The sequence below is a fragment of the Anguilla anguilla genome, chromosome 3 (genome assembly GCF_013347855.1).
Source record: "Anguilla anguilla isolate fAngAng1 chromosome 3, fAngAng1.pri, whole genome shotgun sequence".
In the NCBI taxonomy this organism is placed as follows: Eukaryota; Metazoa; Chordata; class Actinopteri; order Anguilliformes; family Anguillidae; genus Anguilla; species Anguilla anguilla.
The window spans coordinates 3,515,215-3,650,067 of record NC_049203.1 but is presented as its reverse complement, the minus strand read 5'-3'; the positions used below and the strand labels follow the sequence as shown (position 1 = coordinate 3,650,067).

The window sequence follows — 134,853 nt, the reverse complement described above, 5'->3', positions numbered from 1 at the left end:
GACACAAAAAATTCTAACTATTCAGAAAATGCAAATGTGAAAATGCTCCACAGTTCTCATATCAAATCAAAACAGAATTTTATAAAACATTTTTCACAATTAACTTAGTTAGCCTAGTAGGCTATGGTCAACTTCAGCAAATGAGCAAATGACCACACAGAAACGGGCACAAATAATTATCGATTTAAAGGTACATTTTCAGACTCCAATTTACAGCTCACTAGCGGCCACTGGGGGAACTGGTGGAGAACAAGCATAACATGGCATTTTGGACTGCCGACAGTCCTAATTTTGCTTAATTATGCTCACTGTTTCAGACATGGGGGAGAACATCTACGTTACCATGCAGGGGTTCCAAGACAGGAGACTTGAAAAACAGGAAAAGGAGTTCCTGGACAACTCAATTTATGGTAACGGATCGCGTGAATGACTTAACGAGTATGTTTTGAGTGGCTATGTTTTTAATCGCTAGCAGTGTTCACCACTGTCGTCTGTGACATCATACCTTCGTGTAGAGCACGCAGGGTGCTCCAGTCTGCTTGGTAAGGGTGTCAAATCTATTTAAACTGGTTAAATTAAGGTAAATACAATTAGCTGAAAAACGTAATAAAGATGAGTGAGAAAATCAGAGCTTTAAGTTTAAGCTCAACTGCCTTTGTATTATTTCCGGCAGCAGTGCCACAGGGATTTCCAAATCAAACGACGGTAAACCAAAGCGGAGCGATTTCAATTTTGTTTTGCGTTCCTTTGACTTTTACCTTGCAGTTACCTGCGAATCTCTACGAGCCATCCGTGCAGAGACATGAGCGAAGCCACGCAGAAAAGAGAGACGCCCAGAGACGTTCAGACTCAAGTTACTGAGTGTAAGAACGGCAACGAGAAGGTTCGGATGAGCTGTATGCATGCTGTAAATCTACACCAATACTGCGAAACTGTACTTTCTCGCAAGAGATGCTATTCTGCAGTTGTGACAATATTAAAAAAGTTATACGTCAAGCTGACTTCTGATTAATTCAAATTACGAATCAAATAATCAAAATCATCCAAAAATCTTTTTTTTTTTTTTTTTTTTACATGAATAAATAAACTTTTCGACATTTATTTTCTAACAACAAATTTTTAATCACACAAATCTTGGCACACATCATATGACAATCACAGAATGTGATGCAGGCTCAACACTCAATTTCCAATTTCCTCAACTCATTTAATCTAAACACTTTACTCAGTCACAAACATACGTTAGTACTACATATTTAATTTGCTACACACTGCTGGCATGAGGGAACATTAGCCAGCATCCCCTCACGAAAGAGTACAGCAGTGTTTTTTATAAAAATGTGGAATGCTACACCAGGCCCTGCACTCTCATAGAGGATTCCCCGTCACAGCTGATTGGCCCGAGGGGGTTTGTTGCTGAATCAGTGGGGCTTCTGATTGGCCAGAATGGCTGCTGATCAACCAGAGAGGTTGCTGGTGCCCAAAATATTTGTCGTGTCTCACCTAACAAATCTTAAATTCTAAATGAACTCTTCTTCACCGGATACCACTACAGCCAATGATATTCTGCCCAGGCCACGTCCACATTCTGGAATGTACAATACATTCCGTGAAGTTTGATGTACATTTACTTGGATTTTTTACGTTATCATATTGTTGCTCTGGCATGCTATCTTACATGCAATATACACACACACAGCGGGAGCTGGTAGTTCATTTCGGCCCCTGTTGGCACAGTGTATTATTCTCATTACTGCCCCCTGGAGGTCAGAAAACGAAGGTGGACATTTCCACTGGCTGGCTGATTCGGTAACTGGTCTTTTCCTGGGCAGAGGGTGGCGGGGGTTGAAACGCACGCGCAACGAGCGCGTAAGTCGTCTCGCCGGTGTAAATGTCTTCCGCAGGAACCATGGCAGCTACAGAAGAAGCAAAGACACAGAGAGAGCGCAGTGAGTCACACAGAAATCACCACACAGTTAGCTTGTGGATTAACCGCGGATTATCGTCACGTTCAAGTTCCCGTACGGAAGATTCCATTGTCTAGGTTTCAGAATTTCAGAATTAAAAATTTTTTAATTCAATGAAGGGATGGGGAGAGGGCAGTTTTAAAATTACACCAAAATATGATGCAAATACAACTAAATACACTAAAAATATTGTAGAATATAAAATAATCGATTTCATTTTATATTACTTAATAAGTCCTAGCCTGATCACTTTAAAGTAAGAAAAACAGATAGCAATGTAAGAATCTAAGAAGGCTAAAACAGAAACCACTTACTCGGCTGGAGGCTTTGGTTCCGCCTTCGCTGCTTTAATCGTATATAAAACCCAGCCGAAGATAGAATCAGCACGATAATAAAAGTGCAGCAGACTGCAAGGATGCAGGCTGTGGTCGCCAGGTCGAGCCCTTTTAGAAAGTGAGAGAGTCCCGCTCCTGTTTAACAGGAAGTGTTTCGCCACAGTGCTGACATGAATGTGACACATCAAAACAAGAGCAAAAACAGGAACAACAATAATGATAATAGTAATAATAATAAAAGCTATTCTTCTTCTTCTAATTCTTCTTCTTATTATTATTATATCTACTTTTCTTACAATGTACTGCATAATAAAAGCAATACAGAATATAAAAGATTGATGTAAATATATGTAGACTTATGTTCCACTGAGATCTTAGCAGGTATGAATACGTCTGTGGCACGCATGACTTACCTATGCACGTAAATGACACAGATGCATTCCTGTCAGGGTAGTCCTCCAGCGCACAGATCAGTTCCCCGGTGAAGGGGTCCAAAACCTGGTCGTTATGCCCCGGCGCCCTGTCCCCCTGCCCCGTCCCGTTTAAGATCCACACAGTGGGAACCTCCCACTTCGCCCGACAGCGAAACTTCGCCTTTCCGCCGAACAGGCAGCTGTAGTCAATGGACGGCTGTGGCACTAAGGGGGAGACATTGCATTACATTGCATTACACTGCATTACACTGCATTACAGGCACTAGGCAGACACTGTTACCCACATCGACTTGCACAACTTTTAACATGGCATTTACATTGCATCAATTTACACAGCTGGCTATGTACTGAAGCAATGCAGGTTAAGAACCTTGCTCAAGGGAACAACGACAGAGCACAGCGACCGGGAATCGAACCTGCGAAGACCAGCTCCTCCTTACCCATTATACTACACTGCCACCCATCACAAAGGACGGCCTGGTCGAGAATTGCCGACAGGTCATCTTTCAGACATTTGATGGGACCGAGGCGTTTCTGAGGCTGTGATTGGTCACCACAACCCAGCTGCGCCTGCTTTTTAGACCGCAGTGGATTGTGGGACACCGTCCCCGAGCCCATCGCAGTTTGGGGCGTATCTGAAGTTTCGTTTGAGAATTTATTTCTAAGTTAGTCTCAAGAGATTGATGCAGGCTACGGATTGCTACTATGCAATATTGCTACTAATCATTTAGGTCTAGTGAAGGCAGATATCAATGCTACTGCATACAATGACATTCTAAACAACTCTGTTCTTCCCCAGAGAAAGACCCTTTCCTGTTTCAGCATGACAATGCCCCCTCGACAAGACCATTTGACATAGAGGTCCTCCATTCCTGCACTTATTTTTCTTTGTATCATCGTGCTGATGTTGTAGCTTGTAATGCCACCGAGTTTGACTTTGCATAAATTAGGTCAGAGTAATGTTCACCGTGTGAACTGGACTTTATGTGTTCTTGGCTACGAATAACTGTTATAAAAATGAGTATTGTACCTTATCGGGACCTGTGTTTTGTAGTTGTTCAAATGACCTTTGGTACGCACTTGCTGTACGTCGCTTTGGATTAAAGCATCAGCCAATCAAATGTAATGTAATGTAACGCTTGCTGGCTTTGCTGAAGCGCATTACCTCTGACGATGATGCGTTACTCGTGACGTGTAACGCTTGCTTGCATTACTGAAGCGCATTACCTCTGACGACCAGCCTGCGCGACCACCGGAGCCTGAGATATCCAACGGAGACCTCCAGGGTGTGGTTCCCTGCGTCGCTGATGCGTACCCTGGTCAGCCTGCACTCTCCCGAGGGAGACATCTCCACGCGACCCCCAGGCTTCTCAGAGTACGTAGGCCCCGATCGGTTCAGCCGGGCGATCGCCGAGCCGTTGATTTCCCACACGGTGTCGAAAGGCTCCGAGAATGCCATGAGGTTTTCCACAAAGACGTCTACGGGGCCGCCCAAATCTCCGTGGACCTCGCGGAGCGTCTTCAGACCTGTGGAATAAGAACAGATTGATTCTTCTAGATACTTGCTCGGCGTACACACATATCGATGCACGGTTTGGCCCCACTTTCCTGATAAATAAAAATAATCCTGATTTACAGCCTTCATTAGCCTACTCACATGTCAAGATTACGGTGATCTTATCCTTGCGTGTCTGTATGCCTCCCATATCAAACAGCTCCACCGTGTAAGCTCCAGCATCCCTTTCCTCAAGCTTGTCCAGCTGTAGAGTCTTGTTCTGGGTAAATTTCAACCTGTCGCCATACTCCCGATTCACCTCATTTCTTTTCCACTTGAAAAGGTAGACGCTGTTTTTCTTTACCACCGCGTCAGAGATGTTTGCCCTCTCTATGCCAAGAGGAAAGATCAAAGATTCTCCCAGGTCTTTAAAAATGGTCTGTGCTGAAATAAAAAGATGCACATACACACACACACACAAAACACGGGAACACACCTGTTAAGTACGACTTCTGCATGAAGTTTGACGACGCTAATCACAATAAATTATTAAAATGAAAGTTTAAAATAGTCTGTGTTTTGTGAATCTGTAGATTTCAGTGCAATGACAATTCAGTAAACTGAATGATGACTTTTTTTTTTTTTGCATAACTACAGTCACGGCATGACATGCTTTTAAATCCATTGCGCTGCAGGACACAATTATATGTTTGAATAATACATACCAGACGCGAGGTATTGCGCATTCCAAATGAAATAATACAGGAAATAATATCTCCAGCCCATTGCGCAAGCCAAGCTATGTTGAGCAGTAAGTCAGCCGACGCTTCCCTGCAGTTTGTGTGCTGAATTGCCCTCGGCTGCTCCGAAACCCCAATCTATCACATTGCCGAGGGATTCTGTGAAGAACTGATACCGCGCAGCTCTCGCAGGTGGGAACTAAAAGTGTCACCGTGAACGAGGGGCCCTAAATATCGCAGGGGCGGACTCTCACGGAAGACCGGGTTCGCGGGCCGTTGAAGGATTCGTCCCCTGAGCTGCGATCCGGAGCAAAAGCTACACCAGAAACAGCCCCTGACCTGGCAGTTAAAACAGGGCGACAGCAACGAAAGGACGTTCAATCGATTCCAAGTGTTCAAACCAGCTAAGACATTGGGACGATTGACACCAGGAAGCAGGTCTGGGGACGAACGTGCGGCTTCTCCTTATTTGTCAAAGAGGAAATCGCAAGTCACCGCAAGAGGTGAAGAGACAGCGCAAACCTAGGCATAAAATCCCCAGTAACACGTGAGATAAAGAAATGGTTTATAATGCAGTACCACTGAATTTATTTCCCGGATATATTTTAATTGCACAAGCGCCAGGTTCACCATAAAATTATTGGAGTATTTGCCACAATAAATAAATAGAGGAAGCATGCTGCATAGCAGAGATAATTAGCCAATTGGACGTTTGAGTATATGAATACGGAAGTCACATTATAGCCTACTGGGAAATTTAGGCTATATATTATGTCAGCTGACTAGTGGATCCCAGTCATATATCTTTTGACTGTAGGGTAGCTAACTAAATAGCTTGCTAGTTAACTAGCCAATGCCAATCATGTTTCTAACACACTTGATGAGCTAATTTTAGGAGGTTGAAACTCTAAAGGGTTATTACATTCTCATTGTAATTCTCATTAGTTATCAAACTCTGACCATCAGCGCATTCTTTTGGATGACCCTGTTTGTATGTACTGTAGAAAAGTGGTAAACGAGTGACCAATAATCTCACTTCTGGTTTGATGCATCAGGGGGGAGTTTTGCTGAAGGTCAAGGGTGTTGCCAGCCACAGTTTCTGGTGCCAACGCACCCTGGCGATGGCCTTAACTTCAGTAAAACTATCAAAATGCCTCGCAGACCGCTTGTTTCTGAACTGCTCGGGGGAGACGAGCAGCGGTTTTCTCGCCTCATCCACTGCCACTTCTAGACAGCAAGTCACTGTTTATTTTAAATCGGTCTGCAAGCAAAGAGAGGAAGGAGTTGTTTAATAAGGGAACCAGAATTGCGAGACTAGCACCGCTGTGTCAGTTCCCGTGTGAATCCTGTGTCTGAACTTCAGGAGCAAACTAACTCACACCCAGTTTCACTTTGTGTAATACTTGTGCTTCTGAGATTGAGTTAGAGTATTTTTTATTTCCCTCTCCACATATTTAATGTATGCTGGATGACAAAAAACATGTTGTTGACCCCGAGGTCGGGGTCATCTCCCTAGCAACCCCTACCAGTTGAACGGGTGCCTGCATGTAAGACTGCATACCAAAGCTGCATATGAGGATGTCTCTCTCTCACCTTACAGTATTTTCTCTCACTCGCTGCACTCCATGATAACCATATGAAGGCCTGTCACGGAGTGCTCCTGCCACAGCTTTAGCTTAATGTAATGCGTCTGACTCACAACCAGCCGATCTCAAACAGAAGGTGCCAGGCTTTGTGGCAGGGCCGTGCAGAGATCGTTTGAGGCGCCACGGTTGCTCGAAGTGAGAAAAGGGCATGGCGACCTTGAAAAAACTTTTTCGTTTTTAAAAATCAAAGGGGCACATCGGGCACTTGGGGCAAATCGGGCAGATACTCATTCACTAGGGCATTAGTCCCCCCCCCACCCCCACCCCCAACCCCAACTATGCAAGCTGCAATGACAAAAGAAATTCAATTTTGGCTTTGAGTCGGCTGCCATTTTGTCAGCATTTAAAGGTCACTGTCTGTCTTGTACATGGCTGTATATAGTATATATATATGATTTTTTTTTTTTTTTCACTCAGTATGGTTTTGGCAATACAGTTACAGTATGTGGGTGGCGGTGCAAGTTGCCTCTGGGATGCAGTTTCCAAAACTGCACAAAAGACAGATCAATCATTTTTGCCCTTAGAGATCGAGGGGGGGGAGGAGGGGGGCTAATTTGTTTTCAACTGAAAATCAGAAGCCAGTTCAGACCCAATAAACCAGATGAGGTGAGTTAACTGTGTTATAAACTGATGCTATGTGAGAAACTGAGGCTGTTCTTGTATGCTTGAGCAAGACACGTAACCTGGGTTACTTCTTTAAATATCCAAATCTATAAATTCATTATATTTTGGGGAGAAAAAAAATGAAAGTTGTTTCTACAAACCCTTGGACATTGTTGGTTATCCTTACAATTTTAGATGATGATTTCATTATCAGTATACTTTAATGGGTAGCTACAGTATTAGTGGGAAAAAAGTCTCTTGAATCTTGAATGTACTTTAATAATTTACAATTATTTCCCCTTAGAATGGAATTTTTTTTTGCAGATTTGAGGGTTAACTGCTCTGATGCCAGTTTGTAATTCCTCTTCTGATGTAATACACCATATTCCTATCACACCCCACACAGCTGTGAGCCCTGTTGACTTTGGATCCGCTTGACAAACTTTAGCAAATTGTTTAATGTTCATTAAAAAAAAATTTTTTAAACGCACACACACACCCACAGCCATTTACCCCATGTTTATTCCAGAAAAGGTAAGAGCAAACATGTAACACGTATGTAATTTTTACACGCAAATACACAAGGATATACGTCAAAGGGACACAAAAAAGTCCCTTTCTCTTGAAAATATCAAAGGCATAGAAATAATGTCAGTTGTTATGAAAATAAAATACTTTGTCGTTTTCTGAAGTAACATTTTACAGCTATTTAATAAAAGGGGTGCAGACGTTATTTACGTCGTTTTCCAACTCTGACTTCACTGTAAACAATCTCGTCATCCTGGGTCATCTCAAGAGGGGGACTGCGTTCTTCAGACTTCACATCTAGAGGAAACATTTAGTAAAATATGATATTTCTTTCATAGTCTTAGAAAAGTAGCTGTTATTATAGCCCGGTGGTCTAATCCAGCGGTGGCTTTAACGTAAGAATTTTACATTTAGTATGAAAATCTATTGCATGATTTCATTGTTTGAAATATGATTTTCAAACACCATATATACATTTGTTTTTACACTATTCTCTCTCTCTCTCTCTCTCTCTCTCCTGCTCTCTCCCGCTCTCTCTCTCTCTCTCTCTCTCTCCATATACATATACATATATACACACATAAAAAAATTATATCTGTGGCCTTTTATATTTTTTCTGTCAGTGCATGTGAAACCAAGTTCACAAGTATATTATGACAAAAAGAAATTGCAGTAGTCTTCAAACCGTGTTCATAAATTAAGTGCTTCCATAATTCGCACCAGTACTGTATATATACCTTTTTGCATTTATTTTATTTGACTTCATCTCTTTCTTTTTATAGTTCATTCTGCATTTCCTTTATTGTAAAGCACTTTATAAGAAAAGTATATATCCAGTTAAATGCAAATGTATTGAGACAGTGACGCAATTCTTTTGGTTGTGTACTCCAGCACCTTTGAAATGAAACAGTGAATATGAGGTTAACATAGCGACTGTCTGCTTTGATTTGAAGGTATTTGCATCCAAATCGGGTGATCCTTGCAGGTATTACAGCATTTTTATAGTCTACAAGTTTTAACTTTATAACTTTATGTTAACTTTAAATTGGGAAATAAAAAATCACTCACATATGAATTCACATTGGGCCATGAAGATAAAAAAATAATAAATTCTTACTTGAATTCTGTTGCTTGCGGCATATTTGTACACCGATTGAAATTCCACATGCCATGAAGCAGAGAAGGACCAGCATGACAGTGACCCCGAGACTGACACACCACTGTGCTTCTGGAACCAACCGAGCAGACCCTTCAAATAAAATTTAATGAGATCATTTGTTATCATCATCAGAATATGTCCTTCATTGTATCAACATACAGATTAAATGACTGTACTCAGGTTTGTTCCAAGCAGTGCTCATGCATCCTGCATGTTCACAATGCACTCTCAGAAGAAAGGGTTCTAAAGGGTTCTGTGTCTCCATAGAGGAACCCATCTCGGGTTCTTTGTCAGGCAAATTTGTTCAGGCTGGTAGCTTTCACACTTTTCACACCTAACATGGATGGTTCCAGAAAGAGCTATAAAGGGTTCCTGTATGGAACACTTTCAGAATATGTTTTTTCTAAGAGTGTAATGTTCACAATACTGTTCATGCCTAGTAAAGGGTTAAAGATGCTATTTAGTTATTTATTATCTGGGATAATAAAGCATCATTTACCTGCACAGGACAGGGAATAAGACGCACTCTGACTGCTGTAGTTTCCAATTTCCAGAGAGCAGGAGATGTTTCCAGTTGAATAGTCCAGAGTCACAAATTTCCCTGTATGATTGGAGACCTTTAGACGTCCCTGGTTCTGGATACTGACTCTCCACTCGTACACGGCATCAGGACCATGTTCCCCCGCACAGTGTAACACAGAAACGTCCGGTGTACAGACAACAAGCTCAACCACAGGAGGATCTAAGAGAGGAATGTGAACTTGTTTACACTTCACAGTCACAAGCTACTAAGCTATGGTCACTGCATACTGAGTGTTATAGTTCACATTATTAAACATCAATATTAACAATACAGTATTGTGCATGCCAACTAAAGACTTACCAATCACAACCAAGTGAGAGCTCTCCTTCAGTTGGACCGTGCCATTGGCATCGTAGGCACTAACAGTATAAACTCCACTGCAGTTTCTCCCGACATTGTGCAGTTTCAGTGTTCCATTACTAAAAACCTCTGCAAAAGTGTTAATAGAACTTGTTCTCTTGGCTATAAGCATATCTGGGCGCCTCCATTGAAAATCAGAGAAAGACCTTCCGTGTGACTCCCGCAGATGTATGTATACGTTTTCTCCTATCTTACCGTACACTGTTTGGCCACAGTGCTCTCCTGTATAGAAAAACAGACATCCATTCTTAGCGTGATAAATCCAACATCAGACGATATCTCGGGTGCATGCATTAGCCTAAAATTGGCTGTTGAGACATTTGTCACATCTGTTGGTTCGTCAGTTAACATTATCTTCAGATCAGATTATTTGTACTTGCATTGCAGTGCAATGGTAAATCGGTTTTTGCATTTTATAAATAATAACAGTACATTGACATACAGGTTATTCAACAGATTTAATTAAAATTATAGACTGACAATGTATTCATTGCAATGACTTATTAGCTTTAGTTCACTTTAATCATTAAGGAAACTAACTGTGACTTGGAAACTGGAGTCCGTCACCAAGTTAATATAAAACAATTAGAACTTGATGTAAATTACCCTTAGATCAAATTATAAAAAATATTCTTGAAATTACCTGACAAAAGAGAGAACAGCACACAAAAGATGTAAAATGCTTTGAGGTCCATTGCGATTCCATCAACGAAGCCTTTTGTGAAAAATATGAACCCACGTGTATATATAGCAAATATGTGGTCGAATGAGGAGACTCTAGTGCACTAGTGGAACATTGTCAGACAGTCACATTTACTTGATGAGTGGTTTTCAGCGGAAATGAAATTTTGGTCACTTCCCTTTTTAAAATGGGCAAATCTAAACAAGGACTTTTTTTTTCTATGTAGAAAACGGACTTTGTTTGGGCCAACCAATGAACATTTAACCTGGTGTTTTAATATCCCCACCCCTCTGTAATTGGGGACCACCCACTCTTTCATGTAAACAATGGCACTAGCTAGCAGTGAAACCTGGTGATCTCTGAGTAGCAATGACTACATAGGATGGTGCTCGCTGTTCAGATGTAGACTGTGAGTTTAAACAAATCTTCACACCAGTTCCCCACGGATCCCTCATCTCTAATCAAATGCAATAGCTTAGCGATTATAGCAAACGTTAGTTGTATTTTTACCTACAGCTTGTCTTGAAAAAAAAATATGAAAGATGAAATGGAAGAGAAATCAAATTTCCGTTCAGACACTCGGGCTGAAGGGGCCTCGGCAGACCTATATGTGACCGAGCGGTCCTCATATTCCAGGTCTGACTCCCGCACGTACATTTAAGGCCTGATAGCGCTCCGCGATGCCGCCATTTCGCTTTCTTCAAACCATCTGCTTGTGGGTGGGGCGAGCAAAAATCAGGAGCCAACTGCAGCTGCAGGTCCTTACGTATTAAATGAGCAAGGCAAACGGGCTTGTATTAGTGAAGAGCCAGGAGAGAGACCTCAGAAAGTATTTAAACATAAATATTTATGAATTTTGGGGAACAATGCAAATGTATAAAAACAAACCCCTTTACCATGCAGCTGAATATGACTGTGATTAATTTGTTCTTGTGAAATCCTTTTTCAGTGGACATCAAATACGGTTCACATAATTCTCCGTAGCTCTGTGTTGAAGCTTACCTTCTACAGTATATATGACTTTTTAATGAGACCAGAAGCCATGGCAAATGTAAACCATGCTACATATATACAAACAGGAAACCTGTGTAGGCAGGTACACTCAGTGCCCAGATATATTTTTGGCCACTGCAAACGAAAGAGAGAAGAAGTATATAGCTCACACACTCACTTAGAACTTCTTAAAGCAGTATGGTGTCTTTTTGTTTTTTAATAAAAACATAAAAAATTAAAAAACATTTTCAAAAACCGGGATTCTCAGAAGGCCAGTCTGCTCATTTCATATCTTGGAATTCATGACCTGCATTCAGCTAAAATCAAAGTTGTCTTTTTTCACCATCACCCACACATAATCCACACCAAATTTCCCACGGGCACACACCTCCATACTTGCCTGTATGGTCAAAAAATAAAAACAAAAAACTGTGCAAACTTATGGATGCAACTCAAAGTAACTAACAGTTTCTGTACACCACTACCAAAATGTGATCACATATTCAATACGAAACTGTGTGTGTGTGTGTGTGTGTGTGTGTGTGTGGGCATGTGCATGTGTGTGTGCCCACTAAAAAATGCATGTAATGTATCCCAGATAATGCATTCATAGACATTATGCAGCCATCATAGATCACATAGCCAAAACAGTTAACAGCTTGTAGCATGCATTGTCACACACATGTACAGGTTAACAGAGGACCGTGGGCTTGGATCAGGATCCCTTCAGCTAACCCTCGCTCTATAATTCTATAACTTAGCAACAGGGCTAACATAATGCTATATAACCAGATGCCTATAATTCTGTCAAGCATACGGCATCATAATGGTGAAGGAAATGCATTCACAATGTTTTTAATGCTGTGAAACCTTGCAAGGCACCGATTGTGCGCTGTTCAGCAGGGCAGATGTTAGAAATACATGCAGCTGCGTAAATTAGGATGCTGCATAGTGCAGGCTGTGCTGAAAAATGGTGACCACCATGAAAATAGCCTCCTCATTGGGCAACCAGTTTAGGATTAAAGTAATTTAGAGCCCAGTTGTTGAGCTGCCAACCTTCCATCCTGTGTATGACCCCCCCCCCCCCATCCTGTGTATGACCCCCCCCCCCCCCCAAACTCCCACCCCTGCAAGAGAGGGCTTGAAGAACCTGTAAACCAACTAGTATGGTTCGTACATTACTACACAATAATAATAATAATAATAATAATAATAATAACAATAAGAAGAAGATGAAGAAGAAAAAGCAGGAGAAGGAGAAGAAGAAAGGCAGCTCAGAGTACTCCAATGGAGAACAAATAGATGAAACACTAAAACTAAAAAGAGGGCAAAACAATGAAAAGGTACAGAAATAACAAAAAAAGGCCATCTCTTTTCTAGTGGAGCCTGATAATTCATTAATGGATTAATCTTCCTCTCTTATTTTAAGTGACATGCTGATTTTACAGTCATAACCATACACGGTTGTCATGTGACCACTCCGGCGCATTAATGCGCTCTCTCTTTTCGTTAATGCGCGCGTGGCTCACCCAAGCCGATGGTATCTATTTGAGTCTCAAGCATAACAGAAAACAGGAAGCTAGAAACCAATTTCCTGTCAGATCAGCTTTCACCTGCCCTTACAGAAAAAAGTTGGGGGGGGGGGGGGGGGGGGGGGGGTCATTTGTTTCTGACTGGCCCAGTGTAATAGTTGTGAAAGAATGAATGGCAACAGGAATGTAATGAGGGATCGATCAGAGCAAACAACAAACAGGGTTGGGCAGGTAACAGTCAGACGTAGTTAAACCAGGCAGTAAAACAGGCAGCCCGAGCAGAGAGATATATAATAATAAGTAGAGCATCTGGGCCTCCAGGATGCCTTATGATGCAGGCTTAACCAAGGAGGACGAGACTGTAACGGTCTGCACACACAGGGACGAGGAAGAAGAAGCAGAAGCCCCAGGAACAAGAACAGAGAAGAGGAGGAGGGTTTGGCGCTATGTAGTGATGAGTTTCACTGTAGCGTATGTGTAGAGCTGAGTGCAACAGGGAAAAGTCCCAGTGCATCAAGCCATGGCAGCATATCTAAAAGATGTGCAGAACGGGCTAGCCCTACACACACAACCGTGAGCAGAGAGTGATCGTGAGCAGGCAGTGCCCCCAACAAGGCCCAACAGGAAATCAGTAACAGAGCAACAGCGCAGTCACCTCAGCTCACACAACCGCTCTGTGGACCAAATTTACCCTTCCCGGACACCTTTAACAAAACGACTGACGAATGAGGCAGGTTTTGCGCCAAAATTATAGACAGAGTGGGTGGGGGGTGGGGGGGGGGTGGGGGGGGGGGGGGGCGGCACAGGGTGGAAGGTTGACAACTCAACGGCTGGGTTGAAGCTAAGTTAGTTTGACCAAAGTTATTTTTGTTATTTTTAAAGATCAGTAGTTATTCTTCTTCATGGCGGTATCTGCAAACAGCAGCATCTTCGCCTACGCAACCGCATGCATTTTTAATGCGACGTAGCTCAGAAGGTAAGACCGATTGTCTGGCAGTCGGAGGGTTGCCGGTTCATACCCCGCCCTGGGCGTGTCGAAGTGTCCTTGAGCAAGACACCTAACCCCTAACCCCTAACTGCTCTGGCGAATGAGAGGCATCAATTGTAAAGCGCTTTGGATAAAAGCGCTATATAAATGCAGTCCATTTACCATTTAACATCTCTGCGCTGCTGAAAGGCACACAGACAGTGGCTTACAAGGTTTCACAGCATTAAAATGGCTGTTGACATTAGAAACTGGCCTGCATCCATAGTTCAATAGCAAACATTTTTTAAAAAGCAATTGAAATAGCTTTTTTAAATAAAAAACCCCCCCCAAAAGACACTGTACCATTTTAAGAAAACCCAAATGAGTGTGTGGATTAAAGCCTTTCTCATCTCTCGTGTTTGCGGTGGCTAAAAATAAATTCGAGCACTGAGTGTACTTGACTACAAGTGTTTCCTGTTTGTAAATGTAGTGGGGTTTTTTTTACAACGTACATATCTTTCATGGGCTCTGGTCTCATTGAAAAACATATATAGAAGGTAAGCTTTAACGCAAGACTATGGGGAATTCTGTTAACTGTACTGATGTCCATTGAAAAAAGATTACATGAAAACAAATTAGAGGAATTGAATTACAGTCATGTAATTCTCCGGTATAGCGTGAACCTCCCAGCTCCCCAAAATACAACCAATGTTTGCTATAGTCGCTAAGCTATTGCATTCAAGTAGAGATGAGGGGTCCATAGGGAACTGGTGTAAATATGTATTTGTAAACTTACAACCTACAGCGAGCACCATTCTATGTAGCCATTGCTACTCAGAGATCACCGTGTTTCACTGCTAGCTAGTGCCATTGCTTACATGAAAGAGTGGGTGGTCCCCACTGACAGAGGGGTGGGGATATTAAAATACCGGGTTCAAAGGTTCATTGGTTGGCTTAAACAAAGTCAGTCTTCTACATAGAAAGAAAGTCCTTGTTCAGATTCACCCATTTCAAGAGGGAAGCACCTGAAATCTCATTTCCACCAAAAACCACTCATCAAGTAAATGTGACTGTCTGACAATATTCAACTAGTGCACTAGAGTTTCCTCATTCGACCACATATTTGCTATATATATATACATGTTGGTTCATATTTTTCACAAAAGGCTTCGTTGATGGATAGTGATTCTATGACTGCAATAGAGCCTATAACCCATAAAAAGCATTGAAATGTGTTCATTTCAAGACAGCTACTCTTTAATGCCTTAAAGTACTGCACAGACAGTGTGCGATACTTCATTCAAACTACCAATGGCCCAAATATTCAGACAACACAACAGCCATATTATGCTCTCTTTGGGATGTGGCCTTAGGGTAGGCAGTTTAAAAGTAACTTATAAGTAAATAAATAAATAAATAAATAAATAAATAATGCACACAGCAGAGGAAGGATTACTTGGCCCGGATCCCGCTGTTAATTTCTATCTAGCGGATGTCAAAGCTGCATACGAAAGGTCTTCCTCTGCCTCCACTCTGCGAGCTTGGCTGCAGCCTGCAGTGTGGCATACTGTAGGCAGATAGTGCACTAATCGATTATTAATGACTGGTTGACAGCTGCTGTTAATTCAACATGCAGCTGTAGAAATCTGAGTCAAAATTGTTATAACAGCGGGTAAATTCAGTTCTGGAAATGGTTGTTCCAAATGGAAGGCCATCTGCGAACTGTTCGTGAAAGTGTCAAAGCCACTAGAACACACAGCAAAATGTTTGCACCTTTGGAGGGTAATGGGCGGGGTATTGCACCTGCAGACCAATTGCAAAGGCCTGAGGTATAAATGACAGGAGCATAAGTTCCTTTGTTCGACCACGTATTTGCTATATATACACGCGGGTTCATATTTTCCACAGAAGACTTTGTTGAGAGAATCGCAATGGACGTCAAATCATTTCACAGCCTCTTTTTGTTTTTATGTCTTTTGTCAGGTAATTCAATTTTTTACCTACTTCGAATGTTAATTGTTTTAAATAGCTTAGTGATCACCTCCGCATCCAAATCACAATTAGCTTAGCAAATAAAGTTAACTAACGCTAATAAGTCACAAAGAATGCATTGTCAGTCAATTACTTTAATTAGATCTGTTGAAAGAGATGTGTACTGTATGTTATGGATTGATATTATTTATGAAAAGCAAAGATGGATTTACCATTGCACTTTACTGCAAGTAAAGTATAAAAAAAAAAAAAGATCAGATCAGATCAGAACTTAACGTGAACTGACAAATCAACAGATATAATCAATCTTATCAGCCAGTTTTAGGTAATTGCAACTTGACATTTTGTTTTTATTCAACAAACTAAAACTAGATGTCTGTTTTTCTACACAGGAGAGAGCTGTGGCCAAACAGTGTACGGTAAGATAGGAGAAAACGTATACCTACATCTGCGGGAGTCACACAGAAGGTCTTTCCATGCTATTAAATGGAGACGCCAAAATATAGTTATAGCCAAGACAGCACGTTCTAGTGAACCATTTGCAGAGGTTTTCCCAAATGGAACACTGAAGCTGTATAACATTGGGAGAAACCGCAGTGGGGTTTATACTGCTGAAGCCTATGATGACCAAGGCATCTTCTTATTGAATGAGACGTCTCACTTGGTTGTGATTGGTAAGTCTTCAGCTGGGATGCACAATATTTTATTGTTAATATTGATGTTTAACAGTGTGAACTATAACACTCAGTATGCAGTGACCATACTTTAGTAGCTTGTGACTGTGAAGTGTAAACAAGTGCACATTCCTCTCTTAGATCCTCCGGTGGTTGAGCTTGTTGCCTGTAGACTGGACGTTTCGGTGTTACACTGTGCGGGGGAAAACGGTCCTGATGCCGTGTACGAGTGGAGGGTCAGTGTCCAGAACCAGGGACGTCTAAAGGTCTCCAATCATACAGGGAAATTTGTGGCTCTGGAATATTCACCTGGAAACATCTCCTGCTCTCTGATAATGGGAAACTATAGCAGTCGGAGTACGTCTTATTCCCTGTCCTGTGCAGGTAAATCATTCTTTATTATCCCAAATAATAAATAACTAAATAGCAGCTTTAACCCTTAACTTGTAAGTATTAACAGTATGAAAAGTATTGTGAATATGCATTTTTGTGAACATTATTGTAAACTTTATACCTTCTGAAATGGTTCCATAGGGGAACCCTTTATAGCTCTTTATTTTAACTATCTATGGTAGTTGTGAAAAATGTGAAAGCTACCAGACTGAATCAATTTGCCTGACAAAGAACCCGAGCTGGGTTCCTCTATGGAGACACAGAACCCTTTAGAACCCATTCTTCTGAGAGTGCATTGTGAACATGCAGGATGCATGAGCACTGCTTGGAACAAACCTGAGTACAGTCATTTAATCTGTATATTGAAATGATGAAGAACATATTCTGATGATGATGCCTAATTAACTAATTAAATTTTATTTGAATGGTCTGCTTGGTTGGTTCCAGAAACACAGTTGTGTGTCAGTCTCGGGGTCACTGTCATGCTGGTCCTTCTTTGCTTCATGACATGTGGAATTTCAGTCGGTGTACAAATATGCCGCAAGCGACAGAATTCAAGTAAGTATTAATCAAAATTTTCATGGCATGTGTGATTTCATATATTAGTGACTTACTTTGTTTTCACATACAGTCAAATTGCAAAAGTAAAAAAGTAAAGGCTATAAGAAAGGCTAAAATTCCTCATTATACCTTCAAATTGAAGATGACAGTAATGAATGTACATTTATTCAAAGTAAAATGTGCTGGACTACAGAGCCAAAACAAATATACACTATGTGCTTTATAATAGGAACAATGTAGAATAAAAAATAAATGAACAAAATGTACATATGGTGTTTGAAATCATATTTAAAACAATTAATTCTGGCAATAGATTTTCATACTAATGTCAAATTCAAACGTTAAAACGCCTACTGGATTAGACCACCGGGTTATAATAATTCCTACTATTACATGAATATGAAAGAAATATAATATTTTACTAAATGTTTCCTCTAGACGTGAAGTCTGAAGAAAGCGGGCCCCCTCTTGAGATGACCCAAGATGACGGGATTCTTTACAGTGAAGTCAGAGTCGGAAAACGACACAAATAGCTTTTTACATCCCTTTTATTAAAAATCACTGTTACAAATCTATTTCAGAATCTATTATTTTGTTTTCATGACAAATGAAATATGTAGAAAACAGCAATTCTGTGCTTTGATATCTTTAAGAAAAATGGATTTATAAAAACATTGACATATGTGTGTATATTTATGCGTGTACATATGCGTGTATATTTTTGTGTATAATTTACATACGTGTTGCATATAATTGTGCTTACCTTTTTTGTGATAACTATGTGGCAAATGGCTGTGGGTGTGTGTCTTTAAAATTAAAGCAACAAGAAAAGCAACTTTGTCATTTCTATTTTATGATGCCTGCTTAGTACTGGATTTATAGTATGTATTTCTGTGAATATTTTGGAAAAATAGTTAGCAATGCTGTAACTATTTTTATTTAAAATGATAAGACTTAAAAATTTGTCAAGCGGATTCAAAGTCAACAGGGCTCACACCTGTCTGGGAAGTGATAGAACTATGCAGTATTACATCAGAGGAGGAATTACAGATGGGCAACAGAGCAGTGTCAATGTCTGATGCAACAGCACGTTATTACACAAGCGATTCACCTCACCTGTTTTGGTGCGTCTGAAATAGTTGCGGCGGATGTTAAGTTGGTTAAATATACAATTGGCAAACATTCTAGGGAAGGCCTGGATTTGTGGCTGGTCTCAGACGATGCTGTCGGTGTAGAAGCTGGATGTGGAGGTCATGGGTGGTCGTGGTTACACGTGGTCTTGAGGTCGCGAGGCCGGTTGGAAAGTACCGCCAAAATCTCACAAACAACACTGGAGGTGTCTTATGGTTGAGGAACGAACATTCAGGTCAACGAGCCAATTGCTGCAAAACTGCACATTTCCAACGGGCCTTTCACTGCCCCCAGCTATTTGTGATCATGGAAAAAAGTTCTGGGATCTTTCCTTTCAGCTCATGAAACATGGGATCAAAACCTTCACAAGTTGTGTTTATATTATTGTTCAGTGAGTGTAATAACGATAATAATGTTGATAATAATAATAAGTAGAAGAAAAGCAGCTCAAAGTGTACTCTCAAGTAGGACAAATAGAAAAAAAAATTTAATCAGAAAAACTGTTAAAACAATAAAAGTTTGCAACAATTAAATGAAAGCCATCTCAATCAAGAGCGTTTTGTAGCGGAGTCTGAAAGTCAGTGATAGATGAAACGTCCTCTCTTATTTTAAGTGGCATGGCGATTTAACAGTCATAACTGTACACAGTCGTCACCCGACCACTCCTACGCATTGGTGCTCTCTCCTCTTCAGTGTGCGCAGCCCGCCAAGCCGATGGTCTCTATCTGTGACTGTCAACTGTAAGAATAACAGGAAGCTAAAAAAAAAACTATTTCCTGTCAGACCAGCATTAACATGTACGGGTTTAGTTTTGGTTGTGCAGCGGTGGTCAAGCACGCATTCGTGCTACCGAGCCATGCAGATTACTGTATAGCACACGGGCTCACAAAGCGACAGCTATAGTGAGACTATGAGAAGTAAGCAAATTTGCATTGCCATTACATGCATACAATCCGTTACATTCATGAGAGAATGATGAGGACAGGATATTAATTTTTTTTCTCTTCCTCTCAAGCGACCTTTCTCCAGCGATATCAGAACAGCACTGGGACTACAAGTGCGCATGTGCGAGCGAGATGTGCGATGACTGACAGATCGACAGACAGACAGACAGACAGACAGACAGATAGACAGACAGATAGATAGATAGATAGTTGTCTTTATTAATCCCCAGACGGAAATTCAATCATCATAGCAGCCAGGTACATTAAATCACAAGACAACAGGTACATAAACACAAATATTCAACCACTCAAATATAATCAAATATCTATTCAAACATTAAAGTGTGCAAAGAGCAAAGTCATCAGAACAATAAGTAAATAAAAGTCAAATAGCAGCCAGATAAACCCACGCGTTCAAACACATTCAAGTGCTCTGGTGGCCCTGATGTGCAAATAGCAGAGTGTTAAAAACAGATGATGAAAGCAAGTTCAGTCCACGAGCAGTTCAGTGTCAGCAGGCCTGGCAAAGGCAGATGCACTGTAGCGTCTGATAGCACCCGGCAGGAATGACCTCCTGTGTCGCTCCATTACACACCGGGGCTGAATGAGTCTGTTGCTAAAGGCGCTCTTTAGCTTGGCTGACATGCTGTGTAGGGGGTGGGAGGCGTTATCCAAGATCGCCAGCAGTTTTGCCAGCATTCTGCCCTCCGCCACCTCCTCCAGTGTGACCAGCTTGGATCCAATGACAGACCCAGCCTTCTTTATGAGTTTGTTCAGTCTGTTGGCGTCCTTTGCTTTGATGCCCTCCAGGGCTGGCCCATGGCATAAATGCACTATGCGCTTATTTAGGGCCACACCTGCTAGGCGGGGCCACACAATCTATTGTTTATCTAAAGTAAATAACGTATTTCTCGTAATTACGTTATTTATCTCCTATCGCGGAACTAGCGGTATAAATTTAAAATGGAATGTCAACAGAACATTTCATAGCAATGTAATGTAAGAAGGATTTTACCAAGAGAACCTCCTGGGTTCCAGGTTCAATACCAGGTTCAAACGTTCATTGGTTGGCCCAAACAAAGTCAGTCTTCTACATAGAAAAAAAGTCCTTGTTCAGATTCACCCATTTCAAGAGGGAAGTACCTGAAAATTTTAACCCATAAAAAGCATTGAAATGTGTTCATTTTAAGACAGCTACTCTTTAATGCCTCAAAATACTGCACAGACAGTGTGCGATACTTCATCCAAACTAACAATGGCCCAAATATTCAGAAAACACAACAGCCATATTATGCTCTCTTTGGGATGTTGCCTTAGGGTAGGTAGTTTAAAAGTAACTTATAAGTAAACAAATAAATAAATAAATAATGCCCACAGAAGGGGCAGGTTTAGTTGGCCAGGATCCCTCTGTTAATCGCTATCTAGCGGATGTCAAAGCTGCATACGAAAGGTCTTCCTCTGCCTCCACTCTGCGAGCTTGGCTGCAGCCTGCAGTGTGGCATACTGTAGGCAGATAGTGCACTAATCGATTATTAATGACTGGTTGACAGCTGCTGTTAATTCAACATGCAGCTGTAGAAATCTGAGTCAAAATTGTTATAACAGCGGGTAAATTCAGTTCTGGAAATGGTTGTATTAGTTCCAAATGGAAGGCCATCTGCGAACTGTTCTAAAAAGTGTCTGGCAGCAAAGCCACTAGAACACACAACAAAATGTTTGCATCTTTGGAGGGTAATGGGCGGAGTATTGCACAAGCAGACCAATGACAAAAGCCTGAGATATAAATGACAGGAGCATAAGTTCCTTTGTCCGACCACATATTTGCTATATATACACGGGGGTTCATATTTTCCACAAAAGGCTTTGTTGAGAGAATCGCAATGGACATCAAAACATATCACACCATCTCTATACTGCTCTGTCTTTTCTCGGGTAGGCTAATTCATTTTTTTTCCTACATCAAATGTTAATTGTTTTAAATAGCTCAAATCAATTTATATCCAATTAGCTTAGTAAATAAAGTGAACTAATGCTAATAAATCACAAAGAACGCACTGTCAGGCAATTAGTTTAATTAAATCTGTTGAAAGAGATGTGTCCTGTAGTGCTATGGATTGATATTATTTATGAAAGGCAAACATGGATTTACGATTGCACTTTACTGCAAGTAAAGTAAAAAAAAAACAAATCAGATCAGAACTTAATGTAAATTGACAAATCAACAGTTATAATCAATCTTATAATCCAATTTTAAATAACTGGAACTTTATATTTTGTTTTGATTCAACAAACTAAGAATGGATGTCTGTTTTTCTACACAGGAGAGAACTGTGGCCAAACAGTGTACGGTAAGATAGGAGAAAACGTATACCTACATCTGCGGAAGTCACACGGAAGGTCTTTCCCTGATTTTAAATGGTGGCATCAAAATGCAATTATAGCCAATACAACACGTTCTGTTAACACTTTTGCAGAGGTTTTTAGTAATGGAACACTGAAACTTCACAATGTCGGGAGAAACTGCAGTGGAGTTTATACTGTTAGTGCCCGCAATGCCCAAGGCGTGCTCCGTCTGAAGGAGAGCTCTCACTTGGTTGTGATTGGTAAGTCTTCAGTTGGCATGCACAATACTGTATTGTTAATATTGATGTTTAATAGTGTGAACTATAACACTCAGTATGCAGTGACCATAGCTTAGTAGCTTGTGACTGTGAAGTGTAAACAAGTGCACATTCCTCTCTTAGATCCTCCGGTGGTTGAGCTTGTTGCCTGTATCCTGGGAGTTTCTGTGTTACACTGTGCGGGGGAAAACGGTCCTGATGCCGTGTACGAGTGGAGAGTCAGTGTCCAGAACCAGGGAGGTCTAAATATCTCCAATCATACAGGGAAACATGTGACTCTGGACTATTCAACTGGAAACATCTCCTGCTCTCTGAAAATTGGAAACTACAGCAGTCGGAGTGCGTCTTATTCCCTGTCCTGTGCAGGTAAATCATGCTTTATTATCCCAGATAATAAATAACTAAATAGCATCTTTAACCCTTAACTTGGCAGTATTAGCAGTATGAACAGTATTGTGAATATGCATTTTTGTGAACATTACAGTGAACTTTATACCTTCTGAATGGGTTCCATAGGGGAACCCTTTATAGCTCTTTATGGAACCATCTATGGTAGGTGTGAAAAGTGTGAAAGCTACCAGACTGAATCAATTTGCCTGACAAAGAACCCGAGATGGGTTCCTCTATGGAGACACAGAACCCTTTAGAACCCATTCTTCTGAGAGTGCATTGTGAACATGCAGGATGCATTAGCACTGTTTGAAACAAACCTGAGTACAGTCATTTAATCTGTATATTGATACGATGAAGAACATATTCTGATGATGATGCCTAATTAACTAATTCAATTTTATTTGAATGGTCTGCTCGATTGGTCCCAGAAACACAGTGGTGTGTCAGTCTCGGGGTCACTGTCATGCTGGCCCTTCTTTGCTTCATGACATGTGGAATTTCAGTCGCTGTACAAATATGCCGCAAGCGACAGAATTCAAGTAAGTATTAATCAAAATTTTCATGGCGTGTGTGATTTCATATATTAGTGACTTTTTTTTTTTCCTCATACATTCAAATTGCAAAAGTAAAAAAGTAAGGGCTATAAAAAAAGGGCTAAAATTCCTCAGTATACCTTCAAATTAAAGATGACAGTCTGGACTGTAATGAATGTACATTTATTCAAAATAAAATGTGCTGGACTACAGAGCCAAAACAAATGTACACTATGTGCTTTATAATAGGAACAATGTAGAATAAAAAATTAATTAACGAAATGTATATACTGTGTTTGAAATCATATAAAACAATGAATTCTGGCAATAGATTTTCATACTAATGTCAAATTCTAACGTTAAAACGCCTACTGGATTAGACCACCGGGTTATAATAATTCCTACTATTATATGAATATGAAAGAAATATAATATTTTACTAAATGTTTCCTCTAGACATGAAGTCTGAAGAACGCGGTTGCTCTCTTGAGATGACCCAGGATGACGGGATTGTTTACGTTAACGTTGGAGTTGGAAAACGACACAAATAGCTTTTTACATCCCTTTTATTAAAAATCACTGTTAAAAATCTATTTCAGAATCTAATTTTTGTTTTCATGACAACTGAAATATGTAGAAAACAGTAATTCTGTGCTTTGATATCTTTAAGAAAAATGTATTTATAAAAACTTTGACATATGCGTGTATATTTATACGTGTACGTATGCGTGTATATATTTCGTAAAAGTTACATACGTGTTGCATATAATTGTGCTTACCTTTTTTGTGATAACTATGTGGCAAATGGCTGTGGGTGTGTTTCTTTAAAATTAAAGCAACAGGAAAAGCAACTTTGTCATTTCTATTTAATGATGCCTGCTTAGTACTGGATTTAGAATATGTATTTCTGTGAATATTTTAGAAAAGTTGCAATGCTGTAACTATTTTGATTAAAATGTTAAGACAAAAATTAGTCAAGCGGATCCAAAGTCAACAGGGCTCACACCTGTATGGGAAGTGATAGGACTATGCAGTATTACATCAGAGGAGGAATTACAAATGGGCAACAGAGCAGCGTCAATGTCTGATGCAACAGCACGTTATCACACAAGCGATTCACCTCACCTGTTTTGGTGCGTCTGAATTAGTTGCGGCGGATGTTAAGTTGGTTAAATATACAATTGGAAAACATTCTAGGGAAGGCCTGGATTTTTGAATAGAGACGGTGTTCACCCATCCCCAGAGAGCACCGCTCCCTCCTATGCGTATAGTTCATTGTGTTGATGGTGGAAAATGACCCAGCAGAGCCATGGCCTGCCGCAGACATATTGCCCCATGCAGATGTCTGCTAGCTACGAAAACCCATGACTTTGCTTCACCCTATCCAGGTTGTGTCAGTCCCTCAAATGCCAAATAACTGTAAATGGAAATATCAGGGAGTTTGCAACAACAAAAAATCTAAGAGAGCTATAAATTTAAGCCAGACCACCACTCAAACGGGAGAGTGCAAGCTTTAGTGTAAGATGACAGCGCTAACCGCTGCACCACCATTGTTTTTTTTCCTTTCCTGTTTTAGTGATAGAGCTGTATTGACAAGACTAAGCTGCCTGCGATACAAACAGAATCCCTCAAACTGTTCACACCTGGAGCTCAGACTGAACTAATCAAATTAGTTTCTGTTTTTAATAATAATTTTCTGTTGATAATAATAATAATAATAATAACAAGTAGAAGAAAAGCAGCTCAAAGTACTCCCAAGTAGAACAAATAGAAAAAAAATGTAATCTGAAAAATAGGTAAAACAATAAAAGGTTGCCACAATTACATAAAAGCTATCTCAAACACGTGCCTTTTGTAGCAGAGTCTGAAAGTCAGTGGTAGATGAAACGTCCTCTTATTTTGAGTGGCATGGCGATTTAACAGTCATAACTGTACACAGTCGTCACCCGACCACTCCTGCATTGGTGCTCTCTCCTCTTCAGTGTGCGCAGCCCGCCAAGCCGATGGTCTCTATCTGTGAGTGTCAACCGTAAGAATAACAGGAAGCTAATAAAAAAAACAATTTCCTGTTAGACCAGCATTAAAATTCATGGGTTTAGTTTTGGTTGTGCAGCGGTGGTCAGGCACGCATTCGTGCTAACGAGCCATGCAGATTACTGTATAGCACACAGGCTCACACAGCGGCAGCTACTGTGAGACTATGCGAAGTACGCAAATTTGCATTGACCCTTGCATACATACGATCAGTTACATTAAATCACAACACAACAGGTACATAAACACAAATATTCAACCACTCAAATATAATCAAATATCTATTCAAACATTAAAGTGTGCAAAGAGCAAAGTCATCAGAACAATAAGTAAATAAAAGTCAAATAGCAGCCAGATAAACCCACGCGTTCAAACACATTCAAGTGCTCTGGTGGTCCTGATGTGCAAATAGCAGAGTGTTAAAAACAGATGATGAAAGCAAGTTTAGTCCACGAGCAGTTCAGTGTCAGCAGGCCTGGCAAAGGCAGATGCACTGTAGCGTCTGATAGCACCCGGCAGGAATGACCTCCTGTGTCGCTCCTTTACACACCGGGGCTGAATGAGTCTGCTGCTAAAGGCGCTCTTTAGCTTGGCTGACATGCTGTGTAGGGGGTGGGAGGCGTTATCCAAGATCGCCAGCAGTTTTGCCAGCATTCTGTCCTCCGCCACCTCCTCCAGTGTGACCAGCTTGGATCCAATGACAGACCCAGCCTTCTTGATGAGTTTGTTCCGTCTGTTGGCGTCCTTTGCTTTGATGCCCTCCAGGGCTGGCCCATGGCATAAATGCACTATGCGCTTATTTAGGGCCACAACTGCTAGGCGGGGCCACACAAAGAAAGTGCTGTTCTGCAGGACATCGCTGGAGAAAGGTCGCGTTAGAGGAAGTGAAAAAAAAATTCATATCCTGTCCTCGTCATGAATGTAACTGATTGTATGTATGTAATGGCAATGCAGATTTGCTTACTTCTCACAGGCACACAGTAGCTGCCGCTGTGTGAGCCTGTGTGCTATACAGTAATCTGCATGGCTCGTTAGCACGAATGCGTGCCTGACCACCACTGCACAACCAAAAAAAAACCCGTAAATGTTAATGCTGGTCTGACAGGAAATTGTTTTTTTTTTTAACTTCCTGTTCATCTTACGGTTGACACTCAGATAGAGACCATCGGCTTGGCGGGCTGCGCACACTGAAGAGGAGAGAGCACCAATGCGTAGGAGTGGTCGGGTGACGACTGTGTACAGTTATGACTGTTAAATCGCCATGCCACTTAAAACAAGAGAAGACGTTTCATCTATCACTATTTTTCAGACTCTGCTACAAAAGGCACGTGTTTGAGATAGCTTTTATGTAATTGTGGCAACCTTTTATTGTTTTACCTATGTTTCAGATTACATTTTTTTCTATTTGTTCTACTTGGGAGTACTTTGAGCTGCTTTTCTTCTACTTATTATTATTATTATTATTATCAACATTATTATCATTATTACATTCAACAAAAATATAAACAGAACTTTTTGTGTTTTGATCCCATGATTTATGAGTTGAAATGAAAGATCCCAGAACTTTTGGAAATGTGCAGTTTTGCAGCAATTGGCTCGTTGACCTGAATGTTCTTTCCTCAACCATAAGACACCTCCAGTGTTGTTTCAGAGATTTTGGCAGTACTTTCCAACCGGCCTCGCAACCTCAAGACCACATGTAACCACATCCACCCAGGCCCTCCACATCCAGCTTCTACACCGACAGGATCGTCTGAGACCAGCCACGCCATTCGCTGATAAAACTGTTGGTTTGCACAAAACCAATGAATTGACACGTGCAACGATTTCATTTTGTTACATGGAAAATATTTTTCCAGAAGGAGGAGATTACTACCTACTGAATCTAACAACTATTTATCAGCAAATATCACCTCTGTTGTTAGAAGGAGAAGGAAATGTTTTTTTTTATTATAAGCTGAGCTAGATTACCTCCTAACATGTTCATTGTTCTCGTTAGAAAGAGGCTAAAACCAAGAATCTTTTGAATCCAGGTGTGAACAGTTCGAGGGATTCTGTTTGTTTCGCAGGCAGCATAGTCTTGTCAATACAGCTCTATCACTAAAAAAGAAAAGGAAAAAAGAATGGTGGTGTAGCGGTTAGCGCTGTCATCTTGCACTAAAGCTTGCACTCTCCCGTTTGAGTGGTGGTCTGGCTTAAATTTCTAGCTCTCTTAGATTTTGTTTGTTGCAAACTCCCTGATATTTCCATTTACAGTTATTTGGCATTTGAGGGACTGACACAGCCTGGATGGGGTGAAGCAAAGTCATGGGTTTTCGTAGCTAGCAGACATCTGCATGGGGCAAAATGGTTGCCGCAGGCCATGGCTCTGCTGGGTCATTTTCCACTATCAACACAATGAACTATACGCATAGGAGGGAGCGGCGCTCTCTGGGGATGGGTGAACACCATCTCTATTCAAAAATCCAGGCCTTCCCTAGAATGTTTGCCAATTGTATATTTAACCAACTTAACATCCGCCGCAACTAATTCAGACGCACCAAAACAGGTGAGGTGAATCGCTTGTGTAATAACGTGCTGTTGCATCAGACATTGACACTGCTCTGTTGCCCATTTGTAATTCCTCCTCTGATGTAATACTCCATAGTCCTATCACTTCCCACACAGGTGTGAGCCCTGTTGACTTTGAATCCGCTTGACAAATTTTTAAGTCTTAACATTATAAATCAAAATAGTTACAGCATTGCAACTTTTCTGAAATATTCACGGAAATACATACTATAAATCCAGTACTAAGCAGGCATCATAAAATCGAAATGACAAAGTTGCTTTTCCTGTTGCTTTAATTTTAAAGAAACACACCCACAGCCATTTGCCACATAGTTATCACAAAAAAGGTAAGCGCAATTATATGCAACACGTATGTAACTTTTACACAAAAATATACACGCATATGTACACGCATAAATATACACGCATATGTCAAAGTTTTTATAAATACATTTTTCTCAAAGATATCAAAGCACAGAATTACTGTTTTCTACATATTTCAGTTGTCATGAAAATAAAAAATAGATTCTGAAATAGATTATTAACAGTGATTTTTAATAAAAGGGATGTAAAAAGCTATTTGTCTCATTTTCCAACTCTGACTTCACTGTAAACAATCCCGTCATCCTGGTTCATCTCAAGAGGGTGCCCGCTTCCTTCAGACTTCACATCTAGAAACATTTAGTAAAAAATGATATTTCTTTCATATTCATATAAAAGTAGGAATTATTATAACCCGTTGGTCTAATCCAGTAGGGGTTAGGGGTTTCATTAGTATGAAAATCTATTCATTCTTTTAAGTATGATTACAAACACCATATATACATTTCTTTCATTTCTTTTTTATTCTACATTGTCTATAGCACATTATAAAGCACATAGTGTACTTACTTTTTTTTCTTTTGCAATTTGACTGTATGTGAAAAATACAAAAGTCACTAATATATGAAATCACACACGCCATGAAAATTTTGATGAATTCTTACTTGAATTCTGTCGCTTGCGGCATATTTGTACACCGACTGAAATTCCACATGTCATGAAGCAGAGAAGGACCAGCATGACAGTGACCCCGAGACTGACACACAACTGTGTTTCTGGAACCAACCGAGCAGACCCTTCAAATAAATTATAATTAGTTAATTAGGCATCATCATCAGAATATGTTCTTCATCATTTCAATATACAGATTAAATGACTGTACTCAGGTTTGTTCCAAGCAGTGCTCATGCATCCTGCATGTCCACAATGCACTCTCAGAAGAAAGGGTTCTAAAGGGTTCTGTGTCTCCATAGAGGAACCCAGCTCGGGTTCTTTGTCAGGCAAATTGATTCAGTCTGGTAGCTTTCACACTTTTCGCACCTACCATAGATGGTTCCATTAAGAGCTATAAAGGGTTCCCCTATGGATCCCATTCAGAACGTATAAAGTTCACTGTAATGTTCACAAAAATGCATATTCACAATACTGTTCATACTGCTAATACTGCCAAGTTAAGGGTTGAAGATGCTATTTAGATATTTATTATTTGGGATAATAAATCATCATTTACCTGCACAGGACAGGGAATAAGATGCACTCTGACTGCTGTAGTTTCCAATTTTCAGAGAGCAGAAGATGTTTCCAGTTGAATATTCCAGACCCACATATTTTCCTGTGTGTTTGAAGACCTTTAGATGTCCCTGGTTCTGGATACTGACTCTCCACTCGTACACGGCATCAGGACCGTTTTCCCCCGCACAGTGTAACACAGAAACTCCCAGTCTACAGGCAACAAGGTCAACCACCGGAGGATCTAAGAGAGGAATGTGAATTTGTTTTCACTTCTCAGTCACAAGCTACTAAGCTATGGTCACTGCATACTGAGTGTTATAGTTTACACTATAACCATCAATATTAACAATACAGTATTGTGCATGCCAACTGAAGACTTACCGATCACAACCAAGTGAGACGTCACATTCAATACCAAGATGCCTTGGTCATCATAGGCTTCAGCAGTATAAACCCCACTGCAGTTTCTCCCAACATTGTGCAGTTTCAGTGTTCCATTTGTGAAAACCTCTGCAAATGGTTTACTAGAACGTGCTGTCTTGGCTATAAGTATTTTTTGGTGCCTCCATTGAATATCACGGAAAGACCTTCTGTGTGACTCCCGCAGATGTAGGTATACATTTTCTCCAATCTTACCGTACACTGTTTGGCCACAGCTCTCCCCTGTGTAGAAAAACAGACTTCTATTCTTAGTTTGTTGAATAAAAACAAAATTTCAAGTTGCAATTACCTAAAACTGGCTGATAAGATTGATTATATCTGTTGATTTGTCAGTTCACATTAAGTTCTGATCTGATTTTTTTTTTTTTAATTTACTTGCAGTAAAGTACAATCGTAAATCCATGTTTGCCTTTCATAAATAATATCAATCCATAGCACTACAGGACACATCTCTTTCAACAGATTTAATTAAACTAATTGCCTGACAATGCGTTCTTTGTGATTTATTAGCATTAGTTCACTTTATTTATTAAGCTAATTGTGATTTGGATATAAATTGATTTGAGCTATTTAAAACAATTAACATTTGATGTAGGAAAAAAAATGAATTAGCCTACCCGACAAAAGACAGAGCAGTATAGAGATGGTGTGATATGTTTTGATGTCCATTGCGATTCTCTCAACAAAGCCTTTTGTGGAAAATATGAACCCCCGTGTATATATAGCAAATATGTGGTCGGACAAAGGAACTTATGCTCCTGTCATTTATATCTCAGGCTTTTGTCATTGGTCTGCTTGTGCAATACTCCGCCCATTACCCTCCAAAGGTGCAAACATTTTGTTGTTTGTTCTAGTGGTTTTGCTGCCAGACACTTTTTCGAACAGTTCGCAGATGGCCTTCCATTTGGAACTAATACAACCATTTCCAGAACTGAATTTACCCGCTGTTATAACAATTTTGAGTCACATTTCTACAGCTGAATGTTGAATTAACAGCAGATATCAGCCAGTCATTAATAATCGATTAGTGCACTATCTGCCTACAGTATGCCACACTGCAGGCTGCAGCCAAGCTCGCAGAGTGGAGGCAGAGGAAGACCTTTCGTATGCAGCTTTGACATCCGCTAGATAGAAATTAACAGCGGGATCCGGGCCAAGTAATCCTTCCTCTGCTGTGTGCATTATTTATTTATTTATTTATTTATTTACTTATAAGTTACTTTTAAACTGCCTACCCTAAGGCCACATCCCAAAGAGAGCATAATATGGCTGTTGTGTTGTCTGAATATTTGGGACATTGGTAGTTTGAATAAAGTATCGCACACTGTCTGTGCAGTACTTTAAGGCATTAAAGAGTAGCTGTCTTGAAATGAACACATTTCAAAGCTTTTTATGGGTTAAAATTTTCAGGTACTTCCCTCTTGAAATGGGTGAATCTGAACAAGGACTTTTTTTCTATGTAGAAGACTGACTTTGTTTGGGCCAACCAATGAACCTTTGAACCTGGTATTGAACCTGGAACCCGGGAGGTTCTCTTGGTAAAATCCTTCTTACATTACATTGTCATGAAATGTTCTGTTGACATTCCATATTAAATTTATACCGCTAGTTCCGCAATAGGGGATAAATAACGTAATTACGAAAAATATGTTATTTACTTTAGATAAACAATAGATTGTGCGGCCCCGCCTAGCAGTTGTGGCCCTAAATAAGTGCATAGTGCATTTATGCCTTGGGCCAGCCCTGGAGGGCATCAAAGCAAAGGACGCCAACAGACTGAAAAAAAACTCATCAAGAAGGCTGGGTCTGTCATTGGATCCAAGCTGGTCACACTGGAGGAGGTGGCAGAGGACAGAATGCTGGCAAAACTGCTGGCGATCTTGGATAACGCCTCCCACCCCCTACACAGCATGTCAGCCAAGCTAAAGGGCACCTTTAGCAACAGACTCATTCAGCCCCGGTGTGTAAAGGAGCGACACAGGAGGTCATTCCTGCCGGGTGCTATCAGACGCTACAGTGCATCTGCCTTTGCCAGGCCTGCTGACACTGAACTGCTCGTGGACTGAACTTGCTTTCATCATCTGTTTTTAACACTCTGCTCTTTGCACATCAGGGCCACCAGAGCACTTGAATGTGTTTGAACGCGTGGGTATATCTGGCTGCTATTTGACTTTTATTTACTTATTGTTCTGATGACTTTGCTCTTTGCACACTTTAATGTTTGAATAGATATTTGATTATATTTGAGTGGTTGAATATTTGCGTTTATGTACCTGTTGTCTTGTGATTTAATGTACCTGGCTGCTATGATGATTGAATTTACCTCTGGGGATTAATAAAGACAACTATCTATCTATCTATCTGTCTGTCTATCTGTCTGTCTGTCTGTCTGTCTGTCTGTCTATCTGTCAATCATCGCACATCTCGCTCGCACATGCGCACTTGTGGTCCCAGTGCTGTTCTGATATCGCTGGAGAAAGGTCGCGTTAGAGGAAGAGAAAAAAAATTAATGTCCTGTCCTCATCATTCTCTCATGAATGTAACGGATTGTATGTATGTAATGGCAATGCAAATTTGCTTACTTCTCATAGTCTCACTGTAGCTGCCGCTTTGTGATCCTGTATGCTATACAGTAATCTGCATGGCTCGGTAGCACGAATGCGTGCTTGACCACCGCTGCACAACCAAAACTAAACCCGTACATGTTAATGCTGGTCTGACAGGAAATTGTTTTTTTTTTAGCTTCCTGTTATTCTTACAGTTGACACTCACAGATAGAGACCATTGGCTTGGCGGGCTGCGCACACTGAAGAGGAGAGAGCACCAATGCGCAGGAGTGGTCGGGTGACGACTGTGTACAGTTATGACTGTTAAATCGCCATGCCACTTAAAATAAGAGAGGACGTTTCATCTATCACTGACTTTCAGACTCCGCTACAAAACGCTCTTGATTGAGATGGCTTTCATGTAATTGTTGCAACCTTTTATTGTTTTAACAGTTTTTCTGATTAAATTTTTTTTTCTATTTGTCCTACTTGAGAGTACACTGAGCTGGTTTTCTTCTACTTATTATTATTATCAACATTATTATCGTTATTACACTCACTGAACAATAATAGAAACACAACTTGTAAAGGCTTGGCCCCATGTTTCATGAGCTGAAATGAAAGATCCCAGAACTTTTTGCCATGATCACAAATAGCTGGGGACAGTGAAAGGTCCGTTGGAAATGTGCAGTTTTGCAGCAATTGGCTCGTTGACCTGAATGTTCGTTCCTCAACCATAAGACACCTCCAGTGTTGTTTGTGAGATTTTGGCGGTACTTTCCAACCGGCCTCGCGACCTCAAGACCACGTGTAACCACGACCACCCAGGCCCTCCACATCCAGCTTCTACACCGACAGCATCGTCTGAGACCAGCCACAAATCCAGGCCTTCCCTAGAATGTTTGCCAATTGTATATTTAACCAACTTAACATCCGCCGCAACTATTTCAGACGCACCAAAACAGGTGAGGTGAATCGCTTGTGTAATAACGTGCTGTTGCATCAGACATTGACACTGCTCTGTTGCCCATCTGTAATTCCTCCTCTGATGTAATACTGCATAGTTCTATCACTTCCCAGACAGGTGTGAGCCCTGTTGACTTTGAATCCGCTTGACAAATTTTTAAGTCTTATCATTTTAAATAAAAATAGTTACAGCATTGCTAACTATTTTTCCAAAATATTCACAGAAATACATACTATAAATCCAGTACTAAGCAGGCATCATAAAATAGAAATGACAAAGTTGCTTTTCCTGTTGCTTTAATTTTAAAGAAACACACCCACAGCCATTTGTCACATAGTTATCACAAAAAAGGTAAGCACAATTATATGCAACACGTATGTAACTTTTACACAAATATATACACGCATATGTACACGCATAAATATACACGCATATGTCAAAGTTTTCATAAAGACATTTTTCTTAAAGATATCAAAGCACAGAATTACTGTTTTCTACATATTTCAGTTGTCATGAAAACAAAAAATAGATTTTTAACAGTTATTTTTAATAGAAGGGATGTAAAAAGCTATTTGTGTCGTTTTCCAACTCCAACGTTAACGTAAACAATCCCGTCATCCTGGGTCATCTTAAGAGAGCAACCGCTTTCTTCAGACTTCACATCTAGAGGAAACATTTAGTAAAATATGATATTTCTTTCATATTCATATAAAAGTAGGAATTATTATAACCCGGTGGTCAAATCCAGTAGTGGTTTTAATGTTATAATTTGACATTAGTATGAAAATCTATTACCAGAATTACCAGTTTTAAATATGATTTCAAAAACCATATATACATTTATTTCATTTTATTTTTATTCTACATTGTTTATAGCACATTATAAAGTACATAGTGTACTTACTTTTTTACTTTTGCAATTTGACTGTATGTGAAAAATATAAAAGTCACTAATATATGAAATCACACACACCATGAAAATTTTGATTAATTCTTACTTGAATTCTGTCGCTTGCGGCATATTTGTACACCGACTGAAATTCCACATGTCATGAAGCAAAGAAGGACCAGCATGACAGTGACCCCGAGACTGACAGACAACTGTGTTTCTGGAACCAACCCAGCAGACCCTTCAAATAAAATTTAATTAGTTATTTAGGCATCATCATCAGAATAATGTTCTTCATCATTTCAATATACAGATTAAATGACTGTACTCAGGTTTGTTCCAAACAGTGCTCATGCATCCTGCATGTTCACAATGCACTCTCAGAAGAAAGGGTTCTAAAGGGTTTTGTGTCTCCATAGAGGAACCCATCTCGGGTTCTTTGTCAGGCAAATTGATTCAGTCTGGTAGCTTTCACACTTTTCACACCTACCATAGATGGTTCCATAGAGAGCTATAAAGGGTTCCCCTATGGAACCCATTCAGAACGTATAAAGTTCACTGTAATGTTCACAAAAATGCATATTCAAAATACTGTTCATACTGGTAATACTGCCAAGTTAAGGGTTAAAGATGCTATTTAGTTATTTATTATCTGGGATAATAAAGCATGATTTACCTGCACAGGACAGGGAATAAGACGCACTCCGACTGCTATAGTTTCCCATTATCAGAGAGCAGGAGATGTTTCCAGTTGAATAGTCCAGAGTCACATGTTTCCCTGTATGACTGGAGACATTTAGACCTCCCTGGTTCTGGATGCTGACTCTCCATTCATACACGGCATCAGGACCGTTTTCCCCCGCACAGTACAACACAGAAACTCCCAGGATACAGGCAACAAGCTCAACCACCGGAGGATCTAAGAGAGGAATGTGCACTTGTTCACACTTCACAGTCACAAGCTACTAAGCTATGGTCACTGCATACTGAGTGTTATAGTTCACATTATTAAACATCAATATTAACAATACAGTATTGTGCATGCCAACTGAAGACTTACCAATCACAACCAAGTGAGAGCTCTCCTTCAGATGGACCGTGCCATTGGCATCGTAGGCACTAACAGTATAAACTCCACTGCAGTTTCTCCCGACATTGTGCAGTTTCAGTGTTCCATTACTAAAAACCTCTGCAAAAGGGTTAACAGAACGTGCTGTCTTGGCTATAAGTATATTTTGATGCCAGCATTCAATATCAGGGAAAGACCTTCCGTGTGACTCCTGCAGATGTAGGTATACGTTTTCTCCCATCTTACCGTACACTGTTTGGCCACAGCTCTCTCCTGTGTAGAAAAACAGACATCCATTTTTAGTTTGTTAAATCAAAATAAAATCTCAAGTTACAGTTATTTGAAATTGGCTGATAAGATTGATATATATCTGTTGATTTGTCAGTTTACATTAAGTTCTGATCTGATCTGATCTGATCTTTTTTTTAACTTTACTTGCAATAAAGTGCAATGGAAAATCCATCTTTGCCTTTCATAAATAATATCAATCCATAGCACTACAGGACACATCTCTTTCAACAGATTTAATTAAACTAATTGACTGACAATGCGTTCTTTGTCATTTATTAGCGTTAGTTCACTTTATTTACTAAGCTAATTGTGATTTGGATACAGAGGCAGTCATTGAGCTATTTAAAACAATTAACATTTGATGTAAGAAAGAAAAAGAATTACCTGAGAAAAGACAGAGCAGTATACAGATGGTGTGATATGATTTGATGTCCATTGCGATTCTCTCAACAAAGTCTTCTGTGGACAATATGAACCCACATGTATGTACAGCAAATACGTGGTCGAACAATGGAACTTATGCTCCTGTCATTTTTACCTCAGGCCTTTGCAATTGGTCTGCAGGTGCAATACCCCGCCCATTACCCTCCAAAGGTGCAAACATTTTGTTGTGTGTTCTAGTGGCTTTGCTGCTAGACACTTTCACGAACAGTTCGCAGATGGCCTTCCATTTGAAACTAACACAACCATTTCCAGAACTGAATTTACCCGCTGTTATAACAATTTTGACTCAGATTTCTACAGCTGCATGTTTAATTAACAGCAGCTGTCAACCAGTCATTAATAATCGATTAGTGCACTATCTGCCTACAGTATGCCACACTGCAGGCTGCAGCCAAGCTCGCAGAGTGGAGGCAGAGGAAGACCTTTCGTATGCAGCTTTGACATTCGCTAGATAGCAATTAACAGAGGGATCCTGGCCAACTAAACCTTCCCCTGCTGTGGGCGTTATTTATTTATTTATTTGTTTACTTATAAGTTACTTTTAAACTACCTACCCTAAGGCAACATCCCAAAGAGAGCATAATATGGCTGTTGTGTTGTCTGAATATTTGGGCCATTGTTAGTTTGGATGAAGTATCGCACACTGTCTGTGCAGTATTTTGAGGCATTAAAGAGTAGCTGTCTTAAAATGAACACATTTCAATGCTTTTTATGGGTTAAAATTTTCAGGTACTTCCCTCTTGAAATGGGTGAATCTGAACAAGGACTTTTTTTCTATGTAGAAGACTGACTTTGTTTGGGCCAACCAATGAACGTTTGAACCTGGTATTGAACCTGGAACCCGGGAGGTTCTCTTGGTAAAATCCTTCTTACATTACATTGCTATGAAATGTTCTGTTGACATTCCATTTTAAGCTTATACCGCTAGTTCCGCGATAGGAGATAAATAACGTAATTACGAGAAATACGTTATTTACTTTAGATAAACAATAGATTGTGTGGCCCCGCCTAGCAGGTGTGGCCCTAAATAAGCGCATAGTGCATTTATGCCATGGGCCAGCCCTGGAGGGCATCAAAGCAAAGGACGCCAACAGACGGAACAAACCCATAAAGAAGGCTGGGTCTGTCATTGGATCCAAGATGGAGGAGGTGGCGGAGGACAGAATGCTGGAAAAACTGCTGGCGATCTTGGATAACGCCTCCCACCCCCTACACAGCATGTCAGCCAAGCTAAAGAGCGCCTTTAGCAACAGGCTCATTCAGCCCCGGTGTGTAAATGAGCGACACAGGAGGTCATTCCTGCCGGGTGCTATCAGACGCTACAGTGCACCTGCCTTTGCCAGGCCTGCTGACACTGAACTGCTCGTGGACTGAACTTGCTTTCATCATCTGTTTTTAACACTCTGCTCTTTGCACATCAGGGCCACCAGAGCACTTGAATGTGTTTGAACGCGTGGGTATATCTGGCTGCTATTTGACTTTTTTACTTATTGTTCTGATCACGTTGGTCTTTGCACACTGTAATGTTTGAATAGATATTTGATTATATTTGAGTGGTTGAATATTTGTGTTTATGTACCTGTTGTCTTGTGATTTAATGTAACTGATCGTATGTATGCAAGGGTCAATGCAAATTCACCTGCTTCTCATAGTCTCACTGTAGCTGCCGCTTTGTGAGCCCGTGTGCTATACAGTAATCTGCATGGCTCGTTAGCACAAATGCATGCCTGACCACTGCTGCACCACCAAAAATGAACCCATGAATGTTAATGCTGGTCTAACAGGAAATTGTTTTTTTTATTAGCTTCCTGTTATTCTTACGGTTGACACTCAGATAGAGACCATCGGCTTGGCGGGCTGCGCACACTGAAGAGGAGAGAGCACCAATGCGTAGGAGTGGTCGGGTGACGACTGTGTACAGTTATGACTGTTAAATCGCCATGCCACTTAAAACAAGAGAAGACGTTTCATCTATCACTGACTTTCAGACTCTGCTACAAAAGGCACGTGTTTGAGATAGCTTTTATGTAATTGTGGCAACCATTTATTGTTTTATCTATGTTTCAGATTACATTTTTTTCTATTTGTTCTACTTGGGAGTACTTTGAGCTGCTTTTCTTCTACTTATTATTATTATTATTATTATCAACATTATTATAATTATTACATTCAACAAAAATATAAACAGAACTTTTTGTGTTTTGATCCCATGATTCATGAGTTGAAATGAAAGATCCCAGAACTTTTGGAAATGTGCAGTTTTGCAGCAATTGGCTCGTTGACCTGAATGTTCTTTCTTCAACCATAAGACACCTCCAGTGTTGTTTCAGAGATTTTGGCAGTACTTTCCAACCGGCCTCGCAACCTCAAGACCACATGTAACCACATCCACCCAGGCCCTCCACATCCAGCTTCTACACCGACAGGATCATCTGAGACCAGCCACACATAACATATTCATTGTTCTCGTTAGAAAGAGGCTAAAACCAAGAATATTTTGATAATACTGTAGTGCTTAGACATGTTTCCAAAAACATAAGGCAACTTTAATGAACAAATTTGATTTGTCAGCTATTACACCTCATCAATTGTATTACTTTTTTTTAGTAGTGGCTTGATTTCTGCCATTTTAAAGGATATAGTAACCTAGCCTGATTGTATGAAAGAATGTATTATGTCCAGAATTGGTTTTCCAAAGACAGGCAATAACTCCTTCTGTAGTGTTGTGGATATTGGGTCGAGGAGGCAGGGGGATGATTTGGCAGTAGAAACTAATTTGATTAGTTCAGTCTGAGAATGATGTGGCAGTAGAAACTAATTTGATTAGTTCAGTCTGAGCTCCAGGTGTGAACAGTTTGAGGGATTCTGTTTGTTTCGCAGGTAGCATAGTCTTGTCAATACAGCTCTATCACTAAAAAAGGAAAGGAAAAAAAACAATGGTTGTGTAGCGGTTAGCGCTGTCATCTTGCACTAAAGCTTGCACTCTCCCGTTTGAGTGGTGGTCTGGCTTAAATTTATAGCTCTCTTAAATTTTGTTTGTTGCAAACTCCCTGATATTTCCATTTACAGTTATTTGGCATTTGAGGGACTGACACAACCTGGATAGGGTGAAGCAAGGTCATGGGTTTTCGTAGCTAGCAGACATCTGCATGGGGCAATATGGCTGTGGCAGGCCATGGCTCTGCTGGGTCATTTTCCACCATCAACACAATGAGCTATATGCATAGGAGGGAGCGGCGCTCTCTGGGGATGGGTGAACACCATCTCTATTCAAAAATCCAGGCCTTCCCTAGAATGTTTGCCAATTGTGTATTTAACCAACTTAACATCCGCCGCAACTAATTCAGACGCACTAAAACAGGTGAGGAGAATCACTTGTGCAATGACGTGCTGTTGCATCAGACATTGACACTGCTCTGTTGCCCATCTGTAATTCCTCCTCTGATGTAATACTGCATAGTCCTATCACTTCCCATACAGGTGTGAGCCCTGTTGACTTTGAATCCGCTTGACAAATTTTTAAATCTTATCATTTTAAATAAAAATAGTTACAGCATTGCAACTTTTCTAAAATATTCACAGAAATACATACTATAAATCCAGTACTAAGCAGGCATCATAAAATCGAAATGACAAAGTTGCTTTTCCTGTTGCTTTAATTTTAAAGACACACACCCACAGCCATTTGCCACATAGTTATCACAAAAAAGGTAAGCACAATTATATGCAACACGTATGTAAATTTTACACAAAAATATACACGCATATGTAGACACATAAATATACACACATTTGTCAAAGTTTTTATAAATCCATTTTTCCTAAAGATATCAATGCACAGAATTACTGTTTTCTACATATTTCAGGTGTCATGAAAACAAAAAATAGATTCTGAAATAGATTTTTAACAGTGATTTTTTAATAAAAGGGATGTAAAAAGCTATTTGTCTCATTTTCCAACTTCACTGTACATCACTGTAAACAATCCCGTCATCCAGGGTCATCCTAAGAGAGTGACCTCTTTCTTCAGACTTCACATCTAGAGGAAACATTTAGTAAAAAATGATATTTCTTTCATATTCATATAAAAGTAGGAATTATTATAACCCGGTGGTCTAATCCAGTAGGGGTTTTAATGTTCGAATTTGACATTAGTATGAAAATCTATTGCCAGAATTCATTGTTTTAAATATGATTTCAAACACCATATATACATTTCGTTCATTTATTTTTTATTCTACATTGTTCCTATTATAAAGCACATAGTGTATATTTGTTTTGGCTCTGTAGTCCGGCAAATTTGACTTTGAATAAATGTACATTCGTTACAGTGGAGACTGTCATCTTGAATTTGAAGGTATAATGAGGAATTTTAGCCTTTTTTTATAGCCCTTACTTTTTTACTTTTGCATTTTGACTGTATGTGAAAAATATAAAAGTCACTAATATATGAAATCACACACACCATGAAAATTTTGATGAAATCTTACTTGAATTCTGTCGCTTGCGGCATATTTGTACACCGACTGAAATTCCACATGTCATGAAGCAGAGAAGGACCAGCATGACAGTGACCCCGAGACTGACACACCACTGTGTTTCTGGAACCAACCGAGCAGACCCTTCAAATAAAATTTAATTAGTTAATTAGGCATCATCATCAGAATAATGTTCTTCATCATTTCAATATACAGATTAAATGACTGTACTCAGGTTTGTTCCAAGCAGTGCTCATGCATCCTGCATGTTCACAATGCACTCTCAGAAGAAAGGGTTCTAAAGGGTTCTGTGTCTCCATAGAGGATCCCATCTCGGGTTCTTTGTCAGGCAAATTGATTCAGTCTGGTAGCTTTCACATTTTTCACACCTACCATAGATAGTTAAAATAAAGAGCTATAAAGGGTTCCCCTATGGAACCATTTCAGAACGTATAATGTTCACAATAATGTTCACAAAAATGCATGTTCACAATACTGTTCATACTGTTAATACTGCCAAGTAAATCGTTAAAGCTGCTATTTAGTTATTTATTATTTGGGATAATAAAGAATGATTTACCTGCACAGGACAGGGAATAAGACGAACTCTGACTGCTGTAGTTTCCCATTTTCAGTAAGCAGGAGATGTTTCCAGGTGAATATTCTAGAGCCAGAAATTTCCCTGTATGATTGGAGAGCTTTAGACGTCCCTGGTTCTGAACACTGACCCTCCATTCATACACGGCATCAGGAAAATCTCCCCCCGCACAATGTAACACAGGAACGTCCAGGATACAGGCAACAAGCTCAACCACTGGAGGATCTAAGAGAGGAATGTGCACTTGTCTACACTTCACAGTCACAAGCTACTAAGTTATGGTCACTGCATACTGAGTGTTATAGTTCACATTATTAAACAGGACGGAGTGTAGCACAGTGGGTAAGGAACTGGGCTTGTAGCCGAAAGGTCGCAGGTTCGATTCCCGGGCTAGGCCACTGCCGTTGTACCCTTGAGCAAGGTAATTAACCTGCATTGCTTCAGTATATATCCAGCTGTATAAATGGATGCAATGTATAAATGCTATGTAAAAGTTGTGTAAGTCGCTCTGGATAAGAGCGTCTGCTAAATGCCTGTAATGTAATGTAATGTAATGTAAACATCAATATTAACAATACAGTATTGTGCGTGCCAGCTGAAGACTTACCAATCACAACCAAGTGAGACGTCTCATTCAATACGAAGATGCCTTGGTCATCATAGGCTTCAGCAGTATAAACCCCACTGCAGTTTCTCCCAATGTTGTACAGTTTCAGTGTTCCATTTGGGAAAACCTCTGCAAATGGTTTACTAGAACGTGCTGTCTTGGCTATAACTATATTTTGGCGTCTCCATTTAATAGCATGGAAAGACCTTCTGTGTGACTCCCGCAGATGTAGGTATACGTTTTCTCCTATCTTACCGTACACTGTTTGGCCACAGCTCTCTCCTGTGTAGAAAAACAGACATCTAGTTTTAGTTTGTTGAATAAAAACAAAATTTCAAGTTGCAATTACCTAAAACTGGCTGATAAGATTGATTATATCTGTTGATGTGTCAGTTCACGTTAAGTTCTGATCTGATCTGATCTTTTTTATTTTTTACTTTACTTGCAGTAAAGTGCAATGGTAAATCCATCTTTGCCTTTCATAAATAATATCAATCCATAACATACAGTACACATATCTTTCAACAGATCTAATTGAAGTAATTGACTGACAATGCATTCTTTGTGACTTATTAGCGTTAGTTAACTTTATTTGCTAAGCTAATTGTGATTTGGATGCGGAGGTGATCACTGAGCTATTTAAAACAATTAACATTCGAAGTAGGTAAAAAATTGAATTACCTGACAAAAGACATAAAAACAAAGAGAGGCTGTGAAATGATTTGACGTCCATTGCGATTCTCTCAACAAAGTCTTCTGTGGAAAATATGAACCCACATGTATATATAACAAATACGTGGTCGAACAAAGGAACTTATGCTCCTGTCATTTATATCTCAGGCCTTTGCAATTGGTCTGCAGGTGCAATACACCGCCCATTAGCCTCCAAAGATGCAAACATTTTGTTGTGTGTTCTAGTGGCTTTGCTGCTAGACACTTTCACGAACAGTTCGCAGATGGCCTTCCATTTGGAACTAACACAACCATTTCCAGAACTGAATTTACCCGCTGTTATAACAATTTTGACTCAGATTTCTACAGCTGCATGTTGAATTAACAGCAGCTGTCAACCAGTCATTAATAATCGATTAGTGCACTATCTGCCTACAGTATGCCACACTGCAGGCTGCAGTCAAGCTCGCAGAGTGGAGGCAGAGGAAGACCTTTCGTATGCAGCTTTGACATCCGCTAGATAGCAATTAACAGAGGGATCCTGGCCAACTAAACCTTCCCCTGCATTGGGCATTATTTATTTATTTATTCATTTACTTACTTATAAGTTACTTTTAAACTACCTACCCTAAGGCCACATCCCAAAAAGAGCATAATATGGCTGTTGTGTTGTCTGAATATTTGGGCCATTGGTAGTTTGGATGAAGTATCGCACACTGTCTGCGCAGTATTTTGAGGCATTAAAGAGTAGCTGTCTTGAAATGAACACATTTCAATGCTTTTTATGGGTTAAAATTTTCAGGTACTTCCCTCTTGAAATGGGTGAATCTGAACAAGGACTTATTTTCTATGTAGAAGACTGACTTTGTTTGGGCCAACCAATGAACGTTTGAACCTGGTATTGAACCTGGAACCCGGGAGGTTCTCTTGGTAAAATCCTTCTTACATTACATTGCTATGAAATGTTCTGTTGACATTCCATATTAAATTTATACCGCTAGTTCCGCGATAGGGGATAAATAACGTAATTACGAAAAATATGTTATTTACTTTAGATAAACAATAGATTGTGCGGCCCCGCCTAGCAGTTGTGGCCCTAAATAAGCGCGTAGTGCATTTATGCCTTGGGCCAGCCCTGGAGGGCATCAAAGCAAAGGACGCCAACAGACTGAAAAAAAACTCATCAAGAAGGCTGGGTCTGTCATTGGATCCAAGCTGGTCACACTGGAGGAGGTGGCGGAGGACAGAATGCTGGCAAAACTGCTGGCGATCTTGGATAATGCCTCCCACCCCCTACACAGCATGTCAGCCAAGCTAAAGAGCGCCTTTAGCAACAGGCTCGTTCAGCCCCGGTGTGTAAAGGAGCGACACAGGAGGTCATTCCTGCCGGGTGCTATCAGACGCTACAATGCATCTGCCTTTGCCAGGCCTGCTGACACTGAACTGCTCGTGGACTGAACTTGTTTCATCATCAGTTTTTAACACTCTGCTCTTTGCACATCAGAACCACCAGAGCACTTGAATGTGTTTGAACGCGTGGGTTTATCTGGCTGCTATTTGACTTTTTTACTTATTGTTCTGATCACGTTGGTCTTTGCACACTGTAGTGTTTGAATAGATATTTGATTATATTTGAGTGGTTGAATATTTGTGTTTATGTACCTGTTGTCTTGTGATTTAATGTACCTGGCTGCTATGATGATTGAATTTCCCTCCGGGGATTAACAAAGTCAACTATCTATCTATCTATCTGTCTGTCTGTCTGTCATGGCACACCTCGCTCTCGCATGCACACTTGTGGTCCCAGTGCTGTTCTGCAGGACATCGCTGGAGAAAAGTTGCGTTAGAGGAAGTGAAAAAATATTCATATCCTGTCCTCGTCATGAATGTAACTGATTGTATGTATGTAATGGCAATGCAGATTTGCTTACTTCTCACAGCCACACAGTAGCTGCCGCTGTGTGAGCCTGTATGCTATACAGTAATCTGCATGGCTCGTTAGCACGAATGCATGCCTGACCACCGCTGCACAACCAAAACTAAACCCGTACATGTTAATGCTGGTCTGACAGGAAATTGTTTTTTTTTTAACTTCCTGTTCATCTTACGGTTGACACTCAGATAGAGACCATCGGCTTGGTGGGCTGCGCACACTGAAGAGGAGAGTGCACCAATGCGTAGGAGTGGTCGGGTGACGACTGTGTACAGTTATGACTGTTAAATCGCCATGCCACTTAAAATAAGAGGACGTTTCATCTACCACTGACTTTCAGACTCTGCTACAAAAGGCACGTGTTTGAGATGGCTTTTATGTAATTGTGGCAACCTTTTATTGTTTTACCTATTTTTCAGATTACATTTTTTTCTATTTGTTCTACTTGGGAGTACTTTGAGCTGCTTTTCTTCTACTTATTATTATTATTATTATCATCAACATTATTATCATTATTACATTCAACAAAAATATAAACAAAACTTTTTGTGTTTTGATCCCATGTTTCATGAGTTGAAATGAAAGATCCCAGAACTTTTGGAAATGTGCAGTTTTGCAGCAATTGGCTCATTGACCTGAATGTTCTTTCCTCAACCATAAGACACCTCCAGTGTTGTTTCAGAGATTTTGGCAGTACTTTCCAACCGGCCTCGCAACCTCAAGACCACATGTAACCACATCCACCCAGGCCCTCCACATCCAGCTTCTACACCGACAGGATCGTCTGAGACCAGCCACGCCATTCGCTGATACAACTGTTGGTTTGCACAAAACCGATGAATTGACACGTGCAACGATTTCATTTTGTTACATGGAAAATATTTTTCCAGAAGGAGGAGATTACTATTTACTAAATCTAACAACTATTTATCAGCAAATATCACCTCTGTTGTTAGAAGCAGAAGGAAATGTATTTTTTATTATAAGCTGAGCTAGATTACCTCCTAACTGTAATGTTCATTGTTCTCGTTAGAAAGAGGCTAAAACCAAGAATCTTTTGAATCCAGGTGTGAACAGTTCGAGGGATTCTGTTTGTTTCGCAGGTAGCTTAGTCTTGTCAATACAGCTCTATCACTAAAACAGGAAAGGAAAAAAAAAAGAATGGTTTTGTAGCGGTTAGCGCTGTCATCTTGCACAAAAGCTTGCACTCTCCCGTTTGAGTGGTGGTCTGGCTTAAATTTCTAGCTCTCTTAGATTTTTGTTGTTGCAAACTCCCTGATATTTCCATTTACAGTTTTTTGGCATTTGAGAAACTGACACAACCTGGATGGGGTGAAGCAAAGTCATGGGTTTTCGTAGCTAGCAGGCATCTGCATGGGGCAATATGTCTGCCGCAGGCCATGGCTCTGCTGGGTCATTTTCCACCATCAACACAATGAACTATACGCATAGGAGGGAGCGGTGCTCTCTGGGGATGGGTGAACACCATCTCTATTCAAAAATCCAGGCCCTAGAATGTTTGCCAATTGTATATTTAACCAACTTAACATCCGCCGCAACTAATTCCGATGCACCAACACAGGTGAGCTGAATCGCTTGTGTAATAATGTGCTGTTGCAGCAGACATTGACGCTGCTCTGTTGCCCATCTGTAATTCCTCCTCTGATGTAATACTCCATAGTCCTATCACTTCCCATACAGGTGTGAGCCCTGTTGACTTTGAATTCACTTGACAAATTTTTAAGTCTTATCATTTTAAATAAAAATAGTAACAGCATTGCTAACTATTTTTCCAAAATATTCACAGAAATACATACTAAAATCCAGTACAAAGCAGGCATCATAAAATAGAAATGACAAAGTTGCTTTTCCTGTTGCTTTAATTTTAAAGACACACACCCACAGCCATTTGCCAAATAGTTATCACAAAAAAGGTAAGCGCAATTATATGCAACACGTATGTAGATTTTACACAAAAATATACACGCATATGTACACGCATAAATATACACGCATATGTACACGCATAAATATACACGCATATGTCAAAGTTTTTATAAATCCATTTTTCTTAAAGATATCAGCACAGAATTACTACATATTTTCTACATATTTTACTTGTCATGAAAACAAAAAAATAGATTCTGAAATAGATTTGTAACAGTGATTTTTAATAAAAGAGATGTAAAAAGCTATTTGTGTCGTTTTCCGACTCTGACTTCACTGTAAACAATCCCGTCATCCTGGGTCATCTCAAGAGGGGGACGGCATTCTTCAGACTTCACATCTAGAAACATTTAGTAAAATATTATATTTCTTTCATATTCATATAATAGTAGGAATTATTATAACCCGGTGGTCTAATCCAGTAGGCGTTTTAATGTTAGAATTTGACATTAGTATGAAAATCTATTGCCAGAATTCATTGTTTTAAATATGATTTCAAACACATATATACATTTCGTTCATTTATTTTTTATTCTACATTGCTCCTATTATAAAGCACATAATGTATATTTGTTTTGGCTCTGTAGTCCAGTACATTTTACTTTGAATAAATGTACATTCATTACAGTGCAGACTGTCATCTTCAATTTGAAGGTATAATGAGGAATTTTAGCCTTTTTATAGCCCTTACTTTTTTGCTTTTGCAATTTGACTGTATGTGAAAACAAAGTAAGTCACTAATATATGAAATCACACACGCCATGAAAATTTTGATTAATACTTACTTGAATTCTGTCGCTTGCGGCATATTTGTACACCGACTGAAATTCCACATGTCATGAGGCAAAGAAGGACCAGCATGACAGTAACCCCGAGACTGACACACAACTGTGTTTCTGGAACCAACCAAGCAGACCATTCAAATAAAATTTAATTAGTTAATTAGCCATCATCATCAGAATATGTTCTTCACCATTTCAATAAACAGATTAAATGACTGTACTCAGGTTTGTTCCAAACAGTGCTTACGCATCCTGCATGTTCACAATACCCTCTCAGAAGAAAGGGTTCTAAAGGGTTCTGTGTCACCATAGAAGAACCCATCTCGGGTTCTTTGTCAGGCAAATTGATTCAGTCTGGTAGCTTTCACACTTTTCACACCTACCATAGATGGTTCCATCAAGAGCTACAAAGGGTTCCCCTATGGAACCCATTCAGAACGTATAAAGTTCACAGTAATGTTCACAATACTGTTCATACTGTTCATACTTGTAAATACAAGTTAAGGGTTAAAGATGCTATTTAGTTATTTATTATTTGGGATAATAAAGAATGATTTACCTGCACAGGACAGGGAATAAGACGCACTCCGACTGCTGTAGTTTCCAATTTCCAGAGAGCAGGAGATGTTTCCAGTTGAATAGTCCAGAGTCACAAATTTCCCTGTATGATTGGAGACCTTTAGACGTCCCTGGTTCTGGACACTGACCCTCCACTCGTACACGGCATCAGGACCGTTTTCCCCCGCACAGTGTAACACAGAAACTCCCAGGATACAGGCAACAAGCTCAACCACCGGAGGATCTAAGAGAGGAATGTCCACTTTTTTACACTTCACAGTCACAAGCTACTAAGCTATGGTCACTGCATACTAGGTGTTATAGTTCACACTGTTAAACATCAATAATAACAATACAGTATTGTGCATCCCAGCTGATGACTTAGCGGGCGACATAGCTCAGGAGGTAAGAGCGGTTGTCTGGCAGTCAGAGGGTTGCCGGTTCAATCCCCGCCCTGGGTGTGTCGAAGTGTCCCTGAGCAAGACACCTAACCCCTAATTGCTCTGGTGAATGAGAGGCATCAATTGTGTATAGCGCTTTGGATAAAGTGCTATATAAATGCAGTCCATTTACCAAGACTTACCAATCAGAACCAAGTGAGAGCTCTCCTTCAGATGGACCACGCCTTGGGCATCGTAGGCACTAACACTATAAACTCCACTGCAGTTTCTCCTGACATTATGCAGTTTCAGTGTTCCATTACTAAAAACCTCTGCAGAAGTGTTAATAGAACCTGCTGTCTTGGCTATAAGTATATTTTTATGCCACCATTGAAATTTAGAAAAATACTTTCCGTCTGACTTCCGTAGATGTAGGTATACGTTTTCTCCCATCTTACCGTACACTGTTTGATCACAGTTCTCTCCTGTGTAGAAAAACAGACATCTATTCTTAGTTTGTTAAATCAAAACAAAATCTTAAGTTACAATTACTTAAAATTGGATGATAAGATTGATTATATCTCTTGATTTGTCAGTTTACATTAAGTTCTGATCTGATATTTTTTTTACTTTACTTGCAGTAAAGTGCAATGGTAAATCCATCTTTGTCTTTCATAATTAATATCAATCCATTGCACTACAGGACACATCTCTTTCAACAGATTTAATCAAACTAATTGCCTGACAATGCGTTCTTTGTGATTTATTAGCGTTAGTTCACTTTATTTACTAAGCTAATTGTGATTTGGATATAGAGGCGGTGATTGAACTATTTAAAACAATTAACATTTGATGTAGGAAAAAAAATGAATTACCTGAGAAAAGACAGAGCAGTATAGAGATGGTGTGATATGTTTTGATGTCCATTGCGATTCTCTCAACAAAGCCTTTTGTGGAAAATATGAACCCCCGTGTATATATAGCAAATATGTGGTCGGACAAAGGAACTTATGCTCCTGTCATTTATATCTCAGGCTTTTGTCATTGGTCTGCTTGTGCAATACTCCGCCCATTACCCTCCAAAGGTGCAAACATTTTGTTGTTTGTTCTAGTGGTTTTGCTGCCAGACACTTTTTCAAACAGTTCGCAGATGGGCTTCCATTTGGAACTAATACAACCATTTCCAGAACTGAATTTACCCACTGTTATAACAATTTTGACTCAGATTTCTACAGCTGCATGTTGAATTAACAGCAACTGTCAACCAGTCATTAATAATTGATTAGTGCACTATCTGCCTACAGTATGCCACACTGCAGGCTGCAGCCAAGCTCGCAGAGTGGAGGCAGAGGAAGACCTTTCGTATGCAGCTTTGACATCCGCTAGATAGAAATTAACAGCGGGATCCTGGCCAAGTAATCCTTCCTCTGCTGTGTGCATTATTTATTTATTTGTTTATTTATTTATTTATTTATTTATTTATTTATTTATTTATTTACTTATAAGTTACTTTTAAACTGCCTACCCTAAGGCCACATCCCAAAGAGAGCATGATATGGCTGTTGTGTTGTCTGAATATTCGGGCCATTGGTAGTTTGGAGGAAGTATCGCACACTGTACAGTACTTTAAGGCATTAAAGAGTAGCTGTCTTGAAATGAACACATATCAATGCTTTTTATGGGTTATAGGCTCTATTGCAGTCATGGAATCACTATCCATCAACGAAGCCTTTTGTGAAAAATATGAACCCACGTGTATATATAGCAAATATGTGGTCGAATGAGGAAACTCTAGTGCACTAGTTGAACATTGTCAGACAGTCACATTTACTTGATGAGTGGTTTTTGGTGGAAATAAGATTTCAGGTGCTTCCCTCTTGAAATGGGTGAATCTGAACAAGGACTTTCTTTCTATGTAGAAGACTGACTTTGTTTAAGCCAACCAATGAACCTTTGAACCGGGTATTTTAATATCCCCACCCCTCTGTTAGTAGGGACCACCCACTCTTTCATGTAAGCAATGGCAATAGCTAGCAGTGAAACACGGTGATCTCTGAGTAGCAATGGCTACATAGAATGGTGCTAGCTGTAGGTTGTAAGTTTACAAATACATATTTACACCAGTTCCCTATGGAGCCCTCATCTCTACTTGAATGCAATAGCTTAGCGACTATAGCAAACATTGGTTGTATTTTGGGGATCTGGGAGGTTCACGTTATACCGGAGAATTACATGACTGTAATTCAATTCCTCTAATTTGTTTTCATGTAATCTTTTTTCAATGGACGTCAGTATAGTTAACAGAATTCCCCATAGTCTTGTGGTAAAGCTTACCTTCTATATATGTTTTTCAATGAGACCAGAGCCCATGAAAGATATGTACGTTGTAAAAAAACCCCTACTACATTTACAAACAGGAAACACTTGTAGTCAAGTACACTCAGTGCTCAAATTTATTTTTAGCCACCGCAAACACGAGAGACAAGAAAGGCTTTAATCCACAGACTCATTTGGGTTTTCTTAACACGGTACAGTGTCTTTTGGGGGGTGGGGGGGGTTTATTTAAAAAAGCTATTTCAATTACTTTAAAAAAAATGTTTGCTATTGAACTATGGATGCAGGCCAGTTTCTCATGTCAACAGCCATTTTAATGCTGTGAAACCTTGTAAGCCACTGACTGTGTGCCTTTCAGCAGCGCAGAGATGTTACATGGTAAGTGGTAAATGGACTGCATTTATATAGCGCTTTTATCCAAAGCGCTTTACAATTGATACCTCTCATTTGCCAGAGCAGTTAGGGGTTAGGTGTCTTGCTCAAGGACACTTCGACACACCCAGTGCGGGGTATGAACCGGCAACCCTCTGACTGCCAGACAATCGGTCTTACCTTCTGAGCTACGTCGCATTAAAAATGCATGCAGTTGCATAGGCGAAGATGCTGCTGTTTGCAGATTGCATCGACCACCAGAAGGGAGACCGCCATGAAGAAGAATAACTACTGATCTTTAAAAATAACAAAAATAACTTTGGTCAAACTAACTTAGCTTCAACCCAGCCGTTGAGTTGTCAACCTTCCACCCTGTGCCGCCCCCCCCCCCCCCACCCACCCCCCACCCACTCTGTCTATAATTTTGTCGCAAAACCTGCCTCATTCGTCAGTTGTTTTGTTAAAGGTGTCTGGGAAGGGTAAATGTGGTCCACAGAGCGGTTGTGTGAGCTGAGGTGACTGCGCTGTTGCTCTGTTACTGATTTCCTGTTGGGCCTTGTTGGGGGCACTGCCTGCTCACGATCACTCTCTGCTCACGGTTCTGTGTGTAGGGCTAGCCTGTTCTTCACATCTTTTAGATATGCTGCCATGGCTTGACGCACTGGGACTTTTCCCTGTTGCACTCAGCTCTACACATACGCTACAGTTAAACTCATCACTACATAGCGACAAACCCTCCTCCTCTTCTCTGTTCTTGTTCCTGGGGCTTCTGCTTCTTCTTCCTCGTCCCTGTGTGTGCAGACCGTTACAGTCTCGTCCTCCTTGGTTAAGCCTGCATCATAAGGCATCCTGGAGGCCCAGATTATCTACTTATTATTATATATCTCTCTGCTCAGGCTGCCTATTTTACTACCTGGTTTAACTACGTCTGACTGTTACCTGCCCAACCCTGTTTATTGTTTGCTCTGATCAATCCCTCATTACATTCCAGTTGCCATTCATTCTTTCACAACTATTACACTGGGCCAGTCAGAAACAAATGACCCCCCCCCCCAACTTTTTTCTGTAAGGGCAGGTGAAAGCTGATCTGACAGGAAGTTGGTTTCTAGCTTCATGTTTTCTGTTATGCTTGAGACTCAAATAGATACCATCGGCTTGGGTGAGCCACGCGCGTATTAACGAAAAGAGAGAGCGCATTAATGCGCCGGAGTGGTCACATGACAACCGTGTATGGTTATGACTGTAAAATCAGCATGTCACTTAAAATAAGAGAGGAAGATTCATCCATTAATGAATTATCAGGCTCCACTAGAAAAGAGATGGCCTTTTTTGTTATTTTTGTACCTTTGCATTGTTTTGACCTCTTTTTAGTTTTAGTGTTTCATCTATTTGTTCTCCTTTGGAGTACTCTGAGCTGCCTTTCTTCTTCTCCTTCTCCTGCTTCTTCTTCTTCATCTTCTTATTGTTTTTATTATTATTATTATTATTATTATTATTATTATTATTATTATTGTTGTTGTTTAGTAATGTACTAACCATACTAGTTGAATAAATAACATGCTCAGAGAGAGAGGAAGTGTTGTCAGAAGAGATGAATGATGTTTCTACAGACCTTTGTGCAGGGGAGCCTTCAGTTACTGTGTGGTTTACAGGTTCTTCAAGCCCTCTCTTGCAGGGGTGGGAGTTTGGGGGGGGGGGGAGGGGGGGGTCATGCACAGGATGGAAGGTTGGCAGCTCAACAACTGGGCTCTAAATTACTTTAATCCTAAACTGGTTGCCTAATGAGGAGGCTATTTTCATGGTGGTCACCATTTTTCAGCACAGCCTGCACTATGCAGCATCCTAATTTACGCAGCTGCATGTATTTCTAACATCTGTCCTGCTGAAAAGCACACAATCGGTGCCTTGCAAGGTTTCACAGCATTAAAAACATTGTGAATGCATTTCCTTCACCATTATGATGCCGTATGCTTGATAGAATTATAGGCATCTGGTTATATAGCATTATGTTAGCCCTGTTGCTAAGTTATAGAGTTATAGAGCGAGGGTTAGCTGAAGGGATCCTGATCCAAACCCACGGTCCTCTGTTAACCTGTACATGTGTGTGACAATGCATGCTACAAGCTGTTAACTGTTTTGGCTATGTGATCCATGATGGCTGCATAATGTCTATGAATGCATTATCTGGGATACATTACATGCATTTTTTAGTGGGCACACACACATGCACATGCCCACACACACACACACACAGTTTCGTACTGAATATGTGAACACATTTTGGTAGTGGTGTACAGAAACTGTTAGTTACTTTGAGTTGCATCCATAAGTTTGCACAGTTTTTTATTTTTTTTATTTTTTGACCATACAGGCAAGTATGGAGGTGTGTGCCCATGGGAAATTTGGTGTGGATTATGTGTGGGTGATGGTGAAAAAAGGCAACTTTGATTTTAGCTGAATGCAGGTCATGAACTCCAAGATATGAAATGAGCAGACTGGCCTTCTGAGAATCCCGGTTTTTAAAAATGTTTTTTAATTTTTTATGTTGTTATTTTTTTTAAAAAGACACCAGACTGCTTTAAGAAGTTCTAAGTGAGTGTGTGAGCTATATACTTCATCTTTCTTCTCTCTTTCGTTTGCAGTGGCCAAAAATATATCTGAGCACTGAGTGTACCTGCCTAGACGGGTTTCCTGTTTGTATATATGTAGCATGGTTTACATTTGCCATGGCTTCTGGTCTCATTAAAAAGTCATATATACTGTAGAAGGTAAGCTTCAACACAGAGCTACGGGGAATTATGTGAACCGTATTTGATGTCCACTGAAAAAGGATTTCACAAGAACAAATTAATCACAGTCATATTCAGCTGCATGTTAAAGGGGTTTGTTTTTATACATTTGCATTGTTCCCCAAATTCATAAATATTTATGTTTAAATACCTTCTGAGGTCTCTCTCCTGGCTTTTCACTAACACAAGCCTGTTTGCCTTGCTCATTTAATGTGTAAGGACCTGCAGCTGCAGTTGGCTCCTGATTTTTGCTCGCCCCACCCACAAGCAGAGGGTTTGAGGAAAGCGAAATGGCGGCATCGTGGAGCGCTATCAGGCCTTAAATGTACGTGCGGGAGTCAGACCTGGAATATGAGGACCACCCGGGTCACATATAGGTCTGCCGAGGCCCCTTCAGCCCGAGTGTCAGAACGGAAATTTGATTTCTCTTCCATTTCATCTTTCATATTTTTTTTTCAAGACAAGCTGTAGGTCAAAATACAACTAACGTTTGCTATAATCGCTAAGCTATTGCATTTGATTAGAGATGTAGGGATCCGTAGGAAACTGGTGTGAAGATTTGTTTAAACTCACAGTCTACATCTGAACAGCGAGCACCATCCTATGTAGCCATTGCTACTCAGAGATCACCAGGTTTCACTGCTAGCCAGTGCCATTGTTTACATGAAAGAGTGGGTGGTCCCCAATTACAGAGGGGTGGGGATATTAAAACACCAGGTCAAATGTTCATTGGTTGGCCCAAACAAAGTCCGTTTTCTACATAGAAAAAAAAGGTCCTTGTTTAGATTTGCCCATTTAAAAAAGGGAAGTGACCAAAATTTCATTTCCACTGAAAGCCACTCATCAAGTAAATGTGACTGTCTGACAATGTTCCACTAGTGCACTAGAGTCTCCTCATTCGACCACGTATCTGCTATGGGTTCATATTTTTCACAAAAGGCTTAGTTGTTGGAATCGCAATGGACCTCAAAGCATTTTACATCTTCTGTGTGCTGTTCTCTCTTTTGTCAGGTAATTTCAAGAATATTTTTTATAATTTGATCTAAGGGCAATTTACATCAAATTCTAATTGTTTTATATTAACTTGGTGACAGACTCCAGTTTCCAAGTCACAGTTAGTTTCCTTAATGATTAAAGTGAACTAAAGCTAATAAGTCATTGCAATGAATACATTGTCAGTCTATAATTTTAATTAGATCTGTTGAATAACATGTATACTGTATGTCAATGTACTGTTATTATTTATAAAATGCAAAAACCGATTTACCATTGCACTGCAATGCAAGTACAAATAATCTGATCTGAAGACAATGTTAACTGACAAACCAACAGATGTGACAAATGTCTCAACAGCCAATTTTAGGCTAGTGCATGCACCCGAGATATCGTCTGATATTGGATTTATCACGCTAAGAATGGATGTCTGTTTTTCTATACAGGAGAGCACTGTGGCCAAACAGTGTACGGTAAGATAGGAGAAAACGTATACCTACATCTGCGGGAGTCACACGAAAGGTCTTTCCATGCTATTAAATGGACACGCCAAAATATAGTTATCGCCAAGACAGCACGTTCTAGTAAACCATTTGCAGAGGTTTTCACAAATGGAACACTGAAACTGCACAATGTTGGGAGAAACTGCAGTGGGGTTTATACTGCTGAAGCCTATGATGACCAAGGCTTCTTCGTATTTAAGGAGAGCTCTCACTTGGTTGTGATTGGTAAGTCTTCAGCTGGGATGCACAACACTGTATTGTTATTATTGATGTTTAACAGTGTGAACTATAACACTCAGTATGCAGTGACCATAGCTTAGTAGCTTGTGACTGTGAAGTGTAGACAAGTGCACATTCCTCTCTTAGATCCTCCAGTGGTTGAGCTTGTTGCCTGTATCCTGGACGTTCCTGTGTTACATTGTGCGGGGGGAGATTTTCCTGATGCCGTGTATGAATGGAGGGTCAGCATCCAGAACCAGGGACGTCTAAAAGTCTCCAGTCATACAGGGAAATTTCTGGCTCTAGAATATTCACCTGGAAACATCTCCTGCTTACTGAAAATGGGAAACTACAGCAGTCAGAGTTCGTCTTATTCCCTGTCCTGTGCAGGTAAATCATTCTTTATTATCCCAAATAATAAATAACTAAATGCATTTTTGTCAACATTATTGTGAACATTATACGTTCTGAATGGGTTCCATAGGGGAACCCTTTATAGCTCTTTATGGAAGCATCCATGTTAGGTGTGAAAAGTGTGAAAGCTACCAGACTGAATCAATTTGCCTGACAAAGAACCTGAGATGGGTTCCTCTATGGAGACACAAAACCCTTTAGAACCCTTTCTTCTGAGAGTGCATTGTGAACATGCAGGATGCATGAGCACTGCTTGGAACAAACCTGAGTACAGTCATTTAATCTGTATATTGAAATGATGAAGAACAAATTCTGATGATGATAATGAATTTACTCATAAAATTGTATTTGAAGGGTCTGCTCGGTTGGTTCCAGAAACACAGTTGTGTGTCAGTCTCGGGGTCACTGTCATGCTGGTCCTTCTTTGTTTCATGATATATGGAATTTCAGTCGGTGTACAAATATGCCGCAAGCGACAGAAATCAAGTAAGAATTTTTTAAAATCTTCATGACTAGACTGTGATGTCAAATATCAAGAATTTTTTTCATGTTATTTTACATAAAATCAATAAAAAGGGCTATAATTCCTCAACATACTCTCAAATTGAATGTTACAGTCTTCAGTTTAATGAATGTGATGTTTAATTTCAAATAAAACGTGCTGGACTACAGAGCCTATATATGTGTATATATATATATATATATATATATATATATATATATATATATTGTGAAAAAAATCCAAAATAAATAAATAAAAATGTATATATTTACACATAATTATATTTCAAACAGAAAACATATACAATAATCTTTTTCATACTAATGCAAAATTTGAATGTTAAAACCTGCTGGATTAGACCACAGGGTTGCATTAATTGCCTTTTTTCTATGAGTATGAAAGAAATATCATATTTTTAAAAATGTTTCCTCTAGATGAGAAGTCTGAAGGATCTGGTCCCTTTCTTGAGATGACCCAGGTATTGTTCACAGTGAAGTCAGATTTGCAAAATGACAAATAACATTTTCATCCCTTTTATTAATAAATCACTGTAAAAGTCTATTTCATTGAAACAAAAATGCTGTCTATTTCAGAAAACAACAAATAATTCTATTTTCATAACAAAAATGAAATATTTAGAAAGTAGTAATTCTGTACTTTTGTATTTTTAAGAATAAAGGACTTATGTAACTTTCACGTGAGTATATTTGCGTGTTACAATGTACATAAATGTGACGTGTTTGCTCTTACCTGTTCTGGGATAAACATGGGGCAAAGATTGTGGGTGTGTTTTTAAAAAAAAAAATCTTTAACTAAATTGCAGAAAAAAATAATTTTGCATGACTATTTCATGATGTCTTATTATGATCCGGCTTTGTAGTGGAGTTATAATATGTATTTCGGTGAATATTTCAGAAAAAATATTTCGGGGGGGGACATAGCTCAAGAGGTAAGAACGGTTCTCTGGCAGTCAGAGGGTTGCCAGTCGCAAGACACCTTACCCCTAATTGCTCCCAACGAGCTGATTGGTACCTTGCATGGCAGCCTTTCACCATTTGTGTGTGAGTGTGAGTGTGTGTGAATGGGTGAATGAGAGGCATCAATTGTAAAGCGCTTTCGATAGAAGCGCTATATAAATGCAGTCCATTTACCAAAAGTTTCAATGCTGTAAAGATCGGTTTCTGACAGTTTGTGCAAAAATTCCTTGGTTGTGCAAACCAGCAGTTTCATCAGCAGTTGGCATGGCTGGTCTCAGACGATCCTGTCGGTGTAGAAGCTGGATGTGGAGGGCCTGGGTGGTCGTGGTTACATGTGGTCTTGAGGTTGCGAGGCCGGTTGGAAAGTACTGCCAAAATCTCACAAACAACACTGGAGGTGTCTTATGGTTGAGGAAAGAACATTCAGGTCAACGAGCCAATTGCTGCAAAACTGAACATTTCTAAAAGTTCTGGGATCTTTCATTTCAGCTCATGAATCATGGGATCAAAACACAAAAAGTTCTGTTTATATTTTTGTTGAATGTAATAATGATAATAATGTTGATAATAATAATAATAATAAGTAGAAGAAAAGCAGCTCAAAGTACTCCCAAGTAGAACAAATAGAAAAAAATGTAATCTGAAACATAGGTAAAACAATAAATGGTTGCCACAATTACATAAAAGCTATCTCAAACACGTGCCTTTTGTAGCAGAGTCTGAAAGTCAGTGGTAGATGAAACGTCTTCTCTTATTTTAAGTGGCATGGTGATTTAACAGTCATAACTGTACACAGTCGTCACCCGACCACTCCTGCGCATTGGTGCTCTCTCCTCTTCAGTGTGCGCAGCCCACCAAGCCGATGGTCTCTATCTGTGACTGTCAACCGTAAGAATAACAGGAAGCTAATAAAAAAAATAGTTTCCTGTTAGACCAGCATTAACATTCATGGGTTCATTTTTGGTGGTGCAGCGGTGGTCAGGCACACATTCGTGCTAACAAGGCATGCAGATTACTGTATAGCACACGGGCTCACAAAGCGGCAGCTACAGTGAGACTATGAGAAGTACGCGAGTTTGCATTGACCCTTGCATACATACGATCAGTTACATTCACGAGAGAATGACGAGGACAGGATATGCTTTTTTTTCACTTCCTCTGAAGCGACCTTTCTCCAGCGATGTCCTGCAGAACAGCACTGGGACCACAAGTGCGCATGTGCGAGCGAGATGTGCGATGATTGACAGATAGACAGACAGACAGATTGACAGACAGACAGACAGACAGACAGACAGACAGACAGATAGATAGACAGACAGACAGATAGATAGATAGATAGATAGATAGACAGACAGACAGATAGATAGATAGTTGTCTTTATTAATCCCCAGAGGGAAATTCAATCATCATAGCAGCCAGGTACATTAAATCATAAGACAACAGGTACATAAACACAAATATTCAACCACTCAAATATAATCAAATATCTATTCAACCATTACAGTGTGCAAAGACCAACGTGATCAGAACAATAAGTAAAAAAGTCAAATAGCAGCCAGATAAACCCACGCGTTCAAACACATTCAAGTGCTCTGGTGGTCCTGATGTGCAAATAGCAGAGTGTTAAAAACAGATGATGAAAGCAAGTTCAGTCCACGAGCAGTTCAGTGTCAGCAGGCCTGGCAAAGGCAGATGCATTGTAGCGTCTGATAGCACCCGGCAGGAATGACCTCCTGTGTTGCTCCTTTACACACCGGGGCTGAATGAGTCTGCTGCTAAAGGCGCTCTTTAGCTTGGCTGACATGCTGTGTAGGGGGTGGGAGGCGTTATCCAAGATCGCCAGCAGTTTTGCCAGCATTCTGTCCTACGCCACCTCCTCCATCTTGGATCCAATGACAGACCCAGCCTTCTTGATGAGTTTGTTCCGTCTGTTGGCGTCCTTTGCTTTGATGCCCTCCAGGGCTGGCCATTGGCATAAATGCACTATGCGCTTATTTAGGGCCACAACTGCTAGGCGGGGCCACACAATCTATTGTTTATCTAAAGTAAATAACGTATTTTTCGTAATTACGTTATTTATCCCCTATCGCGGAACTAGCGGTATAAATTTAAAATGGAATGTCAACAGAACATTTCATAACAATGTAATGTAAGAAGGATTTTACAAAGAGAACTGGTATAAAGAAATTTTTTTAACTCAAATTCTACATCTGAACATTCGATGCAACTCAGAGATCACCATGTTTCACTGCTAGCTAGTACCATTGCTTACATGAAAGAGTGGGTGGTCCCCAATGACAGAGGGGTGGGGATATTAAAATACCAGGTCAAATGTTCATTGGTTGGCCCAAACAAAGTCTGTTCTCAACAAAGAAAAAAAAGGGTCCTTGTTTAGATTTGCCCATTTTAAAAATGGAAGTGACCAAAATTTCATTTCCACTGAAAACCACTCATCAAGTAAATGTGACTGTCTGACAATGTTCCACTAGTGCACTAGAGTCTCCTCATTCGACCACGTATTTGCTATATATACACTGGGGGTTCATATTTTTCACAAAAGACTTAGTTGTTGGAATCGCAATGGACCTCAAAGCATTTTACATCTTCTGTGTGCTGTTCTCTCTTTTGTCAGGTAATTTCAAAAATATTTTTATAATTTGATCTAAGGGCAATTTACATCAAATTCTAATTGTTTTATATTAACTTGGTGACGGACTCCAGTTTCCAAGTCACAGTTAGTTTCCTTAATGATTAAAGTGAACTAAAGCTAATAAGTCATTGCAATTAATACATTGTCAGTCTATAATTTTAATTAAATCTGTTGAATAACATGTATACTGTATGTCAATGTACTGTTATTATTTATAAAATGCAAAAACCGATTTACCATTGCACTGCAATGCAAGTACAAATAATCTGATCTGAAGACAACGTAAACTGACAGAACAACAGACGTGACAAATGTCTCAACAGCCAATTTTAGGTTAATGCATGCACTTGAGATATCGTCTGATATTGGATTTATCACACTAAGAATGGATATCTGTTTTTCTACACAGGAGAGAGCTGTGGCCAAACAGTGTACGGTAAGATAGGAGAAAACGTATACCTACATCTGCGGGAGTCACACAGAAGGTCTTTCTCTGATTTTCAATGGAGGCGCCAAAATATACTTATAGCCAAGACAGCACGTTCTTTTAACACTTTTGCAGAGGTTTTTAGTAATGGAACACTGAAACTGCAGATTGTCGGGAGAAACTGCAGTGGAGTTTATAGTGTTAGTGCCTACGATGCCAATGGCACGGTCCATCTGAAGGAGAGCTCTCACTTGGTTGTGGTTGGTAAGTCTTCAGTTGGCATGCACAATACTGTATTGTTAATATTGATGTTTAATAATGTGAACTATAACACTCAGTATGCAGTGACCATAGCTTAGTAGCTTGTGACTGTGACGTGTAAACAAGTGCACATTCCTCTCTTAGATCCTCCGGTGGTTGAGCTTGTTGCCTGTATCCTGGGTGTTTCTGTGTTACACTGTGCGGGGGAAAACGGTCCTGATGCCGTGTACGAATGGAGAGTCAGCATCCAGAACCAGGGAGGTCTAAATGTCTCCAATCATACAGGGAAACATGTGACTCTGGACTATTCAACTGGAAACATCTCCTGCTCTCTGATAATGGGAAACTACAGGAGTCAGAGTGTGTCTTATTCCCTGTCCTGTGCAGGTAAATTATGCATTATTATCCCAAATAATAAATATCTAAATAGCATCTTTAACCCTTTACTAGGCACGAACAGTATTGTGAACATTACACTCTTAGGAAAAACACATTCTGAAAGAGTTCCATAGGGGAACCCTTTATAGCTCTTTATGGAACCATCTATGGTAGGTGTGAAAAGTGTGAAAGCTACCAGACTGAATCAATTTGCCTGACAAAGAACCCGAGCTGGGTTCCTCTATGGAGACACAGAACCCTTTAGAACCCTTACTTCTGAGAGTGCATTGTGAACATGCAGGATGCATGAGCACTGTTTAGAACAAACCTGAGTACAGTCATTTAATCTGTATATTGATACGATGAAGAACATTATTCTGATGATGATAATGAATTAACTCATAAAATTTTATTTGAAGGGTCTGCTTGGATGGTTCCAGAAACACAGTTGTGTGTCAGTCTCGGGGTCACTGTCATGCTGGTCCTTCTCTGCTTCATGACATGTGGAATTTCAGTCGGTGTACAAATATGCCGCAAGCGACAGAATTCAAGTAAGAATTTATTAAATCTTCATGACCAGACTGTGATGTCATATATCAATGATTTTTTTCATGTTATTTTACATAAAATCAATAAAAGGGCTATAATTCCTCAACATACTCTCAAATTCAATATTACAGTCTTCACTTTAATGTGATGTTTCATTTCAAATCAAATGTGCTGGACTACAGAGCCTATATATATATATATATGTGTGTGTGTGTGTGTACTGTATATATATGTGTGTGTATACTGTATACATATATATATATATATATATATATATATATATATATATATATGTATACAGTATATATATATATATCTAATCAGCCAATCACGTGGCAGCAACTCAATGCATTTAGGCATGTAGATATGGACGAGACGATCTGCTGAAGTTCAAACCAAGCATCAGAATGGGGAAGAAAGGTGATTTAAGTGACTCTGAACATGGCATGGTTGTTGGTGCCAGATGGGCTGGTTTGAGTATTTCAGGAACTGCTGATCTACTGGGATTTTCAAAAAAACCATCTCTAGGGTTTACAGAGAATGGTCCAAAAAAGAGAAAATATCCAGTGAGCGGCAGTTCTCTGGGCAAAAATGCCTTGTTGATGGCAGAGGTCATAGGAGAATGACCAGACTGGTTCGAGCTGATAGAAAGCCAACAGTAACTCAAATAACCACTCGTTACAACCGAGGTATGCAGAAGAGCATCTCTGAACACACACCACGTCAAACCTTGAAGCAGATGGGGTACAGCAGCAGAAGACCACACCGGATGCCACTCCTGTCACCTAATGAAGTGGCCGGTGAGTGTATATATATATATATACATATATACTTTACAGTGAAAACAATGCAAAATAAAAATGTATATATGTATACATAATTATATTTCAAACAATAAACATATGAAATAATCTTTTTCATACTAATGCAAAATTTGAATGTTAAAACCTGCTTGATTAGACCACAGGGTTGCATTAATTGACACTTTTCTATGAATATGAAAGAAATATCATATTTTTTAAAAATGTTTCCTCTAGATGAGAAGTCTGAAGGATCTGGTCCCTTTCTTGAGATGACCCATGTATTGTTCACAGTGAAGTCAGATTTGGAAAAGGACAAATAACTTTTTCATCCCTTTTATTAATAAATCACTGTAAAAGTCTATTTCATTAAAACAACAAAGTATTCTATTTTCATAACAAAAATTAAATATTTAGAAAGTAGTAATTCTGTACTTTTGTATTTTTAAGAATAAAGAACTTATGTAACTTTCACGTGAGTATATTTGCATGTTACAATGCACATAAATGTGACGTGTTTGCTCTTACCTTTTTGGGGATAAACGTGGGGCAAAGATTGCGGGTGTGTTTTTAAAAAATAAACTTGCTAACTTACTAAATTGCAGAAAAAACTACTTTTGCATGATTATTTTATGATGTCTTATTATGATCCAGCTTTGTAGTGGAGTTATAATATGTATTTCAGTGAATATTTCAGAAAGGTTTCAATACTGTAAAGATCGGCTTCCCTGAGACGGTTTCTGACAGTTTGTGCAGAAATTCCTTGGTTGTGCAAACCAGCAGTTTCATCAGCAGTTGGCGTGGCTGGTCTCAGACGATGCTGTTGGTGTAGAAACTGGATGTGGAGGTCCTGGGTGGTCGTGGTTACACGTGGTCTTGAGGTCGCGAGGCCGGTCAGAAAGTACTGCCAAAATCTCACAAACAACAGTCTTATGGTTGAGGAACAAACATTCAGGTCAATGAGCCAATTGCTGCAAAACTGCACATTTCCGACGGGCCTTTCACTGTCCCCAGCTATTTGTGATCATGGAAAAAAGTTCTGGGATCTTTCATTTCAGCTCATGAAACATGAGACCAAACCTTTGCAAGTTGTGTTTATATTGTTGTTCAGTGAATGTAATAATGATAATAATGTTGATAATAATAACAAGTAGAAGAAAAGCAGTTCAGAGTACTCCCAAGTAGTACAAATAGAAAAAAAATTAATCAGAAATACTGTTAAAACAATAAAAGGTTGCAACAATTACATAAAAGCCATCTAAATCAAGCGCATTTTGTAGCGGAGTCTGAAAGTCTGTGATAGATGAAACGTCTTCTCTTATTTTGAGTGTCATAGCGATTTAACAGTCATAACTGTACACAGTCGTCACCCGACCACTCCTGCGCATTGGTGCTCTCTCTTCTTCAATGTGGCCAGGCTTTCGATATAATACCTCCAGCGTGTCCTAGATCTACCCCTGGGTCTCCTTCCCGGTGGCCGAGCCTGGAACACCTCCAGAGAGAGGCGCCCAGGAGCCATTCTTTAAATGAATGTAATGTAATGTATTTCACCGACTCAGTCAGTGGACATAAAACAATCGCTTTTACACAGAGACCAGGTTCACTTTCTACTCCACATTCACGTGTACATTGCAAATCTAATTTAAATTACTGTATTTTCCTCTTCCTGTTTATCTTGGAATGTAATTTTAATCTTATGAAATAATGTTGATTGTGGGTACTGCGGGTACTGCCACAGAAGAAAAGAACAAATCAGGAAAGTGCTCCATCTGGTGGTTAAATCCCTCACAACAGCATATCTGCGCATGTTATATGAATATACAGTTATTTATTTTGCATGCGTAAAATAATTGAATAAAATACTAGACAATTTCAATATTCATCATTGGAGAACTTCTCTTCTGTCTTTTATATAATGTCTCCAGACTGTGACCACAATGCTATGAAAACTTTTTAGCAGTTTGTGCATATGTGTGTGCAAATATATATATACATATATATCTTAAAATATGAAAGATGAAAACTTTACACTTGTACTTGAATGTTTTTATATAAATGGCTCATGTCATGGGCTGATGTAATATAAAACAGAAAGCATTTAACGTTTACAAAATTTCGGAACAATTCTCTAATACTGAAATATTGATTACTAAAACTATACTATTTGGGTCATGACTATTTGTGCATTGTCCTCAGTGGCATATGTATGTTTAGCTAAGTGTCATGATTTGCTGAAATATAACACAGCAACATGGCTTCTGATGGCATTGGCCTTCTCAGTTTAACATTAATATCACTTATGGTCAGTAGGTAGCAGCATTGTAACAAATAAGAAAAATGGGACGATTAATTTCAAATACTGTTTTTGATTTCTATATATTCATAAAAAAGCATGCTGTATAAAAAGCATTAACTTGACAAAAACAAACAAGACGATATTTGCATGATTCTTGTTGAATAAAAATACTTTACTAATACTTGTGGCAGTATATGTGTGCACATAACAGGGTGGATCCATTATCCTCATCGCTTAAACACGACACCACAACATCACGGAAGGAAACACTTTTGCGTCAATATAAGCTGCAATTTAATAATTTTGATAGTTTGTGAGAGAAAATGATCTCTCTCATTTCAGGTGAGAATTATTGGTTCTATGATTATGGGTGCAGAGAGAGGTTATGAGAGTGCATGTGAAACAACTTTATGAATTATCACCTCCGTTTTTGTTGTGAGTTCTTACACTTCCTCTTGTAGTCACGTGACATCCAGTAAGAGACCCATACATCAGATTAATGTTTTTATTTCATAAAAACAGAGTTGAGACAGACTGGAACTAAAGCTACGCTTTTTCTTACATGGTTAGTTGACATCTAGTTCAACTCAAATAAGTATATCTATTGTTTTATCCTAACCTTACATTATTAACCCTGGTTTTTGGTCTAGCGTGTTCGACAATACATAAATTACTAAGGGAAACAGAAACCGGCACTAACCACAAATACAACTAGGAAATGTCGTCTGAAGTCTTAAAAAGAGGACTTTTGAGCCCCTGTGCGAGTGATTGGGCTGGACGTCCCACGTTTGTAAAGCTGCAACGTGCACCAAAAGGCACAAACACAAGGGGAGGTGTTTACCCCTGCGACACGGCCTGACCCAGAGACCAGGGGAGTCAGGTGAGGGTCAGAGGTCAGACTCAGGACCCACGGCCAATAAAACGCAATCTTTACGACCCATCATAATGAAACTTTCCATAAACCGCAGGTTTTATGGCGTCGCCGCGGTTAATCATTCAACCAACAGGTGACGAGGATCCGGCGACATGGCATCGCTGAAGCCTCCCTTCTGTCTCTCCTTCCCAGTTCTCTTTTCTCTTTGTGTGAACGACGGCACGCAGACTAAGCAAGAAAAGTTGAGCGTTCGCGCGATTCTGTCTCGTGATCAGCACAGAACGGCCAGTCCCCTTTTTTTAACTAACTGGGAGGACACGCTACCTGCCGTGCGCTGCTCCCGAATTTACACGCATGTGTCCCGCGAACTTAACCTGTTACACTTCGACCCAAATCAGCAATAGCTCCCCGCAGCCGCTTATTGTCCTCCACAGACACCGGACGAGTGCCAAAAAAAATATCTATCCTTATTTTAAAATTTAGATTTCAACGGTGTAAGTCTTTACGCCACTCCGTACGGTGACCTGAATTTGTTTGCCGATTTGAGGCCATTTGCCCTTCTAGGTGAAGGGGAGCATAACCGTGCATCAGAGGCAAATCTGGGGACGCGTACTGTAAAAGCGTGATCGTTCTAAAGCGATGCCCCGCCCATAGAAGGCTCGCTCCGAATGCAAAGCTGCCTCTCTCCTTGTCAGCTCACAAGTCAAAGGGCAAAGGGCAAAGGTTACAGCAGCATTTGCTTATGGGCGAGAGTGAGAGAGCGTTATAACACCTGAGCCCCATTTCAGGGCCTCAAAACGCAGCCTCTAAAAGCTACCCTTTACAAGGTGGATCAAGTGCCTCTTCCACTTCATCCATCAGGGGGCAGTAATCTTCCTATCCTGATTATTGCCTTGATGCCAATCGCTTTGTCAAGGAGAGAGCTACTTCTCCATGTTGCTGCTATGTAATATAATATAATATAATATAATATAATATAATATAATATAATATAATATAATATAATATATAAAAACATTTTGAAAAGACAGAATGGGTAGAAATTAAATCCTTATAACATTGAGGATACTAGGCTAGTCTTTATACTAATGTCCTCTACATAAGAACCAAAACGGTCAATACAAGACAAAGAACAAGTTAGGTCATTAAAATTGCTGTAACAGAAGCCATCATTCCACAAGTATGTCCTTTTCAGGGGCATAAATTCTGTCACAGGATGAAGGCACAAAGCAGCAGTGGCTTATGGGTAAGGGACCCGCGATTTCATCGTTGACTTCGGCCTAACGGTGATCGGCATCGTGGGTAAATTCTGCGTGGTTTTACTGCCGAGCCAACTGTCTGTCAACATTTTTACATTACATTACATTACAGACGCCCTTATCCAGAGCGACTTACACAACTTTTTACATAGCATTTTACATTGTATCCATTTATACAGCTGGATATATACTGAAGCAATGCAGGTTAAGTACCTTGCTCAAGGGTACAACGGCAGTGTCCTTACCCGGGAATCGAACCTGCGACCTTTCGGTTACAAGCCCAGTTCCTTACCCACTGTGCTACACTCCGTCCATTTCCCTTTGTCGCGAGCTAAAAGGAGCAACATCCCAGAACCAGCCAACAACAATCGCGATATCCTGTGGAAGATGAGATAGCGGTCGGTCCGTGGCACTTTGAGAGGCTCTGGTGGGACCGGGTCACGTTCAGCACCTGGCGATAAATTTACCACCCTGCTATGGTCCTTCGCCGTCATCAGCCCAACAGCGGCTGATAAACATGATGGGGCTGAGGACACCTTTAAAGATTTCCACATTTCAAAACCCGTAATTATCAGTAAAGGAAGGTTTGCATTCCCATAAAGCCGGTTGTGATGTACATATGTTATCAGTGTACGAACAGGCTTTCAGAATGATGGAGAAATTCTCAGTAAATTATTGTCCTGTTCACAGGAATTGCGAAATGAATTATGCTCACGCATTAAAGGCTAATAAAGATCAGGTTCAAAACTGGCTGATTTGTCACTAATGGCATGTGGGGGTAATGTGGTTTAGCATTTAGAGTCTGCTAAGAGTATTAAATCCATGAAACGTGCTGGAATTTCAAGCTTGTAAAAGGTACGCTTGTGCGAGTGTTCAAGCTCCATGGTTGGTTAAATGCGAACATAGTGATTCTTCTTGAGGAAAGTTCTAGAAGACCAGGTAATTTAATGAGCCAATAGCTGATCACACACTTTCCTGCCAAGCAGAAATCAAAGACTGTAGCTTCAGATTGTATTTTGGTTCACCTCCCATCCCCACCCCACAACCCATTTTTTATTTTAGAAGTGAAAGTAGGTACAGTCCCGAACCCCCACCAACCCCCCACTGACCGCCCCCCCCCCCCCCCCCCCCCCACACACACACACATTTGCGTTCATCAGTAGCTCAAAGGCAATGACAGAAGCTCATAGAATGCAGGCCAGAGGTGTCATGTGCAGCATAGAAGCTATCGCCCTGTTAAAATTTCGATGCATAAATGGGGTGCGGGCTCCAGTGTGTACTATTCTTTATGATACCAACAATTTGGCAAAGGGGAATTATGGCCCATGGCAAATGACATTAGTCAGCACTCACTTTATGGCAACCCGCCGGCATTGGTGACATAATCACTGCTGCCAAGATGAGTGGAAAGTCGTGATCTTATTGCTGTGCGCACATAAACCCGCTGGGTTAGAACGTAACGGGGAATGACGGGTAGACAGCCTGAACCCTTTGATTGATTAATCTCAGGCAAGCCTTGGATTGCCATCCGTTGCGTACGACCGGAACGAAGCAGTTCATTAATGTGCTGTGATCGGTGTCACGTAGGCCCGCGCAATCAGGGGGCGCTTTTTTCCCCCTAATCAGCAGTCCTCTTTCAAAGGTGAACTCCAGCTATGTCGGTCAGGAAGTGATGTTCGCTCTTACCTCCTGAGCTACAAATCAGGAAGTGATGTTCGCTGTCGACCAAAGGTCTCCCCTTATCCCCACTTCCTGCCAGAGCTGGAGTTCACCTTTGAAAGAGGACTGCTGATTAGGGGGAAAGGTGTTTCTGGTCCCCAAACTGCCCCGCCCACAAGGCGGAGTCACACACACCTGTGAATGTTTCCATGGAAGGTGTCGCAGGAGGCGAAGTTTAGAAGGCCACCAAACCCCACTCAAGGGGCGTAGAATATCGGTTCAATGGCTGCAGTCCAAACCTGAAGCAATAATGCTCCAATAAAACTACTCGCCAATGCTAAAGAGCCACATTTGCACCACGATCTATATAAAAGTAATGTGCTCCAACCGTCGAACCACATGAAAGGACCACAGTCAAACCACTAAAACTTGTGCCCTCCCTAAATATGAATTTGAAAAAAATAGCTGATTAAATAACTCGCTGAAAGCCTGCTCTACTTGCCCATGTCACATGACTATCATAAAACCCAGCTGTCAGTCAAGGGACCGTATCTGATACAGGAGGTTGATAACCATTACAGGATTCCCACTACACAACCCGCTTTGTTTTTCACACCTGACACAATGTCCTTGCAGATATTTGCAACTAAGGACTTCCTGGAAAGGAAATGCAAGGCATCTTATTTATACCTTCTGAGTCTTGAGGCCTCATTCATAAAAATGTACATGCACTTAATCTTAGACGTGATCTTAAGATCATTTCTCAATTTGTGCTTAAGCCTGATTTATGGAATGATCTGAGAGTGAATTATTCTCATTTAAAGCAGCACACTCTGTGTCCACAACCTTTTTATTATATAGGCAAACAACTTGTTTTAAAAAGTGGCATTAAACAAATCCGACAGGGTGTAATGCCTATGTGACAAACTAACTGTATCAATGACTTATGAACTGTACTTTTGCGTTACAGTTGCAATGACAGAAGCACACACAGTGAAAGAGGACTCCAGAAGCTGTTTGAAGGGTAAAGGTAGACTCCCCTGACTGTCACAGTCGACTGAAGATAACTGAGACCAGTGCCAGCACACAGGATTTGAATATTTTCCTGATACACATTTAGCAGTCATCCATTTTAAAAACACTCATTTTACGAATCAATAACAGCAAACGCCGCGGTGTACACACAACACAGAATTCCAGCTTTTAAAACGCACAGAATTCCAATTTCCCTTTTTGTTAATTTAGTCATTTCATTGAGGATGCATTTTAGGGTGTAAATGCTGTAATGGCTTAAAACTGAGAAAATATTACATTCCTAAGTGAATTGCAACTGATGCTATCACTAAAAAAAATAATAAAATCTAGGCTTTGGAAATGGACATTAAAAAAACCAAGGATGTGCCCTCAATGGCCCTGGACAGGATGGCCTTCTTATCCCTGTTCTGCTATCCTTGACTGCCACCGAAGTCCACTAACTTCCCCAGTAGAAAAATCCCATTTACATGCCAAACGGGGAGGACCATGCAAAACTCGATTTGCATCACGTGATTGGTCCGTTTGGCCAGTGGTGTTATCTGGTGATGCGTAGTTTTGCGCATCACGTGATTGGTCTGCGTGGCCAGTGGTGTTGTCTGGTGAAGTGTTTGAGCACGTCCCTCACCTCCAGCAGTCCTCGCTAGCGCTGACAGTGCCGCTGGTTTTGAGGGCGTGGCTGAACCGGTTGCCCTGACGATGGTCCGGGCAGCGGTCCGTGTTCCATCAGTTCCCACAGCTCTGCCAGGGCAGGTAGCTGGTCAGAGCGGCGAACAGGTAAAACAGCACATACGCGATGATCATGCTGCAGTAGATGCTTTCCTGCTGTAAAAAAAACAAAACATAAAAATACAGTATTAATGTACCTTTAAATATAATCTTTATTTAAATAATATAAGTCAAGGGTCAAAAATAAGTGAATCAACTTTAAACACGCCCCTTTGATTGTGACAGGCCTGAAGTAAGAACACGGTCGTCACTTGGTGTACATCCAAATGGTTAAATGGGTTTGTGACACATTGTTTATTTCTTTAATCATTGTGTTATTAATAAGACTCTCTGTCAGCATCATGTAAGGTGACGGCTATGCAGTTCTCATAATAATTGCGGCCTCTAATTCCATATCTTATTGACAGTAGCTGAGATACGGCAGATATGTGGCTGGTGACAGTTACGACGCTGGCTTCTACAGGGCCGATATGTACGCTGTGTTTGCTCTCTAACCGCATTAAAAGGAACAACGAGCGGGGAAACCTTGACTCCGGGCTTTCCAAAGCGTTTACGGAAGCTTTCGGTGACCGTTTCAAAGCCACGGCAGCGATAGTTGCGGCCGCCTCCAAGCCGATTTAACAGGCGGCAATAAAAACAGAACGACCTCGCGGGTTATTTATGACGGGTCAAGCATCGGGAAAACAATACAACGCGGAGACATCAAAGCGAAGCAGCCATTCAAAGAAGTCATCAAACGCCCATGTGAAACCTCTGCGATACATTTCTCTTACAATAGTAATACAAGGAGCATTAGAAAGTAATTGAAGTGGAAAAAAATGTGTAAGAATGCAATTCAAAATGTACGGAGTGCATTTTCACTTATCTTAAGTTATGGCATGTAAAAACAGAAAAATTATCAATCACAGGCAGAGTTTGACAATTGTCTTTTTGCCAATAGCACCAACAAATAGCAGCCTGTTTCGATTCACAATTAAAGTAGAATCAATTCCTGCATGTTTTCCTGCCTCTAGCCCAATGCATGCTGGGATAGACTTCAGTTATGTCTGTGAGTTAAAATAAATCTGCCTCTGACACACAGTTTTCTTTGCAGTTCCATGTGCATTCAGCCACTGGTTAGTTATAATGACCTGATAATGGAAAGCAATCCGAAGTCCCAGATATCACTTCAGGTTCCTCTGAACTGCACAAATAAAAAACATAACACATATTCTCACGATCAAAAGTCAAGACAGAGGTAAGGATGTTCAAGAAGAATGATTATTATTATTTTTTAAAGATTAAACTTTTCTTAACTATGAAGAGACAGAAAGTGAAAGATAGAGGTGATTCCACTCTGAGAGCAGATTTTACGGGCCGTATTGCAAACCAAAATTAGATTTTAAAAAAAAGGATGCAAAAGTTGCAGCTGTTGCACTTGATTTCATTCCCTCCTGTTTCATCAGAGGCGGAATGATTGTTCACATTCCGGAAAATCGGACCACATTCCCAAGTGATCGGATTTCATTCCAGGCAATCACGCCGCATTCCGAACAATTGGACCATATTCTGAATAATCGGGCTGCATTCCAAACAATCAGAACTGGACTAGACTGCTCAGCAGACCCAGATATTCAGCTAACCCAGATATTCAGCGAGATAAGATCCAAGATGTGGCTCTCTGCAATAAAAATAAATGCCTTGTAAATCAGACAAATTACTGGTCCGGTTCTCACAATGGGCTGCTTGCTGTTACTCTTTTATCAACTGAATGAATCTCATAATTATTTGACAATATGTTCTGCATTAAAGGCTAATAGTCTTTTCCCATTCAGCTAATTAGCTATTCTTTGTGATATGCATGAGCGTGACACGGTGAGATTTTCTGTCTTCTTGGTGTCAGTTCATTCTTGCGTGTCCCATTACTTCCTTTTACTTTTTCAATGGTTAAACATTTCTGTTTATGGCTTTTAGAAAATGTGACCTACGGCCTTTTTATCTGTTAGTAGCTTAACATGAACTTGCCTTAGATTGTGTTTTATTGTGTCATGTTGAAATCATTTGTTCATCAACAAAGCAAAGGTTAATCAGAATGATTGCAATGCATTATGAAAAGGTTAATCTGTCAGAAAACACTGCGGGCCTTCACTTGCTTGTTACACCAGGAAACTTTCCTGCAAGCTAAGATTCAGCGCCCCCTGGCAACAAAAGAGGGAAGTACATGCTTGGCAGTCACCACCTTTGATGTTATTATTTTTTATTCTCAAGTTAAATTGTTATTCTTGTTGCTGTTGTATGGGTGGCACGGTGGTGCAGTGGGTAGCGCTGTCACCTCACAGCGAGAAGGTCGTGGGTCGAATCTCGGCTTGGGGCCTTTCTGTGTGGAGTTTGCATGTTCTCCCCGTGTCCGCGTGGGTTCCCTCCGGGTACTCCGGTTTCCTCCCACAGTCCAAAGACATGCAGGTAGGCCAATTGGAGACCCCAAATTGCCCATAGGTATGAGTGTGTGAGTGAATGGTGTGTGAGCCCTGGGATAGATTGGCGGCCTGTCCAGGGTGTATTCCTGGCCTCTCGCCCAATGCATGCTGGGATAGGCTCCAGCATCCCCCGCGACCCTGCTCAGGATAAGCGGGTATTGATAATGGATGGATGGATGTTGCTGTTGTTGTTATGTGCGTGTAGTAGTAGTAAAGGCAGAGGCACTTTATAATTGGGAATGTCCATGCAATAGATCACAGAAAGTGTTGTGTTTTGTGGTCACAAAAATGTTGGGCCAGAAAAGTGAAAACAAATTTTAACTAGTGGTTTCAATGGTTTTAATAGATTTTGATAATAAAGAGTGACTTTAAAATAGTGATATATATCAGACATACAAACTTTATGACAAGTTTTGGGTATGAATTAGAATGTTTAACATTATGAACATCCAATTAAAGTCTAAAGAGGTTGGATAAAATACATAACATTGCCTCACAAGCATATAGCGCGACAAATAATTTAAATAGGCAAAAGACAATGGGAAAAGCAAACTAAAAATAAGACTGGATAGCGGAGGACACGTTATTTCAACAGGCTAATTTTAAATTCCAGTAGTCTCAATTAACTATTTATAGTGCACAGGTTCTTAAGTGTATCTGACATTTATAGACAATAACAACATCAGTGCCCTTCCGATTGCCATTACTTTACTGCCCGTCTGTTTATCTTAGAATAAATCTGGCCAATATAGAGGTTATTAGTGAGCAGTAAGTCCATTGTAAACGTGAAAGTTTATGGCAAAGGTGATCCATAAAGTGTGGTCATTTCAGTTATAAGGAGTGTGGGGGGGTGGGGGTGGTGGTGGTAATCAGCTTTATTGAGTGTGACAAAAGCGTGCTTGTTTTGGGTACTGTTTTTATTTTCATCGTCTATTTGCCCAAAAGATGACAGCCTTTCTCTTGTTCTCTCGTAAGTGAGGCCCCCGTGTTTTTATGGGAGGTTTTTAGTGGCAATGCTAAGCTCACCACCGTCCCCATGATATTGACGACAGAACGATAGAGATTTGTCTTTTCACTCTTCTCACAGGAGATAAAGAATTGTACCATTATTGTTAGAGTTGTTACTGCGCTGCTTTAGTTTGTTAAATTTCTAATGTTTTTTTTTTTTCTTTTTTTTTTCGTCCAGGGGCCACTCCTGCCCTTTTTTTGGGGCCCTATGCAACATTTTGTTTTGGGGCCCTTCACAGTATGGCCACCTCTATGCCATGGAGAACTCTGAAACGTAGCTTCATGCAGCTTAACAATGGAAATTTTGCAAAACGCTACACTGTGTGTACTACATAGAAACTGTTAAGATCATAGCTGATTCGGTGTGAAATGGAGGAGGTCGATAAAGAGCGATCACATGACAACAAATCAGCCGTAATGACAGAAGGCCGTTAAAGATGTGGAGAGATGTTATCGAGCTACGCTGGTCTGTAAACAGAGATGTCCTGATACAACCCTGTTTTATTTTTATAGCCCAAGCCTTCAAGATATACAAGCTGTGGTCTGAGTGAACGGATAACTAAATGTAAATGTAAATAACTCTGCCTAATAAATGAAGCACACCCTTCCAAAAGCTTGTTTATGGACACACTTAAATCCCGGTTTACTTTCATATTAATGCAAAGTTCTCAGATGTTCTCAGACCCCTTTACTGCCATTTTGGGGAAAGGTCCATGTGTAGTGCTTAAGGTAGGGCCACAACTACCCCTGAGGACACCAAGGTCCTGTCCTCAGCCTTTTTTTCCCTATCTACATTTCCAAAGACTGGATTTTAACTTTGTTCAGTGAGAACATCAGTTGAAAATCATTTAGGAGGGGAACGAATATATTCCTTTAGGAGGGTCTTTAAAATTATCTCACAGTTGAGCCTGAAACCTAGAGGTGTGTGTACAGCATTTACACCGTAAAATGCATCACCAAAAATGAACAAATTAAAAAAGATCAAACCCCAGGTGACTCTTTTTCTCTCGACATGTCTCTGTCACTTTCTGCTACACAATAGCAGTAAACATGTCAGTTATAGGTAAAGGAAATCTTTTTGTTTTTTCCTTGTGGTACCAAAGTGCAAATCTCCCTCATAGATAGTAGACGGATGGGAACAGTCAGAGGAGGCGGGGAGAACAGTCTCCCCCCCCCCCCCCCCCCTCTCTTTTTCTCTCTCAGGCTAGAGGATGGCAAGGCCGATAGAAGATGGAAAATTACACTCACGCTATCTGGACACAATCTCGGTGAAGAAATATATGATATGTACCGCAGGAATGAACTTTGACTCACTAACTTTCATTGCCTCCCTTGACAGTTGATATCTTTACCCTGTGACTATCTCTGACCGTGACCGTAACCATATTGAAGAGTAGGTTATTTGGAATGTTTTTTTAAAAATATTTTTTAAAATTCAAATCAAAGTCAGTGTTCTAGAACTCTAGAATTGCTTTCAGTTACCCGTAGTGATTGTGACTTCAGCATTAGAATGTTCAGTTAAGGACATTTTAATCACATATTGTGATTGAGTTCAGCTCTTTCGTGAGCTGTACTGACGGCAGAATCAAGTCTCATGACACAGTGAACCACTGTCACCCCCATCTCTCCCCTGGCACGCCCTCCCCCTTTTGTGACTCCTGACCCCCCCACTCCCTCATCCTCTGCCACGCCCTCTCCTGTCTCTATCCCCCCCCCCCCCCCCCCCCCCCCACACTCAGCCACGCCCCTCCATGTGTCAGTTCCAGTGGCTCCGCCCAGACAGTTAGCACAGCCCGTGACCTTTGCCCTTCTGCGGAGAAGATTGGCAAATACGGCCGTGCCCGCTGCCGGGGCAGTGCTGGGCCAGCCCAAAAACCGGCGCCTGGCCGTCAGCTGATAAGCGGCGCGCGGAGCGCCTCCGTTGTTCGCCAGAACGTAATCGCGGCTCGATACGCGGGCGACTCATTTTGCTGAGCAAACAGCCCCGGCTCTCTCCGGACAGACGGGGACACAGCTCCGCCACGGGCTCTGACTGCCGGCTCTGGGACTGCCGTCAGCAACCTGCTGCCCTGACCACCTCTCTCTCTCCAGAACAAACTCAAAGAGTACACACACACATACACACACACACACACACACACGTACACACTCACACACACATACACACTCACACACACACTCACACACATGTACACACACACACACACACACACACACGCAAACACGTACACACTCACACACACACTCACACACACGTACACACACACATACATAGACACACACACAAACACGTACACACTCACACACACATACACACACATACACACTCACACACACACACACACACGTACACAAACACTCACACACACACTCACACACACGTACACACTCACACACGTACACAAACACACACACACACAAACACGTACACACACGTACACAAACACACACACACACACACACACACAAACACGTACACACTCACACACACGTACACACACACACACACACATACACTCACACACACATACACACTCACGTACACACACACACACATACACACTCACGTACACACACACACATACACTCACACACACACACACACACACGTACACACACACACACACACAGTCCTTGTTTTGAGATTCAGCTTTTCACACCCAGGGATGTCATTAGTTTAAGGAAACCACCACTTCAAGCCAGTGGAGATACACTACAATCGGCGTCCTCTTTCATAATATTTCCATTAAAGATGTTACAGGCTGTAAAATAATTACACATGTGGACTGTAAATCACTCTGTCTTGTTGTAAATCAGATACCTAGCAATTCAGACATCACTGCTTACTGCTATAGTATTACTGCCTGCGTGCCATCATTTCAAGTTGCTGTAGTACCAATAAAGCATAGTTATGTAATATTACGTATAACATTTTTTGTACACACACACACACGCACATATATATATATATATATATATATATATATACACACACACAGACAGACAGACACACACGCACACACAAATTCAGATGATTATGTCATGTGCACATGGGTTCCTGGGGAAATGTTAGAATAACCGAACTCTTGACAGGTCTATCAATATTTGACCAGCATTTACATTCTCATTTCCATTCTCTTGTGCCACTGCGTTCATATCAGGGATGTCTGGAACACTTAGACTGAAGTGTTGGGATAACACACACACACACACAAAAACTGTGCTGTAATTCATAAAGCGTTTTGTAACACAGAATAGCAAGGGCTTCTGACAGAGTGTGTTGGTCAATTAAGTTTAAGTGTGTCCTGTTCAATTAAAAAAGCACAATTCCAAGCTTCAGATTTAGCTGCATTTTTGTAGATGTTGTGCCAAAATTTAAAACCTCCAAAAAACTTTATTGCTTGTTGAGATTTCAGACGATTAACAGTATGTACAGTTGACTTGTGAGAATGAAGTTGATTAACCTCTCATTCTTAACTGAATAGTCTAATGCTGATGTAACAATCACTACTGGTAATTGAAAGCAATGGAGTTTTAGAACATTGACTTCGAATTTTGAAAAACATTCCAAAAAACCTACTCTTCAAAGGGTTAAAATGGACAGAGGCTGAGGCAGAAGCCTGAATATTTTCTGGAACCCTCATGAGAACTTCTCTCTTTGGCCTCTGCTATCACCATAGACAGCATAATTCAGACAACAACAGCAACTGCAAGCTTTTAATACAAAAAATTTTAGACATGTAAAATAAAACTCCATCTTTTAAAAAAAAAAAAATCTAATCAAAAACATTAACTCAATTTTGCCAGCATGGCAGTTGTGTGAGGGTTGACTGAGCTAAGCAGTGACGTCATCAGCAAAACAGCGGCCATGACAGATAGAGGTTTATAATTATATATATATGTATATCTCTTTCTCTTTTAACAATTGTCATTTTGTTTTTTCTTTCCTTTTTTTTTTTTTTTTTAGAAAAAGCGCAAGAAGCCATCGAAGCAGGTTTCTCTCTTTCACTGCAAAAGTTCTCCAAAACTGCACATTACATATCTTGAGGAGGTCAGCAGGAGGAGTGTGTGTTGGCATGAGTTCAGTGTGTGACCCCACCCTTAGCGGGACACGTGTCAGTACTCCTCCTTAATCGTCATTGATAGCGACGGCGACATCAAGCCGCTGCTGCTGGTCACCATGGCGACGTTGCCGGGGTTACCGCCCACGCCGGGAGGGGTGGGAGTGGTCGTGGAGGCCTGCTGGGAGTGGTGCATCTTCTTCTTGTTCACCTTCCTCTCCTTGGCTCGTCTGTTCTGGAACCAGATCTTCACCTGTGTGAAATAGAGAAAGGTGTATGTAGTAGCGATGCATACACGTATGTTCGCATCCTCCCCAGACACATTTATGGGAGACGGTCCGTTAAGCTGAGCATTTTCTAACCCATTCGTTAAGCTTGAAGCATTTGTATGTGTGTGTACGCTTTCGTAAGTGTGCATGCATGCACTTGTGCATGTGTTCACGTGTGTCCACGTGTGCATGTTTTCTTGCCCGCATACTGTGTGTGAACATGTTTGTGAGCGAGTGTCTGTGTGTGCACATTTGCGAGAGACCCAGCTCTGCTTCAGGAAGTTCCCCTCCTCGATCTAGGGGTCGGGCAGGCGTGTTCTCACCTGTCGTTCCGATAGGCTGAGAGAGGAGGCCAGCTCCGCCTTCCTCCGGATGGTGATGTAGCGACTGTAGTGGAACTCCTTCTCCAGCTCCAGGCGCTGGTGGTCCGTGTACACCACCCTGTACTTGTCCTTCGTCCGAGTCTTCCCTCCTGCGCCCAATCACAAACACAATGCAATGGACCAAACCCTAGCAGTATTGACTGTTCGACGGAATGAACTGCACCACGATGAAGTGAATAAGAAAAGAAAAGAGAATCATCACCTGTAAAAATTACACCTGTAACTACAACCTAAAGTCTTTTTTGTTTTTTTTTTTGGGGGGGGGGGGGGCAGATGGGGACAGAGTGGTAAAAGCATTGTTTTACATAAGAATGCTACAAGTCTTACTCCAGCTATACAGTAAATAAGAAACTCACACATCTCTCCTTCAGAAAGGAACTGTGGGAGCAGCAAACAGACGCCAAGTTAAACATTAAAATGTGTGGGAGAAGAAGCAATAGTATCGAGAAGTGTTGCTGGAGAGGGTGGGGGGGGGGGGGGGGGGTGGCGGCGTGTAGGACTCCCTGGTGCCTTAGAGAATCCTGATGAATTCTATTAATCATGTGATTCATAATTGATGCGGCGACCTGCTATTCTGACGGTCGTTCTTATCGACCACGGGTGTTTATAGAAGCGGTCCCCTCCCCACGCCCCCGCAGCCGCCTGTGCCGCTCCTTACGCGCCGGGACGTCCCGTGGGTATTGATCTGGTCACAGTCCTGACGGAGCGAGCGTTTAAAGGGATCGATCGGGAGGCGTGCAGGCAGATAAGGACTCGCAGAATTCTTAAGAGTCCGTCCGTCCGTCTGAAACCCCCCTAATCTCAAGTCTCCGCTCTCTCCCCTTCTCGAAAGTCGGCCGGAGGGCAAGCTGCCACCCTCCCTGGTCTGGCTCTCCGGCTTCAGATAATGGCATTTTCGGGGGGAATATTTCACCGAGAGTGACATCACTGAGACACACCTGTTTTGGGTCTGGCGCTCGGTCTGTTTGCCCTGTTGCACAACGCCATCCTGGGCTTCGTCGAATGGCCATCCATCATGCATCCTTTATCAGATGATGCAATGGGCTCTCGCTAAACTTGACCTCTCCTGCCGCTCGGGAAAGCTTACGCAAATCCTGCTGTTCACCCGCAAGCTCCTGCGGCTCGTCCAGCGCACTGAACAAAAAACTAACGACTGCGGTCGCCGTCGTGGAATGTGCGCGTTAACCGCGTTTCAGTTTACACGCCGCTATTCACTAATGACGTACTAATGACTGAGCTGATGTGTACATTCAAAGTGTGTGTGTGTGTGTGTGCATGTATTTATATAGTAATGAAAATACTTGTACTATCGGGCAAACTTGTCGGTTGTGGGAGGGGGTTTGGTGGGGGGTGGGGGGGTGGGGGGGCTGGGAGACATTACTCTCAATATTTTCAACCCCAGTATTTTCACATGAATTCATTGCTAGACTAGCTAGTATGCTTGTGAGACTTAATGTTTGAGTGGGCATGACTAGGCAGTCCAGCAGTACGTCTCCCCCAGAGATGAACCTTACGCATGTGCTACTGGAGCATACGAAAGGACAGCCAATGCGCTAGCTCTTCATTCTGTCTGTGGTGCGCCCTGTCTGTGATGTCACTGCGGACGCAGCTCCACGACTCCAGGGCGCTGGGTTCGATCCCAAAGCGAAAGCCGCCCTGCTGCTTGTCTCCAGGCTCTACCGCTGCTTTCTGCTTTCCTGAGTTTGTTCCCCTCTGTTTTCAGCACACGCAAAACTCAATAACCTGACCAATGATTGGTCAGGCTTTTTTTGCTTTGAGCCAATCATCGGTTGTGTTACTGGTTTTGCGTGCGCTAAAAGGTTTTGCACGTGCTAAAGTAAAGTAAAGCCCTTGTGTGACACAGATCCTGCACTTGTGTCGCTTCCCCACCGCCTGCGCCCGCGCACTGCTGAATATTACATGTTGCCCATATTGCTCTACGGGAAACACATTGTGAAATCACACGTCTTCCACAAACTGTTCATCAAATGCATTAGTTGATTTATCACTACAATTAATATGTTAACAATTACTGCTCATCTACTTTAAAAAGCCCTTAATGGGCTCTGGAAAAAGGCAAAAACAAATATATACTCATCTATGTAGTTAGATATTCCTGAAAAAATATACCAACGGTCAGAATTTACAGTTGGCTTTTGGTGTTGTCTGTAAACTCATTTTACCATCTCAAAAAACCCCTCAGCAGAATATAAGATAGCAGGATAAATACGAAGGAATAAAACGGTATAAATGTCGCCAGAGTCAAGCAGTGATAAGTACTGATGCCGACAGTCTCTGGCTTAAAACGTGTGTAAAGAAATCATGAGTCTATAAACAGGTAATATAAATCCTTGTGGTGCGGAAATACGAAATTAATTAGTTTATTTAATGACAATATAAAATAAGTGCCTAATTTTTCTGTGATTAAAAATCAATTATTCTATACCTTTATAATTTCTATATGGTTTTATTGCTGGGCTGCGATGGCTTAATTGCAGTCAGTGACATAATTCTGTCAATAAATCATATAATTGAGCTGGATGCGCTGTCACGTAACCTTGTTACAAAATGCAAATCAAGAGAATTCATTCAACTGTTTTTCTTAAGATTGTGTCCTAATTGGCGCCTAGCCCTTTAATATTAACGAAAAAGAGATGCTGCTACTGAACTTTCCAGGAAAAATATACCTGTATCTTAAGTTCCCACTGTCCCAAGCGCAGTGTTTGCAACAGCCTTACTCCAGTTACAGCTTGCAAGCAACTACATCGAAGTTCTATGTCGCCAAGCGACCCCCGCCTCGCCTCGTGACAAGAAATAAAACATTTTTTAAAAACATACAAAATACTATCCTATCATTCTCTTTTCAACTCACTGACGCTTTAAAAAAAAATTAATTCCTGTTAAAGATAGGCCTACTTTATTTCATGGGAATGAGAAATACAATAGCCTATTTTATTAAGACAGAAAAAAAATCAACCGCATGCCAGGGCTAAAAATATTTTAACTATCAGTACAAAATAGCAACATGCTGTTCATATATTGCTCAAATACTTATTTTAAATAGGTTGACGTAAAATTAAGATAATCATAATAATACTACTACCTAGGCCTCCGGCTGTTATTAATAGTGACAAAATTCAATATAATAATAATGGTAGGCTATATTATTATTATTGTTATTATTATTGTTGTTATTAATATGATCATTTTTACTATTTATTATTGTGATGATTATGATTATGATTGTGATTATTATTATTATTCACCTTTACCACCCTGTAAATCCATTATCCAACATTGTACCCATAAAACGCATGAGCGTATGCCGTAAATGGAATTATTAAAATAACGGGTGTCAAAATTCACGACACTGATAGTAAGACACAGTATGATGAAGTCACAGTAGTGCTTTTATTAATAGTTGGACCTGTCACGAGCGGAGAATTATGAATTGCCAATAATTTCTTTTTTTCTAATAGGATTTCTGAAGTCAATATTGGCACCTGTCCTTTCAAAAGAAGACTGGCAACGAATGCATTCGACTGGGTCCTCGTTTCTGGGACATGTCTTCAATTCTTACGACGGTTAACTTAAACTGAGGGGAAAAATTGCATTCACATATCCAAGTGCGACAGGTGCTATCTCTGTCCGCGGCTAGGCTTATTGTGTGCTGCGCAATATCATTCAAGCATATCGATCTTGCAAGTCGAGACAAGCACGTGATGCAGAGCCGACATTAAGTTAACTCTCTGTCCTGCAGTGTGTGTAGACGTGTGCGAACCTAATACTCAGTTAACATACATTCATTTGTGAATACAATTGCGAGAATATGTGTATGAATCACACTTACTATGCGAAGAATATGTGCATGATATAGCCAAGGCTCGCCTGCAAATCATGTTCTCTGAACATCTATCAATCAGCTGCCATTGAACAAGCTAATTGTTTTACATTAATTGCAGGTGCGAAAGCTCTGTTATTAATAAAAGCAATAAAACAATTGCTGTGTAATAAATGCATACAGTGCGATGTAAAAACATGCGTTTTGGTACCTTTCCAAAGTATTATTCATTTTATAACCACCATAGGTGCACGACACAACGAAGTATAGGCTACCTGAATTTGATGGCGGGCCGTTGCGTCGTATCCATTCGTACGGGTTTCTCCGCTGAGAATTTGGAGAGAGTTGACCGACAGGTGAATTGATCGGTGACGGTAGCAGCCCCGGAGCCGACGGTGGGACGGAAGTAAATTCTGGGGGGCTGAAACCGATCTGTCCGTGGTTTGTGTTGGACGATAGCGGCCCCGGTCCATACGCGGCCCATTCATCCCTCGGGGGTACGTAAGCTGGATTCCACGCGCCACCGGTCTGTCCGTGGTGAGGGTCAGCGTTAATTCCGGGGACGTGGTGGTATCCGGTGAAATCCGTATACTGCGGAGGCGCTGGTACGAAGTTCTGATGGTTTAAATTAAGGCTGGGGTGTCTCACGGAATTTGAGTACATGCCGGTGTCCTTGTCCAACAGATAACTCACGTACATCTTTCCGAACACGTTCTCCTACGCATAGTGCGTCCAAAAAGAAAGTACAGGTCTTGCGGGTTGACCGTGGGTTTTTCTTTAACCAAATCAGCCCTCTCCTTCCTGGATGACTTACCTGTACTCATTTAACTTCTGGTTTGCCGGATTCACTGGCAGTTAAAAGGCACCTCCCTGACGTCAGTTTTTTTTATGGCAGTCGACTCCCTCCCTCGTGCTGTCCCGGCCTCAGCAGATTTGCATTGAAAGACAGGCCTGCATTTCAAAGGCTATCGGGCGCTGGCATCAAAGCAGTCTGCAGCTCGAACAAAAAAATTACAAATAGTATTGGTGACACCTACACAGGTTTATGCTGATTTTTCTGAGGGCGAACAATGTCAGCCGCGACACTGTTCTTATAAATGTAATGGGGATGCGCGCGGTTTGTGGTCTGGCGTCAGTGCAGTGCCTGCAGGATACCGTTAATGGTGACGCGTTCTGTCATATTTCACCGTGGACGGTATCGTTAAAATTAAATACACACAAAAAAAAACCTTTCTAAACCAGCTAGCCTACAATTAGATTCTCCAATTTGTAAACATGCATTTTGTCATTGGAAAATTGTGTGCTTATTTGTTGGTAGGTTTACCAATAACAGAAAACTAACAAAACATTTTATTTTTGGAGACCGAATGATAACAATACCGTCTAATGTAATAGCCCCACATTACTAAATATCGTTACATTTGGAAGTGTCAAAAACAAATTCTATAGGCTACATTTTATATGATATTAGCCTCACGTATTCCGCACGTATTATTATAGGGATTTTTTTTTTTACAATTTTTTAAAGCTTTTATCACATCAGGTTTTGTTTCTAATGACATTAGATTTCTGAATTCTAAACTATAGGCATAGGGACTGAAACGTGTCGTGGGTGAAAGTTTTTATTGTTTTATGCTTGTGTTATTAGGCCAGTTATGCACTGAGGATTTGTACTTTGGTTTTTGGTATGCGTAGTTCACTTGCACTTGTGCTTCAGTGATTTTGCATGTTTACTCGCTGGTCTGGGATTTTTTTTTTTTTTCCCGGTTTGGCACTATTTCTCACATGAACCAGGTAAATGTACTTCAGTTTCTCCGGTATTTTAAGTATATATATACAGTCATTTACCGTGCGATGCGGTGTAATGTAACGTAGCCTAATGTAGGCTAATGTTCCGGGCTCCAGCTCGTTATATATTGCAAACGCGGAATTAATTTTACGCGGGAGAACTACGTGGCGTTGCTACACCTGCTGACACAACTATCATAAATAATCGATTTTTGACTAGCTCCGAGTTTCTGATCAGCGCATTTTTGTCACCATCAATGCATATTTTTTTAGGACTCTCGCATGTGAATACGCATTTGCATCTTTACCTTTGGACAAATCATACACAAATAAACTTAATTATCGCCAGTACTTGTTTTGTGTGTGTGTGTGTGTGTGGGTGGGTGGGTGTGCGTGTGTGTGTAGCCATCCTGGACTTTAAATACCTTTCAGTGCAATTCGTTATTCGGGAGCAATTTTGTGCAGTTGTGTAAAAAAAACAAGTTGTGTAAAAACTATGTAAAATTCCCTTTACAGTCATTTGAAAAGAACAGTTCTATTTCATTTAATTATAGCACCTGTTAACTTGGGTCATGCATTTTTTAATTTTTTTTTAATAGATTATTTTTTACATTACATTACATTACATTTATTTGGCAGACGCTTTTATCCAAAGCGACGTATAAAAGTGCATTTCATAGTCATGGACAACTACAAAACACAGGTTCAATAAGATACAATACTTATTTTGTACAGCTATTTCTAGCCAAAAACACAGTTTAGTTCACACAGTGAACACTATTCTGACCTAACCTCTGCCAAGCCAACCAGGCAGAAAGACAATAGAAACTACAATATTAGGACAAATACAAATTACCAAAAAGTGCAGGGATGGGGGAATATATAACGAGTGTCATGAAAGGGGGGGGGGGGGGGGGGGGGGATTTAGAATGAAATATACAGAGTGGTGGTAGTTTTTTTACTATGATATTTTATACAAACTGATTTTTATAGTTTTATATAGATTTATATAGTACTTTTATTTTAATTTAATTTGAAATTGTTTAATGTGTTCAGGCTATACAGTAAAATAACGTTTTATTTTTAGGGCAAATTATTATTGTTATTATTATTATTATTATTATTACTACTACTACTAACCAAACATAAAAATAATGTTCCATGAAGTATATGGTAGTATATATGATTTGTGCAATAGCAAATTCTTATTTAACATATTTAACATATTCAACATACATACTTCACATTTTTTAAATGTCATATCTAAACAGATAATAAAAACTGAGATACAGAAATAAATATATTACCTATATTACCTATTGTAAACTCATAAAGTTGTACATCAGTAATTCTCATGTTAAATTACGAATCATGAAGTGTACCAGAAAATGTCCACCATTTAAGTCCAATAATGTTTAATTATTTGCTTTTCTTGTTTGTTATTGGCACACGATTATTGATCCCATAATATGTTCTCTCTCATATAATATACTGGTGGCAGTTCTACAGTTTTTAAGCTCATGTAGTAGTATAAAATAAATTATTTAACATTGCAAAGCAGTGTTAATGCTAAAGCATAAGAAAAATATCATAAAATTGTAAGATCTTTAGCCATTGTAAAATACTTGATTTGTTTTGCAGTGGAAACATTGTTTATCTAAACCTGTAATTAAAATGGAAAGAATAAACAATACTAACAGTAAAACATTACTGAATGAATGTAATGTAATTAATAGATTCGTTGGCTTTGGATATAATACAATTCAATTTTATTTGTTTAACCTTTTTATGAAACTGTCCTAAAAACACCTCACAGAAAAATTGGAACAAGAGTTTTAAACATTTTTATATTGCATAACTGATGGTGTTTTCCAGACTGAATTACAACTCCTAGTAAGAATTATTTTTAAATTAGAGATTTAAATAAGCAATGTTTTCACTTGTAAAAAAAAATCTAATATTTCCCATAGGCTAAAAATGTAACAGTATTGTAATGTTGCTTTACCCTGTGTTTCTGCTCCTGGTGGATTACCTGATTAAATTAAGCAAAAGTGTCAGAGCTGGTTAACCTGGCGCATGGAGAGGGAGTGTGCAACTTTCGTCTACTTTCAACAATATTCGCAGGTCAGTGAGCGCTTTTACAGTGGGCCAATATGACATTTGAAGAAAAAATACCCCCATGCTCCTCACCTACCCCCCCCCCCCTTCCCAGCTCACCTGTATGGCTGCAGCCTTCCCGTCTACGTTGCATTTTCACACCTCCCTGCCTGAGCCCCCCCCCCCCCCGCCCTCCTCCCATCCTGTGGGCTGCAGTCTGCTAGGGCTTTGTTCAAGTCCCACAGAACAGAAGCACAAAGGGCTCGCAAAACATCCGACACAATGTTAACCACCCCCCCCCCCCCCCCCCACACACACACACACACAAACATACACTTCCACCCCCTCCACAGGATACCCAGACTCCCTGTCCTATACACTGTGTGTGTGTGCGTGCGTGTATGTGTGTGATAAAAGCACGTGTGTGTGCGTGTGTGCATGTGTGTTTCTGTGTACATGTATGTGTGTGTGTGAGATTATGTACACGCCTGTGTGTTTTTCTATGTGAGTATGTGTGAGTCGGTGGTGGAAGTTGGGGGAGAGGGGTTCAAAGCAGACACAGGCCAGTAAAGTGTTAGGTCACACTTAGCAACCAGGTGACACTTCCTAAGCAACACTGGGCTCTATTAAAATGAGGCTGAGGGGAGATGGAACTCCGATGGGGGAACTAAAGTCAGAGTTCAGCTCGTTCAAGTTCCACCGGAGCAGAACCACACCGACACAACCGACACATTTACCTCTCAACCAGCGTTTTTCACAGTCATATCATATATTAAGAGCCTAGGAAAGAATGCAATAACACTTAACTTTTTGTTTTTATTCAGTTGTGTTTTATCATCGGCAAGCTGTCAAAGTTCTTATACTGCCCCCTATATGAGGATTTAGTTTTGACAACTTGGAGACGTGTTTATTGTGTAACTAACAAACAACCGATTTCGACCAATCAGCAGTGCCTCCTCAACAGCCAATCAGAAGTGAACTTTAAGGGAATATACAGAATAGACAGGTCAAGTCAGGTTTCCAACTCTCATATTTAAAAATGCTTTAGAGGAGGTTACTTTACGTCAATGGAAACTATTATTTTCCTGTTTACAAATCTGTAAAAAGTTAGTACATATACTGTATATTTCCATCTTCCATCAAGAACGTCAAACTCCAGTCCTGGAGGGCCGCAGTGCCTGCAGTTATTTGTGGTTTTCTTGTCAATCAGCAGCCTATTAAGGCCTAAAGAACAAGGTGTGAGGACTGTTCAGCCAATCAGCTCATAGTGAAACATGCAGAAAACCAGCAGATACTGCAGCCCTCCTAGACTGGAGTTTGACACCCCTGTTGTTGCTTACTGAACCTGATATTTAAGAACAAAATGAGTGCACAGGGTCTTTAACGAATACACACATGAACGCACAGCCATACATGCATGCCAACTCTTAAAAGAGAAAAAGCTTCAACCCCAAACCATTTGAAATGTCAATGGTTTCTCCGCCTTTTGCAAATTCTAGAAACCACCCCCAGCACCCCCATAAATTGACGGTAAGACAGATGAATGCCAAACACCTTACATGGTCCTAAATGGCCAAAGCTGTAATTACATTATGAAGATTTTTTTTACATCACCCATTCCTATTTTTCTCTTTTTTGTTATTTATGTTAGTTTTTTTCTGTTGGCATGTTTGTTTTGATTGTAGTCTACAATAAGCAAATAAGTGTTTCAAAAAGTTTTAGCATAAAGTGATTTAATTTAATTACTATAATTTGATTATTTCCTCATAATAACAACATTATATAATTTAATAATTAAACTTGGTATATCAACTACATAAAGGGTCATTATGGTGGCATATTTTTCATTATCCTGATGTGGTTCCAAGCTTAAAAAATAAGCATCACAAGCTGCAACTAGGTAAAATAGATCTAGTCCTTTAGATCACTTCAGCCGTATGACTAAAAATCTGCAATTTTTTTTTAATGAGTGGAGGTTTTGGTAAAAGACACTGAACAATAACAGAACGTTACTGCATAACGTTTTTCTTCGATAACTGCCAATATCCATACAACTCGTTTTAGGTCATGATTTGAAAAAGAATCATCCTTGGTTCATCAGAACCACTCATATAAACTGGGTTTGAATTGAATTCACACTGCATATTTGTGTACTGATACTACCAAAATCTTTCACTTACATTTTGATCTGATCTATACTTTTACAACTAAAATTGTTATAGGCTTAAGTACATTCCAAGAGGCGAAAAAACGCTACAAAATAGACAAAAGATTTTAAAGTGGACGAATACATTTTTTACCGTCCCTTTTCTACTTCAAGCGCATAACTTGATATCTCTTTTCGGTTCAATTTTATAATTTTTTGAAAGGGAAGAGAGGAAGATTGATGATTGGTTACCGTGTGTATAGAAAAAAAATAGGCTGTGTTTGGTTGGGATGGTTAGATGAGTTCACAAATATTTATCTGCCTATGTTTGAACACAGACCCCCCAATAAAACCGCGATTAGTATGCGGAGGGGGGCGGGTTTGTTCCTGTCGCGCGAGCAGTGGATGACCATCTGCCGAATGGCAGACGCGTTTCGCATTCGGTCAGCTGATTCATTCTCAAATGAAGCGGTAAAAAGGTAACTGTTAATTACAGCCGGGGGAAAACGCACACAAGTTGCCAGGAAACAGAGTTAGTCTGAGGGAAAAGCTCGACGATTCTTTAATCCGCAGCGCAAACAGTCTACAGTGGCATCCCTCGTGCTGCACAGGCGGAGGGGCAAACCTGGCGCTTTTCTTTCCGCCAAAGACGCTGCATCACTGTGGTCAGAGACCAAAAGACTTGCTGAAGTCATCCATTTAAATTGCTGACAGAAGTTTTAAGGGATGATATATAACGCAACAGTGGATCCCCTTGGGATCCTGCTTGGAGAATAATGTAATGTATACAGTGTGTATTATATCTTCAGTAAATTGACTAACCTTAAATTACAACATTAAAGTTAATTTGGGCAATGGGCACCTTTACTTTCACAGTCATTAATACACCAGGACTGCCTACAGTGGATTACTGAAATTTTTGCCATCATAAGATATAAATATATCCTTAAAACTGACCTCAAAACCTCTGAATTGTATCTTTCAAACTCAAAATCTTTCATTTCCAAGAAAATGTATTCACTGAGCATTAGCACCACTTGGTGGCACTAGTTGGTACTGCAAAGTCATCACCCTCAATAAGAGCTCTAGTCCTTCCTGTCATTGACAACTGAAGTGGAAGTGAGTTGTACTGTAAAAGCAGATATTATGTACATTAGCAGTCACATTCACTCCAAGCAGAGAATGCTAAAGGTCAGGTAACTATTTTCTGCCATCCCAGGTCAATGCCTCACCTGAACTTTGAAAGAGAGAAAGCGTGTGTGAGTGAGTGTGTGTAGGCGTGTGTGTGTCTGTGAGAGAGAGAGAGAGAGTGTGTTGGGGGGGGGGGGGGGGGGGGGTTGGGGGTGGCAATAAATCATAGCATGGTAAAACCTCAAATAAATTCTGATGTGTAAGCATTCAGGCTGGGATGAGGAAGTGAAAGGGCCTGACTGCACCGTTCCCTTTCGGCCCGTAAACGTGGGGACGCAGAACGTTCTGCTTTTCTTGGGCCGTTCCCGGCTATTTTTAGTGCCCATGTCTGCCGCCCTCACAACTATTTTTTTTTCTTTTTACTTTTTAAACGCAACCGTAAACTTCTACACTCTTCAAGAAGCAGAGAAACACAAACCTTTTTGTGTTTTAAAAAACGGAAACCTCTTGATTGGTTGGCCTAACTGTAAGCAATTGAAACCCTACGAATCTCAAAGAAAAACTTTGCAAAATGAATTAGATGGACCTCCAGGAGATACACAAAGAACGGAAGGCCAAGCCAAATGCTCTTATATGTTCTGCTAATGAATTACACAGTATAACCTATTAGATCTGAGCAACAAACAATTAATCAGTTTTGATGTTGGTGCAATAAATACAACATTTGTGGCAAAACTGACAGCTCCAAAACTTGTTACCAACCTTAACCAGAAGAAACACGAGACCAGCCCATCCACTTGTAAACAGAACATCTAGGTTCCTTGACTACAGTACTTCTACCACAGAAATTTGATTTATCCACACCGCCACTCGTGCATCCTTTGTCTCCCTCTACTGGTCATACTGAGAATGACAGGCAATGTGCTGGAAAGTCACGAGAAAACAAATGGTAAGTGTTTTGATTTGGCTGTCGACCGTCAATCCAGCTGTGGCCTGTCTGTCTGTCTGCCCGTTCCAATTATGATATATAAAAGGAAACAATGCGATGCCAAGTGTCCCGCCTATGTTCCTGACACGTACACATTTGAGAGGCTTTTATAGCTGACAACTATGAAAAAAAGCATGGAGTGGAGATGGTGTCTTAGCAGTGGGAAAACTGTAGGTCTGACACAGACCATAACGGCACATAATGGATTACGAGCTTGGAAGTTATGTGATGACTTTGGCCAGGATTCAATCAACATTTGTCCTTAAATTACACTAACACATAAAAGCAAGAATCACAATATTTTCTTTGCAGTTTGGAAAATTCAGTGATCTCTCAGACTAACTTGGTTTGTGAAGAACTTGAATTCTTGTATTTACCTGAGAATCAAAGTTAACAACAAACGTTGAATGAATGCGGACCTTAGACTTCCTAGAGCCCTTGAAATGTAAATAAGACACATTCAAACTCATTTGTGTTATTCTTATACCAGATTTTTCACTGGAACACTGTAGCCTATTAAAGCGTGTTCCTGTGTGGTGTGATCAAATAAATAAATAAATAAATAAATAACAGGTTGCAATGAATCAGTGTATTTGCAGAATGTAATTGTACCATGTGTAAATAAATAAACTGAATAAATAAAACTGAACCAAATACGGCATCAGTTATAAAGATAGTAAATTGCATCCATAAAAATTCTAAAATTCAGTTTCGCTCCATCAGCTAAAAACGAAGCTCTTGCTCTATAAAACAGGTATATTGCCATGAAAGGAAATGGGAGACTGGTGTTCTGATTCCGACGTCTTGTTTGCACGTGCCGTCCACTGGGCGCTGGAATGTTGCGGGCATGAAAGGGTTCCCTGTCCGCGGTCTGACTGGTTCGCGCTCCTGCGCCAGTCCTGCTTCCTGGAGAGCGCGCACGGCCGTAACTATGACCAGAAATACGCGTGTCTGGGGGACCGTGGTAAGTCACTGGACAGAGGGGAGAGGGGCAAGAGAAGGAGGGGGGCTTTAAAGTCCTGAGAGACGGTATTTTAATTTTCATGAAACAAAGTCCCTTAACTTTGCGTCGCTGCCTGTCACTTGCTCTACTTGAGGTCCACTTTTTATCTCAAGACGATTGTTTTTACAGAAAAGAATCACCAAATCTCGTGTATTAGTTTCGGCCACGTAGTACTTTCCCCCAATAAAGTGTAAAAATCTGAAGCATTTCCTGTCGATTAGCCACCCTTTTCATGCTTGTTTACGCATATCGCCACCATAGAGTCTAAAAAAGCACAGGTTGGTTACCTCTCGCTATCGTTGACAGTCACTCATAATTTAACTGCGACGATTGATCTACAAGTCTGGGTTCGCTTTTCCATTGCAATCCCTGAGCAGGTATGCTATTCTTTCCTTGTAGACGCCATCAGAAACGTCATTTGTTTTGGACTGGCGCACTTCCAAGCGCAGAGGGGAAAATGTGCTATAATTTCCCTCACGTTATATAAACAATAACACGGTATGGTACGGTATGGTAACACGGTATATATACGATAACTGCAGAGTGAAACCTTAATATTTACCTGCCGGTTTGATGGGTCCGTTTTATCCACCATGCCACACAAATGTTATGCATTCATTGGTTTACAAAATATATTATTTATCTCAGTGGTTTACTGCAGTCATTGTGTTCGCAACACAAACCCACCCTTGGACCACTCCGTTCATCATCGTCTTGCAAGTACAAAAGTGCAAAAATACCCACATCACAGATTAATTGGAGAATATAAACAGCACTAGCATTAGCAACAGAAGCAGTTCCAAAGATTGCATTAGCAGGCTTTCTAAATGTGTGGTTTCAAGTTCGGTTTACAAGGCTTTTAAACATTTATTTAAAGCCAAACTCATAATGAGTTTACCACGTAGTGCCATTACCCATTTATATAATTAGCTATTAATCAACAAGTTTTTTTAAACAATAATAGTTTTGTAAACATTTCAGAAATGCTGAAATGCTGCTCGTTCTTACATTCTGCTTACATGGGGTGGTTCACTCTGTGGCTAACATTTAATGCATCAGCTTGTTAAAGGAATGACCAGAACCGTTAAGATGCAGCATAGGTACGGTGTTATTGTACATTACCTTTAAGCAGCTGCCATCTCAGGTGAATCAATTAATTTTTACCTTTATTTAAAAAAAATATTATTAGGTGTGCTCAAAAATATTTTCAAAAATGTGTACAGGAAACACAAGCTGAATCTGTAGATAGTTTACATTCTTGGATTTTGTGATACAGCATTTCCTGAGGAACGTACAGATGTTCGTCTCAGGCTCTTAGTGCTTTGAATCTCTCTGCGAGATGGAAAAATGTTTGCACACAATAATTTCTGGTGCTTCAAGTCAAAATGACAGCAGAGGAGTTGTTTATGTGCAGATGACACGGTTGTAGCCCCACACATACTGGCTTAGGATAGCCCCCCTCCCATGCTGTGCCAACTGAACGAAAAAGTAAACCCGCATTCTTAAATAGAACATGACAGTGAGTTTGTATTAAAATGACTGTCTCTGCCAAAATTCTTACAAAGACCGTGTGCATTTCTAGCCATAAATAAACTTCCTGTGGAATTTTTTTTGTTGCTATATCAATTGCCAAATAAATAAACAAAATTAAAGCAGCAACAATGCCTCTCAGTTTATTTCGCACAAGCGTTTTGGGAAATGTACTGGTTCAGCGCAGCCGCGTTTAGCCGAAAGGATAATTAATGCCCGCGTGTTCCCAAAACCACCACTTCTGAAGACCGCAAGACTTCAGTTGGCATGGCGATGGGTTCGGCACTAATGACATCCAATAATTTTACAGTCATTTAGGCTCAGCGACAGAAATAAGGGGAGTGAGGGCTGTCTGAAGACAGAGAGCTCCCCCCTACCCCCCACCCCACCCGCCACCCCAAAAAACCCCAGACAACCTTTGGTCTGCACGATTTCCTGCCGTGGTCGACCCACAATTTACTTGCCTGATCCGTGAGTGTAAACGAAAAATCAAGCTAACGGATGTCAAGGGAGGAATCACAGCTGTACGGAGCATCGTGTGACACAACTGATCTCGTAACACTTCGAGATGCTCTTATCTTTGATTAACCCTTTAAAGGTATAAGATCTTTTGCCTTGCTATTTGGGGGTTCAGGCCTGGTGTTTGCTCTGTTTGCTGTTTTAGATCTGTCTCTTGCCTTGCTACTCTGTGAAGTGTCTTTTGTGACAGTTCTCCCTAAAACGTGCTATGCAAATAAAAATAAATTAAAATACGTGATCAGAATGTTCTCAACTGAACATTCTAATGTTGATGTGGTGATTGTTTGCTACGGAGTTCTGGAACACTGGCTTAGAATCTTTTGAAAAAAAAAAAACAAACAAAAAAAAAAAATCACTCCTCCAAGGGTTAAGATATACGAGCTTGTTTTGTTTTTGCACTGATCCTGGAACAGCAAAGCTAGCCTAACCGTCTAATCCTGGCCCCCCAGTAGTTTTCACATCAAAAAAAGCTGAAACTGAACTGAGGTCAGTGCTCACTCAGAGCGGGTCATCCGTTCGCGTCTGTCACCGTCTGTGGGGGTCATGGGGTCGTGAGGTCACGGCGTTCCCTGTCTTTTCTCACCGGCGGAGCGGTTCGATATGTGCTATCGGTGCCTTACACACACAAACGCCTTCCCAGAGTGAGTTCTCCAATCAGGGGTGAGCGTAGGGCACGGAACGTGTCACTCATGTTCTCCTGTGTTTGGGTTTGAGGGGAACAGGAGGCTTTTGAGGTCTTCCTCTTGGTCTGTTTTTCTGAGTCCAATCAGTGATATTTACGCGCACACAGAGGGTAAATGTGTGTGTGTGTGTGTGTGTGTGTGTGTGTGTGTGCGTGTGCTTGTATCTATATTTGCATATGTGTATGGGGGGTTGTTACTCTCTTTTTTTCTTTTTCCCCTCTTCTCGTTGTAGAGGTCTGTTTGTCATTTTGTGTATCACATTGCTTTTGCAACACAAGTTTACTTGTCATGCAAATAAAGCACATTTGAATGGAACTGAATTGAGAATTTTATTTAAAAACAACTATTCACTGGTTATGTGCATTTACTTAAAGTTTGGTTAAACTTGTACATGTTTTTTTTATTTGTACATGTTTGTGCATGTTTTGTACATGTTTTTATATATTGAGAACAGAATTATATGATTTTGCAGGATGACAAGCAGATATGCTTATGGACTTAAAGAGGCCCTTGATCTGATCCTGCTGTCTTTTCTAAGCTCCCTCCCTCCCCCCCTCTGTCTATCTGTCTCTCTCACTGTTTCTGTCTCTTTATCTGTCTCTCCCTCTCCCTCCTCTCTCTGTCTATCTGTCACTCTCTCGCTCTCTCTGTCTCCCTCTCTCCTCTCTCTGTCTCTCCATCTCCCTCTCTCTCCTCTCTCTGTCTTCCGTCTCTCTTTCTATCTCTTTCTCTCTCTCTGTCTCTCTGACAGTTCCAACAGTGCCTGTAATTTCATATTAATGTCTAGATGAAGGCCAGTAAAATTATACGTAACGGGCAATCGCTCTAAGCTGGCCCACAAATAAATGCATAACCATGCCCTCCAATCAAATAAATGCATAACCGTGCCCTCCAATCAAATAAATGCATAACCGTGCCCTCCAATCAAATAAATGCATAACCGTGCCCTCCAATCAAATGATACTGCGTCGCGGCCTTCTAATTACCTCCATCAGGCTGCTAAAGTTACTCTGACAATTAAAGGCGAGAGTCTACAGAGTCCAATGTGCCCCACTGCCTCCCCCCTGCCCCCCCCCCCCCCCCACACAGCACCCCCCCTCCACCCCCCTCTTCTCGGCTGCTGGCAAGGGTTCTGAATTTTCTCGCCATCCACTCACGTCCTGGGAAAGGGGCGAAATCAGGGGAAAAAAAGCCCAGATTGAAAACAGACGCCGGCGCTCTGGCGTGGGGAGCCACGGAGGTAGGCACCGGCGCTGCCTGTTCCCAGCCCTCCCGCGCCGTCCGATCCCAGCGGTCCGGTCCGATCCCGGTGGCCCGATCCGATCCCGGCGGTCCGGTCCAATCCGATCCCAGCGGTCCGGTCCGATCCCAGCTCTGGCTCCGCGGCAGAGCCGTCGTTATCCCTGACAGACCGCGCATGGCCGGTTTGTTTTCCTGAAGAAGAAGAAGAAGAAGAAGAAGAAGAAAACTGAAACAGGGGAAAAAAATGTTTTTTTGGGGAAAACTGTGATTAATTTTGGACCAGAACAAGACAGACCTTGCCAAAAAAAAGAAAACTTTTCTTTATTGGTTCCTCCTTGTTTTCAGGAGGGATCTTTTTTTTTAAGGGGGGGGGGGGGGGGCAGACCAGAGCACAACAGCTCAGCCCCCTCCTGTCAGACGAGCCCGTTTCCCTGACAGCGCGTCTCAAACACGCGAAGCCTTCGGCGAGAGCGGCATCGCCTCACAAAGAGCGCAGTCTCCGGCTAACAATAAACACCACGCGGTTTATTTAGGTTCGCTCTCCGCGGTCAGGGATCGCCGCGACTACGCCGCGTCTTTCCCTCTCGCCCCACTGAGACACGAAAAAGGTGGATTTTTTTTAAACCCCTCCTCCCCCCCCGCCCCCCCCACCTCTCCAGCTGCAGTTTGCGAGTTCTGTCATTGGCTGGATCCCGCGGCTGTGATTTGACTAAACAAACAGAGCGGAGCCGCTTCGGGCTCTGACAGAGGAGACTCGGATTCTCATCCCTCCGGATTTGAGGAATCTGCCCCGCGCTCCTACAAAGCACGCTCGCTGGAAAGCCGTTACTCAGACCGCGGCGCTGAGCGGGAGGAGGAGGAGGACAGATTCCAGGATTCCAGTTTTTTTTGGGTGAGGGGGGGAGTCCCTACGCTTTTGGGGTTCCACACTTCGCAGGAGTCAGATTCAAGGCATCCAGCGGTGACACGCTTCTGAAGGTGAGAGATTTGTCTTTGTCACACCTCTCTTCCACCGACTCTTTTCAGTTTCTGTGAGACACAGTGACAGATCCTAGCCTGCCAGATGTGTCTGTGAAGGTTGCCTCGGGGTTGACCGACACTTGACTGGGACTATCATTTCCCTTGGTGTTCTCTCATTGCACTTCCAACTTGATGCATGTTACGCTTCTATTTAAATTACCCGCATTTAGCAGACGCTTCTATACAGAGTGACTTACACAGCTTTTTCTTACAACAGCTGGATATACACAGAGGCGATTAAGCGGTTAAGCACCTGGCTCAAGGGTACAGCGGCAATGTCCCACCTGGGAATTGAACCTGCAACCTTCAGATCATAAGCTTACTTCCCTAAACGTTATACTACACTGCCACCCACATGCAACAGCATTGTATGTTCGCACAGTATTTCTCAGTAAGCATTTTTGCGGACGAATAGTGACAACACTATATTTTTCAGTGCTGGGATATTTCAGGCACCAGATAGCAGCCAGAATGCGAAAATCAAGGCTGAACAGACAGTGGAGTAGGCTGGCGGCACTGTAGCATAATGGGTTAGGAGCTGGTCTTGTAACCTGAAGCTGACAGGTTCGATTCCCGTGAAGGACACTGCCGTTGTACCCTTGAGCAAAGGTGCTTAACCTGCATTACTTCGGTATTATATCCAGCTGGTGTAAATGGATGCAACGTAAACACTGTGTAAAAATGTTGTGCAAGTCGCTCTGGATAAGAATGTCCGCTAAACGCCTGTAATGTGATGTAATGCACAGGCTGAAAGCTCACAGCATGTGCGTTGACACCAGGAGGCGTGAACAGCCAACGTTCTGCACAGCCGGTGTGTTTGGACGACGGGCGCTAACGCTGAGCGCGGCGCATTTGAATGCGAATCCCCCCCCCGGGGAAACCTGTGTAAATTCGCACTGCGCCCCGCCGCGGAAACAAAACCTTTTATGACATCACATTAGACCGCTGCCGTTAGGATTCTCTGCGCACGCCGGCCATTGTGGCTCAGCGGTGTGAAGCCCTGACTCTGTTTGCCCTCGAACCCCACGAGAGCGCGTCTGACAACCGGCCACCGCCGCTGACGGAACTGGAGGACGGAGGGAGGGAGGGGAAAGGCTTCTTCTCTCTCCTGGCCCTGGTTCCTCCAGCAGAAGAGCTGCTTGTGAATAATCTCCTCTCTTACCCAGAGCGAACTCACTCTGGTCCTCTTCTGTTCCTCTGTGGGACCCTCTGATGGGGGCAGGGGACCACCAACAGGGACACTATCCTGGCCAAAGCAGGTTTTATTTTAGGATCACGGGTACACGTCCACAAATCCGTGTGTGTTTTCTAAAAAAATTAAATTCCTCCCACTTTTAAAGTGCGCCATCCTGAAATATAAACTGCTAGTTGATTTTGAACAGTAAGATGTCCAGTGTCTGGTCAACTCTTACAGAGGATGTATGATCCAGCCGTGGTCCAGAGTGGGACCGTACGTACTCTCTTAGAGTCGAATTAACTCTGGACATTTTACTGTGTACCAGAGTTTGTGGTAAAAACAAATTAATAATTTAAAAAAAAACTAGATAATATATGATTAAGTAAAACTAAAAACTGAACTTAAATAACAAAGGGTACGTTTGACAGGAGAGGCAGACAGATCGAAATTTTGATTTGCGACAGTTTACAAAAAGGGTGAATGATTGCGATCAAAGAACTTGTTTTGGCTTGTTTCACAAAGTCATGGGAAAGGCTCACAGCAGGAGTTGGCACGGCTGTCTTCTATGTAGCGGTTTGTTTGAGCCCCAGAAAGAGCATCAGTTGAATTGCTAAAAACTCCTGTGTTGGACACCTTGGTGGCCTAGAATCAGGGCATCAGAGGGCACTCGGGTGAAGGTTCGAGAGAAGTCTTACTCTTTCTTCAGATGAGCGACAGCCAGAGTCACTGATATTTAATTACATATATGGTTTGTGTGCTAATATAGCCATATCATATGGTATACCTGCTCTCTGTACGCAGATGAACAGACGGACCGGTATATGGATATATAGATACATCTTCATCATGAAAAGAGCAGAATCACAGTATCTCTCAGTGTGGTTGTTAATATTTGACATATTGCAGCTGTGTACTATAGTCTACTTCCTTCTCTTATGTCCATCAGATCAACATAAAATATTTTTTTTAATTATATATATATATATATATATATATATATATATATATATATAGTGTCAGTTATTTGAAGCAGAAAGAAGTGAGCCTAGGGGTTGGGCAGCGTGGGATGGGGGGGCAGAGGGGAGGGGGGAAGGGGAAGGGGGGTGAGCAGGGGAGCGTATGTTTCTCAGTTCTGGATGACTTGGATTCATGCGGGACAGCAGCGCCGGTTGAACAGTTTGAAGGCAGTCCTGTTCTCCTGTTCGCTCCCTGCCCGTCTTAGTCATCAGCTGTTTCCTGGTTGCTCACGCGGGCCGAATTCCACAGAGCCCCCGACAAATGTGCTTCAGATTACCGCCACAGCCGGGATCCGTGCATGTTCGGGTGCGCGCGCGTTAAACGTGCCGCGATCGGCATTCGTTCCGCGTTTTACACTTAAACAAGAGTCTGGTTGGCTCAAATGTTTACTGAGCCTTAAAAAAAAAAAATTACTCACTATCAGCGTACATTTCCAGCATGCCGGAGATTTCACACCTGTCAACATGCTCGTGAATGTTCTGAATTGCAGTGTCTGAAACCGTCTGAAATGTATCTCGAGTAATTAAGAGGATTTAGATACAGATACAGATTTTTAAAAAATATAAACTAACCGTTTTTTTTTCACGTGTTGTTTAAACACAAACATGCTTCACTTCGCCGATGAGACTTTTTAAGTACACACTGAATCATTGAAAGAACATATCAATAATAAACACGAGGACAGCAGGGCCATTAAGACTTTAGAAAAAACTTTACTTTTTCAACGGCCTCCCTCACTGCGCAGTTTTTACAGTTAGTTTCTTCCCGCACAGCTGACTGTTATGGAACTCCTGTCGAACGCATGAAAAAGCCTTAAAAAGATTAAGGAACTCTCTGCAGTTTTATGCGTCCTCCAGCTGTTCCCTGCATATGAATCTGTTCGGCGGAGAGACAGCTGTTTCATTCAGGAGGAAACACAATGTTTGTCAGGCTCTCCTTCAGCTCTTTAACTCGAAGCCAAATAAAACACAAAAGCGGGGGTTGCTCTTTAGCGAAAGTTAAAGGATGGGGTCCCTTCGTGAACCAAAAACATGCTGCCATATGTTTATTTTAAAAAAGTATTACAATACACCGAATGATACATTTAAATAGATGGAAGGACTCCAGATGTTGTTTCCAAATATGGTTGCAGTGTGTGCTTATATTTTGGCATCTATTGTTGAATAACATTCTGTGGGTTATATTTGGATAAATTCCAACACCACTGAAGGGGTTTTCAGAATCCAAATTAACCAAAAATAACATAAACATAATAACTGTCCACATTGATGATATTCAAATTAGTTTGGATTTCTTTTTAAAAAGGGTTGTTGTGTATGGCATGGCATCCCAAGGCTCAGTTCAAAAAGCATTCTGGGAAAAATGTAGCCCACCCACAAACTGTCCATGGAAGAAAGCCAATCTGAAGGTTCAAACCATTTTAAGACAAGTGTCTCGGATGACAAAAAGATGTTGCAGTAAAAATATTTTCAAAAATATTATTTGTTAAATTTTTTTGTTGTTGAATGTCTCTTGTAGTATAGGTTTCTGCATAGCAGAATATATAGTCCTACAGGGACAGAAATTAATTGTGGCGTCTAAGGAGGATATTCATATGTATGTACAAGTATTGCCAGGAAACAAATTTGTACAGAATGCATTAACAATGACTGATCGATACTTTTACAGTACAAGCCATATTGTTCAGCATAAATTGCAAGTGCAGAGCTTGTGTTTCTTGTCCAATAAACGGTCGTTATGTGAGCTCTGGTCAGGCTCAAGGTCTTTCATTGCAGCCCCTTCACTGTCAGCCACACCACCCTCTGGAGTTTTACACTTCCTGACTGGGGCTCAATAAAGCTTGGCTCAGCGAATCAAAGGCAAGCCCGGTCCAGATGTTTCTCCTTATTTAGTTCATCTATTCAGGGCTAATCTGCAACGTGTCGGCTCTGTGGAAGGCAGTGGAGTTGGGAATTAGGGAGGGAAGGGGGCGGGGGGGGGGGGGGGGGGGGGGGGGCGTACAACTTTATTGGGGTCCTGGAAAGAGACACTGCTGGAAAGATGTTTGAGGCCTTAGAAGTGTGCTTGCTTACGTCTTGCTTAAGGCATAAGATGAACTGAACATTCTAATGGTGATGTAACAATCGCCACTGGTAGTTGAAAGCAATGGGGTCCTAGAACACAATTTTGAAGAAAAAAAAACAAAAAACAAATCCCAAAATAAAATCTGCCCTTCAAAAGGTTAAAGAAATGGGAGGGGAAAATTTGGTTTTTATTGCTCCCCCGTATTTGGGAATGAGGGATGGGAGAGAAGTGGAATTTAATGTGAGGGAGGATTGTAAACTGTATTCAGCTGCTTCTCTCTCTCTCTCTCTCTCTCTCTCTCTCTCTCTCTCTCTCTCTCTTTCCTTTCTGTGGGCGATTTGAAGTAAGGGGCAGAAAATGTTCTCTCGGTGAGTTGTTGGACCCCCCCCCCCACCACCACCTAGGACGGGACGATGCGTCAGAGCGTTTTATAGGATAGCATTGCAGGCTGTGTCATTGTTGACTATGCAGGAAATGCATGTTCCAAATATTATTATTATTAATGTCTCTCTCAGTGTGTGGGAGTAATTAATTTCTGAAGAGTGGAAACTCACTCTGGCTCCTTATTTGGTGGAGTCTGCACTGTGCTGGACTCAGTGACCTGAGTAATCTGAATCAGTGATTTGTGGCAGAACTCAAAACAAATAACTTTATCACCCCCACCTCACACACACACACACACACACACACTCACATTCACGCACGTACACACACGGATCCACATACATACACACACACAGACACACACACACACACACACACACACACACGCACCTGCACGCACACACATACACAGACGCTGTGCTTTTCAGATTGTTTTACAGCCCTGGTGCAACAGAAACAAACCATGACCCACACAGCTCGCTAAACAAGCCTGTGAGAACCCTCCGACGGAGATGAGCCCCAACAGCGTCTGAGCAACAACAAATATTTACCCCACACAACGACCGTCCCACCCCTTGAATGACAAGCCCCTGTCCCTGGAGCGCGTCTCAAACGCAAGCTTGATTTATGCATCTCTTTGAGGGCACAGCATTCCCAAAAAACAGCATTTAAAAAACACGGCCGTTTTGTTTGCCAGGATTATACAAGTTTCCTTTTTTTGTGAGAGCCCAGCGGCATCAGGGGTGGCATTGCAAGGTCAGCGTCTGTCTTCACATCGCTGACCCAAGCGTGACGTCGGACGTCCTGGTGCACGCAGGATCTGCACTAAACGGTCGTTGTTAAACGACCTGAAAAGCTATCGGTGACGACGGCTGGCGGTCCCAGACGCTCAGAACCAGACCTGAACCCCCCCCCCACCCATCCTCTATTGCCTGGCCCGAAACAGAACACCCCCACAAACGCGCAGGGGTGCCTGCCAAAAGCTTTGTGACCACCCACCCCCCCGCCAGTCCACCACAAGAATAAGAATCGGCCCGGTTGCCGTGAGTAACGACGCCGGTCCGTCCAGGGTTTGGCGGAGTTCCGTCTGGAACGCCGCGGCCTGGAAAAGAGCCAGGAATTCCGAGCACGTTAACTCCGCTTCCAGCCTCCCCTTCCCGGGCAGCGCTGCTCTGGCGGGACGTCCGCGCATTCCGGGCCGTTCGGGCACCGGGGACGCCGGAGAGACACCCCCCCCCCCCCCCGGCCCACAAAACAGGCGTCCCGTCTTTTTCCTTTCTTTTCCACGGCCGAACCTATTCATCCCCGACCGAGAAGCGCGGAGGACGGCGTCGCTCTCCGTTTAGCGTTCGTTTCGTTCGATTCGATTTCTCTAGCGGCTGAGCGTCCGCGGCGCGGCTTTGTTTACGGAATCGGCCGAATGCCGATGTGGTGTGTGGGTCTGCAGTCGCAGCAGTGACCTCGCGCTGAGTTTTTTGGGGCCAGATTTCTAAATATTACTACGTGCTAGCCTGCCACTTGGACAAGGGAGCAGGGTAGCGGTCCAGCACTGCACATCTCATACTGACTCATCCCGGACGTAGTAATCCCAATAAATAATCGGAAAAAGGCCTCAGACTCATTGAGGGACCGCAGCCTGGGGCTCTGACCGTCTGCTTTCTGGCATCGGCAGAGCCACAGGATATTAATCGCACACATTTTGTTTTTACTGCCGCAACATGAAAGCTGCGGCAGCTTAGGTTTTTGGGACTTGGTATTTGGGCCTTGGCTTTCAATATGAAGAGGACTTTTTCAGCGTGACTGGGGGGAGGGTGGAGGGGGGGGGGGGGGTGTCATGCTTAGGGGTGAAGAGGCTGTTTTTATCACCAGTGCCTCATCTGTGTGAAATTTACTCGCAGAGAGTAGATCTTACTTTAAAGGAGTGCATTTGATCCTCTTAGACTTGATCCCTATATAAACTCTGTAGGAAATAACATTTTCAGTTCCCTACAGACACAGACACACACACGCACACACAGATGATAAACACATGGAGATGATACACAAACACACACACGCATAGATGATAAACACATACAGATGACACACAAACACACACACACACACACAGACGACACACAAACACACACGTGGATTATGCAGGACATTTTGTCTTGGGGATTACAGCGTGTCCCCTCTGAAAAGATAACAAAAACACAGGTTTATTTTAACTGGTCTCGTCGTCCGCACATTTCCCACAGTCCGCTTAAAGGCCCAGCGCTGGGTGGACAGCTTCCAAGAAAAATTCAGCGCTTATCTGTAAACACTCTGCACAAAAAGAGAGAGAGAGAAGGAGGGGGTGGCGTGGGGGGGAGGGGAGGGAGTTATACATAGGTGGAGTTTATGTTGTGAAGCCCAGAATTGCTGCTAAAGTGGGCTACTCTTTAATTTTGGCCAAAGGGTAAATTATCTGTGACCTTTTTCTTTTCATTTGTAATAAAACAGGGGAAATGAATGGTGTTTTGAAGTGCACCGGTTTTTAATAGTCATAAAGCAAAATTTCCACCTGGCCGCTCTGGAAAAGAACCTGGATGTGCTGCTGTATATTTAACCAAGAAGACAAGTTTGTTTAAAGCCACCTCAATAATTTATTTTTTTAAACGACATGCAGCAATATTGCACATACTGCATTGTGTTCGGTTACGCTGAGCTGAGTTCCCTTAGTTGGGTTGAACCAATCAGCATCATGCTTTCTACATTGCATTGCCTTGTGTAGCATCAGAATGCCATGTGCTGTGTTTGATTGAGTCCACATTAACTGATTGGCAGTGTGTGGAGTTTTGTTGCATTGTGTCACATTGAGATACCTTGAGACGAGTTCAGCTGACGTATATAGTTTTGTGTTGAGTTGTGTTTTGTTATGTTGAGTTTTATTGAGTCGTGTTGAACTCAGATGGGTAATCACGTTGTGTTGCATTAAATTCAGCTGAGTGTAATACTATTCTATTATACAGTGTTGAGTTATGTTATATTATGTTGATTTGTGTTGAGTTGTGCTGTATTACGTTGAGTTGTGTTGAGTTGTGTTGTATTGTGTTGAGTTGTGTTGAGTTGTGTTGTACTGTGTTGAGTTTTGCTGAGTTGTGTAGAGCTCAGATGGGGTAATCATGTGTTGCCCAGCTCCAGAGTCTAGCTGACTGGACTGAGTTAGGGTTAGGGTTGTGTTACATCTTGCAGTGGGGCTGTTTTCACTCGCTGCGTTGTGTAGCTTTGGACTCTGCTCTCTAGTGGGCGGCCGAATTTGGCCCCGTCCCACCGTGCTCTCACACCCACACACGGGGGGGGTGGGGGTGGGGGGGGGCGGCCAGAGTCCCAGAACAGGAAGACGAGGCTCTCCAGCTGTGCTGCAGCGGGACTACAGATGTGCCACGCTCTCTCTCTCTCTCTCTCTCTCTCTCTCTCTCTCTCTCTCTCTCTCTCTCCGCGCTCTGACGCTTTACAGTCTTTATTCTCCCTCCCACCCCCCACCCCCCCCGCCGCCGCCCCCCCCCCCCCCACCCCCCCCCCCCCCCCCCCCCCCCCCCCCCCCCGCGGGACGCGCCTGAAAGGAGCGGACGCCCGAGCCCCAGCTTGGTCATCGGAGGCTGGGAAACGGCTCCCACCTCGTCCTCCGCCGCGCTGCCAGATGTTGCAGTGCAAACAATGCGCGGGGTGAATATGTGCGTGTACATACTCTACCCCTCCCGCCCCCCCCCACCCTCCCCCCCCCCCCCCCGCGCCCTGCGCCCCCCCCCGACCCCCACAGAGGGATCGGATCAAATGATTCCTTCCGGGCCGGAGTTTCATGTCAGCCAGCGACGCTCGGGGCGACTCGGAACGTCGGGAAGGGTCAGCCCCCCCCCCCCCCCCCCACCCCCCAACCAATGGCAGCCCGTTCCCAGGCCAGCCCTGGGAAAGCTTGCACCTCCGTACAGCACATCCGCTGAGTTTGTGTACATTCACATCCCTAATGGGCCAATGAGGGTCGACCGGGACGTTTACAAAGACAGACTTCATCAGGGTTTTGTGTATGCTGAGTCGTACCCCATCTTGTCTTTCATCTTCAGTCAGAGACAGACTTACTGAATTTTCATGAAAAAAAACTTACCGACTGACTAAAGTACATTGGCCCATTCAAATAATAAAATTTGAGAAGATTATTATTATTATTATTATTATTATTATTATTATTAATTCTTTGATTATATGCACCAGTATAACATACTGGATGAAAAGGTTCAGGGAGGTCATGACGTCACAAAACATCCACAGAACATTCTAGAAGTCAGACCCCCAACCTGACCTGCATCAACAGCTCAAAAATATCCAGAACGTCGAACAAAAATAGCTCGCACAGCGTCCTCCTCTACCGGTGTTTCACATACAATTGCGCAAAAAAAAAAAGCCACAAAATTATAGAGTTAAGTTCTGTTTTTTTTTTTTTCCTTGAGTTTTCAGACGACAACGCCCCCGTGTATTTTTGACTCACGCCACCCTGTGCTTGAGTTCAGCGCTCGGCTCGCAGTCTGTGTTATGACTGGACGGTGACATGTATTTCTGTCCGGCTCCCAGCTCTGCTGTCATCCGTCCATTGCTTTTTACCGTCATGTGTGTTGAATCAGGCTGGCACGGCACAAACTGCAGCCGGGCACGGCACCAGCTCCCTTTGGCAGAGATCTCGAGGGGGGGGGGGGGGTGGGGGTTGTGGGGGGGTAACACAGCAGAGGGCAAGTCATGACTCGCCAACACCCTCAGCCAGTTAACAGGTTTTTCTAAAGGCTCGATTTTGCACACTCGAGCCATGCTTTGAATTTCGATTTGAGGAGCAGCTTGGCTTGATTTTTCTTTTTCCTTTGTTTTTTTTTTCCTGTGCAAAGGTCGACATTGCTCTGAAGAGAATTGGCTTTCCCGATGCAAGTATTAATACAACCACTACATTTTAGGATCATATTTGAGATCATTTGAATTAAAATGTTCACTGGATAATTGCTGCTTCGCAGGCTGGGAGGATTCCACTGCTGTTGAAACTTGACGTCCAGTATTTCCAACATGTGGCCTCCTTTGGCCAACACTGGCCCACCCCAGTCTTAGTCTCTCATAGTAAGTCTGCCCATCTCTCCCTGTCTTCAAGGGGCAATTTCCCCGTGAAAAGCCCTCCTTTTAAAGCGGACGTTCTGTCAGTGCTAATTTCCCCCCTCGCGCTACTTAAACACCACGTTTCCAGTCTCTTTCCTGCGCCGGACATTTTAAGTACAATAATAACACGGCCTTGCCTTTGCTCCAATGTCTCATTTTCACATTTTTCACTCTCCGGGCCTACGTGAATGATCACTGGCTCGCTGCAGTGTTTCTTAATCTGTGGGTCGGGGACCCCAAAACGGGTCGTGGGAGTGTGTGAGGTGGGTCCCGGAATGAGTCTGTAATCCACTGTGCTAGTGCGTGTATATTTATGTACTAAATTTCTAATTCAGGACCCGATATCAAAAGTATTTCTGATTCATTAAACAGCTAAGAGCCGGCGGACCAGCGCAACGCAGACGCAACCCTCCTATTGGTCAGCTTTCTGAGCTTAGTCATGGTGTCGACGGGTTGTTTTCTCGCTCGCTGTGACCCGCGTGTGACGCTAACGTCGGCCCGCGGGGTTCACGTGCCCGGAGCGTGGCCTTCTGGGAAACGGCGACCGACCCCGGTGGCTGCGTTTCTCTGTCCCCCCTCCCCACCAGCGTCTCCAGTGTATTCCCCCCCCCACCCCGTTCATGGGAAAGCTGCAGAGGTTAAAACTGGGGAATCCGAAATGTAAACCAACATGGTGAGGGGGTGGTGTGTGAATGAAGCACAAAAATCAGTGCGTTCGGGGGCCTCTGAGGAGCGAAAGGGATGTAGGGGTCGGGGGGGGGCGGGGGGGGGCGTGCGCCGCAAGTCCGTTTATTTAGCTGTCCCTCGCCGGAAAGCGATCAGGCGTGGGAGGAGATGCAGGAGCTATTTTCTTGGCAGCGCTGGAGAGGAGAGCGAGAGGACGTTGTTGCCCCGAGCTGTCCAGTTACAGGGGGATACGAACCCAGCACACGCCGTAAACAGTTTCCTCACATTCCCTCACATGGGGCGACTCCAGCGTCAGCGCAGTTAGCGCTGAAAGCACACGTGTGAATGTGCGCAGCTGATTATTATCGAAGGTGGGAAGTCCAGGGGGTCAGAAAGTGAAAAAAAGTCCTGCAGTGCGTTTCGTCCGACCCATGAACTCCAGCCCAGCTGATTTCACTAATTAGTTCTGACCTCCAGGCTGAGGAATTGTGCTAATTAGCAAATCCAGGCGACTGGAACAAAACACTAGGAGGAGGAGGACTTTTACTCTCTGAACCTGGATTTTTCCACCTCTGATTATGATTATGGCTGTCAGGTGGACGCCGACGCTAGAGTCAGGGGTCATGTTTTTAGAGAGGGGGGGAATGTTTCTGGGGGGGCGGGGGCGGGGATGGGGGGGGGGGGGTTCGGGGGTTCGGGGGGCTTGTTTGAGGCACATCCAAAGATCCCTCTTCAGCGCCTCACTGAAGGGACGGGTGTAAAAGCATCTGGTCAGCGGTTGTTTCCCTGCAGCATGGTGGGCTGGGCAGGAGCGGCGTGCTCGTCTCTCGTAAGAGGTTTGCCGCCGCGTGCGTGTGTGTGTGCGTGTGTGTGTGTGTGTGTGTGTGTGTGTGTGTGTGTGTGTGTGTGTGTTTCTCCCTCCGCGGGAAAAAACTCCTCCGTCCGCCCGCCCGCTCGCCCTGGGCTCTATTCTTCCGCCGCTCATCCCCCCTCCCCCCCTCTCTCTTTCCCACCCTCGCTCACGCTCCCAGCCCAGCGTTTCGCCTTTAATTGATTCCAGACCCCTGCTGCCACCCCCTCCCAACACACACCCACTGCCCTCTACCCCCCACCCCCCCCCCCCCCCCCGACCCCGCCCCCGTGCCCCCACCCCTCACTCCTTGCTGGCCTTGCTGCATCTGTTCCCACAGCTTATGACACAGGAGTTACTCATGGAAGTATTATCTATCCCTTCTCTCCCTTTCTTTCTGTCTCTCTCTCTCTCTCTCTCTCTCTGTCTCTGTCCTTTTCTCTTTCTCTTTCTACCTCTCCTGCCTTTTTTCTTTCTTTATTTCTCCCTCCTTCTCTCTTTATTTTTCTCTCTCTCCCTCCTTCTATCTCGATCCCCTCCTCCTCCCTTTCTTTTTTCCTTCTCTATCTCTTTTCCCTTCTCTCTCTCTCTCTCTCTCTCTCTCTTGACCGTGGTGAGAAGGAACAGAACAATATGGCCTTTGACCGCAGAGGCTCCACTCCGCTGGACCGGGGGTGTAATTAATTTGGCTGCGGCTGAGACTCCGAGTGTGTCCGCTATGCGCAACTGTATAGCTTTTTATTTATTTTTTATTTGGGTGGGAAAAAAAAGGGGGGGGGGGGGGTCGGGGCATTGACGTTTCCAATGTCTCCTGGGGGTCCGTTGTTTCTCTTTGGATAAGCAGCCCCCCATCAACCCATTCTCTCTTTTTCTTTTTCCTCTCTGTCTCTCTCATTCATTCAGCTTATCCATTCTGTTTTCTCCTTCTTTCTTTTGCTCGTTTACCGTCAGTTGCCCTTAGTCAGCGTTCGTTTTATTGAAAGAGCTCGACTCGTTTTTTTTTATGTTAATCACCTTCTTCCCCCATTTTGACTTCGCCAAGTGCTGCGTAACAGCTTGTATTCTGAAGGGGAACAATTTGATTGGTCGGCTGATCGATCTGTCGGGTTGACACAACCTTGGTGTTACGCCAGCGTAACCCTAGCCAAATTTTGGCCGAAACGAGGTGGGGAACTCCTGTTTTCCGTGGCGAAACTAACTCCCCTCCAGGGAACAGGCTGTCCACCTTGGAAATGTACAAGGCTATTGGAATCCGACCGCAGATCATGCTGTCGACCTACAGCTTAAAGAGAGAGGACGCAACAAACGTTTAGCCGGCAGCGTCGCAGCTGTGCTTGTGACAGGGAAAGCACTCCAGCAGTCTGTAAATCATATTTATGTTAAAAAAAAAACACACAAAACTTTAAAAATTTATGTGCGTCGTCAAAACGGCATGAGGTGAATCGCAGAAACGCGATCTGATCCAAAAATGTAACGTGAGCGATATCTTTCTGGAACGCATTTCCTCTTGTTTCTCTCTCTATGAGAAACTCATGCAGTTCGTTTGTCATTTGTCCCATAGAACTTGCCAGGACCATCTGGTAAGCTGCCAGTCAACAGCAGTACACATTTTTATGGGGATTAAGGTGAAGAGAAGGTTCTTACTGTAAAAGAAAAAGTGAAGTCACGGCACAGCTATTGTCATGTAAATCTCTTTATTATTCTCTCATTGATAATGAATGATCTTAGACATACACTGATCTTAAATTACTTTTAAATCCTATTAAGACCAAAGGTCATAAGTTTTATGTTAAGTAGTGTTGCGGTGACAATCTTCTTGTATAGACAGACATGCTGGCTGCCATATTACACTAGTCTTATCTTGGCTGGGGTCTCATTTGATGAAGTTTAATTCTCAGTGTGACTTCCTGGTCAAATAAAGATTGTTGATGATGATGTTGATGATGATGATGACAATGATGATGATGGACAACAGTCAGTCAATAGGAGAGTGTTCCCCACTAAGCTTGACCCCCCCATTTCTGGCTCTCACTCCTCCCTGAAAACAAGTTTAACAGCATCTCTTGGCAAACAACTGGGAAACAGACCACAAAACAACACGGAAGGACACAAAAAAGCCACTGTGTTTTTTTTGTTTTGTTAGCAGTGTTTACCAGAACGCGCTCTACAGCTGGAGCCCAGTTTGTGTTTGAGAGGGCGAGCTGTCGCCTGTTCCCGTACACTGTTTGCTGTCCCAAACCCCACCCCCCACCCCCCACCCCCACCCACCTCCTCACTGTTATTGTAGTTTTTGTGGCTGGGAGAATGATGCAACCGAAAGTAACAGAATTCCTTTTCACCGTGAAGTGCTCTTCTGACTTCAGAGGCTAAAAGGAAATAGAGATTCCGGGAAGTTAGGGCCAACATGTGGTCTCGTCTTTGGAAAATCCCTTTAAAAAATTCCAAGCGGAAATGATCATACTTTTTTTTTGTTTCCCAGTCTCCTTAAAATGAATACTCTTTCCCTGCTTTAAGAAACAAAATCAGGGGCAAAGTGCATTATTTGATGTAAATCGCATGACAAGTAATCACTTGAACGGAGCCCCACGAGATTGCTGATTTGTTTATAACAGAACCTAAGATGACAGTCCTCGTCAGCCTTGCTGAAGAACTGGTCATGCTCACATGCCTGGAGACACAACGAGGGACAGATGCTGTGCGTCAGACAGGTCCAGCCCAGAGGTCGTCCTACATTAACCGACGTCTTCGCCTTTCCGGAAACGTCCTGGCTCCCTGCATGAAAGTCTGAGTGGGAGGGGGGGGGCGGGGGGGTTAGAGATATTGAGGTCACTGGGGCGGGTCCAGTCAGGCATTGGCCCAACCGCTACGGCTGTCCTGTACAACGTCGTGGCTAATTAGTGGCCACAGTCACTATTTGTGTCATGTTTTATTTTTGTTTTGCTGGTGTTTCATATCTCAAATATTGGCCTGAAAACACTACTGTAGAAAGTCACCTATATATTTCTAAAGTCAATAAACTAAGCCAGGCAGACAGTTGGTTGAATGATTTTCTGTGTGGGGGACTGCTGGGTAGCCTGTCCCGTTAAAGCACTGTTTCAGAGCGTGGGTGGGCCCCGTGATCCGGTATTGGACTTGGTCAGCAGCCCGACAGGCTGATGACCGGGTGTTGTTGCTCACCAGCGACCCCTGCTGGCCAGTCAGGCCCCCGCGGTCCGCTCGCCAACGCAGCAGAAGAAGTGCCTTCCTCAGTCCGAGGTCAGAGCGAGCTCGACTGTGGTGGGAAAAGAACCAGCTGCTGGATATCCCACGTTTTTTAGGAGGAGAGATATGTTCTTGGCTGCAGCAATGAGCATTTTTTTTTTTTTGGTGAAGACAATTAGGCAGAAAAGGGGTGGGTGGGGGAGCTGAACCAGTCACACATCTATCAAGGGTGTCCATCTTGTTGGCGTGCTAACTGGCGATGTTGCCGTTGCTATGCACTTACACAGTGAGGAATAGCTTAGATATGCTGAGGTAAAACACAAGCCGGATAGTTACTTAATGACACACAAGCAGAGCGGGACACGCCAAGAGACAGCTCAACGCTGTGAAATCCAAGTCTTCCACATTTCCCTTCCTGGTTCCAGAAAGGAGTTCTTTCTGATATTGAAGTTGGGGAGTCAAGGCGGTGTGGTATGACGGGTATGGGGCGGGAAATATTTGGCGGCAGGGACAGTTTCCTCGAGTGTAATCCTTCCGGAATGGCAGTTGTAACTTGCTGCAGTACCATTGAGAAGCTTGGTGCTTTGCTCATGGTGCCCAACTGAAATTTCACTCAGTGCTTCCACACACCAAAGTCACACATGGTCATGGACTTCTACTTTCTGACCCCTGGACTTTCCCATATCTGATTGTGCGCTTCCTTGTGTTTAAATGCATTGTTGTATTTTTGCATTTTTCCACAGAATTTCCTCACACTTCGGATTGTTCTACCATGAAGAGAAGAAGCACAAGGGTGGCAGTGTCTCTGGCTGCCATTTTTGCAGGTGAGAAACTAGCACAGAGGCTAATGTGAGCCTGACTCCCAATTTCATCCAATATCTTCAAGTATAGCAACTGAGTAGTAGTAATTGAGGCAGAGCTGGAAAGGTGAAACGTCATGATTCTGTGCAATCGAAACCATGCATCCCACGTAACACACGCACATATATGGTACAGCCCTATGTTTACAAGACGCATTTATCCAGGTGACTTACACAGTTTTACGCTCATTGCAAACAGTCCGGTTTTACAGATGCATATTTACGGAAAAAATCCAGGTTAAGTGATTTGCGCAGGGGTACAGCCCCAGTGCCCTGCATTGGGAATTGAACCTGCAACCTCTTAGTTTCTAAATTCCACTCCCTAACCATTATGCTGCATTGTCTCCCGCTCGTATCGTAGACCAACACAAACTGCACTCCTTTCAAATACCTCATAGCACAATTCGTTCCCGTGTCAAATTTTCAAGATGGCTTCTGTCACACGCAGAGCTGTTTTGTTGACAGACCGTAAAGACATGTTACCTCTGCTGCTGCGCCTCCTTTCCTCTTGCAGCCCTTCAGCTCTGCGGGGGCGGCCGCGCCCTGGAGCTCTCGCCCGGCGACGACGTCGTGGTCCTGAGCGCGGGCGCCAGCTTCTCCGTCGACTGCCGGGGGCGGGGCGCGGTGACCTGGAGGCACGGCCTCCAGGACGCGGCGGGGGTGCGGGTCACGCACGGGCCCGCCCACAGCAACCTCGCGCTGGAGAACGCGACGTGGGCCCACACGGGGATGTACACCTGCGTCGACCCGGACGCGGGCGAGACCAGAAACGTCTCGGTGTTCGTCCCAGGTGAGGTTGACGCTGCTTGCGCACTCACGCTTGGCTTCGCCGGACAGCTTGTCACACCCCCGGCTGCAGGATGTGTCTTTCGTTTCACGCCCTGGCGTAGATATGTTAACGTGTACATCATAGAATGGACACTTTCAATCGCATCTGATAGAAGGGATGTATTGGCCTGCATGTGTTAACATGGATTTGATTGCATGAATGTGTGATTATGTGCTAAAATGAATATGTGTGCATATGTGTTGGCATGGATACATTCATATGGTTGCAGTATTCCAGTGCTAGAAACTCAATGGCTGATATAAAAAGATTTTATATCACCTGCAAACTTAAGTTTTATTTGTAAGAAAATTTAATCCAGGGAAATAGCATCTGGACAAATGAATCACACATTTATAGACATGGTATTACCAATAGTAAAATATAAATTGTAACATGGTAATTAAAACTCTATTAACAAATAATAAATATGTCACAATTAAAAGTGCTACAAATGTGCTACATTCATTACTAATAATTAATAAACACCAAATGTGATATAAAGGGTAATTGGATATCCAGCATTATTAACATTAACATTAATGCTGCACTTCCAAACTGCTAATTGCACATGACCTTGACATGCATTTTTTGAACGTCACTTCGGATAAAAGCGTCTGCTAAATAAATGTAATGTAACGCAATGTAATGCTGATTTCTCCCCTCCTGCCCCCCCGTTCTGTCTAGACGACAAAGTCTGGTTCCTTCCCGTCGAGTACAATATTGTGACGCGGACCAGCCACCAAGCCACGGTGCCCTGCGTGGTGACTAACCCCCAGATAAAGGTCTCCCTGTACGAGGCGACGGGCAACACGTCGCTGGACGGGGAGTACCATCCCCTAAAAGGGTTCACCGCCCACCTGGAGGACAAAAGCTACTTCTGCAGGGGAGAGCTGGACGGCCAGCGGAGTAACTCTGTCGAGTTCTACGTTTTCACCATCCTGGGTAGGCCCTCCTCAGCACGTAGTCTGAGCCCATAGTGTTGTCCACTGAAAAAAAAAAAAAAAAACGGAATTTTTTTTTTTTACCTCAGTATGTCACGCCAATATATTTTGGGGTTTTCGCAAATTGAAAATGTTTTGGTTCATTTCAGTGAACCTAAAAAATGTTCAATGGAGAAAACCTAAAAAAAACAAAAAACAAAAGGGGTTTAACAAACTGAACTAAAATTGTAGGTTCATTTTTTCGATGTTCCATCCCAATACGCATTCCAAGCTGCCCGGATTGAGTGTTACTGGAATCACACTGGATCTGAGCCTAATTACACGAGATGGAAAACAGCCTGTTTCGACGTGGCCGCGGTGACCTGGTTCCAGCATTTACAGAGTCTTCTCTCTCTCTTCCTCTCTTTTCTTTCTGTCTCGCCTCAGTCCCAGAGAACCTGGAGCCCCACGTCAACGCCTCGAAGACCGTGATGAAGCAGGGCGAGCCCCTGTCGGTCCACTGCACCATCGAGGGCGTGGAGCTGGTCCTCTTCTCCTGGGAATACCCACGCATGGAAGTGAGTGGGCTGCTCAGCTCTTGCCATTCCCTGAAGCCCCGGCCCACGTGTCGAACGGTCTCCGCGGCGGCATTAATCACGTCAAGATGCTGGACCCGCCGCCTACGTCTCCAGACCATTGTGAAAAACCCTGATGAAAATGTGGTCGTGATTATATTCGAAACATTGAAAACGAAACCTCGATGGATGGAGGTGGCTTCTTTTTTTTTTTGGCGGATGTTCTCTGCTCTCTCGCTTGCTGTACACACGAAAGCTGTCTGCAGTGGTGCTGCTGAGTGGCTCATCCCGTGAAGGCCCTGTGCATGGGTGGGCACCACGGTCCAGTATCTGTGAGGTTCAGTGTGCATACGTGGGCACAGTAAAACTGCCAGTGTTAATTCAGCTCTATCAGAGTACATACAGGAGTCCAACAGGGATCAAATGCTCCTGTATCCCAGCAGTCTCTGGCTTTCTTAATACACTATAAAATATATCGGTTGGCATGGACTCGCTCCTTATCCATCCATGTTTTAGGGGTGCACATCGTTGGAACACATTTTTAGTATTCAATGATTTTAATGCTTTTTTGAGCTCTTAATGTTTTCAGGGCATGTCCGTTGTTGTGGGCATATTTACTGTTATGATGTTGTCGCTACTGTCACGGCAATAATAAAGACACTGACTAGATCTCGCTTCCCGCAGAGTCTGGAACTCGAACCCCTGACCGACGTGTTGTCCAGCACGAGCATGCGCTCGAGCCTCTTCATCCCCAACGTCACCCTCGACAACTCCGGCTGGTACGTCTGCAACGTCAAAGAGGACATGCAGAACCAAAACGCCTCGGACGCCATCCTCGTCACCGTCCTCGGTGAGTCTGACTGCGCGCACAGGGGTGTGTCCTAAACGATTCTTTTCCAAAATCAGACGAAAGGTACCCAACGCTCTTCTGTAAAATAAACGAATAAAATCAACGTTGGTTTCGGTGTTCGGGGCCAATTCCAAATTTAATTCAGGCAATGAAATGCAAACCAAAAAAAGGCGATGATGAAGTGGTGTGGTAAAATATTGAGGTCTTCCTCAAGCATTTAAAGCTGAACTAAAAGCTGATTTAGCGGTAATTTCCAACACTGTTCCTGGCTTCGGTAATCTTATGTCAAGGTTCCGCTGAGTCGTCAAATTTTTAAAAAGATTTACACACGCTCAGTGAAAGAGGCGCCTTTTTGTGAGAGTCGCTGACCGAAGTGTCTTTTTTTTCTTTTTCTTTTCGTTGGGGGCGTTCGGGCACGTTTGTCAGCCCCGTCTGCGAACGCCGAGCTGATCTTAACGCGAGGTATCTCAAAATCAGACTTCCCCTCTTATGAAAGCCCCCCCAGAGACAGAAGGGTACAGTAGCGCCCCTTTCAGCTTGGCTGGGCGTGCGAGGTGATCCGTGTGACTGCCGCCCCCTGTTGCTTTTCCCTGGCAGAAATGTAAACGAGGGGCCCCGGCCCAGGCCGGCAGAGCTAAATAGGAAGGCCTGTTATTATTCCCGGCTTTTTTTGACGGACACTGTAAACTGTGAACAGGATTTTTGAAAAAATGAGTCGCGTCTGGCAGCAATCTGGAGCTGCGGGGTTAGGGGCACTGGGTGCCAGATCAGGAGGTTGTGGGGTCGAAGCCCAAACAGGGAAGTAGTGCTGTTGCCTTCCACTTCCCTGGAACCATAGCATTAAATCTTCCTATAATAATAATAATAATAATAATAATAATAATAATAATAATAATAATAATAATAATAATAATACGAGGAGAATGCACTTTTAAACAGGTAATGGTTTAGAACATGATTTTGTTGCAATGAAAAAGCTTGCCTGCTTGCCCCCCAAACTGGTACATAAGTGGTTTGTGTCAAATATTTTATGAGAAACCTCTGCCTCCCCAGAACGCGGCTTTGTGAATATCAGTTACGCCGGAAGAAGAAACATTTCAGCCCAGCTACACGAGAGCATTGAAATCAGGGTGCAGATCGAGGCCTACCCCAAGCCCACAATGCGCTGGACCATGGACCGCGGTGATCTCCATGGAGATACTATCTCCATAGAAACCAAACAAATGGATGAGACCAGGTAAGACCAAGAAAAACTGCATTGTAAGTTGTATAACATTATACTTCTTACCTTGCCCTGTGATGGACAGGCGACCTGTCCAGGGTGTAGTCCTGCCTCTCACCCAATGTATGCTGGGATCGGCTCCAGCACCCTCCACGACCCTGACCAGGAATAAGCGTGTTAGATAATGGATGGATAGATGGATGGATGTACTTCTTACCTGCACAGGGACAGCAGATTAAATTCCTCTTAGCAGTGAAGCATTCGCCCTCCCCATTTTCAAATAAACAAATTAAATCTAAAACGGATAAACCAGGAAGTGGAAGGACATCAGAGTGTAGATTTGTGACTGGACATATGTGGAGGTGGGTTGAGTGTATTGTGTGCTAAAAAAAATAATTTGGTTTCTCCTGGTGTGCAGGTATGTCAGCACCTTGACTCTGATCAGAGTCAAGAAGGAACAGCGGGGTCGATACGCTATTACCGTCGCCAATGAGGATGCTGTCAAGAAGCTGACCTTTGACCTGAAGGTCAAAGGTGAGGAAATCATTCAATGGCACTATGGCACTGTTAGCAATGATTCAGCCATCCAGACAAGCATCTAGCAGTCCTCAACCTAGCAGTCTGAAATATGAACATTAGTGTTCACACAGATTCCTGACAGAACATTGTGTGTGTGTGTGCGTGTGTATGCATGTGTGTGAATGTTTGTACGTGTGTATGTGTGTACATCTGTCTACGTGCGTGTACGTGTGTGCCTGTGCATGTGTATGTGTGTGTGCATGTGTGCACATGCATGTGTGTGTCTGTATGTGTGTGTGCGTGTGTGTGCATATGCCTGTGTGTGTGTCCTCTGTAGTTCCCCCACAGATTGTTAACTTGTCCGATCACCCGCTGGCTGACAGGCGGCACAGTGTGATTTGTGTGGCAGAGGGGGTGCCTCCGCCGCGGATCCAGTGGTTCAGCTGTGACAGCAGGCAGAAGTAAGCCTGCCTGATCTATTACTCCCCTCCACCACCGGAGGGCAGTGGTGCGACTTTAAAAAAACACTAAATCAAGACATTTTTAGGGAGTCAGCAAGCCGTTATGAACTGCAACATAGACTCATTTTGTCCAAACAGAAAAGTGCCTCAGTTTCAAAATGAGCCTGCGTTTGTAAATGTACACATGTACACACCGTCTTGTATGACAATACTTCTTTATGATCTATTTATCATCTATCATCTATCATCTATTTATCATCTGCCATTTAATGTTGTTGTTTATATATCACACGTTGACCTGTTCTAAAGGGCTTTGAAATAGGTGATATGTAAATAAAAGTTTATTGTTGTGATTTATGTTCGGTTTTTTTTACCCCTTCCAGGTGCAGCAACGGGACCATGCCCTGGCAGCCGCTGGTGGCAGAGCCCGAGAGCGTCGACATCCAGACGAACGTCAGCTACGACGACGTCCTGAAGATCAGCCAGGCACGGAGCGTGGTGACCTTCCAGGGCCTGCAGAGGGTCATCTCCGTCCGCTGCCAGGCCACCAACAAGAGGGGGCAGAGAGAGAGGGACATCAAGCTGGTCTCACACAGTACGTAAGAAAAAATAATTTTTAAAAAAACTGTGAGAGAACGCACGTAGTCGAACTCGGTTTCCCTCCGCAGTGATGATGCTCCTTGGTGTTTTCACCTGTCAACATTGACTTCCAGGCAGCTACTACCACTGAGACACACCCTGCCCCTCAAAGAGTATGGTCCAATCACTGCAAACCCCACATGCATTCAAACTTTTCTTTTGTCTCCTTCTCTAACCGCCACCTTTCTGCTAGCCCTCAGTGCTTGGTGGTACGTAGCCAGACTTAGCCTCACTCGGCTAACATAAAATTGCAAAGATAAGAATCAGAAACATAGGGTGGTATAGCTGCTGCTTTTAAAACGCAAGACTCAACCCGTCATCCAATTTAAGAGGTTGTTAAAACTGTGTGAGCGCTGCAACCACAAGAAAGCCACTTCCATTCACTGGGCTGCCCCACCCCCTGTAAAATCTATAGATGCACAGGGTGTGGTGCTGTGGTGGTTATAGTGCATTTTTACAACTGTTTCACAGTGAGGTAGTGCTGTGACATCAGAGTGGTTTTCGTGGCTGGCTGATATAGCACGTTTTTATGGCCGTCACAGTCGATGGACTCTTTTTCCCACAGTGCTGTTCTCCCAGGTGGCTGTGCTGGCGGCCATTTTGTCCCTGGTGGTTTTAGCTGTGATTTTCACCATCATTCTCATCGCCCTATGGAGGAAGGTGAGTCTGAGTTTGCGTCTGTGTCAGTCCGTCTGTCACTGAGTCAGTACTCTGCGCTGTCTGTTGCTGAGTCAGTTGCCTGTGCGGTCTGTCTCTGTGTCAGTAGCCTCTGCTGTCTGTCCCCGTGTCAGTATCCTATGTTGACTGTCACTATGTCTGTATCCTGTGCTGTCTGTTGCTGTGTTAGTAGCCTGTGCTGAGTGCCTCTGCTGAGGGATCGAGACTAAATTGTTCTAAGAAGAGCTAGGAAAGGGCTGAAGCTCTCTGATACGTGTCCATTGCGTTTCACATGATTAAAAAATGGGACTGAGTAAAATGGCCTCCTCCACATCGCTCCCACGTCTGTTTCAGAAACCCCGCTATGAGATCAGGTGGAAGGTGATCGAGTCTGTCAGTTCTGATGGACACGAGTACATCTACGTGGACCCCATCCACCTGCCCTATGACTCTGCCTGGGAGGTGCCCCGGGACAGCCTTATCCTTGGTGAGGGGGGGGCCTGGGGAAAAGTGGGGGGGGGGGGGGGGGGTTCATTACATTTATGCAACTATTCAGAAGGACATTGCTGTTATGTAATGTTCTTAATATAAAACGCATTTATATTGCTGGCATGTTTACTGAAGGAATTCATGTTAAGCTCCTTAGTGAAGGACACAATAGCAGTGTCCCACCTGGGAATCGAACCTGCAACCCTGGAACTGCAAGCCGAGTTCCCTTAGCGGTTACACAGCACTGCCATCTGGAGTGCTCCTGAAAAAAAACTCTGGGGCATTTAATCTACCACTTTAAGAAAAGTGTGAGCGGGGGTTTTTTTTTAATTTTTATAAAACCCGAAACATGCCCCCTCTTTTTGTGTTCCAGGTCGCACGCTGGGGTCGGGGGCGTTCGGCCGCGTCGTGGAGGCCACCGCCTACGGCCTCGGCCACTCGCAGTCCACCACCAAAGTCGCCGTCAAAATGCTCAAATGTACGTGCCCGTGCCGCCATCTTTACTTTCTAACATAGAGGAACGCCAGCCACAGGCTACAGAGCAGGGGTGTCCCATCTTATCAGAACAGGGCGGATGCAGGTGTGGGTGCTAAGACACCTGATTCTATTAATCAATGTCTTGATTGAAGACCACGATGAATTAGTTGAATCAGGTGATGTAATGCTGGGTTAAAACGAAAACCCTACACCCACAGTGACACCTGCTTTAGACAATGCTGACTGTGCTTCATGGTTTGTAGTTCATTGTTCAATATAAGTAATGATAAGTATTAATAAGGTACTGTCCCTGCATTATATTCTCATCTCAATATTGCAGACTGTAACGCATCTACTAGTATTTATTAATGCTGACTCATATTGGAAAGGTATGTTTCCATTCTTCAGTAATGTACTAGGCAGTCATTAATAATTTATTAAGCATTTATAACTGCATTATATACAAAGGCAGGGGTTAGCAATTCAATTCCTGCAGGGCTGGTGGTTATGCAGGTTTTTTGTCACTAATTACACTGGCCAAATTGGCTAATTAGCTGCCTTGAATCTGGTTTGCCCAATCACAGAGCTGCCTCAACCCCGTATAAGGTGAAAGATCACAAAAATGTGTTTAGAATGTTCTTACCTGAACACTCTAAAGCTGATGTAACAATCACTGCTGGTAACTGAGTTCTAGAACACTGACTAAAGCTCTCTCTTGTTTTGTTGCGCAATCACAGCCACAGCGAGGAGGAGCGAAACCCAGGCTCTGATGTCAGAGCTGAAAATAATGAGTCACCTGGGCCCCCACCTGAACATCGTCAACCTGCTGGGTGCCTGCACCAAACAAGGTGGGGGGGTCAGAGGTCAGGACGGCCGAACGGCCCGGGGGAGTGGGGGGGTGGGGGGGGATCAAGGATGACCTGAGACAAGGTCCCTCAGCTGGGTGCAACTTTCCCCAAATTTACCAGATATACTGTATACCGAATGACTATTGGTTAGAATCACAGTTGGGATTTTCTGAAGCAAGGCAAGTTTGTTAAAAGCTAAAATAGGGTTAAAGTTCACACCTTCCTGTACCTCAACACTAGTTTAAAAAAATAATAAACTTGGGATGATTTGCTGACTCTAAGTTCCTTATGTAAGAAAAGCAACTGTAAAAATAGTCTGCATATGTGAACTTTGTGTTTATTGCACATTTATCTGTGAGTTTCATACCAGGAAATCTGTTACTCAGACATAATAATATCAGAATGAAACATCAGAATGAAATAATAAAGATAATATCTTAAAAATCAGGGTAAAATACTTGCAGAACAAAATAACTAGATAGAGATAGTATGTAACTAATATGTGAAAAAACATAAAAATACAGATCATGTAGTTTGTAAAGATTTCTCACTTCGTTCTTTGTCCCTCTGCTGGGTCAGGCCCGATCTACCTGGTAACGGAATACTGTCGCTATGGAGACCTGGTGGACTACCTGCACCGGAACAAGCACACCTTCCTGCAGCACTACGCGGACAAGAGCCGCCGGGACGCGATCATGTGCTCCAACGGCGTGGCCGACGGCCAATCGAAAGGGTGAGCGGCGGCGGTGGCGCACGCGTCACGTTCGCGGAAACCCGACGCGCGGTGCGCGTGCGCGTGACGCAGTCTTCACACGCTAAAATCACTGCACTGCTCGTCCGCGCTGTGTTGACGTAGCTGTACGGCTTCTTCTTCTTCCCCTTAAACTTAGAGGGCGCTCACAGTCCTGTTCTATGAAAGGAGCAAGCGCAGGGAGCAGTTCAGCGGGTCAAGAGTTCTGCTTCAAATCTTTCCTCACGCTTATGGCTGTGATGGAGGTCGATTCTGACCTTTGACCTTTTCATTCTGAGGAGAGTTGACACAGAGTATTAAATTAATTCCGGGGGGAAAGAATTCTACTGGCTGTAATAATCCAAGCTGAGTGTATTTACCTTTCCGAATAAAATTTAACTGGGTAATTCCTCTTACGTGTGGCCCTTTGATATGGACTATTATTATTATTATTATTATTATTATCACATAAAAGAGAAATAAAAAGCAGAAAGTGGATGGAGAGGCCAGCGGACGACGGCCTTCCCTGGTGTGTGTACACGTGGCTGGCCGGAAGTGAGAGAGATGTGGTCCTGCCTGTAGCACACTCTCTGGGGAGTGGGGTTCTGGGGGATAGTCTCTGGAGGGTGGTGGGGGGGGGGAGGTTCTGGGGCATGGTCTTTGGGGGGTGGGGGAGAGGGGGTGGTTCTGGGGCATGGTCTTTGGGGGGTGGGGGAGAGGGGGTGGTTCTGGGGCATGGTCTTTGGGGGATGGGGGAGAGGGGGTGGTTCTGGGGCATGGTCTTTTAGGGATGGGGGAGAGGGGGTGGTTCTGGGGCATGGTCTTTGGGGGGTGGGGGAGAGGGGGTGGTTCTGGGGCATGGTCTTTGGGGGGTGGAGGTGGGGGAGGGAGGGGGGAGTTCTTGGGCACGGTCTTTGGGGGGTGGGGGAGAGGGGGTGGTTCTGGGGCATGGTCTTTGGGGGGTGGGGGAGAGGGGGGGGTTCTGGGGCATGGTCTTTGGGGGGTGGGGGAGAGGGGGGGGTTCTGGGGCATGGTCTTTGGGGGGTGGGGGAGAGGGGGTGGTTCTGGGGCATGGTCTTTGCAGTAGGCCGTCTGTCTCCAGCCACGATCAGCAGGCGACGCCGCCGTGTCCTTTTCCCGCTGCAGGTACGTGTCGTTCGCCGGCGGCTGTGACGGAAACTACATGGACATGAGCAAGGAGGACAGCGCGCAGTACATGGCCATGAAGGAGCTCAGCGACATCAAGTACGCCGACATCCAGCCGTCCGTCTACGAGACGCCCTACCAGCAGGACCTGTACGGCGGACAGGGTGAGGGACGCCGGCGCCAAATCCCTACGACCCCCCCTACCCCCCCCCCCCCCCCCTCTCCTTCCCTGCCTCCCTGCCCTGCACCTCTTCCTGGAATGAAAACACACGGCGGTTACGGCGATGGAACACCGCGCAGAAATAGCGGTGCGCTCGGAGCCCGTGTGTTTAAGTTCCGGAACACTTGCTTTGCGGCGCGGGACGGCGTTGCCGTGGCGGCAGCTGGCGAGCACATGGGACAGAGTCGCTGCGTGTTTACACAGACAGACAGACGGGGAGCAGGAAAGGAGAAGCCTGACCAGCTCTTTTTTTTCCGATTTGTGACACGCAAACTCCCAGAATTCCACAGCAGCCCGCCACGTGCCCTAAACCAGACTCACGGACCCGTTAAGACAGCGAATGCGAGTGGAGCTTGCAGTAACACATACATGATAGTAATCTATTATATGATATTAATATCAGTGGAAAATAACCTAATATTCAGGATTTGAGTCATGCAATCTAATTATCATGACTTTATGCCAAAGGTCTTGTGACATTATGTGCTTTTCACATGACCAGCCAGGAACATATACAGTATACTGAAATTTCTCTGACGGAAAAGATTTAATATATGTAATGTACATTCATATTAGAGACTGCATGTCAAATAAATTTACGGCTGAACTGCTTTTTTCCACCCAACCTTTTTAAGGTGTCAGATCACAAATATGTGATTAGAATGTTCTTGACTGAACATTCTAATGCTGATGTCACAATCGCTACTGGCGACTGAATGCAGTGGAGTTCTAGAACACTGACTTTGAACTTTGAAAAAAAAACATTCTAAAGAACGTACTCTTCAAAGGGTTAAAGGACACCTAGTCATGATCTCTGAAAACAAACATGCATGAGGGAAGTTTAGCAGTTCATAAGTTCTTCAAACCCGTGTAACACTTATGACTGTCATGTTCCTGGTTTTGCACATTTGTATTTTAGGTTGCATGTGAAATAATTTTATCAGCAAATACGCTTAGGTAGAAATACTGTTATATATTTTTGAACAATATTCATGATATTGAATATGGATATGAATATTCAAATGATCTAACCCTACCTCCCCCCCTCCCTCCCGCAAAAAAATATGATATGAAACTACAGTTGTTTCTATTTTTATAACGACTTATCATAAAGACATTTAGGGTCACTCATGCATTTGAGTAGGATATTAAAGAGTAAGAGCCATCATTACACAATCAACTGACTCAGACAAACTTCCTACCTTTATATTTCAAATGTAGAAACTTTTGAAAAATGAAAATTTCTTGCCTGATGGCAGCCATGTTTTCATGCAACTACATGCAATTCCTACCTTTCACAAAAGTTCTTCTGAGTGCAATGTATCATAATGACAGATACACTGACTGCAGATACAGACAAGGGATCGTTAGAAAATCCAATGGCATGTTTGGATAAGAATCTATATGTGCAAGAAAGTTCACACTGACAGATTCAGTGCCTAAGGGACTCTATTTCTCTCACTTAAGGTACGTCCTCAGTCTGATTGGCAGTGATACCAACAAGCGGATCCTGCAGTTATCCACAAAGCAGAATTACTGAGTTAGCTGGATAACTGCACTGAGTAAAACCCTGTATCACAAAGCAGAATTACTGAGTTAGCTGGATAACTGCGCTGAGTAAAACCCTGTATCACAGAGCAGGATTACCGAGTTAGCCGGATAACTGCGCTGAATAAAACCTGGAACAGCTCCTTTTTTACTTCAGTCCATGTTCCAGATTTGAGAGGGTTCCGGGTTTTACTCATCAGCAGTTATCCAGCTAATTCAGTAATCCTGCTTCATGATACAGGGCCCAGAACCTTAAAGATTTAGCTTTACTCAGGGCAAACATTGTTTACCTGTGCGATGTTGCCGACTAATCACCTGCTCCCTCTCCCCTTTACAGGTGAGGAGAGGTCAGAGACTGCCCTCGTCATCAGTGACTCCCCCCTCCTCAGCTACTCGGACCTGGTGGGCTTCAGTTATCAAGTGGCCAAGGGGATGGAGTTCCTGGCATCCAAAAACGTGGGTGACAAGGACAAAACAAAGAGTCATTATGATTTGGGGAGGGGGCTTTCATAATGGAGATTTCGGTGTTTTTCCGGAGCTCTTAAACCTTGAAGCTGTGAGGTCACAAGCATGTGATTAGAATTCTCTTAACTGAACATTCAAATGCTGATGTCACAATCACTACTAATGGAGTTCTAGAACACTGACTTGGAATTTTTAAAAAACAACCTACTCTTCAAAGGGTTAAAGGAAGCCTCCACTGTATATATATATATATATATATATATATAAGGCAGCCAGAATATTCAATAAATCAGAATATTATCTGTGATCAGAAACAAATAATAAACGTGGGTGGGGAAGATCCACCATTCCGGCTGAATCCGTTCCACGAGCTCCTCCTTCCTTTCCTTCCGCAGTGCGTTCATCGTGACCTGGCGGCGAGGAACGTGCTGATCTGCGAGGGGAAGCTGGTGAAGATCTGCGATTTTGGCCTGGCCAGAGACATCATGCACGACTCCAACTACATCTCCAAGGGCAACGTGAGTGGGACGAACGTCACCTGCAGTCAGAAGGGTTCTCAGGCTCCTCACTGAAAACACAAAAAAAAACAAAATCACTGAAAACACCCTCATCATAAAGAGTCTGGGAGAGTGGTACAATAACCCAATCCCCCAGAGTACCTCCATCCATCCTCCACCCCTCCCCCACCCCCTTAGAGTACTTGCACCCCCCAACCCCCTGCACATGCCTGGTCTAAATCATAGTAAACATAACACCGATTTGAACGTGAATACTACGCTTTGCATGAATGGCTCTTAATGTAAAGGACATCGTTCTCTATGATTTTTATTGCTGCAATCATCGCCATTCCTGCCCCTGTTTTAAAACCCACAGACCTTCCTACCCCTGAAGTGGATGGCCCCAGAGAGCATTTTCCACAACCTGTACACCACCCTGAGTGATGTCTGGTCCTTCGGGGTCCTGCTATGGGAGATCTTCACCCTGGGCAAGTGCTGCTTCCGCCTCCTGTCAATGCAAATACAGTCAAACAGAGTTTGTTCATTTATTCTTCATTCGTGGATTAGTCTTCAGGGGTTTTTAACCTTTTCTGATCTTGGGCCCCCTCCCCAGGCTCAAAGGCATCCAGGCAACCCTTATCATAACTGCAAAGGGGTTATTTATTTATTTTTTAAAAATTGTTTTGTATTTTGAAGTCTTTCCCCAAATATCTAGTCATGTATCTGATGGGTTCTCGTACTAAATGTATCATTTCGGTCCTCATATTAAAAAGTTTGAGAACCAGTGGGTTACAGGGAGCAGACTGCAGAGTTTTCTTAGGCTGTATTTAAAATAACGTGCGAAATCAAAACAAAACACAAATATTGACTTTGTTGCTCCTTGGGGATACAGAAGATGATTTTTAACGTATTGTAAATTTCCCGCTCAATCTAAGGTTTATGGTATGTGAAAGGGCTAAATTTGGCTGAAAGCCTCTTTGTCTGTTTGTATTGATGCAGATCTTTGTTCATCAGTTTACCCGCCCAAGATGGCTTCGGTTTAACAGATCGATTACCATAGGTGCTGCGGTGAAAGTCAGTTGCCTTCATGCCCTGAAATCAATTCCACACTTCCAGTCCTCTGGAGTCCAAAATATAAAACAGTTCTTTTTTAACAAGAAGAAGAACTTGCGAAGTGTGAAGCATGAAGCCTCTGAGGATAAAAAAACAAAAAAAAACATTTGGCCGTTTCCAGAGAAGACGGGAAGAAAGAAAAACAGCGGTACAGGTTTTTTTTTTTTTTTTTTTGCGGAAACTTGACATCACATGGGTCGGCTTTGGGAGAGGAGCCCGGTCGAACCGCAAGATCTAAACATCTGCTCGAATCAAAAGTCCTCTTTGTTACAACCGGCCAATCAGGATGGCCTGGAAATTACACAAAGAGGGGCAAGGCTCACCTCTCGGGACATCCAACCTCAGCTTTTTCAGCTGTGTTGAGTTCTTTCTCCTCATTCCGGAGACAGTGCTGGACGCTGCAGAATGAGAACTTCAGCCACATCTTATCACACAACTTTTGATAAGATATAAATATTGATAATTTGTGGTGGCAGTTTAGTACGATGCTTAGGAAACTCCACTTATAACTCAAAGATTGCAGGTTCGATTCCCAGCATGAGCACTGCTGTTTTACCCATGGGTGTGTTACTTAACCTAAGTTGCTCCAGTAAAAACATCCAGCTGTACAAGTGTGTACAAGTATTCAGATGAGATTACAGTGTGAGTTGCTGTGGGCTGGAGCATCTACTAAATGCTGAAATGTGAATATTTTCCCTCTTTCGTCTGACACTCCTCCTCTCTTCTTTTCTTCTCTTTGGTCTTGTTTTCCTCTCATCTGAGTTCCAGTGAAGGCTCCTTTCAGTTTTCTTTCCCCTTCCTCAAAAACTGTTTTACCGTCTTTTTTTTTAGAGAGATTTATAATGAAATCTGCCTGACGCCTACTGACATCACAAGATGGCAGACAAACGTGATTTGCTATTGGTGCAGTAGCCCTTGCATTCATGTTTACGTAAACTGGCATATTTTAACTTCAGTGTTAGGAGATACTGTATTTTTGTGTCCACCAACAGTGGGGGCCGGAAGTTTGAGGGCCAGATCTGGCTGATGACATAAATGCTCTATGCTGTCATTTAGGGCCACAACCATACATGGGCCACATATTTAATTTTCTAAATGTTTTTATTTTTTTCAAGACATTTTAATTGTGCAGTATTCATGGGATACTCCCAGGTTCTCACTATGTCCTCAATGTGTTTAGCAAGTAAAAATGACTTTTTCCTGTAGATACATTTGTCTGCCAAATACTTAAATAGAAACATGAATAAATTATTCTTTTTGCTATCTTGCTGTTGCAGGTGGGACCCCTTATCCTGACCTCCCAATGAATGAGCTATTCTACAGTGCCCTTAAAAGAGGCTACCGTATGGCCAAACCTGCTCACGCATCCGACGAAATGTGAGTCACCCTCAATGCCCTTAACTTCACCGGTTACTTCTGCTTCAGTGTGCTTTTCACGACCCGTTTCCTCAAACGTTAGAACATCAGAGGCCTCTGCTGCACAGTCTCCACTGGCTTTTGCGATGTCCTTTCACAATCGGCAGCAAATCAAAGCCTTGGAAACAAGGTGTCCAGATTCTTTTAGCCAATCAGTGGCTTTAATTAAGTGCAGGAACACATCAAAAAACCAGCCGACACAGCGGGCCCTCTTAGGATTTGAGTTTGAGATCCCTGCTGCAGAAACACAGCAAAGGCAGGAAGCAGCCTGAGCTGAAGCCCTCTCTGACTTGTGTCTCTCAGTTATGATGTCATGCGCAAGTGTTGGGAGGAGAAATTCGAGAAAAGGCCCGAGTTCTCCTACCTCGTCCACGCGGTGGGGAACATGCTGACCGACAGCTACAAGAAGGTAAATCTGTTTCCGACCGACCCATTTTACACTACATTACATAGCTTAGCATTTAGGCATTTAGGCATTTAGCGGACGCTCTTATCCAGAGCGACTTACACAACTTTTTAACATAGCATTTATATTGGATCCATTTATACAGCTGGATATACCCTTAAGCAATGCAGGTTAAGTACCTCGCTCAAGGGTACAACGTCAGTGTCCTACCCGGGAATCGAACCTAGGTTACAAGACCAGCTCCTTACCCGTTGTACCACACTGCCGCCATTTTGCAACGTTTCGGCCAGTCAGAATTTTACGTGGCAACCAACCGAGAGGTTTTCGAAAGAGAAAAATAAAAAAAAAACGAACGCCCGCTTTTTTGTCGAACGCAGAAATACACCCAGGTGAACGACGGCTTCCTGAAGAGCGACCACCCGGCCGTCGTCCGCACCAAACCCCGGCTGTCGGTGCCCCTGGCGTCCCCCCAAAACGGGTCACCCGTAGGCATCCGGTGGGAGGGCGACGGAGAGGAGGCGCTGGCGTCCTACAACGAATACATCATCCCCATACCGGACCCCAAACCGGAGGACGGCTGGGACGAGGCCCCCACACTCACAGACGGCTCCTCCAGGTACGGCTGAAAAATGTGCCCGACTGAAAATGGAGACGTTACAATTATTAGGACCCCTGAGTGGGTGCACCCGTCTAAGGAAAACACCGCTGGCACTGCGTTCAGTGGTGTGCCCCCTACTGGTTTCCATTGACTCTGCAAGTGGCAAATGAGTCTAAATGAGGCAGGCACAGAGACATGATTGGCAGTAGGATCACTCAAGGGAGGCAGTTGAGGGAGTTGATTGAAAACTTGATGGCTCAACCGTTTGGTTACGGAGAACTCACGTTTTGTGTGAAGTGCACCGCATAAACACATTTTTATGGTTAGTTTTGTGTAGAAAATGCACAGCTTGCCTGGTTTGTTGGTGTATTTTTAAAATGAAAAGCAGCAGTGGCTGACTGTGCCTCTGTTCGCGAACCTGCACTGTAAAAATGTTCAGCGTTGGATCAACTCTCACAGAGTACATTACAGTACGGTCCATATCGGAGACCACGTGGCTTGTTAGAGGTGAATCAACTCTGGACATTTTACTGTGCCTGTTCAAAGTCCTGAATTGACACAGAGTACTGTGGGGGGGCAGAACAAGAGGGGAGGGGGGGGGGGAATTGGCAGCTATAAGATCATTTAAAAATAAAAAGCTGAAATTACATGAGCCAAGGGACAGACGAGGACCGGACACAGAGGAAGCAGGAAATATGAGGATGACTCAAGGGGGATGTCCAGCATTGCCCAACCCCATATGCAGGGTACAATGGGCACCAAAACCGTGCTTTAAATTAAGCCTTTGAAGCATATACATCCAGTCTGAGTAAAGTCTGAGTCAAACCCGAGCTTCCTCATTTTCAGTCACTTTTGTGTTCCTGGTTTTTAAAATATTTATCAAAATTTACCAAGGCACCCCTGAGTCCCACCACTGTCCGCTCAAATGCCTCGGCCTAGAACTGTGAAAAGACGTCCGTCTTTCCTCTTACATTGAGCTTCAAAGGAGGTATGCGGTGAACAAACAGACCCCAAACACCACTTAAGACGTCATTACTGCACACTTCTTTAAAGTCTTTTAAGACATAGCTACTTCTCCAACGAGCATCCAGCTCTCTGTATGCCAGACTTTCCCACAGTGGAGACTTTAAACCACTTGTCACTTAAAATGGTAATGGACTGCATTTATATAGCGCTTTTATCCAAAGCGCTTTACAGTGGATGCCTCTCATTCACGCATACATACTCACACACCAACGGTGAAAGGCTGCCATGCAAGGTACCAATCAGCTCCTTGGGAGCAATTAGGGGTTAGGTGTCTTGCTCAGGGACACTTCGACACGCCCAGGGCGGGGGATCGAACCAGCAACCGTCCGACTGCCAGACAACCGCTCTTACCTCCTGAGCTATGTCGCCTCTAAAAGACATTGAGGCCTCAGTCAGACTGTGGGGCCTCATGGTTTTGGGGCAACGGACATCCATGAGGCGGTCAGCTCAGGCGAAGAAGGAAGCTCTTCCATATTCCTGCTTCTGCACCAAGGTCTATAATGTTCCGGCTGTTGTACATGATTGCAAAAAAAAAAAAAAAAAGAAATAGAAGAAAAAAGACAGTGAGTCACCCACGGCTACACTTCCACATTCTACATATAGGGTAAAAATTGCAAGCCCATTCAAAGAATTGCACATTTAAAGATGGTGACCTCAGACGGGTCGCGTGACCCTGGTGCATCTGGGGCCTCCCCACCGATCTGTGTGCCGCTGCTCCCCAGTGACAGGTCCCGGGACCCCGACGAGGAGAGCGATTCCGTTTCCCTGGAAGCGCCTGCCGCCGTCCCAGAGGAGGATAAGACCCAGCTCATCCAGAAGGAGGAAGAGGAGGAGGAGGAGGAGGAGGAGGAGGAGGAAGTGGGGCCAGCGGAATGCCAGGGAACTCCGGACGTGGAAGACAGCTTCCTCTAGAGACACCATGAAGGGCCCGGCCGCTGACACCAGTCACACACAGGAGCCAAAATGGAGGCGTGGCTAAATTATATAGAGTGAGAGAGAGAACTGGGTAAACCTGGTTTTACCTTGAGATCTGCAAGAATGCGTTACATTCTGTCCACAAAAATTATGCCCACACAACTTAAGCATCCTTTTTAAAGAGCTTGTGAATCACACAGGCCCATATTGGAAATGTTATTTCAGTGAAACGTGGCAATTTTCTGTCATTCTTGTTATCGTTGGCTTTTTGTCATCACTGGGAATACAGTTGACAATTTATATGATTGAAAAGCTGGCCTTTTTTTAACCTTCTAGAGGAAAGTTTTGCTGCATATACATCCATATACAGTACATTCCATAATAATTTTTAATTAATTTTTAATAATTACCTACTCTATTTACATTGAAATCACAAAACAGTTTTTATAATTTTATATTATTTTGTATTAGGTATTTCCTTTAAGGTACAATACATTTATTATCAGAGAACAGCAATGGGTACACTTTAAATAAATGTTTATGACCGATAGAGTTTATTAACTATAGTGAATTATATATTTGTAAACGTGTGCACAGTTTCCACATATTAGAGAGATATAGTTTTTTTATTGGTGAACAGATGAGCAAATTAAAGAATATCAGGGACTTCTATTGGTTATTCCTGTGTTGACCTAACCATTGATGAATATCATTTTACACAATTTGTCTGAAATAGTGTGTTTAATCTACAAAATGTAGGGGAAAAAAACAGTAGGCCGTCCATCTGGAACTGTATCAACTGCCTGAGTTGTAATTATTCATGTAATTATTAGTTTGTGGCCATGGACAGAGTTTAAGCGAAATGTTTTTCACTATCTTCTCTCCACTTCACTGAGTGAAAGGGTAGAGATTCAGATAACTTTTTTTTTAGTGTGCTTTCAGGAATGATTCGACTATGCATAGAAAATTGCGTGAAAATTTGTCGGGAAAGATGTGTAAACACACCCTTCCCAAAGCAACAAAGCAACAACTTTTCAAGTTATCCGGAGCACAAAAAAAAGGCAAATATGCCTGTTTTCTGCTTTTGTTCCTGAATCCCATGGTACGTGTTTTTGCTGTTGATCCAATCCATCCCTTACATTATCTATCATTGCTATTAATATGACTGAAAACCTAATCATGGCATTAGTCAATGTCCTGTTTATGCTAAGCAGAAATTAACTAATTACAATTGCAGTTGCTGAAGTTGTGAGATTGACTTTTGAACAAATGTAACTGAATAGCTGTATCACTGCCAGACAATGTCATTCTCAGACTTTAGCTGTTGAAGTCATTGTAAATACCACTGTCTTTTTGTCGTGTAGAAGTTGTGTAGAAGTTCAAAGCATCTTAAATGTATGACATCATACACTCATCCAGGTGTACCATTCCAAGCCTTTTAAACATTCAGTTGTGAAAATGTATACTACGGTTCACGTGAAATATTCACATTCCTTATATAGTCCGGAAGTTGGGGAAAATAAAATAACTTTGTAGCAATGTTGCACTTTCAGACGGAAACATGATGGTGAACCAAAATGATTTTTTTTTCTCTTTCTCTTGAGTACACTTACTGAAAATATGACAAGGAAGAGAACTTACAAGAGGTACTTACATGAATAGGTACTGTAAGATGAATGTATGTTGCGATAACACAGAGCATACTCATAAGCCTCCAAGTAAACAGTAATAACACTCTTTATAAACATTTTAAATACGTCTGCGCTGAGATTCTGTGCTTTCACTTTTTTATGATGGCCTCGTTTTGATACAATGTTGGACTTGTAGTTCTTTTTTTGTTATCTTTGACCACTGTCTATTCAGAGCGGGTACATTATGCCGCTCATAAGATAGCAACCATGAAATCCAGTTTGACATCGGATGTACCAATGCTTCTGTTGTTTTAGAAGTATTTTTAAATCACTGAGAGTACTGTCCCTCTGAAGGTGATCATTTCTAATGGGACACGTTTTAGGCCGCCATTCAAGAAGGCACACAGTGAAATGTCCAGTGTTAATTCAACTTTAACAGTGTTTATTCAACTCTTAACTTAACATTATGTCACACTTTCTTCCAGATTGGTCCAGAGTGGGACCAAAGTGGGACCAAATGTAATCTGTCTGAGTTTAATTGACACTGTTGAAGTTGAATGAACACAGGACATTTCCCTGTGTGTCAGCTCAGAATAGACACGTGACATATATTCTTTAGCGTGAACAATCTTTGCTGAAATGGAAACGCAGTTATTACGTCACAGGATTTCAAATTCAGGCCACAAACAAGCCGTGTCATGCGCAGCACCAGGGACAGGAAAAGTTCTGCAGGTCAACACCATTTTGTTTGAGCTCATTTGCATGAATAGCAGTACATTTCTATTCAGTTTAAAAACTGCCTCATATGTAAAAGGACATACTCTAGTCTAGCGTGAAGAGGGACAGTCCTGTACCGCCGTACGTCAGTTCAGACATTTCTCGAAATAGCAGCGAGAGGAAATGGGTGCGAAGTTTTCTGTAAGCAGAACTGATGCTTGGCACAGGACAGATGTTGCCTCTGACTCAGGATTAGCCTTGAGGCTACCATGGTTCAATTTCAACTTCATATAATAATAATAGCATTGTTGCTAGGTTTTTCCCCCGTCTTCTACCGAGCACTCTTTCTTTTCATTAGCGCTGTCCGAAAGGGACAAGACACAAAGCGAGATCTACGTTCTTGAGGGGAAGACCGATCGAACTCACTTCCCGTTTACCTCACACATAAGATTCATTCGACAAGATTTTAAGAGATGTAGCAGTGAATAACAGTGAAGTAGGATGTCTTGTAGGATGTTTGTACAAGCTCATTTTAGGTTACTTAATACCGAACATACATCAATTATCAATTATCTTTAGACAAATTGTCTTCACAGGAAATGTGGCATTAGCATGTCCAGTTTCCTGTGACATGGCCGTTGTTTTTTTATTGCACATGCACCCTCCACTGTTGATCTTACCTTTTGAAAATGTTGTACTTTTGAATACAGGTGGCTGACCTGACGTACACACCTTACCTGAGCCTGCATCATTTCTTCTGTCTCAGTTTCTTATTTTCAGTGGGACACGATTCACCTGTTTTCTTTGTTGAAGGTACTGAAATGAAAAGGGAAACCTGTGCACAGTGTACCACACATATTCTTCATACACATGTTCACACAATGCAGAGGTACCAAAGCTTTTAAATATGTTTACTTTTTTACTTTTTTTTACATATTTTGTATCTTACTGTATGAATATTTTCTATCATTGTAAAAGACAAACTTTATAATAAAGAATTTTACTATTACCTTTGATGTTATGTCATTAATAAAAATGAATCTTGCTTAAGGGTTAGGACTTATCCATAGCTTTACAGACTGGAGTCATAGCTGTATTGACTCTGTGTGAGCACTAGGGGGCGGTGTGATTCGTGGGGGATGGGGAGTGGGGTGGGGTGGGGTTGGGCTCAGCCTATCCCAGCATACACTGGGTGAAAGGCAACACCCTAGACAGGTCATCAATCCGTTGCAGGTCGCACACAGCATTCAATCACACATTCATACCCCAAGGACAATTTAGACTCTCCCTTCACCTGCATGTCTTTGGACTGCTGGAGGAAACAGTGAGGAGATGCAAGCTCCACACGGAAAGGGATTCAAACTCAGTACCTTCTAGCTGTTAAGCAACAGCGCAACTCACAGCCAGCACCACCGTGCGCCCCTGGATAAGAGCAGAAATGTCAACCTTGAAATACACTTTCCTGAGGCTTAACACACGCACCAGACCTCTGTCCAGACCGCTGTCCAACCCTTCTGTTCTGCATAGGTTCTACTCCGCTAGTTTAGGGATCTCAGACTCTTGAATGCTGAATATGTGAAAAGTCGAACGTAAAGCAGTAATGAGCGTTCCGTTAAACGAAAAAAGCCAGCTAATAAGCTATAAGCTAATAAACCCTGCTAAGATATTCAGGAAGTGTTTTCAAATTGTTCCACTAATTGGATTTTTTTATATACATTTTTTTTATTTTTAAAAAGCCAAACTGTAAGAGAAAGTTCATGGATCATGGCCCCTGATTGACAGCCTCAGAAAAGCTGGAGCTCTCTCTCCGGCTCTTGAGTGGCAGAGACTAAAATGCCTCTGCCCACACCACGCTGTTCAGCAGAGTGTCACATGACGCCAGGACCCGCCCCCCCTCCTCTAGGTGTGTCTCCACGGAAATCAGGAGCGAGAGAGCCGGTGGTGACATCACGCAGACTTTCCCGCCATTTTTCCTAGGTGTGCGTGAGGCGTCGACCAGGAGGCTTTCGATTACGGCGACCAATCAAGCGATCACACTAACTATTTTGGAGGCCAAGGGAGTCCTTTGGGGGGGGGGGGGGGGGACATACGATAAAGCCTCTTCTGACCGTATTTTTGCACAGACAGCCCTGAGATGAATCTTCCTCCTGCACCATGTCCATCATGGGTTCTCGCCACACACCCACCACCCCCTCCTCCTCCTCCTCCTCCTCCTCCTCCCTGTTCGAGGAGAGAGCATCAAAGGAGGCATTCATGATCTGGCCGGCTCCCGCCTAGGGTGAGAACGAGGCCTGGCCTGCACTAATGTATTCGCTTCCCTTTAACGCCCCTGCGCGGTCCGTTAAGTAACCGCGACGACGCCAGGCCCGGCCCCCCGT

General features: G+C 42.4%; 10 protein-coding genes across 19 annotated transcripts in view; 5 read left to right on the top strand and 5 right to left on the bottom strand.

Annotated features, from left to right (window-relative positions):
• LOC118222125 (T-cell surface antigen CD2-like) overlaps window positions 1–996 on the top strand; it is an 11,292-nt gene extending 10,296 nt beyond the window's left edge. The window contains exons 5-6 of the mRNA XM_035407457.1: window positions 318–410; window positions 766–996. Of these exons, the coding sequence (XP_035263348.1) occupies window positions 318–410; window positions 766–806 (134 nt within the window). The 3' untranslated portion in view covers window positions 807–996. The remainder of the gene's footprint in view (window positions 1–317; window positions 411–765) is intronic.
• LOC118222124 overlaps window positions 1–5,392 on the bottom strand; it is a 12,221-nt gene extending 6,829 nt beyond the window's left edge. Inside the window, exons 1-6 of one of the 4 annotated variants that reach the window (XM_035407452.1) lie at window positions 4,957–5,389; window positions 4,394–4,675; window positions 3,964–4,263; window positions 2,716–2,940; window positions 2,282–2,437; window positions 1,098–1,916 (exon numbers count right to left, since the gene is read on the bottom strand). In XM_035407452.1, the coding sequence (XP_035263343.1) occupies window positions 1,768–1,916; window positions 2,282–2,437; window positions 2,716–2,940; window positions 3,964–4,263; window positions 4,394–4,675; window positions 4,957–5,017 (1,173 nt within the window). In that variant the 5' untranslated portion in view covers window positions 5,018–5,389 and the 3' untranslated portion in view covers window positions 1,098–1,767. Of the gene's footprint in view, window positions 1–1,097; window positions 1,917–2,281; window positions 2,438–2,715; window positions 2,941–3,963; window positions 4,264–4,393; window positions 4,676–4,956 lie in introns of those variants that run through there. The other 3 variants (XM_035407450.1, XM_035407451.1, XM_035407453.1) reach the window with 3 other exon arrangements.
• Window positions 5,393–7,724: 2,332 nt separating this feature from the next.
• Window positions 7,725–10,668, bottom strand: LOC118224052 (T-cell surface antigen CD2-like). Of its 2 annotated transcripts, none has more exons than XM_035411206.1 (5): window positions 10,494–10,668; window positions 9,791–10,072; window positions 9,407–9,649; window positions 8,866–8,976; window positions 7,725–8,045 (listed from the first exon to the last, which is right to left on the bottom strand). In XM_035411206.1, the coding sequence occupies exons 1-5, from the start codon at window positions 10,543–10,545 to the stop codon at window positions 7,951–7,953; spliced, it is 783 nt and encodes a 260-aa protein (XP_035267097.1). In that variant the 5' UTR covers window positions 10,546–10,668; the 3' UTR covers window positions 7,725–7,950. The 2 variants fall into 2 exon arrangements, with proteins under 2 accessions (XP_035267097.1, XP_035267096.1); XM_035411205.1 differs by having other exon boundaries at window positions 8,866–8,997; window positions 10,494–10,665.
• A 4,846-nt stretch (window positions 10,669–15,514) lies between these two features.
• Window positions 15,515–19,017, top strand: LOC118224054 (T-cell surface antigen CD2-like). The gene is made up of 5 exons (XM_035411209.1): window positions 15,515–16,007; window positions 16,409–16,690; window positions 16,832–17,074; window positions 17,510–17,641; window positions 18,083–19,017. The coding sequence occupies exons 1-5, from the start codon at window positions 15,956–15,958 to the stop codon at window positions 18,175–18,177; spliced, it is 804 nt and encodes a 267-aa protein (XP_035267100.1). The 5' UTR covers window positions 15,515–15,955; the 3' UTR covers window positions 18,178–19,017.
• A 2,316-nt stretch (window positions 19,018–21,333) lies between these two features.
• LOC118224055 (T-cell surface antigen CD2-like) lies at window positions 21,334–57,122 on the top strand. 4 transcript variants are annotated; one of them, XM_035411214.1, is made up of 6 exons: window positions 54,321–54,512; window positions 54,941–55,222; window positions 55,364–55,606; window positions 55,985–56,116; window positions 56,567–56,610; window positions 56,805–57,122. In XM_035411214.1, exons 1-6 carry the CDS (start codon window positions 54,461–54,463, stop codon window positions 56,820–56,822), a joined length of 771 nt encoding a protein of 256 aa, XP_035267105.1. In that variant the 5' UTR covers window positions 54,321–54,460; the 3' UTR covers window positions 56,823–57,122. The 4 variants fall into 4 exon arrangements, with proteins under 4 accessions (XP_035267104.1, XP_035267103.1, XP_035267105.1 ...); XM_035411213.1 differs by lacking the exons at window positions 54,321–54,512; window positions 54,941–55,222; window positions 55,364–55,606; window positions 55,985–56,116 and adding exons at window positions 21,334–21,651; window positions 22,041–22,322; window positions 22,464–22,706; window positions 23,162–23,272 and having other exon boundaries at window positions 56,567–56,828; XM_035411212.1 differs by lacking the exons at window positions 54,321–54,512; window positions 54,941–55,222; window positions 55,364–55,606; ... (1 more) ...; window positions 56,567–56,610; window positions 56,805–57,122 and adding exons at window positions 21,334–21,651; window positions 22,041–22,322; window positions 22,464–22,706; window positions 23,162–23,272; window positions 23,723–24,003.
• Window positions 28,126–36,583, bottom strand: LOC118224053 (T-cell surface antigen CD2-like). Of its 2 annotated transcripts, none has more exons than XM_035411208.1 (5): window positions 35,992–36,583; window positions 35,308–35,589; window positions 34,924–35,166; window positions 28,837–28,968; window positions 28,126–28,521 (listed from the first exon to the last, which is right to left on the bottom strand). In XM_035411208.1, the coding sequence occupies exons 1-5, from the start codon at window positions 36,041–36,043 to the stop codon at window positions 28,436–28,438; spliced, it is 795 nt and encodes a 264-aa protein (XP_035267099.1). In that variant the 5' UTR covers window positions 36,044–36,583; the 3' UTR covers window positions 28,126–28,435. The 2 variants fall into 2 exon arrangements, with proteins under 2 accessions (XP_035267099.1, XP_035267098.1); XM_035411207.1 differs by lacking the exons at window positions 28,126–28,521; window positions 28,837–28,968 and adding exons at window positions 33,638–34,021; window positions 34,357–34,488 and having other exon boundaries at window positions 35,992–36,582.
• LOC118224057 lies at window positions 39,690–49,106 on the bottom strand. 2 transcript variants are annotated; one of them, XM_035411216.1, is made up of 5 exons: window positions 48,882–49,106; window positions 48,210–48,491; window positions 47,628–47,870; window positions 40,542–40,673; window positions 39,690–40,090 (listed from the first exon to the last, which is right to left on the bottom strand). In XM_035411216.1, exons 1-5 carry the CDS (start codon window positions 48,931–48,933, stop codon window positions 40,014–40,016), a joined length of 786 nt encoding a protein of 261 aa, XP_035267107.1. In that variant the 5' UTR covers window positions 48,934–49,106; the 3' UTR covers window positions 39,690–40,013. The 2 variants fall into 2 exon arrangements, 1 of the variants encoding a protein (XP_035267107.1); XR_004764560.1 differs by lacking the exons at window positions 47,628–47,870; window positions 48,210–48,491; window positions 48,882–49,106 and adding exons at window positions 41,110–41,352; window positions 41,990–42,236.
• An 85-nt stretch (window positions 57,123–57,207) lies between the features above and the next one.
• On the top strand, window positions 57,208–62,646 carry LOC118224056. The gene is made up of 5 exons (XM_035411215.1): window positions 57,208–59,741; window positions 60,169–60,450; window positions 60,592–60,834; window positions 61,245–61,376; window positions 62,412–62,646. Exons 1-5 carry the CDS (start codon window positions 59,690–59,692, stop codon window positions 62,495–62,497), a joined length of 795 nt encoding a protein of 264 aa, XP_035267106.1. The 5' UTR covers window positions 57,208–59,689; the 3' UTR covers window positions 62,498–62,646.
• A 14,732-nt stretch (window positions 62,647–77,378) lies between these two features.
• On the bottom strand, window positions 77,379–82,967 carry cdx1a (caudal type homeobox 1a). Its single transcript, XM_035411057.1, has 3 exons — window positions 82,317–82,967; window positions 78,141–78,289; window positions 77,379–77,801 (listed from the first exon to the last, which is right to left on the bottom strand). Exons 1-3 carry the CDS (start codon window positions 82,738–82,740, stop codon window positions 77,604–77,606), a joined length of 771 nt encoding a protein of 256 aa, XP_035266948.1. The 5' UTR covers window positions 82,741–82,967; the 3' UTR covers window positions 77,379–77,603.
• Window positions 82,968–95,558: 12,591 nt separating this feature from the next.
• pdgfrb (platelet-derived growth factor receptor, beta polypeptide) lies at window positions 95,559–133,484 on the top strand. The gene is made up of 23 exons (XM_035409797.1): window positions 95,559–96,146; window positions 111,445–111,525; window positions 112,076–112,351; window positions 113,075–113,332; window positions 113,758–113,888; window positions 114,570–114,735; window positions 115,789–115,972; window positions 116,376–116,491; window positions 116,814–116,937; window positions 117,321–117,532; window positions 118,142–118,236; window positions 118,588–118,720; window positions 119,096–119,200; window positions 119,937–120,047; window positions 120,627–120,780; window positions 121,924–122,087; window positions 124,029–124,147; window positions 124,552–124,674; window positions 125,030–125,141; window positions 127,044–127,143; window positions 127,486–127,591; window positions 127,966–128,204; window positions 129,935–133,484. Exons 2-23 carry the CDS (start codon window positions 111,474–111,476, stop codon window positions 130,122–130,124), a joined length of 3,270 nt encoding a protein of 1,089 aa, XP_035265688.1. The 5' UTR covers window positions 95,559–96,146; window positions 111,445–111,473; the 3' UTR covers window positions 130,125–133,484.
• Window positions 133,485–134,853: the final 1,369 nt, after the last annotated feature.

What these genes read in the sequence shown, in the direction of transcription:
- LOC118224052 (XM_035411205.1), bottom strand. Translation starts at nt 10,545, where the DNA reads ATGGACCTCAAAGCATTTTACATCTTTTGTGTGCTGTTCTCTCTTTTG. An exon ending in GCTGTTCTCTCTTTTGTCAG is followed by an intron (nt 10,073 to 10,493) that starts GTAATTTCAAGA and finishes TTTTCTATACAG; the next exon opens with GAGAGCACTGTGGCCAAACA. An exon ending in CTCTCACTTGGTTGTGATTG is followed by an intron (nt 9,650 to 9,790) that starts GTAAGTCTTTAG and finishes TTCCTCTCTTAG; the next exon opens with ATCCTCCTGTGGTTGAGCTT.
- LOC118224054 (XM_035411209.1), top strand. Translation starts at nt 15,956, where the DNA reads ATGGACGTCAAATCATTTCACAGCCTCTTTTTGTTTTTATGTCTTTTG. An exon ending in GTTTTTATGTCTTTTGTCAG is followed by an intron (nt 16,008 to 16,408) that starts GTAATTCAATTT and finishes TTTTCTACACAG; the next exon opens with GAGAGAGCTGTGGCCAAACA. An exon ending in TTATTCCCTGTCCTGTGCAG is followed by an intron (nt 17,075 to 17,509) that starts GTAAATCATTCT and finishes TTTTATTTGAAT; the next exon opens with GGTCTGCTTGGTTGGTTCCA.
- LOC118224053 (XM_035411207.1), bottom strand. Translation starts at nt 36,043, where the DNA reads ATGGACATCAAATCATATCACACCATCTGTATACTGCTCTGTCTTTTC. An exon ending in ACTGCTCTGTCTTTTCTCAG is followed by an intron (nt 35,590 to 35,991) that starts GTAATTCTTTTT and finishes TTTTCTACACAG; the next exon opens with GAGAGAGCTGTGGCCAAACA. An exon ending in CCGCAAGCGACAGAATTCAA is followed by an intron (nt 34,022 to 34,356) that starts GTAAGAATTAAT and finishes TGTTTCCTCTAG; the next exon opens with ATGTGAAGTCTGAAGAAAGC.
- LOC118224057 (XM_035411216.1), bottom strand. Translation starts at nt 48,933, where the DNA reads ATGGACATCAAAACATATCACACCATCTCTATACTGCTCTGTCTTTTC. An exon ending in ACTGCTCTGTCTTTTCTCAG is followed by an intron (nt 48,492 to 48,881) that starts GTAATTCATTTT and finishes TTTTCTACACAG; the next exon opens with GAGAGAACTGTGATCAAACA. An exon ending in TTATTCCCTGTCCTGTGCAG is followed by an intron (nt 40,674 to 47,627) that starts GTAAATCATTCT and finishes TTTTATTTGAAG; the next exon opens with GGTCTGCTCGGTTGGTTCCA.
- LOC118224055 (XM_035411211.1), top strand. Translation starts at nt 54,461, where the DNA reads ATGGACCTCAAAGCATTTTACATCTTCTGTGTGCTGTTCTCTCTTTTG. An exon ending in GCTGTTCTCTCTTTTGTCAG is followed by an intron (nt 54,513 to 54,940) that starts GTAATTTCAAGA and finishes TTTTCTATACAG; the next exon opens with GAGAGCACTGTGGCCAAACA. An exon ending in TTATTCCCTGTCCTGTGCAG is followed by an intron (nt 55,607 to 55,984) that starts GTAAATCATTCT and finishes TTGTATTTGAAG; the next exon opens with GGTCTGCTCGGTTGGTTCCA.
- LOC118224056 (XM_035411215.1), top strand. Translation starts at nt 59,690, where the DNA reads ATGGACCTCAAAGCATTTTACATCTTCTGTGTGCTGTTCTCTCTTTTG. An exon ending in GCTGTTCTCTCTTTTGTCAG is followed by an intron (nt 59,742 to 60,168) that starts GTAATTTCAAAA and finishes TTTTCTACACAG; the next exon opens with GAGAGAGCTGTGGCCAAACA. An exon ending in CTCTCACTTGGTTGTGGTTG is followed by an intron (nt 60,451 to 60,591) that starts GTAAGTCTTCAG and finishes TTCCTCTCTTAG; the next exon opens with ATCCTCCGGTGGTTGAGCTT.
- cdx1a (XM_035411057.1), bottom strand. Translation starts at nt 82,740, where the DNA reads ATGTACGTGAGTTATCTGTTGGACAAGGACACCGGCATGTACTCAAAT. An exon ending in CGGCCCGCCATCAAATTCAG is followed by an intron (nt 78,290 to 82,316) that starts GTAGCCTATACT and finishes GATTGGGCGCAG; the next exon opens with GAGGGAAGACTCGGACGAAG. An exon ending in TCAGCCTATCGGAACGACAG is followed by an intron (nt 77,802 to 78,140) that starts GTGAGAACACGC and finishes TATTTCACACAG; the next exon opens with GTGAAGATCTGGTTCCAGAA.
- pdgfrb (XM_035409797.1), top strand. Translation starts at nt 111,474, where the DNA reads ATGAAGAGAAGAAGCACAAGGGTGGCAGTGTCTCTGGCTGCCATTTTT. An exon ending in CTACGTTTTCACCATCCTGG is followed by an intron (nt 113,333 to 113,757) that starts GTAGGCCCTCCT and finishes GTCTCGCCTCAG; the next exon opens with TCCCAGAGAACCTGGAGCCC. An exon ending in GCCGACGGCCAATCGAAAGG is followed by an intron (nt 120,781 to 121,923) that starts GTGAGCGGCGGC and finishes TTCCCGCTGCAG; the next exon opens with GTACGTGTCGTTCGCCGGCG.